At 44.2% G+C, this 121896-nt stretch overlaps 5 protein-coding genes and 1 long non-coding RNA gene across 8 annotated transcripts in view; 1 reads left to right on the forward strand and 5 right to left on the reverse strand.

The window, feature by feature from the left end:
* The window catches only part of LOC309347583 (uncharacterized protein), a 13828-nt gene extending 10337 nt beyond the window's left edge, over positions 1 to 3491 (reverse strand). The window contains exon 1 of the mRNA XM_081872254.1: positions 3462 to 3491. Coding sequence (XP_081728380.1) covers positions 3462 to 3474 — 13 coding nt within the window. The 5' untranslated portion in view covers positions 3475 to 3491. The remainder of the gene's footprint in view (positions 1 to 3461) is intronic.
* A 6002-nt stretch (positions 3492 to 9493) lies between these two features.
* LOC309346149 (fatty acid-binding protein, liver) lies at positions 9494 to 14246 on the reverse strand. The gene is made up of 4 exons (XM_081869874.1): positions 14084 to 14246; positions 12579 to 12751; positions 10394 to 10483; positions 9494 to 9620 (listed from the first exon to the last, which is right to left on the reverse strand). The coding sequence occupies exons 1-4, from the start codon at positions 14148 to 14150 to the stop codon at positions 9570 to 9572; spliced, it is 381 nt and encodes a 126-aa protein (XP_081726000.1). The 5' UTR covers positions 14151 to 14246; the 3' UTR covers positions 9494 to 9569.
* A 5677-nt stretch (positions 14247 to 19923) lies between these two features.
* Positions 19924 to 67268, reverse strand: MYOM3 (myomesin 3; the record flags this gene model as incomplete). 2 transcript variants are annotated; one of them, XM_081868663.1, is made up of 38 exons in its annotated part: positions 19924 to 21408; positions 21509 to 22716; positions 23270 to 23325; positions 23982 to 24004; positions 25258 to 25294; positions 26477 to 26640; positions 28340 to 28445; positions 28739 to 28777; positions 29505 to 29592; positions 29832 to 29942; positions 31030 to 31097; positions 31763 to 31822; positions 32328 to 32472; positions 33225 to 33361; positions 34278 to 34322; positions 35677 to 35786; positions 35927 to 36083; positions 36974 to 37088; positions 38045 to 38223; positions 38757 to 38883; positions 39421 to 39608; positions 40090 to 40211; positions 41706 to 41880; positions 42478 to 42661; positions 44472 to 44599; positions 47350 to 47406; positions 48923 to 49122; positions 49208 to 49349; positions 50395 to 50556; positions 51078 to 51218; positions 53735 to 53779; positions 56733 to 56821; positions 57475 to 57570; positions 58136 to 58293; positions 59727 to 59886; positions 61602 to 61676; positions 62202 to 62338; positions 67117 to 67268. In XM_081868663.1, the coding sequence occupies 36 exons, from the start codon at positions 62306 to 62308 to the stop codon at positions 22441 to 22443; spliced, it is 4272 nt and encodes a 1423-aa protein (XP_081724789.1). In that variant the 3' UTR covers positions 19924 to 21408; positions 21509 to 22440. The 2 variants fall into 2 exon arrangements, with proteins under 2 accessions (XP_081724789.1, XP_081724788.1); XM_081868662.1 differs by lacking the exons at positions 61602 to 61676; positions 62202 to 62338; positions 67117 to 67268 and having other exon boundaries at positions 59727 to 60083.
* LOC309346212 lies at positions 58491 to 103918 on the forward strand. 2 transcript variants are annotated; one of them, XR_014158472.1, is made up of 3 exons: positions 58491 to 58628; positions 103290 to 103408; positions 103501 to 103918. It is a non-coding gene; the product is annotated as an uncharacterized lncRNA (long non-coding RNA). The 2 variants fall into 2 exon arrangements; XR_014158473.1 differs by lacking the exon at positions 58491 to 58628 and adding an exon at positions 60162 to 60313.
* Positions 75647 to 91984, reverse strand: IL22RA1 (interleukin 22 receptor subunit alpha 1). Its single transcript, XM_081869091.1, has 7 exons — positions 91690 to 91984; positions 88904 to 89036; positions 82897 to 83075; positions 81655 to 81842; positions 80027 to 80162; positions 78874 to 78998; positions 75647 to 77630 (listed from the first exon to the last, which is right to left on the reverse strand). Exons 1-7 carry the CDS (start codon positions 91730 to 91732, stop codon positions 76683 to 76685), a joined length of 1752 nt encoding a protein of 583 aa, XP_081725217.1. The 5' UTR covers positions 91733 to 91984; the 3' UTR covers positions 75647 to 76682.
* IFNLR1 (interferon lambda receptor 1) lies at positions 97301 to 114836 on the reverse strand. Its single transcript, XM_081869125.1, has 7 exons — positions 114697 to 114836; positions 109085 to 109208; positions 107446 to 107639; positions 106176 to 106324; positions 104028 to 104175; positions 103247 to 103362; positions 97301 to 100081 (listed from the first exon to the last, which is right to left on the reverse strand). The coding sequence occupies exons 1-7, from the start codon at positions 114761 to 114763 to the stop codon at positions 99215 to 99217; spliced, it is 1665 nt and encodes a 554-aa protein (XP_081725251.1). The 5' UTR covers positions 114764 to 114836; the 3' UTR covers positions 97301 to 99214.
* Between the last annotated feature and the right edge of the window lie 7060 nt (positions 114837 to 121896).

Here is a 121896-nt window from a genome sequence, read left to right on the forward strand (position 1 = left end):
GCAACAAGTTATACATTTTAGACAAATTCTTAGTATTGGTCTCTAACAGTTCTGTTTCCAATTTTGACCTCTCTTTCTGAAATCCTAGTTTCTTGTCCTGCTTAAAAGTCTCGAGCCAGCTGCAATTCCAGCTCCAGTGAAGCCTGCTGCTCCCAGTGCTGCTGGGACACCAATCGTGGCCACTGCTGCAAGAACACAGAATTAGGAATATGTTACATGATAGAAGCCTTAAATCTAAATTGCCTAGACCACAGTGCTTAACCATCTTGGCTGTGGGTCGTAGGAGACCTTGCAGGCCTTTCCCCACCTGGCCTGTGATGGTGGGGCCCTGACTGACAGACTCTAATTTCAAAAGCTAAGGCTCTTGGGCTTGGATATTTAGGGCAGTGGTTTCCAATTGGGGTGTGTGTGGTCTGTTGCACCCCCCTGAGAGAACTTGCTTATCTTGCTAATTGGGGAGTGAAAGCCATCTGTGGATCATTGAGCCTCCACGCACTATCAGGGAAAGTTGCTGGATGGCAAGAGAGTAGGGATTGGGGAAAAACCTCTGACATCATTTTATGGCTCTTGCAATTGGTACAAGGAGAGAGTGAGAATGCAAATTGCTTGCTCCATGGGGCGAATTCATGGAGCCCTGCTAGGACGAAAGGTGAAGCAGCTCCTGGTTGCTTATCATCTAAAACAGGCTTCCTCAAACTTGGCCCTCCAGATGTTTTGAGACTATAATTCCTATCATCCCTGACCACTGGTCCTGCTAGCTAGGGATCATGGGAACTGTAGGCAAAAACCATGGAGGGCTGAGTTTGAGGATGCCCGATCTAAAATAATTAAACTAGGAGCGCCTAATTCAGACGACTTGGCGTGTAAACCTCTCCACCTATCGTTGTCGTCATCATCAACCCATCTTTTACCCCAAGGTCCCAAAGCAGCTTACAACAATTAAAGCACAATATTTTAAGGCAATAGAAAACAACTTAATGCCATATGAATAAGGTAGATTCTAAAAATATGCCCAATCAAGCAAATGCATATTTTTGCGTCCAGACCTCATTGATTTTGGGAGGGGGGCGGGCAACCAGGTGCCTACAAACTTGGGCTTGGGGAGAATTTGGTTCAAGTCCCTTTTTAGCTTTAAAAAATCAGAGTAGCCCTAGACCAGTCACTGTTTCTGAGACCAGTGGAGTGAGGGGGGAACAAACCTTTTCACCAGCACTAGGTACCTCCGTTGCTAGACCTGCCCACAACAACTTGCCATAACTTCAGCTGCATTTCTGACAGTCAAGGCAGTTTGCTTCTCTCCTCCACCCACCCACCCCTGCCATCCTTCCTGCTTTGGCTATCCCTGCTACCAGTGCTTTTTTTCTTGAAAAAAAGGTGGGGGAACTGACTACAATATATAGATACAGTGGTACCTCGGGTTACATACGCTTCAGGTTACAGACACCGCTAATCCAGAAATAGTACCTCGGGTTAAGAACTTTGCTTCAGGTTAAGAACAGAAATCGTGCTCCGGCGGCGCAGCAGCAGCGGGAGGCCCCATTAGCTAAAGTGGTGCTTCAGGTTAACAACAGTTTCAGGTTAAGAACGGACTTCCGGAACGAATTAAGTACTTAACCCGAGGTACCACTGTATTTGCTTAATGCAGAAAGGGCATCCAAATTTTGTTAAATTTAATGATATTGGCTATCCCTTTAGTTATTCTGTTTTGATATGCCAGGTGTTCTGTCAAAGTCATTTCACAGCTCTCATCAAGCCAGACTTTCATTGTGAACTCCACCATTTCCAATGACTTGCAAGCTTCATTCATGCTGCTGCAAGCAAAATAATCACCCAAACTTGCCCAACTGGAAATCCATATTGCTAAAAACTTGCCCAAGCCGGCTGTAGCTCCCAAAACTGCAGTCACTGAAAGAGAGACTTGTTTTAATAAGATATAATGGATCTCAAGTACATATACAGTCATACCTCGGGTTACGAATGCTGCTGGTTGCGCATTTTTGGGTTGCAGACCGCGCAGAACCCGGAAGTACCGGAACGGGTTACTTCCAGGTTTCAGCGCTCGCTCATGCACAGAAGCACAAAATGATGTCACATGCGTGCGCAGAAGCGCCGGATTGCATCGTGCGCAGACACGGCGCTTCAGGCTATGAACACTGCGGGTTGCGAACGTGCCTCCCGCATGGATCACGTTTGCAACCACAGGTATGACTGTAAAATGCAAAAAAGCATCAGGTGAGCTACAACTGTGATGGGCATATTGGTCAGTTTCAGTTCCTTTCTGTTCCTCATGTTTTTTAATCTCAGGTTCAGTTCACATTTCCATATCACCTTGATTTAAAAGCAAATGCAAACAAATTCTCATGAAAATTTATCAACATTTCAATTCTGATTTCTCCTAATATATACGTTTGTATGCAATATTCCCTAGTGCACACATTTTTTTTTGCAAAGCAATTTCTCTAAAACAATACATTTTTAAAAATGTTATTTTTACTATCTACACATTTTTAAGGACAGTGTGTGCCTTTTTGTACACATTTCTTGGCTGAAGAACTGCACTGCAAAATTCAGAGAAGTGCACATCTCAAAGGGTTGTTGTTTTGGTTCTTGTACTGCTTCTGAAAGTGCAAATTAGGGAGGTTCACCTTTCAATTTGAAAGAAAATGAGTTTCTTCCCCCATCCCTACCTGTGGCAGAGGGAAGGGGAAGCTATCAATTGGCACTGTGCCCAAAAATGAACTGCTATCCAGTGCAAATCTTTTAATACTGGGCAAGATATATTTCAAACTGGCATTTTCCAACATAATGGCACAGTTGCATTTCTTAACCAGCTTCAGTTTCCGTGCTGTCTTCAAAAGCTGCCCAAGATGTGGCCTGTTACATTAATCTAAGATGTTACAAGAGCATGTAACCGCCCATGCAGAACTAGAAGAAAAGTATTTCAGATTTGTTCAATTCTTTCATCTAGTCTTGGTCACTATGTTGTACAAGATTTTGAAATACTTGCATTCATACCCACAAGAGACCTCCAGTTTCAGGAACGGGGAAGTTCTAATTGAAGCGTGGGGCAACACACACATTTAACCAAGTACTGCCTACTAGTGTACATGAATATTAAGACAGATTTTGGAAACATAAAATTAAAAGTACTCCTATGCGGATGAAGGCACACGAATACATGCACAGAAACAGTGGTCTGTGTACTGGGATGAGTGTTGCGCTGTGTTCTAAACCACTGAGCCTCTTGGGCTTGCCGGCAGTTCAAATCCCGGCGATGGGGTGAGCTCCCATTGCTCTTCATGCTTCATCCTAACGGTGAAGCATGCTTCCAGTTTTAATCTGCACTGAGTGGGGGTGGAGGTGAGGAGAGTTTGTGTCACTGACTGAGAGTTTGAGACAACTGCTTTGGACTATACGGTTACAGTTACCCAATCCCCAATAAAGTAAACAGGCTCTCTTACCTGGATCAGCCATGCTGGCTTCCTAAAGACCTGTATAGAGGTGCCAGAAACTCTTGTTAGGATAATGCAGTGTACAATTGTGTGTTAAATTATGGAACTCAATCCCACAGGAGGCAGTGACGACCACCAATTTTGGGTGGTTTTAAAAGAGGACTGGACAAATTCATGGAGGACATGGCTATCAGTGATTACAAGCCACGATGGCTGTGCTCTGCCTCCAGTTCAGAGGCCGCAGTGCTTCTGAATACCAGTTGCTGGAAACCACTGGAGTTGCGATTGAGGGTTTTCCAGATGCATCTGAATGGCCATTGTGAAAGCAGGATTCTAGACTAGATGGACCATTGGCTTGATCCAGCAAGATCTTATGTTCTTAACTAACAACCACTCAGACTCCCACTTTGTCCAGAATCCACTCGCACATTATGCCACTACACTGTTAAAATGATTTGCTTAAAACAATTCCCAAGGTGGGAAACTGCCGTGTTAATTCTGTTTCACAGCAAAAGCAACCAAGTCTCATGGTAACATAAAGACTAGCAAATTATATTCGGCATAAGCTTCCATGAGTTAAAAAAGGACTCTGGTTCATGGGTGTAGCGGGGGGAGCAGCTCCCCCCCCCCAATCAAGTAAAACAATATACTGTAAATACTTAACTAACTGACCAATGACGTCGGTTCTGCCCCCCTAATAAAAGTCCTGACCCCGCCAACAAAGATTCTGGCTACGCCCATGTGCTGGTTGACAGTATTATACCACTTTAAATGGTCATCATGGTTTCCCTCAAAGAATACTGGGAACTATAGTTTGTTGAGGGTGCTGAGAGTTGTTAGGAGATCCCTGTTTCTGTTTGAGAGCAACAAGTATCAAAGTGGTTTAACAATCACTCCCTAAATAGTTACAGTGACAATTATCATCCTCTGCTGGTCTCTGTTTCGGGAAGTTTTTACTGTGTGTGTGACATATTATTGTTTTTATATTTTGCTGGAAGTAGCCCAGAGTGGCTGGGTATTTATACCCAGAAGGGCGGGGTATTATTATTATTTCCCTTTACACAATTACCAACTGCCTGGGTTTTTTTTTTCATTTTGTTTCCCTCTTGACCTCTCCATACCCTCTGCCTCCCAAGCATTTGTGTGTACATCACTTGGCCAATTTAGGATAATTCTGCGTATCTGATAAAGTGGTTTAGCAATCAATCCCTCTTCCCAGGGAACTCAGAAAATGGTGTCCCCTCATGGAATCCTGGGAATTGTAGTTTGTCAGTTTGTCATGCAGATAAACAAAGTGCTGGGAAGAGGGTTCCTCACTCTGTCATCTGCCTGGCAGGAAAATATTCAGAGACATTTCTGCAGGCCAGGCTGCTGCTAAAAGGCATAGAAGAGCCAGTAAGAAGGGCACTGGTGGAAAAAGTTAGCTGGATAAAAAGTTAGTTGGGGGTGAAGGTGGGGTGGGTAGCCACGTTTTTTTGCTGCGGGTGAAGCCTCCAGAGGGGTGTCAATTTTTTTAATAATATTTTTTTTTATTAATTTTCAATTATAATCCAATAATAGCCTCATTATAACAATATCTATTTATAATACAATTAATAATATCAATCATTAAGATACCAAATTATATAATTTAGATAAGGTGGCCCCAGGTGCTGGAATTGATGATTTGATGATTTTCTTTATTTTTGTGTTCCAAATTTCAATTACATTCCGGTCATAATAATCCCTATCCCGAGGGGCGTCACTGAGGCTCCCAGCCTGCAGGGCTTCAGGGATTAGCTTGCATGCCCAGCCTTCCTGTTCGTAAGTGAGCAATCCTGATTCACATTTCCATGCATGTATATTCTTTGCACTCTTATTCCCCACCCACCCCCATCCTCAGTCAGTTTGGCTCTGGCCTTTAATATATAAGAACAATTTATTTATCTCACAGCTAACCCCTGTCGCCCTGAAAGGATATCTGTGGCAACAAAAAATGAAGTCAGACAACTAATAAAGCAGGCAGGAATTTGCTGGCAACAATTCAAGAGTCAAATAGAGTTAACACGGGCAAGATGCAATAGGAACGTAGGGATCACTTCCCTGCGATGAGAGAGATGGATAAAAGAAAAGGGGGGGGGAGGCTCGAACGCATGTGGGGCTGCCTGCAATCAGTTTACAACACCGAGAATGAAGATAAACTGGTAAAATAAGGGGGCTGGGTTAAAGCTAAAGGGAAAACCTCAAAGATCCCTCAGGAACAAGGCAGGGGTTCAGGGCTCCCAAAGCTGAGCTGCAGCCTTAGAAGGGAAAAATGGAGCTTTCGGAGGTGGTTTTTACTGCCCTGCTGCTTCCAATTTTTAAAAGGCAAATTGCGGGAGAAGATGATAATAATAATAAATAATAAATTTTATTTATATCCCGCCCTCCCCGGCCGAAGCCGGGCTCAGGGCGACTAACAACACTTGGCTAACAAGATGCAGCAGTCAATCACTCTCTCACTCTCTCCAAACACCCATGCTAGCAAACCAACACACAGGCAACCACACACTCACAAAGCACACACACTAGCAAACACACAGTCACGCTGCACACACAATCAAGCAATCAGAGTGGCCAAACCTCCGAGCAAGCACTTCCCTGGCTTCTGCTTACCTCAACGAAGATGACCGTGTTGACTCGAAGAAAATGTGTGTGCAATGGTGGGGATGGCTGGTGTGGCCGCATTTAAACGGCAAGCCACGCCCCCACGAGTTTCCCTATTGGGTGCCCAACTGGGGAGGGGCGTGGCACACCAGCCCTGGAGTTGAAGCAGGGGGCGGAGCGCCCCCTGCATGACGCGGGAATCGTCTCCCGCTCACAACCCCTCCCACTGGTAGGAGGAGAGGATTTTCACCCCTGAATACTGTACTGTGCTTTTAATATAACGAAATGTAAATTTAATATGTGCAAACTTATATGATTAAAAATTCATAGTATCAGGGAAACAACCAACAGCCACCAGGTTATACTCAGGTGAAGTAAAGAACGTCCTCACAGCCAAAGAGTTAATCTTTAGAATCTCCTACCTAACATTTCCATATGACTTTAATCCAGAAATTTAACAAGCAGCTGCCAATTATATGAGGAGTCGGCTTGTTTCAATCTATCCTATATATGTTGCATTAAGTTAACAAATTGCTAACAATATGAGCAATTGAATTAAGTTACCTCTCACTAGATTTGCTTCTGTCGACAGGTGTTTTTTGTACAGGTACTGTAATGACCTGGGATTACAGGTAAGACCTCTCCCTTACAGCAGGTGCTTCTAATCTCAGCTCATTACATACAGTGAAGACACCAGGTAGCCTGACATCTGGCTGGTTGATAGGGGATCAAATACTTATTTCACTCATTCTAATGCATATCAATCTCTAACGTTTGTTTTCTGGGTTTCTGGGGGTTTTCCTGTTGTTATTCTATCTCTCACAACTACAATAAACCTACCATTAAAATTATGGACTGGTCATTTCTTCATCAGAGGGCAAACGGGCAAATTTAGCAGGGGATCAAATACTTTCCCCCCTCACTGTATGTCTGGCACCTTCGTTATACAGTTTTTAATCGTATGCTGATGATACGCCTCTTTGCCCTGCCTTTTGACAATTGAGAAGTGTGTTTTTGGGACCGGCCCTACTCTTGTGATTTGCTTAAACTGCTTTTAGCATTGCATTTTAGATTACGGTAACAGACCCTGGGACCTGCTCGTGAATAAATAAATTTAATGCTAATAATAATAATAATAATAATAATAATAATAATAATAATATGACAGACAGGTTCCTCAAAGCAATTTTCCCAAACACAATGCATATTTGTATGTATGCATGTTTTTTGTTTTTTTGTTTGTTTTACTAATATATGCATTTTGTGCACGTTACTTGGCTGGAGAACTGCATTCCAAAATTCAGAGAAGTGCAGGTTTTGAAGAATGGGTCTGTTTCACTTTGCATATGGTTTCGGAAAATGTGAATAGCATAGGTTTTGCTTTTAATCTGAATTGAATTTCTCCCAAATCCCTAGCTACATATGACTACTATACTATACTAGGTACTGTATATGTGCACAGTCAGGCTAGTAAAAGATAACAGAATCATAGACTGTAGAGTTGGAAGGGATCCTGAGGGTCATCTAGTCCAACTCCCTGCAATGCAAAATCTCAACCAAAGCATCCATGACAGATGTTCATCCAACCTCTGTTTAAAACCTTCCAAGGAAGGAGAGTCCACCATCTTCCGAGGAAGTGGCACCCAGGACTGGACACAATATTCCAAGTGTGGTATGACCAAAATAGAATAGAGAGCCATCTTATTATTTCCCTTGAACTGGACACTATACTTTTGTTAGTGCAGCCTAGAATAGCATTAGCTTTTTCCGCAGCTACATCACATTGTTGACATGCTAAGACTGTGGTCTCCTAAGACCCTTAGATCCTTTCCACATGAACTACTGACAAGCCAGGTGTCCCCCAATCTTATATTTGTGCAGCTGGTTCTTCCTGCCTAGTGTAGAACCTGACATTTGTCCCTATTGAAATTCATTCTATTAGTTGGCACCCAGTTCTCCAATCTGTTAGGATAATCTTGAATCCCGATTCTATCATCTGCAGCATTAGCTAGCCCTCCCAGTTTGGTGTCATGTGCAAAACTGCAGATGTGTGTGTGATAGTAATTCTGAACTTATTTTTAAGGTTCTTACCATGTCGTTAATTCTAGCGTTCTCATTTTTTTAAGGGTGCCACAATTTCACTGGAGGCAGAATTGTGAATGGGTTCTTGGCTGCATGGATGATGTCAATACCAGCACTTATCTATGCTGGAGGAGTGTCTGAAGTGAGCATTGCTATCCTATTCTAGTCACTCTTAGAGAGCTGTTACACAAATGTACCAAGGTTTGGCCCTCTAGCTGAGGATTCACAGTAACAGTGTTCCTGGCTCTTCTTTCTTCTCAGCTACTGCAGGTCTGTAATTAATTGGCACAGCTTTATGGGCAGCTATAGGGGCACTATTGGGAATCTTATATGAGGGCTTTGGCATGAAAGAGGCAAAAGGCAGGAGATGATGTCCTTTGCAAGAGGAGAGGCACTTGGTGCTTAACGGTGCATCTTTGCCATTTGATGAGAAGCCATCTTCACATGACAAATTTGTGGTTGTACCCAACTGAGTTTTATGTGGAGTAAAGCCATTGAAGTGAATGGGCCTAAGTTAGTCATGTCCATTAATTTCAGTGGATCTACACTGAGTAGGACTAGCGTCGGCAGCAACCCATGCTAACTCTATTCCATTTGGTGACACCAGAGTTCTTTTCGTCCCAAAGCTTTTCTTGGAATCTTTTCAAAACTAAAGTCCTCTCAATTTCAGCAACGTCCCTTTACATTTCCTTTAGCATTGCTAAACTTAAGAAGAACCTTACTGCTGAAACACACCAATGGCCCATCTAGTCCAGCATCTGGTTCTCACAGTGGCCAATGAGATGCCTGGGGGAAACTTGCAAGTAGGACCCAAGGGCATCAGCACTCTCTTCTCCTGCAGCTTCCAGCAACTGGTGTTCACAAGCACACTGCCACCGACAGTGGAGGCAGAACATATTGATAGTCTTGTTAGGATTTTTATCTCACCAGCTGCTCAGCAAGCAGCACTATGGTTGTTTATATCATGTGAGTGTCTGAGAGCGTGAGACAGGAAGTCTCATTACTGTTGGAGTACTAATAGAGGTAATTTCACTTCTGTGTGAGATGTTGGTCTGTACTGCTGCTGAGAGAGAGCAGACATGCTATTGGAGTCTCTGTATATAGACTGTTAAATAAAGTAGTTTTGTCTCTTTCTTCTGCAATGAGATGCCAGAAGACGAGTGTGCTCCTCTCAGGAATGGGGGGGGGTGTCACTTATCACAGGTCTCTCTGGATTGAGGAAGATTTACAGTCAGAGAGTGACCACCGGAGAGACGCCCCGGTGTCTTGGGAAGGTGGCAGCCTTCCCGGGCATTTTTCCAACAAGTCTTACCCTCCATAAATAAAAGGAAACATTATCAGTGATGGACAGGGCACTTTATTCCCCAAATATAAAAAGTCTGCTACAAAACTGGGTTGTCTTCTGCATCTTTAAACCTTCCGGCTTCGTCTGGTGAATGTTGCTGAGCCAGATGTGATGGTCTGTGGAAGATAAATTGGAAGAGGTTTCTCTAAATTGCCTCGTAACTAGCAGGTGTAAGACTTACCTAAGCAACACAAAGTACATCAGAACGTGTTCCAAAACACTGCAAATAACCAGGTAATTGGGGCAATCGTTGAAGCCAGGGGACCAATTAAAAGTAGATCCCTTAGTAAATTAATTGACACATACAATTTAGCTTCAAAAACATTCCAATGAAACTATTTTGTTTGGGGTGAGTTTTCACCTTTGTTCAAGCCATGGTTATTGTTGGAGCATATTCCTGATGAGATCCAGTTTGCTGTAGTCTTGAATTGGGGATAGGGTGGCCATGTTCAAAATGCTCTTGTATGCATTAGCAACTAGACCTGCTTTGATTCTTTCTTTCACATTTGCAATAGTTAAAGGAGCAGGTGCCCTCTGAGTATGTGCAGAGTGCCTTTCTCTAGATGGCCTGCAGTATTTTGCAGAACCATGTGGCACGATGCAAAATGCCAAAAGTGACCCTTCTGCAACTGTTCATCTTAAAATACAGTGGTACCTCGGGTTAAGTACTTAATTCGTTCCGGAGGTCCGTTCTTAACCTGAAACTGTTCTTAACTTGAAGCACCACTTTAGCTAATGCTGCCTCCTGCTGCTGCTGTGCTGCTGGAGCACAATTTCTGTTCTCATCCTGAAGCAAAGTTCTTAACCCGAGGTACTATTTCCGGGTTAGCGGAATCTGTAACCTGAAGTGTCTGTAACCCAAGGTACCACAGTATCAGCATTTACTCACCTCCACCATTTCATTGCCAACTACTTGCTGCTCATGGACGAATTTATCTGCTTTGGCTATTAGTTTTCCATTTTCCAGGGTTACTGTGCACTGTTTTAAAAAAGAAGAAGAAAAACCATTACTGCACAAGGTTTGGGCAGTAACAGATCAGATGCATAGGTGGCCACAACCAAATGGCCAGCAGAAGGCAGAGTTGCACCAGAATGAAGGAAATGAATACAGGCAGTTAGTGTTTTAGGCACCTTTGATATGTGCATGACTTCACATGTCCACATTGCAGTGAACTCAGAAACACCCAGAAAAGGTCACAAAAAACATCACACAAACGGGGCCAAGACAGGACAGGGCGCCTTACACAGGCACCATTGATGTGCGCAGGGGTCTGGAACGTAACCCACACTCAAATCAGTTGCTGCCTGTATATACATTCTAAACAAATGTGTACATTATGGAGCCCCTAATGTGAATAGAAGCTTCTCCATACACTGCAATGGGAAAGAAACAGGTGCCTCCTGGGAATACTGTGCCACAAAGATTGAGGGTTGCCAGCCAGGTCCAGAGTCTCTGACCACTTTGCACCATTCATTTACAGTATAGCACTTTGCTACCATGTTAAACAGTCATGGTTTCCCCCAAAGAATTCTGGGAACTGTAGTTTGTTAAGGGTGCTGAGCATTGTTACCAGACCCCTGTTCTCCCAGAGCTTCAATTCTCAGAGTTTCCTATGAAGAGGGCTTGGCTGTTAAACTACTCAGCGAACTGTTGCTCTCTGAGGGGAGTAGGAGCCTCTTAATGACTCTCAGGATCCTTAACCACCTACAGCCCCCAGAATCCTTTGCGGGAAGCCATGCCTGTTTAAAGTGGTGCCATAGCACTTTAAATGTATGGTGTGACTGTGGCCTCTGTGTCTAGCTTTAAGAACCCACCCATGTGGGCTCTCACATGCAGGTATGAGTAGGGATGAGTGAACCTGTTTTTCATTGTTCCATTCTTCAGTTCTCTACATTTTCACATCGATTTGATTTTTTTAAAAATGTCCTTGTGAAAATTCACTAGCATTTTCATACAAATTTATCCTCAAATATATACATTTTAATGCATTTTTTTTTACTAATAGACTCAATTTTGAGAAGCCATTTCCCCCAATATAATGCATTTTTTCCTTTGTTATTTTCTCCAGGATATGCACTTTAATGCACACTTCACCCTAGCAGATGCCTTCTCATACCCATTACTTGACTGAAAAACCTGCAATGCAAAATTTGGGAAGTGTGGATTTTGAAGGACGTCTGTCTTTTGCCTTTTGTATTGTTTCAAAAAGTGCAAATGAGGTAGGTTCACCCTGAAATGAAAACTGGAACAAATTTCTCCCTCGCCTGCCTTTTTCTCTGGGTTTGGCAACTCTACAGAGAATTCAGGACTCATGCACACTTTTGCTTGTCCTGTGCGTAGAAATGAGACGTCTGAGTGCTTTCCTGCCTGTCTCGTACTTTCTAGGTGCAGATCCAAGAGGTTTTGCCTTTGTCCCACCACTTTCCCCCCAGGAAACCTGTATTTTAGTGCTTTATTGGAACAAGCAGCAATCGGAGGGAAACCTGACAGCCAATTGTTCCAATTCAGCGCTAAACCACAGGTTTCCCCAGGGGAAAGCGGCAGGGCAAACAGAAGAAGTGTGGATGAGAACAGCAGCCAGGTGAGGCAGCTGCACCAGGTGGCAGCTGCATCATATGCTCTGAGGATGGCAGAGTAAAAACAGGTAGGGCAGATTTGAGTCAGGAGGCACAGTCCTGTGGGATTTTCTCTTGCTCAAGCCCCAGTGAAATGAGCAGCAACTGCAGCTGAGTGTTGCAGGAGATTGTGTACCCTGTTAAACTCATTCACGTATGAGGAGCGATCAGTTTTCTACATTAAGCACCAAAATATCTTGGACTGGCCCTTTTCTGTACATTACAAACAAGACGGTTTTAAAGAAGTGTGGTTATAATGTCTTTTCAGCAAAGAACCTTGGGAACTGTAGTTCTGGCAAAGCATCTGGGAATCTCCACCAGCTACAGTTTCCCAGCAACTCTCACACTGGAACCAACTCTGCTCTAGTTTGTGTTGCAGATGTGCCTGAGTAATCGATCGGCAGCATCAAGAGCCACCTGCTAATGCTGTTAACTCTCAAAGCCCTCTGTTACTGTACCTTCACTTTCTTGCCATCCATGGTGGTCATTTCTGTTTCTTTTCCCAGAGTAAATGAATTTGTGACGGATTTGTTGGGGGTTTTGGATGTGACGACAAAGCTGTTCCCGGTTTGCTGGATTTCAGTGATGGGCTTAATGTCTTTAGCCACTTTGATGATATCGTCTGACAAAGCTGGGGAGGTGGAGAGAGACAGAGACACACAGAGAGATGTGGTGGAACAAAAAATGGAGAACATGAAAGATCCTGGCTGGATCAGATCAAATAACTACTTATTGGAGCATCCTGCTTCCCCCTTCCCCCAAGATACCTCTGGGGATGCCTTCAAGTAGGAGCACAGTCTCCCCCCAATATTGCTCTCCTGCAGCCATTGTTCACAGGCAATGGAAGTTCCATTTTGCTATCATTCCTTCTATTTCCCAGGCTTCTGGTTATGAGTGCCAATCCTTTATGTAGCCCAAACAACACCACCTCAACATGACTGGGAGGTATATCTACAGGCTTGTGGGGGACTCCAAATTAAAGGACCCCCAAACTGAGCATGCTCATTGACCATGAGGGGAGGGGGAGAAGCCAGAGGGGAGGTGGGGTTGGAATCCTGAACAGCAGCCCTAGAAAGGGCAACATTTGGTTGCAGGTGCCAACTGTGCATGGCTAATAGTCACTGCTAAGCCTCTCTTCCTCCATGCATGTGTCTCACTCGTTTTTAGAAACACAGGGAGCTGCCTTGTACTGAGTCAGACCCACTGATTCATCTAACTCCATACCAACTGGCAGCAGCTCTCCAAGGTTGTAGGCAGGGGACTGTCTTCCAGCCCTCCTCAGAGACCCTGGAGATTGAACCAGGATCTTCTGCATCCATATCAGATGATCTGCCATTGAGCTATGGCCCTTCCTTTTAGATTTAACGCCTTCTAAAGCAGTGACCATCGCCCCATTCTATGGTGGGGAACCCCATGCATGCTTTCTGTCTGAAGGATTGCTTCTTCTTGCCTGGAAACAAGGAACATTTTATTCTCAGTAAAAGAGCAATTCTGAAGCTGGAAAGGTTTCGGGAAGATGTCTAAACTGGGGTGATGGTGCATGTGTGACTGGGCGAGGAATGATGTAGAATTGGAAGGGACCCTCAGGGACATTTAGTCCCACCCCCAGCAATGCAGGAATCTTTTGCCTAGCATGGGACTTGAACCCATGTCCCTGAGATTAAGTGTCTTAATTGCCAACTGAGCTATCCTTGGCCTCTAAAACTGGAGGGAAACAATCACAGAATTGTAGCAAAGAAGAGCTTTCTAATTGCAGCGAAAGATTGATTTTGTAGCAGAAGATGCTGCTCCCCTTGATCTAGCAAAGAGGTCTGCATGGTTCCTAGCCCTGCCCTTTGCCTCTCTGCCCAGAGGACTTTACAAATTCTATTAGTCCTCAAAGCAAGAGAGCAGGTCTCCTGTGAGACCCCTGATTATACTCCAGTGAACTTGTCTCTTCCGGAAAAAGCAAGGAGCTGCTTACCAATAGCTTTCAGGAACTCTTCATATTTCTCTTGGCTGTAGACCTGCCACGTGCCATTGAATGCCATTTTGGAAACCGGGAATGACAGAATGACAGGCGACTGGTGCAGGGCAAAAGCAGTTGTTGGTGTCCCCAACTTAACTGGGTGCAATTTATAAAGATGTGAATCCTGTATCCTGTCCAGATTCAAGCTGCAAATGGTTATACTAGGAACTATCAATAATTAATCCTAAATGTTGGCATTGTGGAAATAACCTTCCGGTCATTGGGTTGGTGCAAGCCTTGACTGATTCCTCACAGGAACAGGCATTGGCAAATCACACATTATTTCAAGATCCAGGGTTTATGTAACAATGAAGGCAGGAAGCCTCAATGTATTTGGGGTGGGTGAATCCAATGCAAAGGTGATTGAATCTGTCAATTTCAGTTTCTCACTTTCCTACCCTTAAATTCATATGCTGCATTTCCACATCACTTGGTGATTTATTTATTTATTTAAAAACAAGTCCTCATGAAAATGCTATTTTCACTAATTAGGCATTTTTGTGTGTACCTCACCCTGTTATATCATATATCTCCTCCACCCTCACTTCAGATTTTTACCACAGAACATTAGGGAAGGATGAATCTGTTGATTTTAGTTCCTCATTTTCCCAGTCTAAAGTTAAGACCTGCAGTTTGCATTTTTTAAAGTCCTTATGAATATTTGCCAACATTTTGGTGCACATTTCTCCTAATACACATACTTTTGTATGCAATTTTGACTAGTATGCACATTTTTGCAAGCAATTTCTCCCAATATATGTTGTGTTATTTTCATCCATGTGTGCATTTTTATGCATGCTTCCCCTAATATAAGCATTTCTGAACAAATTTATTTGGTTGGAGAACCACATGCAAAATCTGGAGAAATGTGAATTTTAGAGGATATTTGGAAGTATCTTAGAGAGCGGCTGCCAGCCAGTGTAGACAATACTGAACTATGTGGACCAACGGACTCACTTGGTGTAAGGCAGCTTCCTTTGTTCCTAGCATAGGCTTAAAAGCAAAAGCAAAAATAACAAACTACCTTGCAGCATCCAGCTTGTGAGAGTTTTGATTCCTGATTGTCTAGAATCACCACAGGCAGCCAGGGGAATGTCTATTGAAAAACGTGGCCTATCAGGCAGGAGGATAGAACAGAATGCTTGATGGTCGGTCCTTCAAAGCTGAGATTGCTGGTCTTCTGTTTGATAGGAAATCAAGTGGATCATGTAGGACACTAGCAAGGTGACAACCTTCTTTTGTACTTAGACATCTTGGGCAAATTCAAAAGTTCACGGTCCGTTTATGATAGTCACAGCCATACCCCAGGCACAGCCACACCCTCTTCTAAGATTATGCAATACAGTGGTACCTCGGGTTAAGAACTTAATTTGTTCTGGAGGTCCGTTCTTAACCTGAAACTCTTCTTAACCTGAGGTACTACTTTAGCTAATGGGGCCTCCTGCTGCCACCGCACAATTTCTGTTCTCATCCTGAAGCAAAGTTCTTAACCCGAGGTACTATTTCTGGGTTAGTGGAGTCTGTAACCTGAAGTGTCTGTAACCTGAAGCATCTGTAACCCAAAGTACCACTGTAATAATAATTAGTGGCTAATTGCAACAATCAATGCAGATCTCCCTGTGTTGCTTTTCAGCGAGAGCTATTATTTTCTGTGCACGTACATGGGCAAATGATTTGGAGTGCTCCAATATCTTCCTTTGTAGCGGCTCAAGCTGTGTTTTCCTTGAAGTTCCATTTTGCATAACAGAACTTGCACACTATTCTCTTGAAAACAGAAGCACCTTGTGTTTTCAGTGTTCCTAAATGCTCAGTTTTGTTTTTTGTTTTTATAAATATTTATTAAAGTTTTTAAATATAAATGCGCAAATAATAAACAATCTTACTTCTATCACAACAATTTCATCACTTCTTTGGACTCCCTCGCGTCTCCCGCTCCCATTTACATCGTTAAAAGTTTTTTTCCAAACAAATTATCAACTTGTTTACAATCTCATGTCCACTCATTCAAATATAATCTAGCACTTCTCCCAAAAAAATTTATATTTTCTTTAGGCTCACTTATCATCAAATTTAAATCTAATTTAGTGGTGGCCAATTTTTTATAATCTAGCATCCTTCTTAACATTCAACCAAATTACAATGTTTTTGTAGATACATCTTGAATTTCTCCCAGTCTTCCTCCATCTTCTCTTCTCCCAGATCACGGATTCTGCCAGTCATCTCGGCCAGACCTAAATGCTCAGTTTTGGAGCATATGGAAAAACAACTCCTTGGTGTTCTTCCCATGTAGCTTCTCCAGGGTGACCCTAGGAGCCAATCCTCAGTGGCCAACTCACCTCCTTTCACTCTGATTGGCTCCAATCAGCACAAATGGTAAGAAGACTTCTTCTCAGTGGCTACGAAGCTCCCCTTTCATGCTGATTGGATGGCCCTAGGATGCTGGAGAAAGGGACCCTGCTGCAGAAATAGTAATGGGTCTTTGACCCCACCCCCCGTGACTCCAGACCTCTGCACTTTTTGGGCACAGGGCCAAAGAACAGAGATGAATCATCACTCCAGGACGATGGCTTGTTAACTTTGGCAGGCTTTACACTGCAGTATAACCTTGTATGCCACGAGATTGCTTCATTGAAGTAGTATTTGTGTGCTACCAGGTCTGACCTACCTTGGTCAACATTTCTAGTCCTGCATACTACACAATGCACCTCCTTTTGATAGCAGAATGGAAGAGTAATACTTCCCCCTCTTTTTGTAACTGTAAGCAACTTGTCCCCCCCCCTGAAATGCCAAGAGGTGGAAACCATCTTAGTATCCCTGCACTGTACTTTGAGAAACATCACACCATGAGTCCTGGTTTGGAGCAGCTTTGCACTTGCAAAGTACTGTTGAACTGATTTGGTGGTGAAAGGCTTGGCGACTCCAGGCTCTTACTAAAAACTCCTTGTTAGCAATAGCACCATGGGCTACTGCTCTGTTTCCAGGCATAAATCAGTGCTGGTTTTGACCTACAAAACTTTATATGACTTTGGTCCAGACACTTTTGGTGAGGACATAAGAGAGGGATTTCTCGGTGGTTCCTCCCAGATGGTGGAACTCCCTTCCATGGAAGGCTAGGCTGGTCCCCTCTCTGCTTTCCTCTTGCCAGCAGACAGAGAGCTTTTTGTTCAGACAGGCCTCTGGCTGTTATGGCAGAGTCTTCTGAGGGTGGGTCACGATTAGTGATCCTGCAGCTGAGGTAGGACATAAAAGTCTTACCAGCAAGGTCCTGGAGCAACTGGCAGATGTACAGGGAAGGGCTGTAGCTCAGTGGTAGAACATTGACCTTGCATGTAGAAAGTTCCATCTTCAATCTTGGACATCTCCATGTAGGCATGGGAAGTGACTGCTGGCTGAAACCCCAGACCAAAAGTCTGACTCAGTTTAAGGCAGCTTCATATATTTGTATGTTCCTATTTTTATAGGCTAGGTATTTATTGAGTAGAGGCCCCACCCACTAAATGCTGTATCTGGTCAGTTGATGGGCTGATGCCTTCTGTGGCCATTGGCTTCTGCTAGGCCCTGGGGTTTCAAGCTGTGGGGATATCTCCTCAAGGCTCTCTTCATCATCCAAGGAATCTGTTCTGGGGAGATGTGGACTCTGGTACACACAGTTCTACATGGGATGGACCAGGGAGTGGAGCCATCTTCTCCTCAGAGAACCTCCAAGGGTTCCTGGACTAGGACCAATAGCAACTGAATCATGCAGACCATGCGTAGGAACACATTTTCAGAGCTAGCTTTGTATCAGAAAAACATATGTACGTATGAGATGGAGATTAGGGCTCTCTCAGACAGGGTGGCCATGTCTTACTTTACAGAAGACAGTCATACATGGCTCTCTGGTTCCAGCCTAGTTTAAAAAGAAATAATATAGGAAGGGAGAGCAGGAGTGGCCTTGAAGAAGCTGTCCATCAACACTTAGCACCTCGACAGCAGACCTGGAGAGTAGGTACACAGGTCACTTGAGCAGTCTTTCCCACTGCAGTGAGAAGTATTGTGTTTCTATTTATTGTAATTATTTCTGAATTTGCATCTTTACATACAGTATAAGTTAGCATATGCCAATTTCTTAAAATCTGCCTCCTCTTTTGGGTTATGCAGTTCCTCTTCTCTTGCTCCCCAACGGTATCGGAATTGTCCTTTCGTGCATGAAGGCATTTAGTGCATAACGGGACATATTCAGCTGTAACACTGGAAAAGTTGTCTCTTAAGCAATCCTGCTCAGTTCTGCCAGTTACCTCTTTTGACTTCTGCTGACCCTGGGGAGCTAAAATTTAAGCTGCTGTGTCAAAGGGACTGTGGCATTAGCTAACCAGCCCTAGCCACTAGAGAGGGTGAGGAGGACATGACAAATGGCCACAAATGCTTTTAGGAGCATTTATAACACAAAATAGCGTGGCAGATTTTGGCCACATCTACACCTTATATTTAAGGCTAATGACTTTCCCCAAAGAATCCTAGGAACTGTAATTTATTCTCCCACAGTTACAATTCCCAAACACCGTTAACAAACTATAGTTCCCAGTATTCTGTGGGGGATCCCCGTGCTTTAAATGTATTACGTGCATATGACCACACTGTGGTCCATGGACCACTGTCAGAGAAACAGTATAGAAATGAAAGAATTAAAGAAAATTGAAATGTGTGTGAGAGGGGGTTGAGCAAGCGAAGGTTGTGTTTGCAAGAGAACCGTGAGAGAAGGGTGGAACAACAGGAGCTATCGCTGTAAGTGTTAAGCACAAAGGGAAGGGAAGCTAAGAAAGTTGCTATGTCTTGAGATCAAACCAGTAGAAGCTAGTAGAAAGTAGTACTGCCATATATGGAGATAACGGCCGCTTTGCTAGCACATGTACAAATGCTTGTGCCTTTTTCATATTTGGTGTGCCATCCTCTCAACTACTTGCTGGTTGAGGTAGCCTTGCAAAGCTTAAATAAACACCCTTCGTGACTGACAATTGAAGTATGGATTTTATTGGCCATCTAGGCTGAACTCATAGGGTCTTGGGTATTGAACCCCAACATTTCCCCAACACCAACAGCGGTCTGTGTGCTTCTTTCAAGTGGTCCGGTGTGTCTGCATTAAATATTCACCTATATTTGGCCCATGGGGGGGGGGAGTTGGGCAACCCCTGTTAGCTCTTTTCATAACAAAGGAGGACCTTCAAACTTCTTTAGATCTAGGTATCACACAGGTGAGCAGCCATGACTTCGGGTTTTAGGCTTCTAGTTTATTAATGCATGCTTCATCATCAAGCATCATCATTTGCTCTTGTCTTGTCACATTTATCTGTTTTCTTTCACATGAATATTAAAAGCATAGCATGAACCACGAAACAGCTCACTACAGATTCTTGATCAATAACACCAAATAATAAATGCATCAGAAGTCCACTCAAGGCTTCTTTCTGAAAAAGTGTCACCTGGACTCTACATCCAGAATAGAGCCACTGCTATTAACATAAGCAGGTCTCTGACCTCAGACATATCAACATTATTCAGTTAAAACATACTTAAACCAAAGCACATGACTTCACCCAATGAATCCTGGAAGTATACCCCTCACAGAGCTACAATTCCCAGCACTCTAAACCAGTGTTTCCCAACCTTGGGCCTCCAGCTGTTTTGGACTACAACTCCCATCATACCTAGCTAGCAAGACCAGTGGTCAGGGATGATGGGAATTGTAGTTCAAAAACAGCTGGAGGCCCAAGGTTGGAAAACACTGCTCTAAACTATAGTTCCCAGGATTATTATTATTTTGGGGGGTGGAAACCATGCGCTTTAAATGAATGTTGTGGATGTGACCCTAGTATATAGTGCTGTAGAATGAGACCTCAACCATCAAACTCAACAGGTGACCTTGAGCCACACACCAAATCTGCCACTAGCCTACCTTTCAGGGTTGTTACTGTGAGAATAAAATTAGTGGATGGGAATAATGTATACTCTCCTTAGCTCCTTATAAAGTGGGATGATCATGATCATAATAATAATAATGATAATTCAGGTAATAATAATGCTGCTGCTGCAGACATTTGATTTCAGGTTTGTTTTTCATGAAAAACAAATTCAGCATCTTCTGTACTCTAGTTCAGACCATGTTTGTCCTGTAAAGAGATCCAGCTGTAGGCCTGTCACTCTTTCCAGGCACCCCCTCCCCTCCTTTCCCCCTTCTCTAAAGTACACTTTCTTTTCTCTCTGTCTGCCAGGGCTGAGTCATGCATGCATGCTCATCACTGGGCAACCGCAATATGATGTTATAATTTGTGAATGAGCCACTGTAGACCTAACATCACTCTTAGACCTGGCTGACATACCACCCAAGTCCCTAAACTTTCCAATAAAGCTTGATTGACAAGTCCCTTTTTAACATGGTGAACCCAGATTTTTAAAATTGCGATTTCATGATGGGCGGGGTATAAATAATAACCTTCTTCTTCTTCTTCTTCTTCTTCTTCTTCTTCTTCTTCCTCTTCTACTACTATCGGGGACGTCATATGCATTCCCACTATTTGCACCTACAAAAGTTGGGGCAGTCACACTATTTCATTTCCAATCAGTACACATCCTGTGACTTCCTGCTGAAATTCCTTGACTTTTCGTGCTACAAATGTTCTGGGTGTGTCCCACTTTTGTTCTGCTGCATGCAGCCTTTCCAGACATCAATAATGAGGTAGCATTGGGGAAGCATCACAGAACTAATGAGCAGAATAAAGCCACCACTAAAACATAATTATTGTGATAACACCCACAATAAAGCACCAGTCTGGAGGGGCCCTTAGCTTGCAGTCGACATTTTCCGAGTGGGATTTTCATGTACAGTACTGTTCCTATGGATGCTCTGATGCAAGTCCTCGTAGCTGTGTTCTGAAATATTTTCAAAAAGTGGGCTACCAAGGGATGTGGTGGTGGTTGGCACTTTCACAGGCTCAGATCACTACGACAAAATCAACTAGGAAGAGTCAGAAATTGTATGCTACAGAATACCAGCTACTGGATGTGTGTGTTTAGGTGGAAGCACAATGTGGGGAGAGCTATTGAAATCCTGCCCTGCTTTTGAGTTTCCCATGAGGCATCTGTCTGGAAAGATGCTTGACTAAAGGTGGACCCTCATGTCCATTCATTGCAGAAGTGTCCTTCAGAGGGACTCAGTAGAATGGGGAAGTCCACTGCACATGCCTCTTACTTGTGTAATTCCTGGGTGCCCACAAGAAAACTGGGCTTCATTTCCAGCCTCCTACCTTGACTGCAGGAGGCAGTGGAAGACAGGAGTGCCTGGTGTGCTCTGGTCCATGGGGTCACGAAGAGTCAGACATGACTAAATGACTAAACAACAACAACCTTGACTACCAAGTGCTGCCTCCAACCTCCAGCCATTTCATTGCAACTGTCCCTTGGCACCAGCTGTTCTATGTTTATGAAGGAGGCAGTACAAACTGTGCATGCCCACTAGTTAGGATAGATAAAAAAACAGGAGGATGGATCCAGATTAAGGTTGACACCCCAAACAAATTTACTGGGTGAACAAATTTACTGGGTGAACATATGAGGAATTTTGCTGGCTGAATTCAAGTTTTATTTATTTCAATGCAAGTTACGGTAAGTCACGACTTCCCCAATTCATTGATTTCCATGGGACCCACATTCAATTAGCTTAGCCTGGATCTAACCCAATGACACTGTCCATCACAGATTGCCTTTACCATGTAAAAACAGATGAGTCTCCACTGGTTTTTGATTCTTCATAGGTATTTATTTCCTTCCCATGTATCTATCTAAGTGTGCATGCATGCTGTGTTAGGAAATACTGTCAGGATATTAATCAACACAAGAGTAGGGGCTGGGGAATTATTTCTTTCTAGTGTTCAATTTCTAAAAGGAGAGGAGTTGCGGCTTCAGGCAGTCGTAACACAAGAAGAGCCCTGCTGAATCAGACTGCTAAAGGCCCTTCTAGTTGAGCATCCTTTTCTTACAGTGGTGAATCAGATGCCTATGAAAAGCTCAAAAGTGAGTGCAACAGAGCTCTCACCCTTTGTGATCCCCAGCAGCTGCTATTCTGACAGTGGCCTCTGTCAGTGCCTCTGACAGTGGAGGTAGAACATGGCCAGCATAGCTGGTAGTCTGTCCTGGAAGCACCAATCCAGATATACTGGTGGCAGTTATTTGGCAGTGAGAGAAATGCTCTACAAATGGGGAAGGAAAATAAATCTCTTCTATCTGATTATTTTATGTGAGCTCTGGAGTTGAAACAAGGAGCTGGGCTAAGGCCTAGCTCAGATCAAGGCCTGCTCATCTCTTAGCTCCTTGGGCTCTTCTCCATGCTTGTACACACTGACGGTAACCCTGCCAGTTTCAGAGCCCCACTTGTTCTTGACAAAGATGCTGAACTTCCCAGAGTCCTCGCTGCTGACATTCTCAATGGTGATGGTGATAACGGTCCCTTTCACTTCCATCTTGTACCGATCTTTGAATGTAATGACCTGCTCGTTTTTGTACCAAGTGATCTCCGGATAAGGATCTCCAGATATGATGCATGTCAAGCAGAGAGTCTGTTTAACAAACAAACAAACAAACAAACAAACATAGCATTAGTGATAAGAATTCAGGTTTTACAAAAGAAAAGCAATACAGATAAGAAAGGTCTCTGAGTGGGAGAGTATATTAAACTTATGCCCTTATAAAATGGATGCAGCACCAATTCAGTTGTTATGTGTAAGCCTTAGTGAGTGTTAGGTTCACATACTCCACCTCTGTTGCATGCAGAGGAGGTTATTTTAAGCTTCCAGACTCAGCTGGTAACAAACCATAGTTTACCATTTTCTCTGAATATGGGAAACTGTGGTTTGCTACTAATCACAATCAGGCGCTTTAGATGTCCTCCCTTTGTGTGTCTTTTCCCTGCCTCATACATACACAGAGAAATGTAAATATGAGAAAAATATTTAGACCATGGTTCTGTTAATGAATTAGGGTGCGGAAAGGGGGTATTATTGTATCCATGGTATTATAAATTGTAAGGGCTCTCAAGCAGTTTAGGGCATCCAGTGGAAGAAGTTGTTCCCCTACTATTAGGGCTAGAGTTAACCTGTCCATTAGAATTACCTTGTTCTCCATTATGGTGGCAACATCTGGAAGGCCCCGAACAACTTTTGCTCGGCCTAGCAAAAGATCAAACATCATAATTATTTATTCAGCTATCACCTCACCTTTTCCCACCAAAAGAGGAATGTCTACTAAGCTTATATATTAATAATGTTATGACTGCTGCTTGACTTGGTTAGGCTACTGACTGTTAGACCAGGACATCAGCTGATGCTTCACAGCTGAGAGCTAAGGCCAGAAGATGATCTTGTGATAGCTGGGAATCTCTCTCGGTAGCTTTCAGAATGCATTGTACATCAAAGCTCGGAGAAGGTGATACTCCTCCAGCTGTAAAGAGGAGGCAGATAGACAGCAAAAAAGCAGCTTGCAATTTGAACTTAAGAGAGTTTTCCACCTGGAGTTAATTGAAATGGGAGGAGCAGCCTTGATGGAGTTGTTGCTGCTGCAGAAGATTATCCCTTTGGACCTGCTGAAAGAGTGTCTGCTTGCTTCTTATATGCCCAACTTGTATATTGATGAGGATAGCTCATATTAGAAAGACAACTCTAAGTCTCCAATACTTTTGGATCCATAGGAAACTCAACCCACTGGTACTGCCCCCTAGACCTCCCCTCCATGACCAAGGGAAATGGAAGTGTGTCACAGTACAATATATAACACAAAACAATGCATTTTGGTTCAGTCAACAAAGATTGCACTTTTGTATACTCACGCTCTTCCACAACAGCTGCTTCCCTAAAATGAAAAATGATATTGTGAAATCAGCATAGGCTTTTTCTTATTAAATGAGTATCTAATACTCATAAAGAGATTTCCTTCCTGAATCTCTGTTTTCCCCTATTCTTAAGGAGCCAACCCATTTAAGCACCATAATAACCCCGTGATAAAGGTTGGAAGGAGGGGCAGATGAATGTGCCAATTCCAGTTTCTCTCAGTTTCTCATTTTTTCCCAGTGTTAAGCTCGGTTCTCCACATTTCCACACCAATTTGCAATTTTTAAAAGTCCAAATGTATACAATTCCAAATGCAATGTTGCCTAATATGTACATTTTTGCAAAGCAAATTTTCCTTAATGTAATGCATTTTTGCATATACCCCCCACTATATTCCTATTCAATGCACATTTTATTGCAATATGTGCATTTCTGTACCCCTTACTTGGCTGGAGAACTGCACTGAAAATTCAGAAAAGTGCAAATTCTGAAAATGGCTATGTTTTGGTTCTCATATTGGTTTCAGAAAGTGTGAGTTAGGTAGATTGACCTTTAAATGTGACCTGAGTTGAATTTCTCTCCCTCCCAGCCAGAAGAGAGAGTGTGTGTGACATCCAAGGCCCACCCAGTTGGCTTCATGGCTTCATCAGGTATTTGAACCCAGGTCATATTCAATGCTCTAGCCACTACCCCCTGTACTGGCTTATTACATAAGATTAGAGAGTTCCACCATAAATATCCAAAGCCCTCCCATCCTTAATTAAAATTAAAACACTAACAAAGGCACCATCACCCCAACTGTAGGGCAAATAAAACCCCCTCACATCCCTCAAGTAACTGGCATTTCAATCTTGCATGTCTTCCCACCCTACTTTCTGGTGGTTTTTTTGGTGTGTTTTTTAAACAAAGCTTGCCATCAGTGCTTTTTGGACAAGATCTAGTTTGGCAGCTGTTAGAAGAACAAATCACACCACCCTTTGTTTAAGGGTAGGTCCAGTGCAGAGTACTTTGCTCCAAAGGGCAGGTGCCTCTTAAAAAAAAAATGTGGCTGCAAAGGATCACTGCAAAGGGTGAGCAGGCTGGTGTAGATGCCATACTAACTGCTTCCTATCTCAGGATGCACATTTTGTCATGAAGTACACAGGGCATCAGCTTCACACCCAGATGATTGGAGCATGCTCAGAAAGGAAGCAAAACCTTCCTCTGCATTGAGTCTTGGTTAAGTGACAAGTAGAGATTTTCTACGGAAAAGGAAAGTTTAGAGCAAAAACTTACTTGAGCCTTTGATGTTCAGCCAGCGCATCATCGAAAGCTGCAAAAAGAGAGAGATTTTGACTGAATGAACCATGTTTTTCTTTACTGTTGAAATATGAAAACAATACCAGGTTCTTGTCCTCTATTTGTCTCCTATGCACAGAATTCATCTCCAAGGAAGTGCCCATACTCTCCCCATATATATATATATATATATATATATATATATATATATATATATAGCTTTAAGGCAAATATACAAGCAGCCAATGAAAAGGAAAGATTGTCAGCAGTACAATGTTTTTTATTATCCCACCTATTCCCATAAATCTGGACAGAAAATGCTCAGTGGCCTCTCTAACACAGGGAATTAGTCTCCATTAGTGAAAACAGAGCCTTGTTCATTGGGAGAGGAGAAGGGAAGGTACTTGTAGAAACTGGAGGTAAAAAATGTAGAGCTGAAATGACAGAGACGGGGAATTCTAAATTTCCTGCAACATCTCAGGTAGGAATGGTAAGTAGGAACCAAAGTGTTATTGGAATAAGTACACGGAGGGAACCAGTTCTGTGGAACACCAACAAGTAACTGAAACATACAGCATAAGCCTATGAATGCCATTTAGTTCAGTGGGACTTACTCCCAGTGCATATAGGATTGCAGGTGCAGGGTAGCAGTAGCCATTTTGAATCTAGTTGTTGTAAGAGATGTAGTGTATTAAGTAAACTTTGTTCCATAGCTCAGTGACATCACATTGCTCCTTTGCAATCTCCCTCAAAATCAAATATCAGTACAAAAATCTATAAATATCTGAAATTCAAAAAGTCAAATCTGACATCTGAAATGTTGTTGAATCTGTGGGAAATTTCCTTCCAACTCTAATCCTGCAGGAAGGAGTGTTAAACCAGGATCTCCTCTGAGATGGAGCTAAGTGAGCTAAGGCTGGAACTTAGCAAAGTCACAGAATGTTAATTTTCTAGGCCAGGGAGACTCATCTTTGCGGGGTGAGGAAGCAGGACTTTAGTCAGCAGGTCTTCCTTAGCTTCCAATGGCTGGAAGTACAACGGCAGGGATCATTCAGTTTGCAATGTAAGGGTTAATTTTGCCAGTGTTAGAGAGAGGGAAACCAAAGGCCAGGCAGAGTGTTGGGTGTTGAGATGGAGGCAAAGATGACCTTTTGGGTACCTTCCGACTCTACAATTCTATGATTTTTTTTAAAAAAGCTGTTGGCTTGCTGCTTACCTTTGCCAGACAGGTCAGTTGACAGCTTGCGTGATTTTTCTCCATCAAACAACTCCAAAGTATATTTGCCTTTGTCCGACTCCTTGGGATCCAGAATGTGGAGCCAAACCTGCTCCATGGTTGTTCCTGTTTTCAGTCGGTCTCCTCCTTCCACGCGCTTGTCGCTGAATAAACAGGATGACATGGGATTACCATGATTAAAAAACAAACAAACATTTAACTATGTCAGAGCAGCGGTGCTGGGTCCTGACGTCTTAGTGCTGGTGCCAGCTAGCCTCTTCTCTGGGGAATGTGATTGATGGATTACTGCCACAGAGAGTTAAGAAGCTAGGGGTTAAGTTATGGAAAATATCTAAAATTGGGGTGTGTGGCCTTTTGCTACACTCAGAGGTTCCAATGTTCCTCTGTTCCTCCCTCCCTCCCTGATTTAAAAATAGGGGGCTGACCTTTGTTTCACTCCTCCTGAAGCAGACTAGTCCATTCCCTCAGTTTCATAGACAAAGAATTACAATTGCTGAACCAAACCCCATGCCTTGAGTCAAGGCAGAAGAGAGCAGCAATTCCCCCTCTCATTTTACCAGAAGATTTGTCCCCCATTTTCAGGTATGGAGGCAGTGACTTCTGACAAGCGGTGTAAAGGTTTCCTCCCTCTATCTTTAAAATAAAGCTCAATTGCTGAGAAGAGGTTAGACAAGTGGTGGCATGCAGGCAAAGGCTCATGCGTATACAGTGGTACCTCGGGTTAAGTATTCTGGAGGTCTGTTCTTAACCTGAAACTGTTCTTAACCTGAAGCACCACTTTAGCTAATGGGACCTCCTGCTGCTGCTGTGCCGCCAGAGCATGATTTCTGTTCTCATCCTGAAGCCAAGTTCTTAACCCGAGGTACTATTTCTGGGTTAGCAGAGTCTGTAACCTGAAGCATATGTAACCTGAGGCACCACTGTATTGGCTTAAGAAACCAAGATACGATTGCGCAAACCATGTGGACGTGTCATTTTTGAACATTTCCCCACCCCATGAGTACACATACCTCTTATGCTAATAATTTCCAAAAATGCTAGATTTGAATGTGAAATATTAGTTTTGAATGTAATTTCATTTTGAGAATCTTTTGCAATCCCCTGAACAACGCTTGGAGCTTTAAAGTGGGGGCATAAGCATTCTTTTTTTAAAAAAATTAATCTTTATTAGTTTATAAGCAATACACACAGAAAAAAGAAAAAAGAAAGTACAACACCAAAACACACAAATATTACAAACAGTCAACTTTCTCCACCAACTTCCGACCTCCTCAGCGTGGGTTCTTTGTTTCCTTATTTACATCTATTTTTCAATAAACTTAACCTGTATTAAATGTTGTTTGTGCTCTTTTTACCTTATGCTATCATGAGAGTTAGTCAAAGCATACTAAAGCTTTGATGTATATGTATAATCTGTAATTATAATCTGTAAATGTCCCATTCATTGTTAAACTTTTGGGTCAACTGATCCCTGATCTTCTCAATCATATTCTCTAATTCCATATACTCAAATAATTTAACCTGCCACTCTGCTTTTGTTGGTATAAGCCAAAGGTCAGCAAACTTTTTCAGCAGGGGGCCGGTTCACTGTCCCTCAGACCTTGTGGGGTGCCGGACTATATATATATATATATTATTGGGGGGATGAACGAATTTCTATGCCCCACAAATAACCCAGAGATGCATTTAAATAAAAGCACACATTCTACTCATGTAAAAACACGCTGATTCCCGGACCGTCCATGGGCCGGATTTAGAAGGTGATTGGGCCGGCCCCGGTCCCCGGGCCTTAGTTTGCCTACCCATGCTAAATCAATTAAGTACTAATAAATAAACACATACTTGTGGTCCCAGGTTGCTTTCATGGCATCTGTGTAGTATTTCACCTCGCTGTAGATCTTGATGCCTTCTACAGTAGGCTGGACTTTCAAAGGTGATGCAGAAAGAACTAAACAGAGAATTATGGGGAGGGAGGGGTTGTGGGGATGGAAATACAGTTGAGAAAGATGATCAAGCCTCCTATTTTTTGCTTTTCTTTTAACCCACATTTATTTATTTTCTTTCTGCCTTTCTTCCATGATGATAACAAAGGATAACAATGTATACATGTCGTTCTCAGAGGGCACTGACCAAACCCAGACCTGCTTAGCTTCAGCAAGGCGGCAGTCTTGTATCTATTTACATCTTTAATGTAATGTTATTGATACCACAAGGATGTGGGTTTAGAAGTAAATAACTTACCGCTGATCCTGGCAAGTTCCTTGAGGATGTCATCAAACGCTGTAAAACACATTTTTAAAAATCCTTTTAAGTAGATAAAAACAAACAAGCAGCAACACATAGCAAACATATCAGAATGGCAATATTTTCAAACTATGTTCTGGAAAACCATGGGATTACTTGGAAAAGAATTAGGGGTTATTCAGTTAGAATTTCACTGAGATCTCGCCCTTCCTCCAAGGAGCTCAGAAGAATGTGCATCAATCTTCTTCAGCCTGGTACCCTCCTGATGTTTGGGTCTACAGTTGCCATCATCCCCAGCCAGCACAGCTGTTGGCAAAGTGCTGGCCACACAAGTCTTTCTTCCTCTTATCCATGCAACAAATCCTGCTTAGGTAGATTAGGCCAAGAGAAAATGAGAGGTCAAAGTCACCCAGGGAGATTTATGCTGAGTGGGAATTTGAACCCTACCTAGTACCTTCCAGATGTTCAGGGCTATTACCTCCCAACACAAATAATAATTAATTATAATTTCCAGGGCATTTGAATGAAACAACCCATATTTGTACTTCTTGTGTGTATGTATAATTTTCATTTTCATTCGGTTCTGCTGTTTTTGGTTTTTGTTCTTGTTATTGTTATTGCATACTCTTGTTTAAATAAATGAAAATATTTTTTTTAAACAAACACCAGAGTGTTTTGCTTGATACACTCTGGCAGGTTATAAATATTTTCTAATGAACAGACAACAATATATCTCCTGCCCAAGGAATGAAGAGAAACATACCTTCCTTAGAGAGATCAAGCTGAGTTGTATCTTCCCCTCGGTCATCAGAAACCACAGCTTTGTATATTCCCTTATCTGCTTTGCTAATCTAGCAAAATACAGACATACAGACATATATTTACCTTATCTATCAAGAAATGAAAAAAGCATTGAGCATCATTGATGTGTAGGGTGATCAGATGCAACAAAGGTCCACATTCCTGTGCACCATGATTACCTGGGCAGTCTTTCATTCCCCCCTCCCCATTTTAGCATGCAGTGTCTATAAATCCATTTTAATTCCACCCTATACAAGACTGACCCAGTTGGCTATTGCACACACTTTACCTTCTTAATCCGCAGGACTCCAGCTCCTGTCTTTGGGTCATACTGACCATCTGAACGAGGTTTGTTATCAAAGAACCATTTGAAGGTGCTCTCCTTCTTCATGTTTGCTGCCTGTTGAAAGGAAATGGGTAGGAGGGTGGAGGCTTACTTGAAACCTGGTTAGGGGAAGCAATGTAGAAGCTCCTCCTCTCTGCTGCTACAGCATCCCCTGGGGTCCCATTTCTGGCACAATTAATGTCACAAATAGTTTAGCTTTCAGCAGTGGTAGTGTGGAGGGGGAGTGCAAGGGAGCACAGCTCCAGGATATTTTACAGGGCCTGAGCAATGACAATACCTGCTGGGAGTATAAGGGAATTGATGAATTCTACTTGCTCCGGCAAGTGAAATGAGTGATAAAGAGACTTTCAAGTACAATCTATTGTCTGGAACAAAGCATAGACGAAGTCAGAGAAAGAGGGAAATATTTAAATAGAGGCTAGGTACTGCTTTGCTTTTATTGGATGGGATGACTGCTTCATGCTAGTGGTTTAAACAGTAATTTATTGCAGCTTCCTTGCAAGATTGGTTGCATTTCTGTAGTTGCATTTCAGTTGGCTGACAGTCTTTTGTTAAAGCTCAGCGTCTTATACAATATGACGCTATGCAGTCAGAAGCAAGTACCAATGAATTCAATGAAATTGACTTCCTGTAAATTTACTCCCAGCAGGATTACAATCCTGCTGGTATTAATAAATTGAGTATCGTGGTATGTACTGCTGCTCTTTGATGAGTGTATAATACAGAGTGGATCAATAACAACTGCTTGCATTGTTGGACTCTCCTTGAGTTCACGGTTACAAAGACTAATGATCTCTTGCACTTAAAAAAAATCTTCCACTATACCACTGGTCCACCGGCCTCTGGTAAAATGGGAACAAGGCTGAGATTGTGGGGATAGTTTTATTTTGTTAACTGAGACTAGGAGACAGAACATTTCGCATCTTTGTTATACCAAAACAATAGGCTTCACTCCCAACCCCACTTACCTGGGAGTAAGCCCCATTGAATTCAACAGGACTAGGCATAGATAGGATTGCACTCTTAACTGCCTATTAATTGTGGATATTGTCTCTCCTCTTTTCTTTTCAACAACAACAACAAGAACAACAACAACAACAACAACAATAATAATTCCAGTGTCTGGGATTGTGCTATTTACCTTGCAGGTCAACAGGACTTCACAGTCTTCAGTGACCTTCCACTGTAGCTGTTCAATAAAATGTGGACCTATTAAATGGAAAGAAACAATCTTGGTCGTCTGCTGTGCTCAAAGTCACTGTAGATTTGAAGAAGGGGTTGGTTTCTAGGCATAGTTAAGCATAATTTTCTTTTTAAAACAGTCAAGGGAATCTTGACTAGGCAGAACTAGGTAGGTGATGAGATGGGTGGAATTTTGAGCACTATCACTTTGGGGACAGGATTGATTTCTTCTTCTTTTGCTTGTTGAAATTAGGCATTTTCCTATTTTAAACAATTTTAAATGGAAATGTCAGAAATCAAAGACCCTGGTTTTGAAAAATCCTTAGATGAGAACGAATCAGGCATCCAAGTGGGGAGGTGCACCCACTGGCCCCACAGTGGCTCAATGTCCCTACAGCAGAAGCCATTGGGGATTAATTGTTCCCTTTCACCATCTACACCACCGCACAAGTCTGTGTCCAGCTTTGGGACTGTCTCTAAAGTACAACACACTGTACAAAACTCTTGCTAACTTTTCAACTCCTCTACCTGTAACCTTGACCTACTTTGCCCCATGTCAACAAATGCCATTTGGTATCACAGCTTTGCTACCCCACTTCCCCATCCCAGGTGCATTTTATGGGTGACCCCTTTTGCCACAAACGCGGCTTCTCAAGCCAGGCATATAGCCACTGACTGCAAGGATATCTTACCATGCTTTCTCTTCCATTCTCTCTTCTTGGCATCAGCCTCTGCTTTAAGTTTATCAAAATCTGGAAGAATAAATACACCATCAAATCAGTGTGTGATGGCAAGCAAAGATATCTTGATTCATGAAGGATAGTGTTGGATGTTTAACACCGTGCTAAGATGAGTAACTTCACCAGATGTGTTGATCTACTAGGTTTTCCAGTAGATCTATTAGGTTTTCAAGATCCAAGGGCACGAATACGGAGCGAAGGTGGGAGACTGACTGCGAGGCAAGAGAAAGTAATGATACTTGCCCGTGGATGGTAGGGATGGAAGAATATTTCCATTTCAGTTTGTCTCAATTTCTAATTTTTCCAATCTTAAGTGTGATTCACCACATTACCATAATTTTGTGATTGGTTGTTTTTTTTAAAAAAACCAAACTATTTAAGAGCTGTTCCCTAAACACTGCATCAAGTTCAGACACTTCCTGAACATTTAAAAAACGTGGTGTCCTCCAACTGTTTTGAACCACAGTTCAAGAGACATTTGCAGCTGCCTCCTTTTGCTTCCTGACCCTCCACTTACCGTCCCCAACCAGAGCCAAAGTAAACTGGTTTTCAGCTTTGCCGTCTTTCAGCTTGGCAGTGTATGTCCCCTTGTCGTCCTCGGAGAAGTCTTGGATGATCAGTTCCACAAGGCCTTTTGCTTTGTCAAAATTGATCTTATGTGTCTAAATGTAAACAACGGCAACAGCAACACAAGCAAAAATAAGTTGTTAGCAAAGGAGAACATGGCTAGTGAGGAACTGAACAATGCATTTTAAAATCCCACTAAAATCACAGCAAAAGACAACCATGAGAATAAGAAGGAACCATTTATTTATATTGGCTCACTACTCCAAAGACATCAGAATTGAGAAATGGGGTTTGTAGCATCCAGAAAGGAAGAAGGGAGCAAGCAGGAAGGGATTCTTAGGGGCAGAATTGCCCCAAGACATTTTGCGGCCTGAGAAGTACAAGATGGAGCGCTCTCTCCATTTTTCATTTTTCATACAGAAAAGAGGACTGTCAGCATCTTCCACTGGAACAACCTCTTCCATTGCATCTGAGGGAAACTCATCAGCCGATGAGTGTGTGTGTGTGTGGGGGGGGTATTTCTGCTGAAATGTCTGCAGACACTAATTCCCCACAAGGAGATGCCTTACATGGCAAAACTGAGCAGGATTTAACAGCCCCATCAGCTAATAAACTGGGGTGTGTGTGTGTTAAATTATGCTTTATTAGATGCTTGCCCCAGTTTCTTGGTGCACAGCCAGTGCTGACCTGAACCTCACTCCTCTGCCCATCAGCTGACATCACCAAGTGACATCAGTTGAGCGACAGGTTTGGGGGAAATGGCATCATGGGCCAAACTGGCTCCCAGATTGGGCCGCAGAGCAGCGGTTCCTCACCCTTGTCGTAAAGGAAATGATGGGAAACTCACTGGAGTGCTTGAAAGCTCCTTTCCGTTGAAAATCAAGTGCAGCTCTGCCTCTGGGGAGAGTTTCTCAACCTCCAGCCACAGCCGCACCTCCCCTTTCTCCAGAACATCAATGTTCCATCCGGATATCAGGTCAATTACTGAAAGGAACAGAAGAAGATGTGACAGATTATTGGACTCCGAGAATGAAGAGTGAAGCTCAACTTGAACTAGCAACATTTGATGGATTAAGGCTCATTGCTGAACTCCTTGGGTGGCTTGCAAAATCTAAAAAACAACAACCAACCTCATAATTATTTGGTCTGATTTTCCTTTAACACTATGCCAATCCATGGCAAAACCAATGTCCAAGGGTGTGAATACTCATAGTAAAACACTTTTGACTTAGCATTATGTTCATCTCCTCCAGACAAACCATGAGCAGTAAGTGAAGAACAAACCTTGGTTACAGCTTGTGGTTTGGAGCGAAACCGATTCTGGGTTTGGCCACAATGCTAAACTAAACCATGGCTTGGTTCCAGATAGGGCAGCAGGGGAGGAAAGTGGCCAAAAGTAGATGCCTGTATGCATTCACCCTTAGCCCTGGTTTGGCTTGGCTTTCTGTGCAAACTGGGCCTACACAAAACACCAAAACCAAGCTTGCCTGGTTGCTGAAGGCTGATATAAAACGTACAAACAGAAAATTTACAAAAATATACACAAAAACCACTAGGAGTTATTTATTATTATCTATTTTAAATTTTAATTACAGTGGTACCTCGGGTTACAAACTTAATTCGTTCCGGAGGTCTGTTCTTAACCTGAAACTGTTCTTAACCTGAGGTACCACTTTAGCTAATGGGGCCTCCCGCTGCTGCTGCACAATTTCTGTTCGCATCCTGAAGTAAAGTTCTTAACCCGAGGTACAACTTCTGTAATAGTCTGTAACCCGAAGTGTTTATAACCCAAGGTATTTGTAACCCAAGGTACCGCTGTATTTTTACCATTGTGTTTGTTAATCCGCTTGGCCACTGTTTGTAGCTGCAAAGTCACATATCATTTTTTAAAACAACTTACAGGGGTTGCGGATCTCCTGGCTGATCTTCCGCAGCTTGTCCAGTTCTGAAAAAAAATTGCAATGAACAGAACTAGGCCTTAGACTTAAGAGAAGGAGCCATGCACATCCCAACCCTTTTCCCATTGGGTGCTGGTGCTTTGGTTCAGTTGCCAAATTTCTACTGCGCTGAATAAATGAGTGGTAGAACTTCTGAGACAGCCTTGGGAAGGAGCCGATTCAGTAACTAATAGAAAACACTCAAGGGTGGCACACAGCAATGGGTGGTCTGAGAGATGGCCCTGGCCAGGCCAGGCATGAGTCCCCAAGGGATAGGCAGGCCAGGAGAGCCTCATTCAGCTCATGGGCTAGAGGTTCTGTACACCTAGTCTGGGGTGCTTGAGTGCAATGCCCCCACAATGACATTGGTTCCCTCTGATTGCATTGCCTTAGACTGGGTAACCTGGAACCCACCAAGTCACGTAAAGTTTGCCTGCCACATACAGTGTCCTGTTGGGTGTCAGGAGGTAAAGTGCCGGGCCCCTTATGTGGGCTGCCTTTCATGGCTGCTTAGCTTAGTTTGGGTAGGTGGATCACAAGTTGTGCAAGGTTCCTCTTAGAGCAGCCTCTCTCAACCTGTGGGTCCCCAGATGTTGTCGAACTACAACTCCCATCACCCCTAGCTAGCAAGGCCAGAGCTTAGGGATGATGGGAGTTGTAGTCCAACAACATCTGGGGACCCACAGGTTGAGAACTGTTTTAGAGGATGATGTGAATGAAACCAAAGTAACCATGCGGTGGAGACTTGATTGGATTTTGCTTGAGGAGACATCTTTGTGGAGGTAGAGGATGTAAGAAGGCAGCAATTTCTATTCTGACCTATATTCCTCTCAATCAGCGCTGTTTCTCTTTTGCTGCAGCTCAGTTTCTGTCAGATACTACAGTATTTGTCTCACTGTCCAGTATATAACATATGTTACATAACTAGTTAAGTTACTTATATACTTTACCTTCATTTCAGTGTTTAAAGACCCCTCATGCCATACTACTTGAGGACTTAAAAAGAACAATGTTGTGAATGAATACTGGTAGTATTCACTTGACTGATTCCATTCGTGACCATAGAAAAGCACACACTATTTCTGCTCCCTTTTCCATTTTTGTCAGAATTCTCCAACATTACAAGGTGCAGGAAGAAAACATTCACCAATCTACACTGAGACCTCTTGTCCTTGTGAAAAAGGAGAGTCTTGCAGAATAGAACCTGCCCACCTCAACCTCTTTCAGGCACATTTGAGGATGGAGCACAGAGGACGCACAATTTCAAACCTAGCAACTTGGGAGGAATTTATATCTGAGCCTCCAATCATGCAGAATTAGTTAGATTCTTTTTTTTTAACCCTGTAAGGATGGATTATTTACCTTCCTGGGTTAAAAGATGACTGGCAGAGATGTCTTCATCAGTGTCTGTTACTTCTACTGAGTATGTCCCGAGGTCTCTTTCAGTGGCATATTTCAAAATGAGTTTAGATCTTAAAAGAAAAGAAAATGCAAACACACAAATTAAGACATATCTATGCAGCTGTAGTTGTTCTCAGGGTCCTGTACTTTGGGTGGCTTTTAATGGCACAAAAGCACACCTAATGAAAAACTGGCAACACTGCAAGCTTACTTATCATCTTTGTTTACAACCTCAACCCTGTCAGGATTTGGTGGCCCTTCGTAATCCTTAGACCAGATAAACTCTGAGGTGTCAACAATTTCTGGAGCCTCAAAGGCCATATAGATGAATCCTTCTTCATCCACTCCAACTTCAATTTCTTTTGTGCCTGCAAATTAAAAGAAATAATTTAATTTTTCAACACAGTGAAACAACTTTTATCACCTTTTCTCCTTGCCCAATGCCATTACATAAGAGGAGTCTGATGGATCTGGTAAATGACCCATCTAGTTCAACATCCTGTTCTCACACTGGCCAACCAGATGCCTAAGGGAAGCCAGCAAGATGGACAGGAGCGATGCCCAACTGCGATTCCTAACAACTGGTATTCAGAAGCATGCTGCCTTTGACTCTGGAGGAACAGCACCGTCATCATGACTGGTAGCCACTGGTAAACTTGTCTTCCATGAATTTGTCCAATCCTCTTTTAAAGCCATCCAAGTTGCTGGCCATCACTGCCTCCTTTGGGAGCAAGTCCCAATAGTTTGACTATCTGTCCTGCATATACCAACATTTAGCTTCATTGGATGTCCATGAGTTCTAGAGCTGTGTGGGAGAAAAACCTTTATCTATCTACTTTCTCCATAAACGTCTATCATGTCACGCCTTACTCAGCTGTTTTCTAAACAAAAAGGTCCCAAAAACTGCAGCCTTGCCTCATAAGGGAATCGTTCCATCCCTTTGATCATTTGGTTGCGCTTCCTTTTTCCAACTCTACAATATCCTTTTTGAGGCGAGGTGACCAGAATGGTACACAGTATACCAAAGGCCGTCACACTATACATTTGTATAATGGCTTTAAGATTTCCGATGAAAGGTCTACCTTCCCTGGCCTGGTGCCCTCCTGAGGTCTTGGACGACAGTTCCCACCACCCCCAGTCTACTGACCTAATCTTTCTCCAAGGAAATGCACACTTTTGTGAAGAAATGTGGAAATAATAAAAAATGTTGGGAGAGGAAAGGGAGTGGAAGTGGAGGGCAGAGGCAGAAACTTTGTACCTGGTTTGGTTTTTACTATCACAGGATCTGATGGCAAGGATGGCGGGCCAACTCCTGCCTTATTCAGGGCCCGAACTCGAAAAATATAGCACTTTCCTGTCTCCAGATCAGACAGCTATCAAGAAAAATGTGAGAAAAAGAGCAGGTAATAGTCAGAGGCAACATGCCAGAGGTGCAGCAACTCCAGTACTTGCTTTCATTTCCCCTCCCCATTCCTTTTTCTTTTGGTAACAGTCAAAGATAACATGTCAGAGGAGGGCATGGGTACACACACACAGACGGGCAGAGAGCATTTCCTCCTAAAATAGGAGATATTCTTCTTCTCTTATCTCTATGCTGCTCTGTGGTGGAAAAACAGTAGTTTCCCTCCACTGGCCCAGCACTGCCGTGGGGTGGAACAGCACCACTGGAAGAAGTTTTTAGAGTGTTTCTGAAATCTCTAGGACTTATTGTAATGGGGCCTTCAGAACCGGCCCAGCCATTAGGCAGAGTGAGACCATCGCCTCAGGCACCAGAAGCCGGAGGCAGCACCCCCATGGGTGCCCTGCCACCTCCGCCAGTGGCAGATAAGCGCCACCACCATTGGCATTGATTTCAGACAAGATTGCATCCAGTTTGAGTGAGATCTCACCTGAAACCATGTGAGAACTTGCAGAGCGCACAATATCTCACACTATTTTGGGTGATCTCTCACCCCAAATTGGTGCAATCTGCCAGCGGTGGATGCAGCAGGGCGTGTGGTAGAGGCCAAGTGGGTGGCGTAAGTTGTGGCAACAGCAGCAGATGTGGTGGCGGCAGGAGTGGCGGCAGTGGCAGGACAAATTTCTGTTTCGCCTCAAATGGGACACACCATCCCTGGGGACTGTGCAGTAGGAAGAAGAGATGTTTTTTTCCAAGGTAAGAAGAGAGCGTTACTCTCTGACTACCAATTTTGGCAAGAGGGCTGGTAGTACACTAGAACTGGCTTCATGGGCTGGATTCAGCCTGCAGGCTTCAGTGGACCTTGGCGTCGGAGGAGCAACGACAGCTGCAATGCAGATGTAAAAGGCACAGGAAATACAAGAGAAAGACCTTCATGTGGGTGCTGGATATTGGCTGCTTGTTCAGTTGTTCCCACGTGTCTGATCCCTCCTCACAGGCATCCACGTAGTAGCCAGTGACAGGGCCTGCTCCAGTATACACAGGTGGCTCCCAGTGAAGCATCAGAGATGTGTCTCTCACTTCTGTACACCTGACATCATAGGGAGGTCCTGTTTCAAGGGCAGATGAAATTTCAAAGTATGCGCAAATGAGAAGGTGGGAAAACAGGGGCAAGGAGCACACATGCCCCTTAATTTCATAGAATCATAGAACCATAGAATTGTAAAGTTGAATCCCTGGACATACATCCCCCCCCCACTTGCCAGGAGGGGGCATAGTTAGACCACTGTTCCATCTGCTTGGGAGTCATCTGCTGTGACAACCTCACAATTGTCCTAAAGCCCAGACCTTCCTGGTCAGGCATTCTTCTCCTGCTGTTTTAAATTCCAAGGTGAGACTGGGCAAGATGCTTTTACCTGATGGTACGATTTAAGAACAGCTTTGGGACTCTTAATTGGTGTGAAGCTGGTTTGAGGCATAACCCATCAGATAGGAGTTGTAGCAAAGTACAGGGCGTGTACGCATTTGGGATCACATTGTGAGACCACAGATTTTAAAACCCAGCACTGGAAATGCCGAGAGTGCGCAGTAAATGGGTGTGTGAAGACAGCAATCAGTCTCAAGGCCTGGCATTGACTTTTACCTGGCTCTGGCATTGTCCACTCCTCGCACTTGAATATGTCACTGGGTTCTGACACCTTCCCAACACCAACCACATTCATTGCATAACCACGGAACTCATAGAAGTGCCCTTCATCCAGGCTGGTGACCTATAGAATAGAAAGAGAGCAAAAGTCTTGCCTAAAAGGGATAGTAATTTATTTACTTATTTCTTCAGAGGCAAACTAATGGCACAAACACCCTGTAATGGTTCCAGGGGTTGCTCGTGCGTAAGTTGCCGCCACTCGTGGCTAGGTTACTTGGTTGAACCCTTTCTGTCTGGACAGCCCTTCACCTTGTGGCTGTCTCAGTCGCTGGCAGAATCCGTCAGTGGGCGTTTCTTGAACTTCTTCCAGCAAAGAAGTTCTTTGACGCCAAGTCTCCTCCTACTCTCCCTGCGCGGAAGTCTTCTGCGCAGGGAGGGTGTGGGCAGCGGAGGACCCTTACTCTCCCCGCTGGTCCCCGGTGAAGAGTTCTTGAGCCCCCTCTCCGATTCCCCCATCTGCCCCCCTTCACCACTGGTGTTATGCTGATTTCCTTCCCCAGCTGATGAGCTGCCTCTCTCCCTGCTAGGACCCTCTCCTGCATCGCTCTGGAGCCTTCCCTCCGCCCCTGGCTCCGATGGCAGTTCCCTGACACACCCATACCGTGTAAACACGCTGAGCTATTGGCTTAATGTTGATCTCGTGCCATTCAATCTGCGACACATCATGTTGATCCAGGAAATAGCCCATGATGGTTGTGCCTCCTTTGCGTTTGGGAGGCTTCCAGGCAATGGTCATGTTGTCTTTCCCGCAACTCAGCAAGGCAAAGGCCCGCGGGGCTGATGGACAAGCTATGCAGGAAATAAATTAAAGGATAATGAAGGTTTAGAATCTGATCGGCATACAGCTTCTCTCTCAAGTTGTGTGGTTTCAGGGGATAATGTGTACACCATAACTAAAAGAAATTCGAATTGGTTTGCCTTTTAAGGAGAAACGACCTAATTCATGCTTCTCAAACCATTTCATGAACTAAAACACAACTATCCTTCAAAATTTGCACTTCCCCTAATTTTGCAAAGCAGTTCTCCAACCAGACAATATGCACAAAGATGGATGAATTGTGACATATCATGTGACATTGTATATAAGCATTGGATTAGGAGAAACTGCTTGCAAAAAATGTTTATTTTAGTCAAAGCTGCCTACAAAAGAAATTCACACTAAAATGCCAATGGATTTTCAGAGGAATTTTCTTTTCTTTTCTTTTTTTAAAAAATGAGAAAGCTAGAGTACAAAAATGGATAGATCTGTCCACCACAAAACAATACTTACAGATAGCCTGCCTCACAATGATGGCATCTGATTCAGGGGAGCTGTCACCCACGCCAGCTTCATTGACACATTTCACACAAAAGACGTATTCTTTGCCTGTTTTGAGCCCTGGAACAGTGAACCTGATAAACAATTGAAATCCACCCTGCATGGTCATTTCTTAGCACCCTACAAGTCATCTCTAAACTCAGAATGTAAAAGTGCTTGCAGTGTTCAGCCTATTTATTTATTTATTAACATTTGCAGACACAAACAATACTGAAAGCAGAATCGCACATAACCACCATGAATACAAGTACAGTGGATGCTCAGGTTGTGAACGTGATCCGTGCGGGAAGCACATTCGCAACTCGCAGCGTCCGCAACCCGCAGCGCCACGTCTGCGCATGCGCAGGTCGCAACTTGGAGCTTCTGCGCATGTGCAAAGCACGCTTTAGCGCTTCTGTGCATGCGCAAGTGCCGAAACCCAGAAGTAACCCATTCCAGTACTTCCGGGTTAGGCGCGGTGTGCAACCCGAAGAATCTGTAACCTGACGTATGACTGTAATCATGATTTCGCAATAAAAAGAGTTTCTGGAGCAGCTCCTAGTCAATTCAAAACGACTAGCTGATTGGAGAACTGGGCCCAAGCTAACAAAATGAAGTCAAATAGGGATAAATGTAAGGTTCTGCACTTAGGCAGGAAGAACCAGCTGCACAAATATAAGATGGAGGACACCTGGCTTACTAGTAGTACATATGAAAATGATTTAGGGGTCAGCAGTGTAGCTGGAGGGCAGGGGGAGGAGTGGGGCGTACTGGTGCCACTTATCCAGGGGGGCGGCATTTACCGTGGGGCCTGCAGTGTGCCCGAGCCACATGTCTCTCCTGGGAGTGATGTGGTGGCTCAAGTGTCTGCAGGCACCACGTCGCCCTGCACCTGAGGGGGAGGCAGTGGGTGGACTCCTGCAGCCACTGTGCTGCCTTTACATGGAAGATGGAGCAAGCTTGTTTTCTCCTGCTCTGGAGGGTAGGACTTGAACCAAGGGCTTCAAGTTGCAAGAAAGGAGATTCCAACTAAACATCAGGAAAAACATTTTGACTGCAAGAGCTGTTTGACAGTGGAATGGACTTCCTCAGGAGATTGTGGACTCTCCTTATTTGAGGTTTTAAGGCAGAGGTTGGATGGCCATCTGTCATGGATGCTTTAGCTGAGATTCCTACATTGCAGGGGGTTGGACTAGATGACTCTTCCAACTCTACAACTCCATGATTCTATGATTCCATGAACCACAGTGTCTTGAACATCTCCCAATGAACTCAGTGAAACTTGCTTCTGAGTAGACATGCACAGGATTGCCCTGTACACTAGTTACAGTTAGATCCCATTAGGATAAATGGGACTTCCAAATAAGTCATCATTTGCCTTTTATTATTGATTTCAATGGGACCTCAGTTTAGCTAACTTACCTGTCCTGTATTCCAACCCAATAACGTCATAAAATAGTACAAACAAATGGAATTTCCCCCTCCCCTGTTTCAAATCTCAGAGCTGGGTGATAGGATCTAGCCCATGCCCTCAAAGAAGGTGAGAGAGGAGATGCAGAGAGGGATACCAAATTGCTTTACCAACTTACTCATTACATGTGACGGGTTTATTGTTGACCGTTTGCCATTCATCTGTCCCAACCTCCCGGCAATATATATAATAGCCAAGTGGTTCCTGGCCCTCCTTTGGCTTGCTCCACTTCACGAAAACAGAAGTGTTTGTGTCTCTGAAGGTCAGCACCTGGGATGGAGGTGGGAGGGGAGCTGAAGAAGGAAAAAGAAGAGGGATGGACTCACCAAAGAACAACAGCTATTGGGAGCCTATTATGTAGCTCCTTCCAGGTTCAAGTTGGGTGCTATTGTTATCAACCATAGGTAGGGATGGGGAAGAAATTGGGTTTGGTTCACAGTTTAACGCAAGCCCACCTAATTTGCATTTCCCGAAGCAATATGCGAACTGATATACAACTAACCTTTGAAATTCGCCCTTCTCCAAATTTTGCAAAGAAGTTCTCCAGCCGACGTGTGTGTAAGGAAGTGTATATTAGAGGAAAGTGTGTGTAAAGATGCATATACTATAATAATAATAATAATAATAATAATAATAATAATAATAATTTATTTATTTATTTATACCCCGCCCATCTGGCTGAGTTTCCCCAGCCACTCTGGGCGGCTCCCAATCGAGTGTTAAAAGCAATACAGCATTAAATATTAAAAACTTCCCTATATACTATATACTAGTGAAAATAACATACCAAAATGTTTTATATTCGGGGAAATTGCTTGTAAAAGCAAAACTGCATACAAGGTACATCAGGAGAAATGTTCACTGAAACAATTCCATTTTTAAAAAATTACCTATTTTTTCTCCAGAAGAGATGGGCTCACTGGGCAAGGAAGGCTCGCTCACTCCATACTTGTTCACAGACCGCACTCGGAAGCAATAGGACTTCCCTTTGTCCAGATCAAAGACAGTGAAAGTTGTGGAATTCACTGGAGTGTCCAGATTAGCCATCTGCCATCTGTCGCTGCCTGCTATCGACTGAGAAGATAGGAAGGGTGATTTATCAGTGGCTAATTGCTATAAACTAGAGACAGTAGCGCTACAAGGATAAAGGATTATTATTAATGTTATTTATTTGATTTATATATGACTCTTCCTCCCAAAGGAGCCCAGGGCAGCAGACACCACAATGATAAGACATTTGAAACATTCTAAAAACAGCTAAAAACATTAACTCAACCAGTGACCTTGGGGTTGCCAGGAACTCTGCATTTCTGCCATCCACTGCCTAGGCAAGCAGGAAGGTTTCCAGATTTCTCCTGAAAATCAGTAGTGAGGCAGGCAGAGGGAGGGCATTCTGCAAATGGGGAGCCACCACTGAAAAGGACCCATTACATAACTACACAACTTTTAGAAGACATCTGAAGGCAGCCCTGTAATGCTTGATATTCTTATTATGTTTTCAGATATTCTGTAAGCCACCCAGAGTGGCTGGAGAAACCCAGCCAGATGGGCGGGGCATTATTATTATTATTATTATTATTATTATTCAATGCCAACAGGGCAGCCTCCAGTGGTGGGACCACTAACAAAGCGTCTCCTGCTGACCGTAGGATCCAAGGTGGTTGAGACTGGGGAAGGTGCTCTTTTAGGTACTTGGGCCCCAAAATATAGTCCGGCCCCCCACAAGGTCTGAGGGACAGTGGACCGGCCCCCTGCTGAAAAAGTTTGCTGACCCCTGATCTAGCTCAGCATTGTCCACACTGACTGGTAGCAGTTTTAGGCAGGGGATATCCTCAGCCCTACCTGGGAGTGCTTGGGGATTGAACCTGTGACCTTTTGCATGGAAAGCAGCTGCTCTATGACTGACTTGGAGCACTTGGAGCTGGATCAGATCAAAAGGCCCATCTAGTCCTGTTCTCAAGGTGGCCAACCAGATGACTCTGGGAAGCTGCAGGTATCATAAAAGCTGTTACTTTTGCACTCAGCACAACAAAGTGACATATAAGTAAGGTAAAGGTAAAGGATCCCTGGATGGTTAAGTCCAGTCAAAGGCATCTAAGGAGATGAGAGAGTAGCTTGGGAAAAATACCCAAGTCCTTGCAATTTGGGGGGTTGAACAATTTGAATTATTTCTGAGTTAATCCATGCCACACTTGGAAGCCCTTGTCCATTTCTAATTAATTGTATTTATTAATTGAAAAGTCATTCTAGGCCATTTTTTTTTAAATCCACAGTGGTATACAAAAGTAGCATAAAAATAGCACTATAACTGAAACAGTAAAAGAACATTATGAAAACAGGAACAGTTGAGAGAGAAATACAAAAATAACAGAGTCAAATCCTATAGGTCAGGGAAAAGCTGAGGCAAAAATATAGAGATCTGCTTCACAAGATCTTTGAAGCAGCTAACAGGAATGTAGGACGGCACTGACTTCAGTTCTGTCCCGTATTTGCCGGATGCAACACCGTTTCCATTCTGCTGCAGTTCAACTTTCAACAAAAATGACATCTTGCTGTCCACTGTAGTGAAATGTTATGCAATCAATCAAACAATTAATCACTTTACCATTACATTATTGCACATCATTCATTACAGCGCAAAGGAAATGCAATACACATTGTGGGGACAGGGGAGTCATAAAGAATGTATTGTTAGGTATTGTTTGAGACTGAAAAACGCAATAGCAGTGCTACTGATTGCATTCCCTGGGTTGGTTTTCGTTCCAGACATGGGATGAATCAGGGAACATCGGCAATTTCTATTCTCATTTCCGATGGACTTCTCCAATATCCTTAGCAACTAACAGATGGTGCTTCTTGTATGTTCTCTGTGCCCTTTCCTTACCTTTTCAACATAGTAACTCAGTGGCTCTTTGCCTCTAGGGTCTGGTTCATCCCAAGAGAGGACCACATACTCTTCCCTGATCTCACTGGCATGAACGTTGGTGGGTGGCAAAGGGACTTTGATCTTGGCTGTGGGAGAAAAACAAGAAGCCAACCTTTCAGCAATTTAATTTGGAATAGGAAAGGGTTTGCAAGGAAGACCAATTAACAGCCAGATGGATAAAAGTCACCAGATGGAGCAGCCCCCAAAATAGCTGATGAGAAGTATAACTAGAAATTCATGTTTGAAGCCAAATTTATCAAATTCGCACATCTGAAACATTATGAGAACTGAAACACAGCCAGATTTCAAAAAACTTTGAACTTTGAACTTATCTGAACTTTGCAATGGAATTCTCCATCCAAATATTTGTAAAAATGCACATATTAGGGGGAAATGGTGAAAATGGATTATATGAGAGCTCTGGATCCATTCCAGTCCGGCTTCCGCGCTGGTCATGGGACCGAGACGGCTCTGGTCGCCCTAACAGATGATCTCCGCAGGCAGCTGGATCGAGGCGGGTCGGGGCTGCTGATTCTTCTAGACCTGTCAGCAGCCTTCGACATGGTCGATCACGAACTCCTAGACCACCGCCTTGCCGACGTGGGGATCCAGGGCACAGTCCTTCAATGGCTGCGCTCGTTTCTCTCTGGTCGGGGACAGAGGGTGGCGCTTGGGGGGGAATTGTCATCCCGCCACTCCTTGGTGTGTGGTGTGCCCCAGGGTGCAATACTCTCCCCGATGCTTTTTAACATCTTTATGCGCCCCCTCGCCCAGCTTGTCCGGAGTTTTGGGCTGGGCTGCCATCAGTATGCTGATGACACCCAACTCTATCTGTTGATGGACGGCCACCCGGACTCGGCCCCAGACACACTGATCAGATGCTTGGAGGCTGTGGCTGGATGGTTTCGTGGGAGCCGGTTGAAGTTAAATCCTTCGAAGACAGAGGTCCTCTGGCTGGGACGGGACGACTTGGGACTGAGGGGGCAACTCCCATCTCTTGCGGGGGTGCAATTAGTGCCAGCACCGTCCGTTAAGAGTTTGGGTGTAATCTTCGATACCTCCCTCTCTATGGAGGCGCAGATTGCAGCTATAACAAAGGCGGCATTTTTTCATCTCCGCCAAGCTAAGCAGTTGGCTCCTTACCTCTCTCGCCCTGACCTAGCCACTGTGATCCACGCGACGGTCACCTCCAGACTGGATTATTGTAACTCGCTCTACGTGGGGCTGCCCTTGAGACTGACCCAGAAACTCCAACGGGTGCAGAATGCCGCAGCGAGACTCCTTACGGGGTCTTCGCTTAGAGATCACATTCATCCGGTGCTATACAAGCTGCACTGGCTCCCGGTGGAGTACAGGATCAGGTTTAAGGTGCTGGTTTTAACCTTCAAAGCCCTATACGGCCTAGGGCCCTCGTACCTACGGGACCGCCTCTCCTGGTATGCCCCACAGAGGAACTTACGGTCTTCAAATAAAAACACCTTGAAGGTCCCAAGCCACAGAGAGGTTAGGCTGGCCTCAACCAGAGCCAGGGCTTTTTCGGCTGCGGCTCCAACCTGGTGGAACGCTCTGTCACAAGAGACAAGGGCCCTGCAGGACTTGACATCTTTCCGCAGGGCCTGCAAGACAGAGCTGTTCCACCTGGCCTTTTGTTAGGGCGCAGCCTGACTCCCTCCTTTGGCAATCTTTTCAAGACTTTAGCTTATGGTTGCCATTAATTTTGTTTTTAACTCATTTTTATAATGTTTTATAATGTTGTATTGTTTTAGTGTTGTTAGCCGCCCTGAGCCCGGCTTCGGCTGGGGAGGGCGGGATATAAATAAAATTTATTATTATTATTATTATTATTATTATATGAGAAGTTGCTTGCAAAAGTGTGCACATCAGTCAAAACTGCAGATAGGAGAAATTTAAAACAAAAATCCTGGAGATTTTTTCAGGAAAACCTGCAAATTCTAAAAACGAAAACAAACACCCCTGGCAATTGCTGCAGAAACTTGCGGAACTGAATTGAAGAAAAATGAGAGATTTGCAGAAATGAAATCAACAATTCCTTCCATCCCTAGCCACCACTGATCAGACCCCATGGATATAATTTTCATTCTGCTCCAACACCCAATGTTTTTCAAAGGAGAGAGCAGCAATGGTACCTCAACTTTGCCACCAGCATTGATGCTAGACATGGGTGGCATAGGGCAGTGGTTAAAGTGCAATTGCTGCATCCAGGGCCAGCCCAGGAGGTTTTGCCTCTTGAGGCAAAAAATGAAAATGTTCTCCTCCTTCTCTGCAGCCCCCCGTCACTATCTTCTTCTCTGTGCTCCCTGCTCAGGCGCCTGGAGGTACCCTAGGGCAGCCCCAGTGCGCTGAATGTGGTGAGGGAGTAAAAGAAGGTGGTGGAGGTGGCAGGAGACAGTGAGTGGCACACTTCTTAAAGCCTGCATCTCCTGCCTGAGGCAACTGCGCCTCATGCATAGGCCAGCCCCAAGTGCATTCATGCAGCCCCCTCACCCCCCTCCAGCACCACCCAGTTAAGCAACAGCGGTGGTGGTGTTGGGAGGGCAGCTCTGCAGTGTCACCCAACCACACGCCCCACTTCTAGGAACTAGGGCTCCTGAGGTATTTAAAATACAGAGAAATCAAGGAAAGTAAATGTTTTTGGAGAACCCCCTTGTTTAGCAGAAATGCCCATTCAGAGCCACTTCCATTTTGAGCAAAATATAGTTATTTGGGCATTTCTAGTCTGTTAAACTCCTAAGTGATTGTTAGATATATAAAGAAGTTCTCAGGCACAACATTAATCATTGGTGGGGAAAAGGACAAAGGTCACATGTGAACTTACGTTCCAGTTCATCTTTGGAAACTGTAATTGTCCTAAATCCGTCATCATAAGGGATATCTAGACAGGGAGCAGAAAGAGAAAGAGATGGGGACAAGTGGGGAATCGTGAAAAGAATTACAAATTGAGTTTGGGGGGTGGGGAATGGCCAGGATGCTACCTGGCTTGACTAGGGGGCTGTGGCTGGGAACTGACCTGCCCCCATTATGGCCAAACAACATATATGTGAGCATGCGCCTCTCTTAGGGGCCTTAAATCCATAGCGGGGGTTACTCTTGAGCACAGTGGATGAGTTGGTCCCAAAGCTCTTAAGCAACCATCCAATGATGGTATAGAACAGAGCTTTCCAAACGTTTCATGATGGTGACACACTTTTTAGGCATACATCATTTCGCGACACAGTAATTCAGTTTTGCATCATTTTGTAACACAGTAGTTCAGCTTTACTAGCAAACCGGAGGTCAAACTAACCCCTTTCCAGCCCCGGGACGAGCGTGGGGAGCATTCATGTGACACAGCTACACACTGCAGCTGACACACTAATGTGTCGTGACACGCAGTTTGGAAAGTATAGAAGCTAGAAGGCTGAAGCTTGTGCCTTTGCTCCTTCAGCTTCCAAAACAATCATGCAGACGTATGTTAAGCTTGTGCTAGGCTAAATTGGTGGGTGGGGGAGCCTACATGGTGAGGAATAGGGTTCAGAGGATGTATGCCTGATGAGAGCATCTTCCAAGACCAATTTTGCTCTCCTGGGGTCTTCTAAACTGCAAGGGGGCAGAATTCTTCAGAGATAGTCAACATGGCACCCTCCAGATTTTGGTGGGCTCCAGCTCCCATCAGCCTCAGCCAGCAGGGTCACTGGTCAGGGATGATGGGAAGTGAAGTCCAACAACACCTGGAGGGTACCACTTTGAATACCCTTGGTTTAAGGGACCTTAAAGTTGGGAGAAGTCCCCCCTTTCCTTACTGTCACCATTTTGAACTACAGTGGACTCTTGTATGCAAAGTGTTGCAGTTGCTAGTCTTTTTGTTCTTCTTGTTTTAGGCTGGGCCAGAATAATCAGCCTAGATTTTTTCCCTGGTCACTTTTGGGGTATGGCAATAATCTTAGGGAGTTGTTTAAAATGTGTTAATTTTTGTCAGGGGGGCTTACAAATAAGATGAGGTGGAAGAGAAGTAGAAGAGGATTTTGTCTTCTCTCTCTGTTTCATAAACAAGGGGAAAAAACTATGTTGCTGAGCTGCTTTCAAAGCAGACCAGTGATATTTCCACACGTCTTCCAGAATGGATCACTGGGAATGATGCTCTGTTGTGACATAGTGCCATTGCCCAGGGCATTCTTGAGGGGAAGATGACTATCCCCACCAGCCACTTTTGATAGGACATGTGATATTACTCTGAGTGGTCCTGCACAGATCTATTGCTCTTGAAGTCTGCTGACACAAGGTAATTGTTCTGTGTTTTGAACATTAAAATTGTTTTATTTGGGATTACTGGTGGGTTTTATGATCTTGGAGGCTGCCTTGGATGTTAAGAAAATAGCAATTGTCTTGGAGCAATTAAAAACCCAATGTACTTAGCACTCTTTTGCTGTCATTTGGGTCTATCATTGTCACTGGGTCGCTGGCCTTCGATGGGTTACTGATGCCTGCACGGTTGACGGCCTTTACTCGGAATTGGTATGTCTTCCCTTCAGTGAGACCTAAAACAGGAGATCTGCAGGTTTTCACAAGCTTATCATTGCACAATACCCATTCGTCTGTGCCTGCTTCACACCTGGAAAAAGAAGGACCTTACAGTTTGGGTGCAACATGATCTGGGAAAGAAAGAGATAACAGATCTGTGGCTTCTGTGGACAGACCTCTCAATGTAATAGCCAATAACAGGACTTCCACCGTTATCACTGGGAGTAATCCAGGAAAGTATGAGACTGTTTCTATTCACGTCATGGCATTGCACGCTGAGGGGTGACCCAGGAGCTCCAGCAGTTTCAGCCTCAGCATCTAAAGATAAGAAAAAGCCATCTAAAGATAAGAAAAAGTCAGGTTGGCCCATAAGCTAGAATGGCTCCCAAGTTTATCTTCTGGCCCTTGAAAGCATGGTCAAGTTTTAGAGAAGGCATTGTACAAAATTCATCTACAGTAGGTATGTGGAACTGAATCCGACCTGTGGACTGGATCCTTATCTCCCCCCCACTCACCCACAGGCCAAGCCTGAAAGGTAGGTGGGACCATTCACTTGATCTCACAATAACAACCGGTGACTCATTTTTGCACAACGCTCTGTAAACCCTGACAATTAGTTGGTTGTTGGGATTTGCATAGCGCTGTGCATGGAAGCCCTGGCAATCAGCTGATCAGGAGGGCTTGCAAAGCAGTATGCACAGAGCCAGTGTGGTGTAGTGGTTAAGAGTGGTGGACTCGTAATCTGGTGAACCGGGTTCGCGTCCCTGCTCCTCCACATGCAGCTGCTGGGTGACCTTGGGCCAGTCACACTTCTTTGAAGTCTCTCAGCCCCACTCACCTCACAGAGTGTTTGTTGTGGGGGAGGAAGGGAAAGGAGAATGTTAGCCGCTTTGAGACTCCTTTGGGTAGTGATAAAGTGGGATATCAAATCCAAACTCTTCTTTGCAAGCCCTGACAATCAGCTAATTGTTGGCACTCACTAAGCACGATGCAAGGAGCTGTGAAGGTGCCACTGATCAGCTGGCGGCTGGCACTTGCGAACCCTCTTTCAGCCCCGATGCATCTTTACCTGCCCTGCACTTGACCTCCTCAATGGCATCAGGTATAGGGCTGGTGCATGTGGCTTTGCCAAAACAGCCTCATGGGCTAAATGGGAAGACCTGGTGGACCTAGGCCTGTAGGCAAGAGGTTCCTCGCCACTGACCTGTGGTTTTGCTTTTGCTTTCTCTCTAAAGACTGTAAGGCTCTAAGCAGGACCTACATTCTTTTTAGTTCCATACAGACCATTGACATTTTAGGGCCTTTGTAAATTACAATTATAAACCAAAGCCATCACCAAACAGCAGCAAACAAGTGCACCTACCCCTAACAAACACATAAGCTCTTTGCTCGTTGTACCCATCAAGTGTCGGTATACGGATACTGTAAAACCCTTCATCTTCTTTGTAAGCACAAGAGACTGTCAGGGAAGCCTCCTGGGCCTCACACTTTATTTGCCGGCGATCAGAATCTCTCAGCAACTCACCTGAGCGCAAGAGAAAGATGGTAAATGAGGATTTACCTGGTCGGTGGCTTCCTACCAGAGCTAAAAAGTAGCAAAATTTCAAAATGTGAAATTATAATTCCAGCCCTATTTGGGAATGTTAATGGAAAATTAAATGCAGAGGGTATTCTTGCATAAACACTCAATCTTGGATAATTTGCTTAAGAATTTCGTCCCCAGATTCATTTAATCTCTTCTTCCAGTATTCATTTGGGAGAAGCCAGGTGCCTTTCCCTCCTTTCCCCCAAGAGAAATTTCCCTGTAATTAGTACCAGGAACCAGGTATGTAGCATCAGGAGCCATGTGGCCCCCCAAAAGTTCCCTGTAAGGGAATGTGGCCCTCAGGCTGAAAAAGGTATTCCAACCCTGGTCTGAAGTGTTGGCTGTATTGGGGCCCCACTTCAGACAACAAAATGTCTTGGGCCAGGATTTTCTTAATACTTGTCAAATGGCAATAGTCATGGGTGGTGGATTTTTTTGGGGGGGGGTTTACAAATACAGACCATCTCTGAACCAGCGGATGTCTCGTTGGTATTCCTGCAAGTCTGAAGTAAAAGTGCTGCGAAGAGTGAAGGGCTCCTTTTCTCTGGAAAAGACAGGCCTCAAAGTGCTAGCAAAGTCAGCTTCCAGGTCCCTGAGTGACTCTAAAAAGAGAAGATGAGGTGAGGTAAGAGCACCTGGCCTTGACAGATGTAAGGAGATAGCGATTTCCATCCAGTGCATCTGGCTGCTAACCAAAAGGTTGGTGGTTTGAGCCCACCCAGGGACAGCTGTGGGCATGATTCCTGTATTGCAGGGGGTTGGACTAGATGACCCTTGGGGTTCCTTCCAACCCTACAATTCTATGATTCGATGATCTGTTCATCACAATCAGTGCTATTTCCATTCAGCTACAGTTCAGCTTCTGCTAAAACCTAATTTTGCTCATCTTGATGTCTCCTATGGCCAAAACTAATGCGTCGTCTCCAGGGAAGAAAGGGGGCGAGCCAGGGGCTGCCCTGACCTTAAGTGGCCCCTACGAAGGCCCGCCCCTGCCGCCAGCCGATTGGCTGGCGCCACAGGGTATGCTAATTGGGGGAATCCCTGTCCCTCGCGAGGCTGACGCCAGCCTCGCGAGAGCGAGTGTGGGCGGGGTCGTGATCCCACAACCCCCCCTCCTCCTGAAGATCGGAAGGGGCATTAATGATGCAATTAATTAATTTAAATGCATTTCAGAGGAAGGGAAATGTAAAACACAATGCAGAAAACAACTAATTATTTACATAACGTTTGCAGATCAAAAAACCCAACCATTTCCATTCCTGACTTCTAATGAACATGTGAATTGTAACAATTTCTGCTCCGGTTTTCCATTTTTGTTAGAACTCTCTAGACATCTGCAGCTTTCGGTTGCCACAAACAGCCAAGCTCACAAGCAGAAGACAGTGCATGGAGATATTCTCTGCTCTTTGCATCCGGTTTAAGGAAAGTGTGGAACTGCTGCGTTTGACTCATTCATTATTTTTATTGGGCATCTATACAACCCGCTCCTCCAATCATATCTATGCTTTTTTAAAACCCGCTTTAGGGCTGCTCCAGACAACTTGTTTATTGAGCATTTATCCTGATTTGTTTACAAAAACGCTTACAGTGGTACCTTGGGTTAAGTACTTAATTCGTTCTGGAGGTCCGTACTTAACCTGAAACTGTTCTTAACCTGAAGCACCACTTTAGCTAATGGGGCCGGAGCACAATTTCTGTTCTCATCCTGACATAGCTGTCAACTTACAGATTTGAAAATAAGGGACCAGCAGCCTTGCAAATAAGGGACCAGCAGCCAAAATAAGGGACCTGCAGCCTCACCTGTTCCAGGCACTCCAGTCTTCCTGTCCTCCTGCAGTCTGGTCAAACTCATGCTGGTAGCTTTGAGAACACTGTTCAACCAACTTTGTAACCAGAGGTTCAACTGAATAGAATCTGAATCACATGCACCACAAGGCCTATGCAGCCTCAACGTAAGATGGCTCCCCGGCCTGGCTTTGTACTGCAAAGTTTGCAGCAGCACGTGCAACAAAATGGCATCCAGCATTCAAAAAACCCCTCAGCTTGCATTAACTAGCCACACACAAGGCATGCAAGCTCCACCCCCCAGTCGTTCTTAGACTTCTTATTGGGTAAGCAACACAGCCAAGCAACACAGTTGGAGCCTCCCTCCTCCCTGGCCGGCAGGGAGGGAGGGAGAGGAGCTGCTTCCTTTGAAATTTAAGGGACATAATTTAAGGGACATTTAAGGGACATCTATCAATAAGGGACAGCAGCGGGACATGGCGCTGGAATAAGGGACTGTCCCTTCAAATAAGGGACACTTGACAGCTATGCATCCTGAAGCAAAGTTCTTAACCCGAGGTTATATTTCTGGGTTAGCAGAGTCTGTAACCTGAAGTGTCTGTAACCTGAAGCATATGTAACCTGAGGTACCACTGTACTTGGAGTTTATATAGTGTGCAGTCTTTGTTGAACATTCATTCTGGTATGTTTACAGGGAGGTTATGTAGCTTCTAGCATTCATCCTGATTTGCTTGCACCTACCCTCCTTGTTCCATTCTGAACAAGTACAAAGAGGTTCTTTCCGTGAGCAAATGTGTTGTGCCACAAATCCTGTGGCAGCCATTTTGTGACTGGTGCTCGCAACACTCTCTCAAAATTCCAAATGCGCCCACAGGCCCTGAAAGGTTGGCAACCCCTGGAGTAAGGCTCATTTGGAACAGGATCCTTTCTCTCTCTCCACAGAATATACATAGACCTGCTTCCCAGGCACCATTTAGACATTCTTCCAATGGCATAGCGACCCCTGGCAGTGCTTGGGGCGGACCAAAGATTTTGAGCTTTTTGGGGGAAATTGAAGTTGTTGAGCCCCCTGAGGAACCGCAGTGGCGTCTGCAAACTCCCCTGACACACAGCAGCCAACTTAAAACACTGCAGACCCCCATGCTGCCCTACAGAGCCCCATGATGCCCTATGGGCGTCCCCCTCCACCCCTGGCTACCTATGCTACTGCTTTCTCCCCAGCATTCCCACCTCATCATTTGGGCAACAAAATGGCCCCAAACTGTACTATGAGGTCACATGCCAGGCTAAACCAATAAAGAGAAAACCACAAAATAACTAGTTTTGTACTTACTTTTATATATCTCTGAGTCAAATCCAGACTCCTTTCCATAATATTCTACCAAAAAAAAAGAGAGAGGAAGGGAATTGATGAGATAGGCACTATGTATACTTTATATATATATATAAATTATTAGTTTTTTAACATATAATTTTCAACAGTAATTAAACATACTTTTACATCTTATTCCATTTTTTTTACTTCCATCAGTCCTGTCTGAAAATTTTCCAGTCTAATCTCTTAATATGCATTTCTTATTTTCCCTATTACATTTCAAACTCATAACCAATATCTCTATCTTTTTCTACTTTGTAACACTTCGTATATTTCTCCTTACAAAACTTATTGTAGTCCTACTAGCGTAATTTGTTGGTTACAGTTGCTCTTCAAATAATTCATATACTTCTTCCAACCTTCTGTAAATCCTTGGTCCCGCAGGTTTTGAATCCTTCCTGTCATTTTGTCCAATTCTACATAGCCCATTAATTTCATCTGCCATTCTTCTTTTGTCAGAATGGCATTATATATACTTATAGCTGGGATGAACAATCTGTGGCCCTTCAGAAGTCATTGGTCATCCTCAGTGAGCACAACCAATGGTAAGGGATGACTGGAGTTGGAATCCCACAACATCTGGAGGGTCATAGGTTCCCAGTTTATAGAATTGTATTTCAGTTCAGAGTCTAAATAATAATGCCCAGGAGCTGATCAGCAGATCCTCCAAAGCAATGTTCACATCCCCCATTTTCCCCAGGGTCATAGCTCAGTAGTTTTGCATGCCAAAGGACTGGGTTCAATCTCTGGTTTCTCCAGGTAGGGCTGGGAAAGACCAGTCTCTGTCTGAAACCTTGGAGAGCTGCTAACAGTTTGTGTAGTAGCAATCCTGAGCTAGATGGGTCCATGGGCTGACTTGGAATAAGGCAGCTTCCTATGCTCGTATCAACATTGAAGAATTCCAGAAGCAGTTCTTGTGGGTTTCCTTTGGATGAGAGGGTGCTAAAGCCTTGGAGGGTTCTGCATTGTTTGGTTTATTTTGAAGTATACAGGCAGACCATAAGTGAAGGTAGGCACTCTTGGAAGGCACCAGGTCTGCTAACTCACATTAGATATCTAGAGCAACTTTGCCCCAATCAGGTGCCCTTCAAATACTTTGGACTGCAACTCCCATCAGCTCCAGACAGCATGGCCAATGTCCAGGGATCATGGGAGCTGTAGTCCAGAACATCTGGACAGCACCAGGAGGCTGCCCAAGAGAGAGGCCCTATGTCTCCACAATGTGCTTAGAGGTCACTGGCAGATCTCACTGTCTCAGCCTCATAGCTGTAGAGGAAAATCTCCTATATACCACCAAAGGAAAATCCCAGTGGGTTACAGGGATCCATAATTGAAACAATTTTTTTTTTAAAAAAATCCTTCCAGTAGCACCTTAGAGATCAGCTAAGATATTGGTCTGAGCTTTCATGTGCATGCACACTTCTTCAGATACACTGAAACAGAAGTCACCAGACTCTTATACAGTGGTACCTCGCAAGACGAATGCCTCGTAAGATGAAAAACTCTCAAGACTTAAGTGTTTTTCGTTTTTTGAGTTGCTTCGCAAGACAAATTTCCCTATGGGCTTGCTTCGCAAGACGAAAACGTCTTGCAAGTTTGTTTCCTTTGTCTTGCAAGTTTGTTTCCTTTTTCTTAAAACCGTGCATTCAGGGGGTGCAGTTGCGACTTGACTTCGAGGAGCAACTCATAGCACGCCTTTTTTGAGGTTTTTGAAGACTTTGGTGATTTTTGAAGCTTTTCCAAAGTCCGTGCTTCGCAAGACGAAAAAATCGCAAGACGAAAAAACTCGCAGAACGAATTAATTTCGTCTTGCGAGGTACCACTGTATATGGTGAGAGCGTGGGGAGGGGTATTACTCAGAAGGGTGGTGGGAATGGTTGATTGGCTGATAGGTGTGGTAAACCTGTTGACAACTCTTAACGACTGCAATTGGTCTTACAGGAAAAAGCAAGGGGGGAGATGGCTACAAATAGCTTTATCATATATAATGAGATAAGAATCCAATGTCTCTATTCAGACCAGGTCTCTCCATGGTTTTAAGTTTGGTACTAAGTTGCAATAGAGCAACTTCTCTTTCCAGTCTATTTCTGAAATTCTTTTGTAATAAGACAGCTACTTTGAGATCCTGTATAGAATGTCCTGGGAGACTGAAGTCTTCTCCTACTGGTTTCTCTGTCTTGTGATTCCTGATATCAGAAGGGATCTATAATGGAACAGATGGGGCCTGAACCAAAGTAAACACAGGAAACAATCTGGTAAACATCGTGGATGATTAAATTATATGTTGGTTTTTATGGAAGCCGCCCAGAGTGGCTGGGGAGGCCCAGCCAGATGGGCGGGGTATAAATAATAAATTATTATTATTATTATTATTGCTTCTGTTACAATGGGTCGTTGCTATAACAGCAGATTAAGGTAATTTTGCATCACATGGAAAGTCTTCCATTTCCATTTTTACTGCAAGGAACTTCTTCAGGCTCCTGAACAAAAATTTTGTTTTATCATTATGATGATGGTTTATTAATTTATATACTGCTTACTTGCCAAGGTGGCTTCTAAGTGGAAGAATTTAGAACAAAAACTAAGTTATCAATAAAACAAGGTCAAAATAAAAATTTATATGAAACATAGAACATATGAAACCAGTAAAACTTTTAAAAACAAATATGCATAACTCAATTATATTGCCTAGGTAGGGTTGCTGAAATAAACAGGTTTTCCCACAGGAGTCTAAAACGATACAGCATGGCCATCTGCCTAATGTCAATAAGCAGGAAGTCCTAAAGTACAGCTTTTACCACGCTAAAAGATTATCTTCTCGCAAATGAGAAACAAACATAATGTGCAAACCCCAAACATTTTGCAACGAGGAAGTTGCAAAGAAGGTTCTTGAGAGAGTCCTAAAGCATTTTAGAGAGAAAAGAAAATCACTTCCCCCTTGCCCACGTCCACTTACTCCTGACGAGCACCGTGGCAAATGAGTAGGCTTCGCCATAAGCGTTTTTCACTTCTACACTGTATTCAGCAGAATCGTCCAAGGAGCACCTAAAAGAAAGAGAGGAAGCTAAAAGCACCTGGCCCTGAGGGGGGCCCAGGAGGCCTCAACAGCAACGAGCGCCAGACCAGAGTCCACGGGCATGAATGGGATGCCTTTTTCAGCCAGAGGTCCACAATCTCTTGAGGGGAACCTTCTGGGGGCCACATTCAAGTGGTGATTAGGGCCAGAGGCAAAGGTGGGTGGAGCAATTGAGAGGATTCTTAACTTTGCAGACTAGGCTGTATTCTAGCTGCACAAAAGTGAAAGGTGTACCTATACACACACACCTTCAACCTTCAACAGGAAAAAATAGCCATCATTGTACTTCAGGGACCCTTTCCAGCTAGGCAAAGGCACTTGTGTAGGGTGAAGAGGAGGGCGAGGGAGGGGCGGGGCTTGGGATGGGGCGTGGCCTAGGGAGAATACCAAGGGATAGACAAAGAGGTTGGGAGGGTCGCAGTCTTTTGAAAGTGTTGGGGTGCCCCACGGCTTTCAGTTCGGAAGCCCCGATTCCTAATACACAAGTGAGTGCTTATTTTTAATACCTGTGGTTGGACTATTAAGGCATTCTGCAGACAGCTCAGAGGAGAAATGGCACCTGACGTTTCAATAAAGGTAAATCACAATCTGGCTTTTCCTTGCTTTCATGCAAGTCCGTTACCTGCTGATGTCCAAAGTCAGCATTCCAAACTCATTCTTCATCTTATATTTCCCCGCTGGAGCCAGACGAGTGTCAATCCGAACTCCATTTTTATACCTAGTCAGGTGCAAATAAACAAACAAACACAGAGACATGAAAATAAGCAGCAAGGTCAAATTTCAGGTAGGGATGGATGAATCTGTAAATTTTGGTTATCTAAGTTTCTCGTTTTGCCAATCTTAAGTTCAGTGCTCCATGTTTCCCCAACATTTTGTGGTTTTTTAAGAAATGGAAAGTAGTCCTCATGATAATTTGTCAGCAGTTTAGTGCCAATTTCCCCTAAGAAGCATATTTCTGTATGCAGTTTTTTAAAATAAACCTTTTTTTTTGCAAGCCATCTCTCCTAATATAATGCATTTTGTGTCATTTTCACTAATAAATGCATTTGTGTGCCCACTTTAACCAAGCAGATACATCTTCATACACTTTACTTGGCTGGAGAACTTCATTTCAAGTTTCAGAGAAGTGTGAATGTCAAAAGAATGACGGAGTTTCCCTTTGCATATTGCTGCAAAAAGGGTGGGTTTAGCAGGGTCACCTTTAAACTGAATCGAATTCCCCACCCACAGCCCTAATTGCAAGGGGTTCTTGAAACTGAATTCTTCCATCGCTGCCCACTCACCAAGTCACCTCTGGCAGAGGAGAGGCCAGAACTGTACATTCCAGTTTGACGCTCATTCTTTCCCAGACTGCGTGAGCCCGGAGAGGGATCCAGAACATGGGCGGCCGGCAAGAAAGCAGCTCCATGACCTCCTTTTCCAACTGTGCCTTTGCTTCAGCCTAGGACAAGGACCACAAACAGCTTTAAAACTTTTTATCTTAGTGTTCTATAAATACACTTGCAGGAATTGGGCAGGCAACTCTTAACACCCTTCTGTTTTCTGCTACAGAATAATCAGGCAGGCCCTTTCTGGAAGCTGCCTTATATGGAGTCAGACTATTAGACCATCTAGCTCAGTACTGTGTACACTGACTGGCAGCAGCTCTCAAAGGCTTCAGACAGAGTGTCAAGCCTGTGAAGGCATCTCATGGAACAGCTCTCCCAGGAAGCTTAAGTTTCTCAGCCTTTCATGGGAGGGATTCAGGAGCATACCGTAAATTTTAAGTTTGTGCAGGTAAGATGGGTTAAAATGTTCTGCTGCTTTGGTGCACTAAGTCCAAATATATACCTCTGCAGCTAGGAAAGTCCACTGAAAAGTGTGGGATATGAACAAATGATTTACAGGACAATGTCTGACATGCAGCATACCTGTCACAGTATTTCTATTTAAATCATAGAAATTTGCATCTATACATATAAATCCATATATGCAGATACGTGTCCTCCTGGGCTGGATCCAACTAATTTCTACTCAGAGTTGACCTATTGAAATTAATGGTCACTGCTAACTTGGGTCCATTAATTTCAGCGGATATATTCCAAGTAAATGTTAGTGGAGAGCAGCCCCCTCCTTTCTGGAGATATATAAGTGGCCACTGTATGGAAGTCGCATGTCCACAATCTTGTAAATCTAACACGTTCATTTATCTTATAATGTACTGTTTCACAGAGCTACAATGGTTGGAATGGTTTAACAGTAAATCCACCTTCTCTGGGGGCTCTTCGTGGCGTAATGGTGGTCCCCTAACAACTCTCAGCACCCTTAAACTACAGTTCCCAATATTCTTTGGGGGAAGCCATGACTGTTTAAAGTGAGATGAAACTGCTTTAAATGTATAGTGCATATGTGGCTGAAGGGGCTTCAGGACTCAGAACTAACCAGGAGGTGTCAATGAACACTGAGATTCCTTACTGGCTCGGTTATTTTACCTCCTGGTTGTTAACCCACTTGCTATAACAACAGAGTATCTACATACAACAGTCAGGCTCTCTTTTCACAAACCACGCAGCGCTGACCCTTTCTTATCCCATCTAACATGCATAACTTTAATCTGTTGCTCTGGCAGAAATCACTGCCGGAAAGCAATGGAAAAGTATCCACACATGCGCAGAGCCAGACATTCCTCCTCCGCAAAGCTGCAGCCTTGAGGATGATCTTCATAGTACAATCTGCAAGCTTCCAGACTGGCCCCAAGCTGGTGGATAGATGTGAGCTGAAATGCTACGCAGCAGTTTCACTGAACGTTTGTATCCATCCAATGAACTTTGCCTCTGTGGATGCTGCTGGCTCTTGACTCTCAAACAAGCCACTTTAAGCTGCTCCTCCCCTTACCTTCCTCCGCAGGGCCTTTTTGTCAGCTCTCACACGCAAGGCCCGGCAGTTCCGAATGACCGTTTTCTCCAGTTTCTCCATTTCGTTCCCAAAACGAACTCTCTTCTGTCCTCTTTTCTCTAGCTCCAAAACAGTAGTCTTCTGCCTCATTTTCGTTTCCCTGGGGACAGAAAGCATAACATATATAACACCCAGCTTTCCATGTCCTCTCGCAGGGTTCAGGTTTTGGGATGTAATCCACTGAGAGCAGTCAAGTACAACATTCCTTGTTTTCCTAGAGTGGACATGCAAAGGAATGTTTGCTCCAGCCAGGCAAAACTTCCTGTTCCTCCTGGCCTGGAACATCCTTCCTTGCATGTGACTAGTGGGAGGGCGTGACCTTTCCAGACCTGGTGAAAGGACAAGGCATGCTGCCACTCTCTCCTCTTCCATCTTCCTTTCGTCCTGTGAACTTCCTGGAATGAACTGCTGGCTGCCAGCCAAGCAGTCCCTCAGGTCATCTCCCTTATGGGGTACACCTCTTTTATACGTTTGTAACTTTAAGCCTAAAGCCTGCCTTCAGGGATCACACTGTGCTCTGCCTGATCGTGAGTAAACTTTCTTTTTACTGCTTATGAATAAGACTGTGGTGTCTTTATTCTTTTAGGAGGGATTCAAAGGGTCTTACCAGGAAAATATTAGAACACATTTCAATCTGGACAAGCCAGATTGAATCACGTATTATCTTAAGAAACTCACATGAGTTTTCAACTAGTTTTCTGCTGTGTAGAGGGGAATGCACTCTGCTGAATAAAGGAACTTGCTGTCAGGAGCTCGTCCTACACTCGAGTAGGACCCTGGCAGAGACACATGCCCGACTGGCATGTTCTCTCCCTCCTAGTTGATCGTCCGGGAACTTCAAAAGCTTTTTTCTACCTGAAAATCACAGCGACTGATGCCAACAGACATTGGCACACTTAGGGATCCGCAGAGTCTTCGCAGCTTGCGTAACAGACCTCAGCAACTCAGCATTTTGGCTAATCTACTTTATTTACATATAAACACACACAGAGCACTGTAACATGGCTCCCTCTCTCAGCAAAGAGAAAGAACAAAGGACAATAGTCCCACTTCACGGAACACAGTAACACAAACATCCTGTCTCCGTCACTTCCCACTCTGTGGAGTCAAAACATACACCATCATGTGATAGACAACAATCCCATGACTGTAATCATGGAGCAGGAATTCTAACACTTGCTAGTGCAAGTTAGGAAGGATATTAATAAACAATATATCCTCTTCGGGGCCCCTGAACATTCCCACACAGGTTTTGCCCGAACTAGCAATCTTTATGCTTTTTCATTCTCTCTGCCTCTATAGTCAGAGGCAGTAATGCTTCTGAATACCAGTTGCTGGAAGCCACAGGAGCGGAGATGGCTCTTGTGCTCATGTTCTGCTTGCCAGTTTCCCACAAGCATTTGGTTAGCTGCTGTGAGAACAGGAGGCTGGACTAAATGGGCCATTGGAATGATCCAGTAGGCTCTTCTTATGTTCTTAACCTATGAGCAGGGCTCTAGATGGCAGGCAGCCAATATGGTACCCTCCAGATACATTTGGACTCTCAACGCACATTAGTCAGCATGGCCAATAACCAGGGATTTTTGGAGCTGAACCACATCTGGAGGGCATCGCATGACTATCTCCTTATGCTTGCAGGTATGGCTCCAGAAAATTAATGCGTCCAAAGGTTTGCTGGTGATATCAGTTCACATTCACACAGCAGACAGATTTTATGCAAATGTACACAGTTCCATCACTAAGATAACTGACCCTAACTGAACTCATTATGCTTTAGAATTTTGGAAAAGTTTGCTCTAAAGCTACTGGACCTACCATGATTTTTCCGATGTCAATGCAAGTGCAGATGCTATGGACAAATCCAGATGTGTGAAGCCCTCTTCTTCTTCACTGTTGCCCCCAAGGTTGAGAAAGCAGATAGAAATGAAAGATTTCATGAATACCAAAGAAGTACTACAAGGTGCAGCGAGGGAGATATGTAACGGGACAAGTTCAAAAACAAAAATGTTTCACATGGACTAGAGGTGCCAAAAACCCCCAGCCTGTTTCTAAATACAACAGCACTATACTCAGTTAGGGATGGGTGAATCTGTCAATTTCAGTTTCTCCCTGTTTCCCATTTGTCCAATCTTAAATTCAGATTCCTGGCATTACAAATGGCAAGTCTGCTCATATGATATGCTGAATATCCAAACTGTAGTGGCATTCTCACGGGAATGCTAGCAATCCCTAATGAGTTTTGTGAATCTTCCAAAGCTTCGCTCTTGGTTTTCGTGAACTCACAAAATTTATCACAAAAAGTTTACATTATTTGAAATTCTGGTATTCATTGTAAGCGCGCGAGCACACACACACACACACAAACTATATATATATAACACTGGGTTTTGTCATTTCATTCATTCCTTGGCTAACCTGGTCCTGAACTTTGCCTTCCTTGTTCTAGAGCTCATTTGTAGATTTCTGTGCCTCTCCTCCTTTTGCTCTTCTTCCCTGCGGTGGGAAAAGCTTTGGATTTCCATGATGGACCCTTATGGGGTGGGAGGGAATTCCTGTCAGAAACAATAACATCAAATGTTCATGAAAATAACAGACAAAAATGCAAAATTGCATAGAGACATTTGTATGTATGGAAAAATTCAGACTAAAATGCTGGTGTAATTTTATGAGAAAAGAAGATGGAAAATGATGTGGAAAATGTAAAGAACTTGCTTGGGAAAAAATGAGAAACCGAGAGAACTGAAAATTGATGAATTTACCCATCCCTGTTGAAGAAGACACACACTAATTCACCCATTCATTCATTCATTCATTCAGTTAGTTAATTAGTTATTTGCTTTCTCTTGCCCAGGATAACCCAAAGCAACTTGCAACCAAACAGACAATAAGCCCCACCTAGATATGTTAAAACCAAGATAAATTATTCAGGTGAATTATCTCAGAAATTACTCAAAATACTTGTTAGATAACAGTCTCCAAATGAAACTCCCATTTAACTCACTGGATTTAAATAGGTTTTTTTGTCTTTGGCATGTTGGTTTTATTGTGTGTCTCAAGTTCTGTTTGGAAGATGCATTTTCTGTTTTAATTAGAACATCTGAGGCTAATACTTTTAATAAACTGTTTACGCTTGAATGCAAGTAACGGGTTTTAAAATAGCCCATGTGTTAAACTGTTGCAGTGAACACAAAACACTCAGACTTAACTGTGCATGTGTTCCCATCACTCTTGCATCAACAGAGCTCAGGCAAGAGGAAGCATAAGAACTGCAGCAAGTGGAAAGACAATTGTCTTAAATTCGGGATGAAAATAACACTTAGCAGCTGCGAAATGGATATAAATAAATTAGTATTCTTTAGTATTACATTATAGACTTTATTAAGACATTATTTAGACTTTACATTATTAAAAATGAGGTCATTGCTTCTTTAGTCCAGAATCCCAGGTGTGTAACCTGATATCTGTAACACCTAGCACTGAGGTAACCAACCCAATGCCCTTGAAGTATTACACTGGAGCTGCTGGGCAAGTACCCCAGACTCTGAGCTTTCATTTTAAAAAAGACATCAGTCTCTTGCCCTCCTAGAAAGAAAGTTACGGGGTAAAATTTGCAGGTACCTTCAAAATGACTTCTGCGAAAAGAGAGTGCAATGTGGACACAATGTGGACACATGGTATGTTTTTCCTGCTACTGAGGGAAAACACACACACACACACACACACACACCTGTTGTTATTAGATAGCAATAGCAAAAGTGTATGCATTAACTGTTAAACCACTCTGAGAATTATAGTTTTGTGAGGAGACCAGGGGCCTCCTCATAAGTCTCATTATGATTAATCCCAGAGTCACCTGTGAGAATAGGATACTAGACTAGATAGGCCATTGGACTGATCCAATTAGGTGCTCTTTGTGTTCTTATGTTAATAAACTATAGTAACCAGAATTCTTTGGGGAAATCACAAAGGTTTAAAGTGATATGATGTGGCTTTAAATATATAGTACTAGGAGTCCCTGATTTCTAGGGGCCGCGTGGCCCATTTGGCAATCTAAGGAACTATTGCGGGCTCCACAGAATTAATTTTCACTAAAGAAAGACTGCCGCTGCTGCCCACGAAACAGGCAATCCCCTATACACCCACCAAAACAAAGCACAGTCCAAAGAAGCAGGCAACAGACACCCCCCGCCCCCGCCCCATATTGGGCACTTCCCTAAACAGCAATCAGTAAAGAGACAACACTGCTTTCAATTTTAAAAACTGGAAGGGGAGAGGCTGTTGCCAGGCACCAAGCGGGTGGGTATTTGATGGTGCCATTTCTTGGACTCCAGCAATATACTCATGAGCAAGTCCTCTTGACATACTCAGAAATAAATGCCTTCGTCTTGAAGGATTTGCTGTACTCTGGTATACATTGCTAGATGATTTAACAAGAAGTTCAGGAGATGAGAACATGCAGTATGCTCCACTGATTTGTAATGAGGGTCACCTCGTAAATAAATAAATAAATAAATAAATATAGGAGAGGTTAATTCTGTGTGGAGAGGGATGACAAGGGTCTGACAATTTTTGTTTCTTCCCCCTCCCCCCAGTCTTAAGTTCAGTCCTTCACGTTCCATCAACAGTATTCAATCTTTCTTTTAGAAGTCACCGTGAAAAGCCACCAGCATTTTAGTACAAATTTCTCCTAATACATTTTTGCAAAGCATTTCCCCACTAACAGAACCTTTTATGCATCCTATTTTCACCAATATATGCATTTCTATCAGGGCCTGCCCAGCCATTAGGACGGGCAAGGCCACTTGGAGGATGAAGTTAATGGACTATGCAGAATTAGATAAACTAACAGGAAGGATTCGAAACCAGCAAGACCAGAAATTCATGGAAGACTGGAGTAAATTTACGGACTATTTGAAAAGTAATTGTGAAGAACACACGATGTTTGTAGGGTTGCAAGAAGTTTTGTGAGGAGTATTATTAGAAGTATTGTAAAAATGGACAAAGGGGAGGATGATTTGTTAAGAGAGGTAAAGGCAATATAAAGTTAAGAAATGCATAAGAAGTGGTTAAAACGGTGGATCATCAGAGGTGCTGATGGAAGTCCAAAAAGATTGTATAAGTGATAAGTTTTGTGGTACATTTTATAATTTATATGTTAAAATTAATAAAACATATTATTAAAAAAAGGACAGGCAAGGCCACCCTCTCAAGCAATGGAAGCCCCCAAGGTGGCAGTGGCAGTGGCAGTGGCAGGGCAGGGTGGCACTACCCAACTGGCCACAAGCAGTCCAATGGGATGTGCTGCTCCTGATTTCTATGTGCACCTTACCCAAGTACTTACATTTTTGTACACATTACTTGGCTGGAGAACTGCACTGGAAAATTTGGAGAAGGGATGGCTGTGTTTCATTTTCCATATTATTTCAGAAAGGGCATATTCATTAAGTTTTCTTTTAGATGCCTCCTTTGTCTGTACTGGCACACAATGCTAAGCACACAATGGCTTAGAGCATACTACGCAACTGTCCCGTTTTAAGCAGGACTTCCTGGATTAACAGAAGCCTTCCTGACTCCTGATCCCAATCCTGGATGTCCCATTTGGGACCAAAAGACGTGTAGTTTTTGGTTCCGCGCTGTGGTGCGAGTCAGTTGGCTCACACCAGAATGCAGCACCAAAAAAACAGAGCTAAAAGATGCTCTTACCTTTGCCTCCATTAGATTTTTTTTTTCAAGCCCCCTACACCTTCTTTAGCACCACCACTCTCCTTTTACATCGCCATTGGCAGAAGCTGGTGCTCAGAGCAAACTCTTCTTTTCATTGGCTAGCCATACAGCAGGTGGATGTTGCTGGCCTTAGCCATGGCCACTTGAAACATTGCTGTTGCCATTGAGTTAGAGGCATTAAAGATGGAACGGTGGGGTAGTTGGGGTGCAGCAACTCTGAAGGTGGTTACCTGCTGTGGACCATTGCTCATATATTGTACTGGCATACTGAGAAATAAGTGAGAACACTGGGTCCTGGCTGAGGTTTTGGAACAATGAGAGATGGGCGGGTGATGCGGGGGGGGGGGAGAGAAACAGCGGGAAGATCAGGCAGGTGGAGGCCAGAAAGAGTGCAAAATTCAGGCGGGAGAAGGAGCATGGAGTTTGGGCAGATGGGGAGGAGCAGGAAGATGGGTGGGAGGGAAGGTGTCCCACTGTGCTCTCCCAAAATGTTGGAGGGTATGAGTGCAAGTGAACAGATGTGCAGACCCTGAAGTGGAGTAGCTGCTTCGATTCTCCTCCAGTCATTCCCTTTCGATAAATACTTTGGCTATACACTCAAGTTGGGGGTTTGCTCTCCTTGGAGGCAAGTGAGGAGAGACAAGGTGGTGAAGTTAGGAAATTTAATGGGTTTTGAGATGGGAATGCCCATGGAAACACTCTTTGTCCATGACACTTGTTGGAGCCTCTGGGAAGCCGCAGAAGTGGTTCAGCCATTTTGGGCAGCTATGGTTTAGTACCTTGTGAGTGAATAGTCTTGGGGTGCGATTCAACTACGTGCTAATATGGTCTTTCCATCAGCGCAAGCATTTCTCCTCCCCACATACTGTTTTGGTGGTTCTCACCATCCAAAGCAGATTTGGGGTGGGGGAAGCCGAGTGGGAGGACAGCCCCATTCTTCTAGCAGGAGTCCTTGTCCTAGCTTTTGTCAGTGCACCACATTGGCTGAATCTGGTGCGTAATCTTATGCATTCATCCACATTGTTCCTGCCCTCTCTTGCCAATCAAGACTAGGAACTTCTAGTTCCTGGTTGCAGGAAACCATAGTGTGCCCTTTCATCTGATCAGCAAATTAGAGTTATAATAATAATAATAATTTATTATTTGTACCCCGCCCATCTGGCTGGGTTTCCCCAGCCACTCTGGGCAGTTTCCATAAAAACCAAAAATACACTAGTTGGCACATGCTCTGCAAACTGGGGCTGTAAAACTAGGATTGGTGATGTTGCCCTATGTCCATAACACCCCGCTGCTTCACAGGGTGGTTTTAATATAGGATGTGTGAAGTATGACAGAAATGATAAATAGCAATAATCAAAGAGATCTGAGCTAAATAAAAGAGCAGAGCATTCTTTTTAGTTCAAGAACAGGGCAGGGAGGAACCGCATTTCCCTTCCATGCTAAATTAAAATTATATTAAATTTAAAACAGAGCAAAAGAATTCCTGAGAAACAAAATGTAAGAATAGCAGCAACAATGAAAATCAGCTAGTCTTTCATACGTCAAGAATCACAAGCAATCTTTAAAGCAAGATACAAGTTTGGGGCAGGCGGCAGGAATCACGTACCTTCCCTGAAGTTGGGGAATCTTCTAAATCTTGACTTTGCTATCCCAGTGTAGAGAAAAATCAGAGAGCAGGTTGGCAAGGGAGCTACTCTTGAAGAAGAGAGATAAAGGACAAAAGGAAGGATGCCTTCCCCCTGCTTGATGGCATTAAGAATGACTGTCCCGGGAAGAATGTGTCCAAGGGTAAACTGCCCACCCTTGCAGCCTTAAATATAGCATTATCTCATGTCATTTCAATGACAATGGAGAGAACTATCTAGGATTTATGATCCCCAAACAGCTCTCTGCACGGGTAAAGCAAGATCATTTTTCTAGGTCAGAAGTATTCACGGCCATTGTCAAAGCAGAACAAGGAAGAAAAGCTGCAGGCTGATTTTCCAGGCCCAGAATCTACGGATTTCTTCTGTTTGGGCTCCCAGAAAGATTTATTTGCACAAGTTTTAGCCAATTAACAAATCTGCGAATTTGTGCTCTGTGTGTGAGAGAGGTGGGTCGAGAGGGAGGGGGGAGAGAGAGAGCAGGGTTCCTCCAGATTACCTGTTTATTGAACATTCATCCTGATTGCTTGCACAACGCTTTTGTGCAAAGCAGGGTTTTATTGACTATTGGACACAATATGCCTCTGAGTACCAGGTGCTGGAAACTGCAGGAGGGGAGAATGTTCTTGTGCTTGAATCCTGCTTGCAGGCTTCCCACAGCCACCTGGCTGACCACCGTGAGCAGGGCCCGGCTGGGACATTTTGCTGCCTCCTTCTCCTCCTTAGTTGCAGTTGAGAACTGTGGACACACCCACGATGGGGGCATGGTGGAGTGGGGTGCACTTGTGGCAGAAAGGGTGGCCATGGTGTTCGCGGGGCATGCGTGTGGCAGAGGAGGCAGTGGGGGGCACCAGCCACAGTAGCAGGGTGCTCCCGTGGAAGCTGGGGCAAGGATGTGGCACTGGCAGTGAGTGGCACACTCCTTAGGCCCAGATCTGCTGCCTGAAGTGACCGCTTCACATCGCCTCATGGGTTGGCTCGCCCTGACTCTGAGAACAGGGCATTTATCTTTAAATGTCTGAAACTGTTTTCATTGATTATTTCAATGCTTTACTACAATCAGGTGGCATATACATTTTGTTAAATAAATAGATTGATTGCACTGGACCTCGTTGTATCTGGGGGGAGTCAGGAGTTTCCTGTTGTCCTTCTTTAAATATCCGAATGACTGGACCTGCCCCGGAAGGTTGTGGACTCATTACAGTGGTACCTTGGGTTAAGTACTTAATTCGTTCTGGAGGTCCGTACTTAACCTGAAACTGAGGAGATTTCACCCCTCCCATACCCAAGAATCTCCTGAGAATCTCCTGAGGTCTCTGCTGACTCTACAGAGAGGAGGAGCAATGTACTGCTCTCTACTTAATTAGTCAAGTGAGTGAGTCAGTCTCTGTGTGTGTGAGAGAGAGTCAGTCAGTGTGTCGGAGAGAGAGTGCAAGAGATCGTGTTTATAGATAAGATTGCTGCTAAGAGCAGCTGCAGGCACTCAGAGTATAGCATTGATTTATGCTCAGAATATTTAGCTCTGTATATAGTTTGTATCATAGCTGTAGTTATAGAATAAAGGAGGATATTTTACAGAGCTGCTCTCCGAGTGGTTTATACTCTGCAAGACTCTGCAAAACGCTGCTGCGCGACGACTGTATAATTGAGACAGTGAATCCGGTGCTCTCAGCTCCAAGCTGTGAGTCCACAGCACTGTGACCTGTTCCTGTGGGAAAGGAGGTCTCTGGCAGTGCTACCCAGCTCGCCTAGCCCAGTCGGGGCTGTAGTGCATGAGTCCAGTTGGTACACTGGCTCAAGGGCGATGCTGACAGAAACTGTTATTAACCTGAAGCACCACTTTAGCTAATGGGGCCTCCTGCTGCTGCACTCCACCGGAGCTCAATTTCTGTTCTCATCCTGAAGCAAAGTTCTTAACCTCAAGCACTATTTCTGGGTTAGTGGAGTCTGTAACCTGAAGCGTCTGTAACCCGAGGTACCACTGTAGAGGTTTTTTAAGAGGAGTCTGGATTGCCAACCACGTGGTTGGACTGGTTGCCCTTTCAGGATCTTTTTCAACTCTATGATTTTATGATTCTAAGAGAAGGGCTGATGGGAGTTGTAGTCCATAACATCTGGAGAGCCAAAGACTCCTTATCACTACTCTAAGCCTTCCATGACATGGTGTCAGCTGTAGAGTTTCAAGGCCCGCAAATTTATATGAAAACAAAGAAAAAAGGACAGCCACGCCTGAACCAGAAGCCTTCGCCTTTCATAATTCTGGAGGGTGGCCTGGGTTGAAACAAACAAACAAACAAACAAACAAACAAACAAACAAACAAACAAAGGTTTGCTGGAGTCCCTGATAATGCCTAATTCAAAGGTGGGCCCACCAGTGAACTCTCCATTTTGTATCACTCCTTCAAATGGAAGGCCTCCCCGCCTTTGGTCCAGTGGTATCCCCATTGATGGTTCTGTGTGTGAGGTTTCCTTTTTAAAAAGTGAGCAGGAACAGGCTCCGCCGTGGCATTTAATCACTGGCTGAGTGGCATCACCTGGCATGCTGCTGACATGGGATCCCCGGGCTGCTGCTCAGAAAAGCATCCCACATCAAGAGCTTGGAACGCGGCCCCTGGCAGGGCAGCCTGCACCCTTTAAAGCCCCGTCCTTGCATGGAAACCAACAGGTGGCCGGCTGGGCTGTCAGCAACATCTGCAGCTGCTTGCCCAGGGTCAGGGAAGGAGGAAATGGACTGATGATGATCCCACTAAACGTTTCCCCAAGCTTCAGACAGCGGCGCATGCCCCTTCCTTTAGGGTCACGACCACTCAGCCTATCTCTTGACGAGTGATGTGTGGATTTCAGTTTCTCCCATTTTCTCATTTTTCCTGTCCGTTCTCTGCATTCCCGCATATTTGTGATTTCTCTTTTTTAAGAGTCCTTGTGGAAATTCATCAACATTTTTGTGCAAATTTATTCAAATAAACACATTCTTGTGTGTAGTTTTGACCAGTGCTTACATTTGTTCAAGCAATTTCCCCCAATGTAATGTGTTTTGGTATGTTACTTTCAGCCAGTTTTGGTATGTTACTTTCAGCCAGTGTGGTGTAGTGGTTAAGAGCGGTAGTCTTGTAATCTGGGGAACCGGGTTCGCGTCTCCGCTCCTCCACCTGCAGCTGCTGGGTGACCTTGGGCTAGTCACACTTTGAAGTCTCTCAGCCCCACTCACCTCACAGAGTGTTTGTTGTGGGGGAGGAAGGGAAAGGAGAATGTTAGCCGCTTTGAGACTCCTTAAAGGGAGTGAAAGGCGGGATATCAAATCCAAACTACTCCTCTTCTTCTTCTTCTTCTTCTTCTTCTTCTTTTTCATCTTCTTCTTCACTAATATATGTGTTTATATGCCTGTTGGGGTTGAGCCATACCATACAGTGGTACCTTGGGTTACATACGCTTCAGGTTACATACGCTTCAGGTTGCAGACTCCGCTAACCCAGAAATAGTACCTCAGGTTATGAACTTTGCTTCAGGATGAGAACAGAAATTGTGCTCTGGCGGCACAGGGGCAGCAGGAGGCCCCATTAGCTAATGTGGTGCTTCAGGTTAAGAACAGTTTCAGGTTAAGAACAGACCTCTGGAATGAATTAAGTACTTAACCCGAGGTACCACTGTATATCTAAAGTGCACTTAACACACTTTTAAAGCACATGACGACTTGAAGGAAGGAAGGAAGGAAGGAAGGAAGGAAGGAAGGAAGGAAAGAAAGAAAGAAAGAAAGAAAGAAAGAAAGAAAGAAAGAAAGAAAGAAAGAAAAGGAACTGTAGTTTTGTTAAGGGTTTTGTGAATTGTAGTTCTGTGACTGGTAATCAGCTGCAAAGATTATTTGTGGCGAAGCCATGTGCATTAAATGTGCTTATTTTCACACACTGCTTTAGGTCATAAGTTGCCAACAGAGGCCTTCTCTGTAGGGTCCTGTTCCCCACCCTCCCTAGCTTGGAAGAAGTGTTCTACTTTGGTTAAGGCTTGTTTCAATTATAATTGCAGCTTGTGTTCCTCCAGTTTGCAAATGTACCCATGGGCCCCAAACATTTGGCAGCCCCTGCTTTAAGGCATGTTAGTGACGTGATGTTCTTTCACTTGGGAGTGGCCCCATATGAGGTGCAATATCTGACTCATACTTAATGGGGCATGTTTTATAACCTCTAGGACGGTTCCTATCCTTGTATCTCGTAGATGTTAAAGCATGCTCCAGCAAGCTGAGAAGGCCTTCCCGCCTACTGAAGAGACTTTTTGAACCACTTCCAGAATGTTCATTTTCATAGCTCTCCCTAACTCACAGGAAAACTGTACATAAATATTGATTTGTTCAATGTTTATTGTGAAATTTGGACCCCTCCTTTCAACCAAAGAGTGCCCAAAGCAGCTACCAAACAGTAAGAGAAGGGAAAAGCAAAACAGTAATGAAAAAGGAACAAAAACAGCAGATGAAACATGTGGCTAAAATCAATAAGGACAGCAGCCAGATGAACTGTAGCACCCTGCTTGTGGTTAACGCTTAGCTGGAATGAAATATTCAATGCAGCAATAGAGAAATTAAAATAATAATTTATTTGTCAGACAAATAAATGAGAGGCACAATGGTATATGGTTACCAAGCTCTGGCCTGGCCTCCTGCCATTATGGCCAGCACTTATATTTCCTTAACCCAGCCCCCTTGCTCCTCCTGTGGCTGCCTCTGTCCAATCAGCCTGGTTGAAATTCCTATTGGCTGTTTGCTAGAACCAATCACAAAAGATACACCCATTTCCTTTTGCCTTTTATGGGAAATAAAAGCTATATATTCTTCTATCTATAAATGACAAATAAGTAGTCATTTATCTTACATTTGTCTCAACAAGGAACCTTAATTACCAGCTCACCTCTTGCCCTCCTTGCCCTATTGCCCTCCAAAACAGATGGTTAATAGTTTTAAATTTTTATCTTAAACAGATGTCAAGGATCTTGAGTTCACATCATCATTGAAAGATCTCCTTCTTTTGGAGGTCTTTAAACAAAAGCCTGACAACCATATGTGTGCTCTAATGATGTTTCCTGCTTGGCAGGGGGGCTGGGCTGATGGCCCCTGTGGTCTCTTCCAACTATATGAAATAAGAATCTAGCATAAGGATTTAACATTTCTTAGTTTCTAAATCCTTTGCATAATTACATTTAAGCCAATATATTTCATACATTATCATAGATAGCTTTTTAGAAGAATAAACCTTCTCAAAGTAAAAAGGAAGGAATAGTTTACAGCCTCAAAATAAAATAGGAAGAAACCTCTTCTTCTGTTTACACCCCCCCTTCTCCAGCCAAGTCAGTTGCTTTTTCCATTTGCTCTTGACCTTTTAACCTTAGGAAAATATGGCTCAAGTTTAATGGGAGGCACATGGTTTTATTTTACTATTTACCAATTCTTAATTATGTTTTTCTCAGCTTTTTTTATATTCTGTAATATGTAGGGTCAGTGTAACCTTTGCTCTCAGCCTGTAATTCCCTTTTTACGACTTTGAGAATTGTTTTCTGCTATAAATCAGGGGGCCCCCTTGTCCAGGAGGATAAACATCTTGCCAAAGTACTTAGGCAGCTGGTCTTCTGCCTGGCATAAAACATTTGAAAATCTTTAAGCTCATTTTAAAATACAGGCCCTGATCAAAATATAAGCCTTGATAAAAATGCAGGCTATGATTAGATGCCTCAGAACGAATTACAACATACCAGCCACAGACAAATCAACTTATCAGGGCAAAGTTCTGTCTGAATAAAAACCCATTTACCTGCTGCCAGGTCACCATATGGACTTCCTAGCAAAGAGTTCCAGTTTTCTTGAACAGGGACAAACTTGGCCATTTTGGTTTCTCATTTGTCCAATTTTAGTTCAGTTCTCCACATTTTTCACGTGAGAGTGTGTTGTTGTGGTTGTTGGATTTTTTTAGTCCTCCTGAAAATTCACCTGCATTTTAGTGCAAATTCCCCCTAAGATAATGCATTTTTCTATGTCATTTCTATCTGTTTATACGCATATTTTACCCTAATAAATGCATTTTCTTACAAATTACATGGCTAGAGAACTGCACTGCAAACAAAGGGGAGCACAAGCTGTGAAGAGCTTATTTGGCGCTGCTGGAGGTGTCACAACTATAACATCCCATGGAAGATGAGAGGTGGGGGGGGGAGAGGGAGGGCCAGATTTTGGTGTCTCACAGGGCTTCAGTGAAATTTTACAGTCTGCCACTACTGCAAAATTTCAAAGGATGTTGGCATTTTTCTTCCTATACAGTGGTACCTCGGGTTACAAACACTTCAGGTTACAGACTCCACTAACCCGGAGGTAGTACCTCAGGTTAAGAACTTTGTCCCAGAATGAGAACAGAAATCGTGTGGTGGTGGTGTGGGGGCGGCAGTAGGAGGCCCCATTAGCTAAAGTGGTACCTCAGGTTAAGAACGATTCCAGGTTAAGAATGGACCTCTGGAACAAATTAAGTTTATAACTAGAGGTACCATGCAAATTGAGATTAAGATTAAGATTTAAATGTGAATGGTAGCAATTCTCTCCGCCTGCAGCTACTTTTGAGTTTCCGCCAAATACGCTTTAGATGTTGGCAGGATAAGAGTGCTGCAAAGGTTGCATGCCACCCCACCCCACCCCACCCCAATCTCTGCTGAGCAGTAACAAGATTCCAAGGGGTTCCAGGTGCTCACCTGGAGTGAGCAAAAGGGTTGTGCTTTTGTTGGGAAAATCAAAGGATGGTGAAACAGAGAGGTAGTTTTACCACATTATTCCATACAGTGGAACTTCTGGTTTTTGAACGTAATCCGTTCCGGCAGACCGTTCAACTTCTGAAATATTCGAAAACCGAAAAGTGAAAACAGAAGCCTCAATACAATAGGGAAACTCAAAAGGGAAGCCACATGGCATGTTCGGCTTCCAAAAAATCATTCGAAAACCGAAGCAGTTACTTCCGGGTTTTCGGTATTTGGAAGCCGAAACATTCGCCAATAGAGATGTTCGAAAACTGAGGTTCCACTGTGCCAGCACCAGATTTAGAGCTGTGTGGCCAGTTCCCCTGCAGAGGGCGCCAAGCCGAGGGGGCGCAAAATAATAGTAATAATAATAATATTTTTTAACCTATATTTATACGGATACCTCCTGAGAAGATCCATTAAAAAGCAACTGTACTGAAAGGTATTATTGTGAAAATAATAAATATTGGGAGGTGGGAATTTTGTCCTTGCTCAGGGCACCGTACCACAAAGTCAGCCGCTGCCTACACCCTACTCAGCTTGAGGTGGAAGTGAGGATTGCATTGCTTCGTCTGTTTGCTAGTTAAAACAAAAGTGGAGTGCTGTGCTTTTTTTTTGCTCGTTTTATTCTCCATTGGAAACAATGAGAGGTAAAAGGGAAGGGAAGATTTAGGCAAGCTCTGAAGCACACGTTCAAATCCTCTCCCTGTTTCTGAAATGGGGGCATTTGGAGCCCTAGGGACGTTGCAGCTCTGATGTCAGATGCTTCATGATGCTCCCACAATGACAAAGAGGATTTTCCTTTCTGACATCAGAGCAATGTCAGAAAAGTAGACCCATTCCATCCTATGACAATGTTGATGTATTTTATTTCATAAAAATTTATACACTGCTTGATTGTAAAAATAAAATTCTCAAAGTGGTTTACAAAAGACAGAACAGTAAAATCAAGAAATATTTACAACCCCATTTTAAAACATACAAAAGTTAAAATACTCAAACAGCTTAAAATTACCTTGTGCTACATCTATTGTTAGCAATACTCAGAGTAGATCCATTAAAATTAATGGACATGGCTAATTTAGGTTGAGCGATTTAAATGGGTCTGCCCTGAGTAGAACTTAGTTGGCTGTAATTCTTCCTTCCTTTAAGAGCTCTTTTAATGTTTTTATACTTGGCTCCAGAAAATTAATCATCTGAGTGTATACACCCTTCCATGGAATTATGGAATCATTGCCTCAGGCAATTTATTAATAAAGCTTTCCTTACATTCCATTGTGTTTGGACCTGGTTGTTTGGTTCAGTGCATTTTGCAGGATCAAGTTAGCTGTGAAGTTTGGAACACAGACAACTCCTCAAAGGGTATAGGCTATTTTGAACTATAAATGCAATTCTTAGCTCTCTGTAGACTGAAAATAAGTCAGACTAATAATAAAAATATTTATTAGTAAAGTACAAAGATAGTACATACCGTATTTTTTGCTCTATAGGACTCACTTTTACCCTCCTAAAAAGTAAGGGGAACTGCGTGTGCGTCTTATGGAGCAAATGCAGGCTGCGCAGCTATCCCAGAAGCCAGAACAGCAAGAGGGATTGATGCTTTCACTGCGCAGCAATCCCTCTTGCTGTTCTGGCTTCTGAGATTCAGAATATTTTTTTCTTGTGTTCCTCCTCCAAAAACTAGGTGCGTCTTGTGGTCTGGTGCGTCTTATAGAGCGAAAAATACGGTACTTCTCCTGCGCCCCCATGTAATACAGAACTGGGGAAGAGTCACCAATGTCTCTGTTGCTTCTGTTCCTGTTCCTTTAACTCAGGAGCTGCCAACCTTTAGGAGTCAGTGAGCAAATGTGGAATTTTGAGGAAACAGACACCAGTCAGAAAATGGCTGCCGTGGGTATGTGACATGCCACAAAATGGCTTACACCTAAAAGAGCAGAAAAAGAGATGGGTCCACAAAATGGTGGAGGCATTCAGCCCATCAACAGTCCTGTCATCCATGAGGAAAAAGGTACCTACATCAGCCACTGCCATGCTTGCTCACAGAGTGAAGCTCTTTGCAGCAATCATCTGTTCAGAATGGGCGGGCAGGAAGGTGTCCAGCCCTGGCATCCAATGAAATGTGAGCATATTTAAGGGCGGTGTGCAATGTAGTGAGTGCAAACAGGAACAGAGCAAGAAGAACAAGCAGTCTCTTGCAAGCACTGTGGATTAGTTTGGTGGAAATTTACTGAGACCTTTCATGGGCACCATAGGAGGAACTCGCGGGCACCCTGGTGCCCACGGGCGCCACACTGGTGGTTCCTGCTCAACAGCGGCAGCTTCTTCTGCTGACATGAGCAGGTGGTCGTTCTTATCGCCAGGCCATGTAAAGCGTCGCCTCCTGACTTGCAGGCAAAACTGCAATTAACACAAAGGCAGGCCAATCTGTGTGTTTCCTCCCACACCTGATCAGCCGGCAACTCAAGTTTGGGTATCTGCCACAAGATAGGAGCAGCACTGTCAGGATTCCTTGTGCAAGCTAACCAGCAATGTGTGAGGGACAGAATCACCTGGGAATCATCATGCCAGCAGTACCCACCCAGTTGGCAGGGTACCTATCAACCACATTTAGTTTTCCTTTAATGGGCTGAAGTGTGATTCACAAGGAGGATTCAGTTACAGCTGGGAAAAGACATTTCCTTTCAACTCTGTTTTGGAGGGAGACATTTCCACCTCCCTTGTGTTATCGCCTCCCCTCGCTCCATTCCTCAGTTGCTGGATGCCTTAACCATTATTCCTCAGACGCTTGATCCCACTGCACCTTCAGCTCCAAGTCTCTGAACAGGCTTGTGAAGAGCCCATTGCTGTGGGCAGAGTCTAAGGTATCTGGGTTTGTACCAAGGAACCCAGGCTTGTTTTCCAACCCCTTGCTCACTTGAGTTATGCAGTCCGATACAGGGAGTCCCAAAGGCTGATGCTGGGGATTCGTCCAGGCTGCCAAATCCCAGGCCACCCACTGCCCAGGGTTCTGATCTTGAATGAGGCTGCTGCAGGTGCGATGTGAAAACAAGGATGGTGGCACGCTTGACAGAAGATTGCCATTTGAGATGGCATTTTGGTCGAATTCCACCACAGATGGTTGCAATTCTGCCGGCTGCTCTCTGCAGCTCCCTGTCTTGTTGCCTCTTGTGGCAGGTTCTCTCTCTTCCAGAAGGGGTGGGAGCAGCTGTGGCACATCTTGCATGTCTCCCTGAAGCAGCAGACATTGAGTTCGCTCTGCATCTCCCAGCACAGGCACCGGCATCTGTTGGGGCTTGTTTCCCCACAATTCTCTTTTGATCTGTTCTGGCGGCTGTGCTTTATAATGCTCGCTGCTCAAGGAGCCCTCAGCTAAAGAATCGAGCTTCCTCACTTGATTTGCTGAAGAATTCGCTTTGGTGGAGCTGGTGCCTTCAAAACATACTCCATATGTTAAAGGCGAAGGGCCTTGTGTGCACGGTGGGTTGTTCTTGGCCATTTGTGGTGTATAACCTGCATGCTGAGCAATGTTCTGGAACAGTGGTGCGTTGGCCTGTTTCTGGTAAGCTGTTTCGGTCAGGCTGAATACTCCCTGAGGTTGGGTGATCTGTGCCTGGTGCTTCTCTATAGTAAGTTGGACAGGCTTACACGATTCATAGGGGTTCAGAATATGTTCCACTCTCGGCACGAGAGGTTGGGAGCGTAAAATATCCTTAAAATCCTATCAGGGAAGAAGGATTAAATTTAGTTGCCAGAGATAAGCATCAGCATAAACGTAGGCAGCTAGAGAGATAATGAAGCAGAGTGGCGGAAGGACCGAGTGGTGAAGCAGGAAGTCCCCACCATTAAGCAATCAAGTTCACTCTCTGCCGCGGGGCCAGCATGGAACACAGGAAGTTGCCTTATACCAAGTCAGGCTACTGGTTCATCTAGGTCCGTATTGACTACAGCAGGGGTAAGGGGAACCTCTATCAGCCTGAGGGCCACATTCCCTTCTGGGCAAGCTTCCAAGGGCCACATGCCAATGGTGGGCAGGGTGGAGCAATGAATGTAAATTTCACTTTTGTATACTAATTTCTACCGACACTCACACACTCCTCTTTAACTTCCATCCAGGCAGGCACAAGACATTACCAGAGTTCAAGGTCACATCCCAGCTGGGCAAAAACATTCAAGGAGTGTGTGAAGCAAGACTGCGGCCTGGTCAGAGGGGGTGTGGCCTGTGAAGAGTTTGAGGGCGAGACAGAGAGGACTCGAGGGCCACAGTTGGCACCTGGGCCTGAGGTCAGGGATGAGCAGCAGCTTACCAGGATTTCAGGCAGGGGTCCTTCCCACTGCTACCTGGAGAAGCCACGGGTTGAACCTGGCATTTTCTGCACGCAAAGCAGTGGCTCTACCACTAAGCTATGCTCCTTCCTCTAAGAGGAAAAAGTTTTTCACTTCAGGGTGAGAATCAACTTTGCCCTCAGGGAACCTTCTGTGAATTTAGGGGAGGGGAGAGAGGCTACTTATCCCCTTTCATAATGGGCTTTGTAGAAAGCACTGCTTCTATTTTATCCAAAGCCCACTGCCAAATGATCCTATCTCTTCTCCTGAGTTCTCTTGAGTTCTCCAAAGAGCTTGACGCGACCACAAAAATCACAGGTGGCTACTAAGCCAAGCCAAAATATGGGAACTCCTGGTTAGTAAACACCAAGAACTGCCATGTTTTGTTTACAAGAGTAGCCATTCCACCAAGTGTCTCCACTTGCAAAGAAATTCCTAAAAGAGAAATCAAACTGTTAGGAACCCAGGCAGTGCAGCAATTTCTCCAGCATTCCTGGGTGGGGGGCTACGGCCTTCTCCTTGCCCTTCAGGCGCCACTCTTTTATGTATGAACAATGCCCAGCAATTAAAAGCCCAGGCTCATTAGTAAAAAATCCAACAACCTTCCATAAAGGGGGGGGGGGAGGTACACTACATACCAAAGACGTGGGTTGCTGTGCAGTGTGCTGTTTAATATACTTGTAAATGAAGTAATATATTGTTCCAAAGATCAACAGTGCCGCAAACAGAGCTACTGCGAACAAATATGCAAACCAGGTGGTATCTGGAGAGAGAAAACAAACCGTTAAAGATAACAAGACCAGGAGAGTTGAGAGGGCAGGAACAGATGGCATGCATCGTCTAGTCATTCTGGCTCAAGAGTTCATAGGACTGGTCTGAGCTTTTATAAAGGATCATCATTTTTCCAGCCGAAGTAAAGGGAACTGATGAATCTCCATAGGGACAAAGGAAGCTGCCTTAGTCAGAACATTGGTCCATCTATCTTAGTATTGTCTACACTGGCTGGTAGGGGTCTTTCACAGCCTTACTAGGAGGTGCTGGGGGTGAACCATGAGACCTCCTGCATTCAAAGAAGGTGCTCTACCACTGAGCTGTGTGGCCCTTTACTTTTTGAACTAGCAAAATGCCCTTATTGTGGAGAGCAGAAAGAAAGTCTATGAATGGCAAAGATGCCCAGAGGGCCTCTACACACACTCAAAGAACCTGGAGCACCAGGGGCAGTTTTACAGTGGTGTCCACAAGTGTAACACTTTCCCACAGGAATGAAGCATAACTCTTTATTAATATGAGGGCAGGTAACAGGTCTCAACATTTGTGAGATGGAAGCTGCTTCCTGCTCCTGGTGTCCCCCGTTTCTTGTGGTGGAACAGGGTTTGTCTCCTGCAGGATTTCAGCCCGGTGTAATTTAGTCACCCTGCTGTGAAGGGTGCCTCTTGGTTAATGCCTCTTGGTTAGCACTTGCAACATCACCAACCCATTCCAAATCCTTCAAGCAGTGTTTCATTGTTTGCAAAATATTTGTGGCTTTCTTGTTGTTAAGATAAGGGCTTAACTCACATTCATGGAAAGGTATATGTACCTGTGTAAAATAAATAAATACACTGAGATTGGGGGGGAGGACAAAGAACTCCATAGACTCATTTGTGGCAGGCAAGACTGGGGATTGGTACATTCATTTGTGATGCAAGTTGTGCCACTAGGTTCACAATGGGAAAATTGTCTGTGGTGACTGCTTCATCTGTAAAGTTGTCAGTATTTAAGATCTGGCAGCATTTCATAACACTGTCTCACCTGATAATGTTTTTGCCCGAAAAACATAAGGCTTGCTGATTTTGTCTGAATATTTTATGTGTATTGTTCCATTGTATTCGGTGTTGGGATATAAGTCAGAGATTTCAAATTCATTGTTGTTGTTGACTTTGACCCACTAGAGAGAAAGAGAGAGAGAGAGATTTGTATTTTAAGTAGTGAAAGTGGTACTTTATGTTATCTACTTTCAAAGCTCCACTAAGGGCCAAACTGTATGTTATGCTTAATGTGTAGTATATAGTTGTGTCTTTTCTGTTTTCAATCCCCTGATTTCCACTCCTGGTGGCAGCTGGGAGTAAACCAGCCCTCTCCAGACCATCAGGGATCCTGGCACCTCTGATTCACTCGGGAAAAACAGAGGATGTAGCTGCATGCTGTGAACTGAGCATAACATGAAACTTAGTCCTGACACTTCATAAAACAAGGGTGTTTCCGCATGAATATGTATAACAACACAGAGAGAGCTAAAGACTGAAGCTGAAACTTTTGGTTACCCTCAGTTTCTCATTTCTCCAATCTGAAGTTCAGTTCTCCATGTTTCCACATAAGTTTGAAATTTCTTTAAAAAATGCCCTTGTGAAAATTCACAAATGTTTCAGTGCAAATTACTCCAAATTCACACATCTTTGTATGCGTTTTGCCTAATCCACACATTTTGGCAAAACAATTTCCCCTAACATAATGCACATTTGTACGTTATTTTCACCAATGTATGTATTTTTATGCCCACTTCAGTATGTGCTTTTTTTGACAAATCACACGGCTGGAGAACTGCATTGCAACATTCAGAGAAGTGCAAATATTGAAGGGTGGGTGTGTTTTGGTTTGCATATTATTTTGGAAAATGTGAATGAGATAGGTTTGTCTTTAAATGAGAACTGAATTGAATTTATTTCCCATTCTTAATCTGTATGGAATAACACGCCACTGACCCTCAAGAAGTGTGCAGTAGGAAGGTAGCCCATCTAGGAGAAGGAAGAGTTTGGATTTGATATCCCACCTTTCACTCCCTTTAAGGAGTCTCAAAGCGGCTAACATTCTCCTTTCCCTTCCTCCCCCACAACAAACACTCTGTGAGGTGAGTGGGGCTGAGAGACTTCAGAGAATTGTGACTAGCCCAAGGTCACCCAGCAGCTGCATGTGGAGGAGCAGAGACGCGAACCCGGTTCACCGGATTACGAGACTACCGCTCTTAACCACTACACCACACTGGCTCTCAGGAAAACTCTGACCCTAAATCTCTGCTGCCTTGCAGGATATCTTTGGGAGAAGAAAAGGCCAAGGAGGGAACCCTACACAAATCCAGAGTGGAGTCCCTAAGACAGTCGGAATGCGCCTTGTACACCTCCTTCCAGCAATTCCTGCAGACAAGCTAGCGCCAAACATATTGCTCTGCTTTTCTTTGGACCAGACTTTGTCATCTGGGCACACTGCTCAGGCTTGTACCCTGGGGAGGTCACTTTGGTGTTGCTAACGCAGCAGTTTGACTTCACCCCCAGAAGTGCATTCCATTGTCTCTTGAGACAGACAACAGCAGTCAAAGAAATAAGAATTGGGTACTTTCCCCTAAAGTTACCATTTTCTCTCATACACCTGTTTTTCCCCCTTACCTCCTGCTTTGTCTTTTGGCAATGTATCATTAATTCATATTCAAAGGTCGTTCCAATTTGACTGAAAATGTCTACGACGGTCAGGATCTGGTTATCCTTGTCTCTCAGAGGGGTAGCAGGAGGTTGTACATAGAACTTTATTGAATTAACACTGGGTGTGTATTTCACATCAGGACTCCCAATAATGGCTTGGAGAGAGAGAGAGAGAGAGAGAGCAAGAGTGAGAAAACAAAAGGGATTTGTTTAAGACTGAAGAATTTAGTGATATAGTTTTGAGAACTGGATAACTGAGGCATTTAAAAAGAATTGGCTCAGTTTCTTCAATACTGACTTCTCATTGTTAGCACCCTTGGCCCTCACATGATGTCTACCCCATGTATTTAAAACATTCATAAGCATATACATAATTTTATTTGTATGCCAAGGCGGCTTACAACATGAAAAAATACATAATTACAGCACAACAAAAGCAGCCATAAAGAAAACATCAAAAAATACACAACCAAATTGAAAAAAATACACATAAATCATTGTAATATCTAAAATAAACTTAAGATAAAATAAATTAAAAACACCCCCTAAACAATTCCCCAACCAACCCAAAAGTACCATTTAAACACTCATGGCTTCTCCCCCAGGAATCCTGGGAACTGCAGTTTGTTAAAGGTATTGGGAATTGACCCAGTGCCATTAACAAACTACAGTTCTCAGATTCTTTGGGGAAAGCGATGAGTGTCAGAGCAGTGTGAAGAGGACCAAAACACAGGAGTTGAGAACCTTTCACCCTCCAGTTGTTGCTGAAGTACAACTCCCATCAGCCCCAGCAAGCACGACCAATGGCCACAGGTGATAAGAACTGTAGTTCAGCAACATCCACACAACCTGCAATAGCTGCACATGCTGAATGAGGCAGCTTTCTTAAAGAAACATGAGGCCTGTCTTTGGGGAACATGATTACCGTACTCCTGCAGCTTTCAACTACTGTATGGAAGGGAGAATTTCAAGAAATGCATCTTACCCCATCATAGTGCCACAGTGGCGAGACATCCTACAAACTGTTGACGTTTATTTTCTTGTTTACTTTTTAACAATGTGTCCCACTTTTCCACTAAAGTAGAACTCAAGGCAACTCAAGGAGAGGGTGTGTGGTTTGGAGAGAATTTTGAGGATCAGGTGCTTTGGTAGACATTTGATGGCTGGGCCAGAAGTTCCCCAACCCGGTTTACAATATTAGCCACTTACTGTTTTCCCGGGGATAGAATCTTGAGGACTCGGCCCATTTGGAGACGCAACAGTTAGGGACCCTGGCTCTCACTCTGGCGTAGTAGCACTCGGTGAAGTTTTCCGTTTCAAGCGTGAGATTGCAGGAGCAGCGTGTGATGTTTTGGCACTCACTCTTGTTCTGCCATGCATCCCCGTACCTATGAACAAACGTAGCTGAGTCAGGCCAAAAGCCCATTTAGCTCAGTATTATCCAAGCTGACTGGCAATAGCTCTCCAAGATTTCAGGCTAGTGTTTTTCCCAGCCTCACCTGAAGATGCCACCAGGGATTGAACCGGGGACCTTCTGCATGCAAAGCAGATGCTCTAGCTCTGAGTTACAGCCCTTCCCCCACAACCACTGCTCCCCATCTGCTTTAGGCAATGTGTGGGTGGAGAACAGCAGGCAGTGGCATAGACAGCACACGTCACTGTTAAACCACAGGGAAGGCACTTCAGGTCTGAGATAGACATCAGTGAAAAAGAGACACGTGCCTGGATATGCCACGGAGCAGTGTGTTGCAAGCTGCGATGCTATCAGTCACTTGGCTTGCTGTGTTATTGTTGCCGGGATTCCAGCTTAAGACAAATAGGAGGGTTTTTAGAGCAGTTGGGCCTATTTGGAAGTGAGTTCTCTGCATTCAGCCCTGCATTCACTCCAGGGTTGAGTTCAGGAACCTATCTGGTTCGGCAAGCAGCAGAACTGAGCATTGCACAGCACCGATTGGCCAGCACCTTTAACATCACCAAGGCAGCTCCCACCTCCAATCTCTAGGACAATTTTGCTTATAAAAAGCTTCCTTTTTAAACAATGCTAAGATGGCATATGACAGATACTTTAGGGGTCAAACAGGCTGCCACCTGGGACACAGTGGAGTTAGTGCAGATCACATCACACAATGTGGGCTAGTAAAGTCAGAAGGCAGGTTTCACCCACAGCCCAATGGTGTCCTTAATAAAACTCTATTTCCTGCATAAGAGGAAAATAATAATAATAATAATAATAATAATAATAATAATAATAATAATAATAATAATTTATACCCTGCCCTCCCTGGCCAGATTTGGGCTCAGGACGGCTAACACCAGTAAAATTGCAGTAAAAACGTAATGGGGGGGGGACCAATATAAAATACAGGTTAAAATGCAATGTAAAATGCAGCCTCATTTTAAAAGTAGCCCATAAATCAAAACCATAAGGGGAGGGAAACATAAGGGTCAGACTGAGTCCAAACCAAAGGCCAGGTGGAACAGGCCCTGCTGAAAGATGTCAAGTCCCGCAGGGCCCTAGTCTCTTGTGACAGAGCGTTCCACCAAGTCGGGGCCAGTACTGAAAAGGCCCGGGCCCTAGTTGAGACCAATCTAATACCTTATGACCTGGGACCTCCAAAATGTTGTCATTTGTGGACCTTAAGGTCCTTCGCGGGGGATACCAGGAGAGGCGGTACTGTAGGTACGTGGGTCCTAGGCCGCAGAGGGCTTTAAAGGTCAAAACCAGCACCTTGTACTGCACCGGGAATCAGTGAAGTTGGTAAAGCACTGGATGGGAAGAGCAGAGGGTGTCATGTTACACTGAATCAGACCTTGGGTTCATTTAGTTCAGTATCGTCTACACTCACTGGCATCAGCTCTCCTGGATTTCAGACCGAGGTCTCTCTAGGCGCAGTCTGGAGATGTCAGGGATTGTACCTGTTTCTGCATGCATTGAGCCACTGCCTTACTTTCAGATGGCTGGTTGCCATCGATTGCTGCCCTGGGCTCCTTTGGGAAGAAGCGTTGGCCATAAACTGAATAAATCATGACAATAATATGAGGGAGAAGAGCATACTTCCCCACCACTCTGTAGCTGGTGGCCTTTGCCAGTAGGAATCTCATGGATGGGGTGCAATGCAAGAATACAAAAAAGGGCACATGGCACCTCTGTGCAGGCCCTCCTTCCAGACGGCCTCCACCCATCATAATAGCCCATCATTTTGTTTGTTTCATCATCCTTGGCGCAGGAGGAGTGGCTCCTCTCATATGCCACCCTTGAATGAGGCATGCAAAATATGTAGAACGGGGAAGGCTCTCTCTCTCTTGGGGTGCCAGCTTGTCACCATTTTAGTTATTTGGCTATCCAATTTCCTTGCTGCCCTTTGCTGCAGAGTCCCAGGCTGGGTTGCAGCAGCACAAAAAACAAAAAAAACCCACGACATTAAAACCGGTTAACAGTATTTACATCGAAGAAAATGCCAGAAAAGTATATGGTGAAATGGAAAGGGAAATTGAGTAGGTCCTAAAATATATATGTCAGAAGGCCAGGGTAGAGTGGTTTGTCTTCAGTGCACGGTGAAAACAATGCAGCGATGGCACCAAGTGCATTTCTTTACCGTTGTAGCAGGCACAAGACCTGGGCAAAGGAGTGGGTGTTTCACTAAGGCAGAGGCAGCCAACAGATTCTTTGGATTACAACTCCCATTATCCCTGGCTATTGGGCATGCTGGCTGCAACATCTGGAGGGCACCATGCTTGCTATGCTGACACTAAGTTGTCATGTAGTATACCTTGCCCGTCATATTTGACCTGATGGTAGGGATGGAGGGATGGAACTCGGTTTCTAATTTTCCCAGTCTTTGATTCAGTTCTCTACATTGCTGCAGCGATTTACAATTTTTCGCCATGAAAAGTTGTCAGGATTTTAGTGCAAATTTCCCCCAATGAACATCTGTGCGGTTTTGATTAATGGACTCATTTCTGTGAGCAATTTTCCCCAATATAACACACATTTATATGTTCTTTTCATGAATATATATGTTTTTATGCGTTTCCCCTAACATAATGCATTTTTGTGAAACATTGTTGCAAAATTGGGAGAAATACGGATTTCAGTGGGTGGGTGGGTGGGTGGGTTTTGGTTCTCATATTGTTTTTTGAAAGTGCAAATTGAGTAGTTTCACTTTAAAATGAGAACTGAATCGAATTCCTCCTCCTCTCAACTTTCTAAAAGCACCTGTGAGCAAAACAAGGCTGCAGTTAAGAGGAGACCAGGTGTCCCTATAGGCAGGAGATGCACTGACTGTAACCTCCTCCCAACTTTCCAAAAGCCTTTGTCAGCAAACAATGTTCTAGGTGAGGAGTTTTTTTAAAAAAGTCACCACCCTACAGTGCAATCCTAATCATGTCTGCTTACAATTAAGTCCTACTGGGTTCAGTGTTTACTTCTGTGTTATTAGGATTTGGATTGCAGCTTTAGCAAAGCAGCAACAGCAGGATTAGAGGAATAACCCAACTCCAACTCCTCCTCCTCCTCCTCCTCCTCCTCCTCCTCCTCCTCCTCCAGACTTTCTGCCAGCAATTTCATGGGTTGACAGAACAGAAAGATGACAAGGCTTACAGCAACTATCTGCTACCAAGTTTGCGAAAGGCTTTGTGGGTAAATACGCTTGTGGAAGAGGAGGGCAAGTGTCACTTAGAGATGGTGTCACTTACCGCGAAAGTCATAAATATGTTTTCATTGTCGCCAATCTCTTCATCAGTCATCCATTCATTATGTCTTGGTGGGTGTTCCCTGAAAGTGTGTGTGTGTGTGTGTGTGTGTGTGTGTGTGTGTAGCTCCCAAGCTATCTGGTGCCCTTCAAATCAAATCCAGGGATCTCTTTTCCTCCCTGTTTTGCATCTCGAAAGCAGGCAGTGGTGTAATTTATCTGCATATTTCCCCCCCCCTCCACTCTTTAGCTTAATTGCTACAATGAATATTCAATTTAGATATTAAGGTTTAATGAGAATTTCATAACCCATCCATGGATTGCAACCAGAGGCTTATGTTTACTGGAAAGATCAAAGAAGAAAAGTGTCTGGGTGCCAAGTTCTCCAGCTTGTGCAACAGAGGAAAATCTAAAGTACGATGCAGTTCAGGGGGACATCAGCTATCTCAGCAATGTGATGGAAGCAAATTGGGTGAAAGCTGTCATCAAGAGGATTTGTTTACACGCCACCCCTACCCCAGTCATCTGAGTTAGTTATGTCTTTGCTCATTTTACAGTTATTGGAAAACACTCAGGTTGGGTCTACTTGTGCAACAGCATGAAATGGACTGGGTCATGGGCCTGCATGATGAAAAGAGAGCTCTTTTTTTATCTGTTCTGCCAGAATAGGAATAGTTCTTGCATATTTTATGCATTATTATAATATGCATTTTATGCACATATATGTATACCCCAAGTTTCCTAAAGTTACCAGCACATAAACAGATACCTACAACAATGTGTATAAAAGGGTACTTTGCATGAATGCATATACAATTATGTTGTAGAAATATAGTACAGTGGTACCTTGGTTTGCATACGTCTTGGTTTGTGTACGTTTTGGATTACAAACACGTCAAACCCGGAAGTGCGTGTCCAGGTTTGCAACCTTTTTTTTGGATTACAAACTGTTGTTTTTGGATTACGAACAAAAAATTTTTTGATGCCTCATTGGCAAAAGCGCACCTTGGGTTACAACCTGTTTTGGTTTACAAACAGACCTCCAGAATGGATTATGGTTGTAAAGCAAGGTACTACTGTTCAGAATATATATATAACAGAAATATAGTGTAGAATTAGTTGGGTTTTAACAAACCAACAAAACGGATAATGCCCAAGTGCTCAATGCAAGAGCACTTGACTGGGGCTGAATCTACACACAGGGGGGGAAACGCTATAAATAAGCCATGAATTCAGTCATTATAACAAAAGAAAAGCCTCTATGTAAAATTGCATAGACAAAGTTTTTTGCTCTACAGCAGCATCTGGTGTTACATGTTTATAACACATTTAAAACACTGTTGCTTCTCTAATGTAGCTGAGTCCTTTGTCAGGACCGCCAAACACCGTGCATAAATCCATGGAAAACAGATTGGTGAATGTGTGTACATCTATGTTTGTTTACACGCACGCATGCTGAGCAAGGGGAAGCAAGCAAGTCTTGCAAGCAGTACCAGTTCCTCCCACAGCTACAGTGGCATTGCAGCTCCTCAAGGCTGCCTCTCATTTGCCAGTTGCATTCCAAATGGCAAAACTATTTCTGCACCCTGCCATGTAGGTGTGACCTGAATTCCTTGCACTGGAAGTATTCACATTGCGATACTGGTACAAGGCAACCAGTGTGGTGCAGTGGTTGGAGCGCTGGAGACAGGGGTCCAAACCCATACTCAGTTCAGTGGCAGAGCTTTGTGCTCCGACACTGTGGGGCGGAGAGCAGGTGGGGGCGGGGCTGGTGTGCATCCTGGGGGCGGGGCACACCACCTACAGGGGTGTGGTGCCCTGTGTGGGCAGGGAGGGCAGCTGCGATGGCGTCCTGCTGGGATTGTGCTGCCGGGGGTGGTGCGCTCCCCCTGCAGTCCTCTTCCTCCGCCAGTGACTCAGTTAATAAGCTCTCTGTGTGAACTTGGGCCAGTTACAGCCTTTCAGCCTAACTTGCTTATTTTGCAGATAAAATGGATAGGAGGGTCACATTGAGCTCCTTATAAATGTAATAATTGGGACTGTCAGCGCCCATTAGTGAGAACCTAAAGTTACACAACAGCCTCAAAATATGGCCGTATCCAGAGCCACCTCAACCATTAGGCAGAATAAGTTTATCATTTCAGATGGTAGATACTGGGAGTGTTCCAGATGGTAGATACTGGGGGTGTTCCCTTCTAAGCCCCCCCCCCAACTGTCCCCTTCTCTTACAGGACAGAGCTGTGTTTCTCCATATGTACTTGCTGCCATCAAATGTGGCATAGGACGCTGTCCCATTGACAGTACTGAAAAGTCCAATTGGCTTCTGTTTCTAGAATGGGGAGGACACATCATCTTGCCTGTTGCCTCGGGCAGCAAAATGTCTTGGGCTGGGCTGGGGTCTGTTTCTTCCCTGGACCTGACACAATGCTATTCCCACAACAAAGTATATTTCTCCCTATCTGAGATATCTGTGGGTTCAAAGAATAACAGTCACACCAAGTAAGGAGAAGGAATAGTCCTCTTACTTCTTATACTGCACATCGTACACTGTGCCTGGAAGTGGCTCCCCCCAGCTCTTCCAAGTGAAGATATTTTCAAAGTTTGTGGATGAAAAGATTGGTTGTTGAATGAGTGGCGATCTCTCTGCTAGCGAATTCCCTGCAATGAAGGGGAAAAAAGATTATTAGAGGTTAACCATAGAACGTGCAGTCTCTGTACTTAGGCTGTGTCTATCTTACCAACTTAAAAGGCAGCTAGGGTCATTCTTTTTCTCAATTCAGACTGAAGCTGGTTGCACATGGTAGTGGTAGGGACAATGACACATTGAAACAAGGGGTGGAAGGATCAATCCATTATGGCTCTCTCAGTTTCTCATTTCTCAAAATTTAAATACAGTTCTCTACGTTTTTTCAACAATGGTGGATTTTTTGGGGTCAAAAATCTGCATTTTGGTCAAAAATCTGTATGTTTGGTGTAATTCTGCAAATAGATATATTTTTGCATGCAGTTTTGACCAACAATATATTCCTCACAATATAATGCATCTAGTATATTATTTTAACTAATATATTGATATATATTTATGCAAAGTTTCCCTTAATATATCTTTATAAGCCATCTGTGGTTGGAGAACTGTATTGCAAAATTCTGATATTTGCGAATTTCGACGAACTACCCTGTTTGAGTTCTCATATTGTTTTAGGAAAATGCAAATTTCATAGAATCAGCTATCAATGTGAACTGAATCAAATTTATCCCCCATCTCTATTTTCCCCCATACAGTATTTCATAAGAAATGACAGGATAGATATGGGTAATGATAACATTTATTACTGACCTTAATGTTTGTGGCTAATGTCATGTGTGCACCACTTCCCAAACCAGCAGTGGGAGCACAGAACAAATGCAGAATGTGAACCCAAACGAAATTCCCCTCAGTTTGAGAACCCCTATTTTAGAGAATTTTATTTGCTGCTTTTTGTTGCAGTATTGCTGTACATTGGTCTGGGATTTTGTAGGTGGAAGGGTGGTGTAGAAATGCAATAAAACTCAGGCCAGTGGGGACTCCATACCTCTTTACCTGGCCCACTCAGGCCTTGCTTTGCCCCCTCCTTGAGGGCTTTTGCCTCAGTGGAAAGTTTCCTTGGAGTAGGTGGAGGATAGGGAGAGATATGTGCGTAGAAACTAGCTTGCTGTACAAAGGTAGCATTTATACTCATTGCTTTGCTCACTTTTGCCTCTAGCCCCGCCCACCATTTGCATGTAGCCCTTCAAAAGGCTGCCTTGGGCTGAAATGGGCTCTCCGCCCCACAAACAAACAAACAACGGTTTCAGGTGGGGAGCCAGCTATTGCCTTAAACCTGTCAAGCATTCTCAGCTGAGCGGTGTTTTGGCAACAGTGATCAGGAAATACAGACCCACATTGTTTAAAAGGTTTACAATTGTTTTTTAGAATTGTAGAAGTAAAAAATATGCAGCTGGGATTTCCCCTACCTCATTACCCTCGCCTCATGGCAGCGATGCAAACTGCCGTGTTGGGTGTCGGCTGTAGGAGTCAACTCCTAGGGGTCTGGGGCCCCCAAAGTTGATGGGCATTGCCATTCTAATGGTGTGTGTCTTGTGATGGATTATGTGGGGCAGGGCTTACCCCAAATATTTTATTCAAATTCAACATCCCTGGTGTTGGCTCCAGATTATGCAGTTCCCATGGGCAAGAGGACCTCCTCGGAGCCCACTCTCTCAACAAGTCCAGCTTCTATTACCGGGATTCTTGGTTGTGTGTGTGTTTTCAAAGTGTAAACAAAACAAATTCCTTCCAGTAGCACCTTAAAGACCAACTAAGTCAGTTCTTGGTATGAGCTTTCGTGTGCATGCACACTTCTTCAGATACACGTGTATCTGAAGAAGTGTGCATGCACACGAAAGCTCATACCAAGAACTGACTTAGTTGGTCTTTAAGGTGCTACTGGAAGGAATTTGTTTTTTTTTGACTATGGCAGACCAACACGGCTACCTATCTGTAACTTTTCAAAGTGTGTTATGTACACCCTCAGAGTCTCACAAGCAGCAAATTGCAGTAAGGATGAGAATTAGAGTCTAGCCTACATCCCTCCCTATTCAAAGGGCAAAACCTCCCATGGAGGGTAAAGGAAAAACAACTCTTTGCAACTCCCAGCTTTGGACTCTCCTGCTTTGACTGTGTAGCAAAAAGGCCTAAGAAATACTTTGATTTCATTTCAGCTTTCTGTTTTGCTTCCCCCCCCCCAGCGCCCCAGGTAGGTTGGAGACCACCTATCTGTTGAGAGGAAAACTTTCCTCTTTAGGACTGAAATCCTAGGCTTAGTGCATACCATACCTTCAAACCCGTATAAAGTTAAGATTAGTAAGATTTTTTTATTTTAAAAATTTCCATAATACAATAAAATTAGGAATAGCAAAGAAGAGAAAAGGACAATAGAAACAAAGAAAATAAAGAGAGAGAGAAATAAGATGTGCTGTAGAATGACAGGCAAGAGGTGGGGGGCACTGAATTTTGGCGTCACACAAGGCACTGCTGAATTTTGAGACCCCAGGTCTGCCACTGGCCCCAGTTGCCATAGATGAAGGCTGTTTCTACCTGCGTGACAGTTGAAACAACTGAAGCTCTGACAATGCCACTCCAGGGCATAAGCTCGAAACAAAGGTAATGGGAGCAAGAACCGACCACGGAGATCACGTTTGCCTGTTTGGTAAACTCTCGCTACAGCTTAAAGAGATTCAGAGATCATGAAGAGAGGCTTTAATAAAGAGGAGTCAAAGGCTGGTTACTTACCCACTAGGGAGCACAGGGCCCAGAAGACGAGAAGTTCCTTCATTAATAGCACGGCACAAAGAGTCGTGGTATGGGGCTAGCTGTCCTCAACACTGGCTGAATAAATTTGGGAAGGATCCTGGACTACCCTGTCTGCCTAGGCTGAAGAGATAATACGGCAACTCTGCCCCACTGCAGCACATGGAATCGAGCGATCTTCGTTGGAGACGTCTTCTTTGCTTAAGTGCCAGAGGCATCAGGGCATCCAGCAGTCTGAAGCCAAGCCAAGCATATTTCCTGATAAGGGACTTCCTGCTGACATTCCTCAGGAGAAGTCAGGAACTGGTTTTTCTGGTCTAGTCACCTTTTTCTTCTTCATTTACTATTACCTCAACCAGCAGAAACAGGGCTCCGCACCTCAGCCTGTGGCTACGGAACTTCTGCAATTCTTGTCGCGCAAGCTGCTGTCACACTGGTGAAAATAAAAAAAAAACCTTTTGAAAAGCCTGCACAAGGGAAGACAGTGTCAGGGTGTCATTTTGAAACAGCCTTTTACTTTGGTTTGCTTTTTAAAAAAGCAACGTCCATGCATTCCTAAGCCTGAGGTGAGCTGAGTTATAAAGTAAAATAAATAATATTAAATAAAATGTGAGTTCTTGTTTGAAAGCTACATACTCTGAACACTTATATTATCCTAAAACAACTTGCATCTGGTCCACACCATACTTTTGAAGCGCATCCAATACACAATACATACCTGAAGGAGCGTCTCCACCCCCATCGTTCTGCCCGGACGCTGAGGTCCAGTGCCGAGGGCCTTCTGGCGGTTCCTTCATTGCAAGAAGCAAAGCTACAGGGAACCAGGCAGAGGGCCTTCTCAGTAGTGGTGCCCGCCCTGTGGAACGCCCTCCCATCAGATGTCAAAGAGATAAACAACTACCTGACATTCAGAAGACATCTTAAGGCAGCCCTGTTCGGGGAAGTTTTTAATGTGTGACATCTTAGTGTATTTTTGGTCTTTGTGGAAGCCGCCCAGAGTGTGGGGTACAAATAATAAATTATTATTATTATTATTACTACTACTAAGAGCACATGACTTCCCAGAGAACTGTAGTTTGCTCCTCGCAGAGCTACAATTCCCAAGGATATTTGAGAGGAAGTCATGCACTTTATATGTGCATTGGATATTATTTAAAAGGTGGGGCGTGTCTCTAGACTTTGTTCCCTCCAGATATTGTTGGGCTACAATGGGGTGGAGAAGTGAATGCAGGCAGCAGGCTGAATCTTGGCCTCTCCAATGACCATGGGCCATATTGGCAGGTGGGTGGGGCCACCCCGTGTCAATTAACTGATGTTACCATATCAGGTGAAGCATTTTCCTTTGCCTTTATGGTTTGAATTCAAACTGTGCAGGCAAAGGAATAGAGCTTTGTTTATCAGCAGTGCCTGCAAACCCTTCTTTGGGCAGGGAGCAGTGGCTGTACCTGCCTTGCACCTGATGACAGGGAAAACAGCCTCAAATTAGGTCTGTGGGTCAGAGGTTCCTCACCACTGGGCTACAACCCCCAGCATCCCTGATCATGGATGCTGATGCTGGTTGAGGCTGATGGGAGTCTAGCAACATCTGTAGGGCCACAGGTTCCCCATCCCAGTTCTGGAGGGCGCCTTGCCTTCCGCATGGCAAAGAGGAGCAAATGGGAAAGGGCTCCGTTTGGTTTGGATGAGAAAAAGGTTGTTAAGTGGTTTGCAGGGAGGGAGGAGGTTGCTCAGAGGGGCAGAACTGACATTGCCATGAATCTATCACAAAGTGGGATTTAGATGGGCTCGCAGTGATGGAAGTGCGAGTGAGAATCCCTGTTTTATGGTAAATGGGATTTCAAGGAAGGGCCAAAACCCAGTGGTAGAGCAACTGCTTTGCACAGTGAAGGTCCCAGATTCAGCTGGCCCTAGCCTTCTCTACTATTTCTGTTCATAGTAATTGTTTTTGATTTGCATCTATGCATATAAATTAGCATGTACAGGTTTCGTGCAAATCTGTGTCCTCTTTTGCCTTTGTTTCATTGGTGCATTTTCTTGTTTTTGGTAGTCAACTTATGCCCCCAAACAGCCCCTGCACCAGGGGGAGGGAACCTCCAGTCTGCAGGTCTTATCAGGCCCACCAAACTTCCAGATCCGGCCATTTTATCCACACCACGCCCACTTGCCCTACAACTGATGTCATATCTGACTTCTGGTGTGATGCAGGTAATGACCTGGTTCAGCCAAAAGGGGATTGCAGGGATCAGTTGATTGCGGGTGCCAGCAAAGACCTGAGTAAAGCTCTCCAGAAGACCCCACTAAGAGCTGATTGTCAGGTCATGTGGAGTGCTTTCCAACAGGCTTCACTAGACTGGAGAGGTTACTAGGTTGCTGAAGGCAACCTACTCGCAGACATTACAGTGGTGAGTAACCTGCTTGTCTGCGTGTGATATACGTGTATATATATAAAGGTTATCACTCATTTGTACTTCCTAGAGCAAGGAGCTGCCACATCCACCTCCTTGACAAATGAAGCTGCCCAACAGGTCTGTTAGTTAATATATACAGCTGCTCATCATCAACAGCCTCTTTTTGGACTTGTCATAAGAAGGCAGTCACTGTGTCAACAGCTGCCTGTCTCTGTTAAAAGATGTACCTGCCCTTCAACTCACTTGGAAGAATTTTTCCAGCACTAAGAAAATTTCAGAGGGCACAGTCAGTTCACAGAACCGTTCCGCTTTCAGATTCTACACCGTGAGAATGTGGTGGAAATTCATTTTACCACTTTTGCTTTGTCTGAACACTATCATTACGCGTCATGTGGGCTCATTTCCCCTTTCTTGCACTTTGCCCTGGCAAACAGCTAACTTTTTTTCTAAGGTCCAGAGAATAAGGAACTATGGCAGCCACAGAATTGGATAGCAATTCTCCTTTTCTGTCTGGAGGACCCTAATATTGATTTCAGATGGGAATACAGTGGTGCCTCGCAAGACGAAATTAATCCGTTCCGTGAGGCTCTTCGTATAGCGGTTTTATCGTCTTGCGAAGCAAGCCCATTGACAGCTTAGCGGATTAGCGCTATTAGCGGTTTAGCGGCTTTTAGCGGATCAGCTGATAAGCGGCTTAGCGGCTTAGGAAAAGGGGGGGGAAAGGGGAAAAAACCCGCAGGAACTCGCAAGACATTTCGTCTTGCGAAGCAAGCCCATAGGGAAATTCGTTTTGCGAAGCGCCTCCAAAATGGAAAACCCTTTCGTCTAGCGGGTTTTCCGTCTTGCGAGGCGTTCGTCTTGCGGGGTACCACTGTATTGAGAAAGTGGTGTGGCCAAATGTCACAAAATGGCTGCCTGGCCGGTGGGGAGGGAGAGGACATGGCCCAGCACTGAAGAGCTAAAGCAAAAAATGTCTTTGTTTTCTCCATCCCCGGCCTAGACAGACTTGTAGAAAAGCAGCCATCAAGAGCATAATAAGGCCCTTACGTACTGTCAGCATCGCCCTTGAGCCAGTGTCACCAACTGGACTCATCCACTTCAGCCCCGACTGGGGTAGGCGAGCTGGGGTAGCACTTCCAGAGACCACCTTCTGCACAGGAACAGGTCAAAGTGCTCTGGACTCACAGCTTAGAGTTGTGAGCACCGGATTCACTTCCACAAGAAGACAGTCGTCACACAGCAGAGTATAGCAGAGTACAGCAGAGCATAAACGATTCGGAGAGCAGCTCTGTAGAATATCTTCTTTTATTCTATCTACAACTATAATACACAACTATGTACAGAGCTAAATGAGGTCTAAGCGAAAATGCTGAACTGCACTGAGTGTCTGCAGCTGCTCTTAGCAGCAACCTTATCTATACACACGATCTCTAACACTCAGTCTCTCTCTCTCCGACACACTCACTGACTGACTGACTGACTGACTGACTGATGTTAGGCTGGAGCGGAATAAGTAGAAAGCAGAACACCGCCCCTCCTCTCTGGAAAATCACCAGACTCATCAGCAGATTCTTGGATATGGGATCAATGGCCCGTAAGAGCATAATAAGACCCTTACGTACTTCTGCATCAATGGCCCGACTCGTCCACCACCCTGTTCACACAGTGGCCTAGCACAGACCTTTTTGCAAAGCAATGTTCCCTGATCTAATGCATATTTGCATGTTAATGAATATATGCATTTTATACACTAATTACCTATTACAACTTGTGCAACTGGAAAATATAAGGAAGCTCCAATATGCAAATCAGATTCCTTTTCTCACAGGGATGCATCTTAAGTTCTCTTGCAATGCTGATTCAATACCAGTCTCCACTATTAGGTTGCGGCAGATTACATTTGTCTGAAACAGTGGTTCCCAAAGTGGACGTTACTGCCCCCTGGATGAGGGGTGGGATTACTAAGGGGAGACACTAAGAGGCAAGAGTGTGGCAGGGGGCTCTGAAAAGCACGCACCAGAGGGTCAGGTTGATCAGTTTTGTTGAATCAACTGAACTACAGTCATACCTTAGGTTGCGAACGCTGCGGGTTACGTCTTTTCAGGTTGCGTCCCATGGTGACCCGGAAGTACCAGAAAGGGTTACTTCCAGGTTTCGCTGCTCTGTGGTTTAACCCACAGTGCCACCTGCGTATCTAATGTGTCCTAAGAATAGTGAGTGATAGCCCAACATTAGCCATGCTTCGATCCATTGAAATCCGTGGAATAGCAAACTGCTATTGTGAATGTTCTTTAGAGGGGCACAGAGGATGAGTTTATGGAACCAGAGGGGAGGGTTAGCCTGAAAAAGTTTGGGAACCACTGTCCTAAAAGTTCTACCTCAGGGGTGAGGAAGGTTTGGCTCTCCAGAGGCTGGTGTTGGACTCCAGACCCCATCAGCCCCAGACACTGTGGCCAGTGGTCAGGGACAAAGGGAGCTGTAGCCCAGCAGCCTCTGGTAAGCCACAGGCTCCTCACCCCTTCTCCATATATGTAACAGGTAGACCTTTCCTCAGTCATATGCAGGGCAGACCCAGCCTGTTAGGCCCACTTGTCGTCCTGTATGAATTGGGGGTGGGCCCTAGTACACTCTTCTTTGAGTGCAGTGGGAAGCCATTGCTTGTAGTGACGGGGAAAGCTGTGCATTTGGAAAAGCATTATGGATCTTCTCATCAAGGAAACCTTGAGAAGCTCCCAGTGACCCCCAGGTCACATTCACACCATACATTTAAAGCACCATCATACCACTTTAACAGCCATGGCTTCCCTCAAAGAATCCTGGGAACTGTAGTTTGGTAAGGGTGCCAAGAGTGGAGTTAGCCTGAGATTTCCCTGCCCTGCTCTGGGTCGTGTTCAGTAAAAAATATTGCCTGCTGGCACTCCTGGCAGCTTTACCACCACTGTCAGGCTTATGAAAAATATATTGGCACCAGCAGCAGAAAAGGTGAGCCGGGGTGAGTTTCGTTCTGTATGAAAACTGTCACATACACACCCTGAGCCTCTCCTCCATTTCAAGCTGAAAGTTCTTAACAAAATGTTTGGCTCAGCCCTATTTCAAAGTGAACTTGGTTGTTCTCATCACCCCTGCATTCCACAGAAACATGTTCAAGATCTCCCCTTTTGACCGACTGAAAAACACACGCAAAGTTTTGAATAAAATATTTTTCCCCCTGTAAAAGTTTATTTGTAGCCTATTTATGGCTATAAAAACATACATTATTTAGCAATGCAAATAACAATACAATTCAACATTATACACACACAGTGACACACTTCCCATTTTATTGATAGGGTTGCCAGTTGTTATTATTTACTGAATACGGCCCTATACCTGGAAGTCGCAGTTTCCAACCGTATTTTTCATTCTAAGGAGAAAGACCACCTGTCAATATGCATGGAAAGGAACCACTTCTCCTGCCTGAAGAAACCAAGGGAGAAGAGCGTGCAAGGTGACACTTCAAATGTGTGCATGTGTCAGACTCTGTCACAGTAAAACTTCCTTTAGAAAATACTGTTTGAATTACCCAAAGTGTTACCAAGGGTGGGTGTGCATGGTGGTTTCAAGCACACTTGGCTTGGCAATGTAAGGATAAAAGGGAAGGTGGGAAGCAGCTTTGGACGAGGTAGGTTTGTTTTCTCTGGAGGAATCATTGCAAAGAACTAGCCGATGTCCTTGAACATAATATTCATGTCTCGAAAAGTGGGAGGCACAACACAGTAATGGAAACGTCTCCGGTTTAACGGGTCTTAATCTGGGGCTCAAGGAGAACGGTTACGCTCGTTTTCCCTAGCCCTTATCTGAGCACGTGAGCCCCAACACTGTATAAACATGCCCAAACAACTGCACATCAAAAGCAAAAAGGCTGTAACAACAACAAGGCGCGAGGAAAGGAAGGAACAGGGAAGGGAGCAGAAGGCTGTATTGCTTTTATTATAATACTGTGAAAACCCAAATAAAACTTTCTATCTATCCAAAGAGGGATTTACGCCAGGAAGACTCCAGATCAAACATGCCCATTGAGGGCTGCTATCTTGACCTCCATTTGCCACCTCCTCTCTCCCTCCACCTCCTTTTAAAGAGCTGGGGCTGGAGAGAGAAAGACGCAAGGGAAAAGAGCCTTCCCTCCAGGTACCTGCCACACATTATCTTCATCCCAATAGCTAACCTGCTTCAGGTAATGTGGAAGAGGATAGGAAACAAGGTTGTCAGAGAGAACAATGGCTGGATTTTTTGGTTTGGACCGTCATACCTTCAGAGCAAAGCTTCTTGGCAAAGCTAGCTGCCAGCCTCAACGCAAGGTTAACAAGATTCAGCAGCCTGTAGGGCCGGCTGTCACCACCAGAGGGCGACAGTGCGTGGTAAACTCTGTGCAAGAGTCTTTGCCAACCTGTTGCCTTGCAAATGTTTTGGTTCACAACTGCCAGTGGCCCCGCCAACACAACCCTGGCTGGGGCTGATGGGAATTGTAGCCTAAATGGGAACTGTCCAAAATATCTGGGGCACCAGATTGATAAATATATGAGGTATGTACACACATCTAACAATATATTAACAATATAAATTAACAAATGCATTTAGAACACTTACAACAGCTTGGGACTTCAGAAGGCCTCTTGTGCTCAGCAGAGAGGATTTGTTTTGGTTCCAACAACGGAATTTAGATGTAGATCTATTTATTGTATTGACAGTTCCACCCTGTGCCCACGACATAGTTCCAAGTGAGCATATATAGGATTGCACTGTAAATTAACACATTTATTCTCCTGGCTTTCTTTGTGACTGCTGAGCTGCCCCCTGGAATCAAAGCTTTTGCTACAGCATGAGGCTAAAACTCTGAAGCAGGAGGCACCTTTCTCTTCCCACACCTTGTTCATTATGGGATGGGGGTGAGGATTAAAGGAAACAACATGAGATTGGACTGAATTGGATTCTGTATAATGGTTAACCTCCCTATTGTAGAATTCAGATCTTTCAGTGCAAAGTTCACCACCCTGGCACTGGTGAAACGGCTGTGATCCTAAGATTCTATGAGTAGGGAAATCTATTTCAGAGCATCCAAATCAGGTTCTTGCAATATAATGTGTGTGCCTCGGCCGATACCCATGGAATTTGGGTTCTGGAGTACGGCCTGATTCCAAGTCTCTGTTTTCTCCAAGCAGCCCAGGTTCTAAGGCTCCCATGCAAGGCACGTCCAGAAGAGGTATTTCATCCACGAGACTTCCACAACCACTGGAGTCCTTTTCAGAACCTCTTTCGTCTACAAACTGCTCCTCAAAATGGAACCCACAGGAGTCCTGGTTGCCTAGCATCCCAAAGAGAGGTATCTTCAAGTCCTCCAGGCTTGCACAGTTTTCTTCAGGATGACCTCTCACAGGTGTGAATTGCTTCCCAGTGGAAAGGTTAATGCCAGAACCTTCTATCAATACTGACGAGAAGTTTATATCTTCATCCCATCCTTTTCCTCCAGCAGTTGGAAAGCCAACTGGAAACCCAAGGAATTCCTCCATAGAGGAACTCTCAGAACTTGAGGTCCCCTGGTTCTCTTGGAACCCAGAAGAAGACTCCCCTGTTGAAGCAGGGACCCCAAGCACTGTTAAATCTGGCAAATCTGACTGAGAACTTCCATAGCCGGAAGATGGCAGAGGTGCTTCCAGGCCCATGCTGACCATTTGGCAGTTCAAGCTTTTCTTCTGGAATCGAAGCACTTCCGTGTAGGGTATGGGGCTTCCGCTATTGTCATCGTCATCTTCCTCATCTTCCTCACTCTCTTCTGATGGCACAGAAGGACTCAGTGCTGAGTGTTTCTGGGGGCCAGTCCTGTTCCTCCTTCCTGATTCCACAAGTGCTACTGTACACATGATGGGATCCAACTTGATTGCTTCCCTTTCACCAATCAACAGCAACTTTGTTGGCCCTTTGGAAAAATCCTAATTAGGGAGACAGAATATGGTTGACCATTTTAGAGGCATATGGCTAGATATTTTTAATTCTGGATATAACATTTATCTATTTCCTTAGTTACTTATACACTCCTTGACTGCAAAAACAAAACACCCTCTAAGCAGTTAACAGGAAGTATTTAAATTATCAGTAAAAACAGTTAAACAGAATCAAAAACCTTTTTTAAAATAATTAAAATGAACAGCTAAATAGATTAAAATATGTCAACATTTCATCTTGAAGTCACCATGACATACAACTTTAAACTGACATACGACTTTAAACTAGGACTGATTATGCGAATGGTCAATAGCTAAGGAGGTTTTCGGGATGGGGGAGAAATTAGCTTGCAAACCTACCTGGTTTGCACTTCCTAAATAAATTTTAAATTCACACTTCTCTGCATTTTGAAATGCCATTCTCCGACCAAAAAAAGTAATGTGTTGGGGGGAGTGTGAATAAAATTGCAAATATCAGTGAAAGTAACATACAAAGCTTCTTTATACAATATGGAAAATTGTTGTAAAAAAATGTGTGTGTTAGGCAGCATTGCATTGAAAAAGGCATATGATAGAAGAAATGCACACTAAAATGCAGAAGAATTTTCATAATGCCTTTTTTTCCATAACTTCTTGGTTTACAAAAGTATGTGCAATATCCCCTTTTTCAAGTTACGTTTTCTATAGATCAGTTTCATTTGTTGTGATATATTAGTGTTACATTAGGAAGAAAAGAGGGAAAGAGGGAAAGAGGTGGAGGGGGGAGTGGTGAGTGGGGTGGGGTCGGGTGGCAATGCTTCTGTTCTACTTAGTTATGTGTGGGGTCATAACGCCTTTTTTTTTTTAAAAAAAAAAAGCAAAATGATGTAGAAATGTGGTGAGCTGAACTTAAGGTTGGAAAAACGGGAAATGGAGAGAAAGTAAAATTGACAGATCCATCCATCCAAAGAAATGGTGCGATCGAGTGCAAAGTAGAGCAGAAATGCGTGCTTGCAAATATTTAAAATGTAGCAAAATTGCCAGCTCTACTATCCTTGCATCCCCTCCTGTCTAACAGGAGCTGTAGGCAGTAGCAATACTGTGTCACATAGAGCAAAAGTGTCTCTGGCTTAGTACAGTGGTATCTTGGTTCTCAAAGTTAATCCGTTCCTGAAGTCCGTTCCAAAACAAAAGCATTCCAAAACCAAGGCTCGCTTTCCCATAGAAAGTAATGCAAAATGGATCAATCTGTTCCAGACTTTTAAAAACAACCCCTAAAACAGCAATTCAACAAGAATTTTACTATCTAACGAGACCATTGATCCATAAAATGAAAGCAATAAACAATGTACTGCAGCCACACAATCAATCAATCAGTAGCTGAACTGGGTTCAACACAGTTGCAAAAACAAACAAAAAAGCTGCAAAAACAAAAACAATAAATAAATAGGAAAAACAGACATACCTCAGCGTAACACTCAAAATGGAAGTGTGGTACTCAAATCGGAAGTGTAACTCTAAAAATGGAGTATGTTAGGCTTCCGAAAAAAGTTTGCAAACCAGAACACTTAATTCTGGGTTTGCAGCGTTTGGGTTCCAAGTTGTTTGAGAACCAAGGTGTATGAGAACCAAGGCATTTGAGAACCAAGGTATAAAGCAGCACTATCTGTTCCATATACAAGGTGTTTCAGTCCTTGGTTTCAAATGCAGTTCAGTCAGGTTCACGTGTCTGGCAAGAGGAAAGAACCTTGCCATTTGACAAAAACCACAGAACAGGGAAGTAATCTACCTTCCTCCTCCTCCTCCTCCCGTTCTTTAACATCTACACAAAAACCCTGACTGAGGTCATCCAGTATTTTGGAGTGCAGTGTGAGCAAAATGTGGGTGGCACACAGCTCTGCTTCTCTTAGCGTGGCAGATGTGCAAGATTGGTGTGTTGTCTTGGTAAATGTCTGGATTGAGAGCCAATCAACGGAAGCTTAATCCTGACAAGGCCAAGGCACTGTTGGTTGGGGGGGGGGCTAGATCAAATGGATGGGATGCAGCCTGGTTTGAGTGGATTTATGTAGCTTGGGGGTACTAATGGATCCATTACGGTTGCTTGAGGTTCAATTAGCCTTGGTGACATGGAGCACCTTTCATCAGCTTCAACTGGTGGCCCAATTGCACCCCTATTTGGACAGGGGCAGCCTAGCTTCCGTTGTCTACAATCTGGTAATCTCTAGGTTGGGTTACTTCAATGTATTATTTGTAAGGCTGCCTCCACAGTCAGGGACGCGGGTGGCGCTGTGGGTTAAACCAGAGAGCCTAGGACTTGCCGATCAGAAGGTCGGCGGTTCGAATCCCCGCGACAGGGTGAGCTCCCGTTGCTCGGTCCCTGCTCCTGCCGACTTAGCAGTTCAAAAGCACGTCAAAGTGCAAGTAGATAAATAGGTACCGCTCCGGCGGGAAGGTAAACGGCATTTCCGTGTGCTGCTCTGGTTCGCCAGAAGCGGCTTAGTCATACTGGCCACATGACCCGGAAGCTGTACGCCGGCTCCCTCAGCCAATAAAGCAAGATGAGCACCACAACCCCAGAGTTGGTCACGACTGGACCTAATGGTCAGGGGTCCTTTTACCTTTACCTCTATAGTTAGGAAACTGCAGCTGGCACAGAATTCCAAGTCCAGATAGTGAACCAATTTTGGTATGTCTGCAGTCACTACCAGTTAAGTCTCCAAGCTCAATTCAAAGTGCTAGATTTGACCTATAAAGCCTTATATCGCTCAGGACCCCAATATCTCAAGGACTGCCCTCTCCCCACATGAACCAATCCAGAACCTGACAGTCATAATCAATGGTAGGTCCAGAGGGTGGCAGTGCAAAAAAGGGCCTTTTCCATGGTGGCTCCCCACTTCTGGAATGCCCTCCCCACGCTTGGCGCCACCTTCATCCATTTTTAAGTGCCAGGCTTTTGGCTCTTGATTGGAAGGGCTTCGGGTATTTGTGCCCTTTTAGTGGAAGGCTTGTTTTTTATTTGTATAGCTGTGTTTTTAGATTTTTATCAGCAGTTTGTTATACTTGAGTTTAGTGTTTTGTTTTTTTGTAAGTTGCTTTGGGTCACTTTTGTGGGGAAAGTGATAAATAAATAAATAAATAAATAAATAAATAAATAAATAAATAATCATCCCATACCAAAGCTTGAGGCATCTTGATTGGATTATTCATCTTTTTGTAGCAGCAGAAGACAATAAAGGCACCAGCAGGGAGCATGAGTAGCAATGGAACAGCAACAAAGACCCAGTTTTCTGCTGCAGAAGAAAGCAAACAAACGAAGCAGTTAATACTGTATTTGGGGTAAGTTCTTCCCCTTTCTCCAATTCAATCTGTTTTATTGTTCCGTTCTTCCTGGTCTCTTAATGAAAAGTGGTGCTTTTTGTTTATCACAGACAGAATGAAATTTTCACTGAACCAGGGAACCAGGCAGAGGGCCTTCTCGGTAATGGCGCCTGCCCAGCAGATGTCAAGGCAATAAACAACTATTTTACTTTTAAAAGACAACTGAAGGCGGCCCTGTTTAGGGACGTTTTTAATATCTGTTGCTGTATTGTTTTTAATATTCAGTTGGAAGCCGCCCAGAGTGGCTGGGGAAACCCAGCCAGATGGGTGGGGTGTAAATAATAAATTATTATTATTATTACTGATAAAACAAAGCTTCCTTGGCACACAATGTCTCTGGATATATTCCTGGAATGTGGGGCTACCCAGTATGAGGCCACAGGGATCTATTCCCATCTACATAAAGAGGCAAAGCTATCTACTTTAGCTGTGTGATCACAATGCAACTTCAAACATTCATTTGCACCCATCTAAACTGCATGTGCACAAGTCTGTCCTGCACGTGCTGGATCAGGGCAAGTATACAAAATGGACAGTACAGTCTTCGCACAGGCACCCATTTTCTCCTTCCCTGTACCTTTTTCATGCAAGAGAGTGCAAACTGGTTTCGAGTAGTTGCTCCATTTTTCACTCATGACTGCACGGGCACGGAAGCAGTATCTGCCACTGCTCCAGTGTGTCGTGTCAAAGCCCAGAACCTTCTTCTTCATCTCAGTGTAGTTCCTCTGGCAGATAAGAAAAGCAAAGGGGGTTGAAATCGACAGTGTCAGGGACCATGCTGAGGAAGGCTGCACTGAGGAGGAACGGTGGGAGCCTTCCCCTCCCCCTCCCCCCGCTCCTGATCAGGATCCTGAATCTTCCCAGGAGCAGGAGGACAGCATAGATTTGGAACAGTGGTTTGCAGAGGGGCATAGTTCTGAAGGCAGAAGCTGGGAAATACTGGATGGGGGACAGCTAGGAGGAGAAGAACTGGGAGAGAGAGAGTTAACAGACTCACTGTCACTTGAAAGCATTCATTTGCTCAGCCCAAGGTCAAGAAGAGCAGGTAAGAAAGCACAGTGGTTGCGAGCTCAGGTTGCAAGACGCGGTAGTGATGTGGGTGACTAGGGAGGAAGTGGGTGGAACCCTTAATTGGGAGCACCTTCATTTCGATGAATGTATTCTTTGTTCTCTCACTGTGATCATTAAAGTTTCTAACTGGTAAGAGACTCCTTTCTCTTTGTTCTGCTTATCTTTTGCCAAAAGGGGGAAGGTTTCATGGTCCGGGTTACAGGCAGTCGGAGTCCCGGCTTGGTACGTCAGGACTGGGGTAGAGGTCGGGAAGCAGGAATCAGCAGTCCAGGGGACCACGAATCAGAAGCCAAGAGTCCGAGGGTCAGGAAACCAGGAGTCAGGAAGCCACAGCACAGCTAGATGGGTAGCATGTTGCTGTGGCAAAGAGCCAGAGGGAAATGCTGGTCTTATATACCCCTCCCAGCCCTTGCCACCAGGTCTACAAGTCTTCTGTCAAGCCTCACCTGTGCGGCCGTGCCTTGCCCTTCCAGGGCAAACTCAGGAAGGCCCCAGTCCTGCGAGGCCCTACCAGTCACAGGGCCCGGCTTCTGCACACACTCCTAACAGAAGGAAGCCAATTCCCTGCACAGACAGGGATATCAGCAAACATAAACTTTGGCTGAGACTAGGGTTGGAGAGGGGGGATGCTCAATTTTTATTTTACATTTAGAAACTTGCATTTCATTGGGAAACCGGGGACAAATTCACACTTTTTTTATACATATAAAACACAAACTGAAACACAGCGAGTGTTTGAAAATTTGCGCTTTCTGAATTTCACCATGCACTTCTCCAGCCAAATAATGTGTACAAAAATGCATACATTGTGGAAGTTGAAAATAACAGACAAAAATGCATTATAGGAGGGGAAATGGGGTGGCAAAAATGTGTAAAATAGTCAAAGCGGCATGCAAAATGTGGTTAACAGGAGAAACGTGCACTAAAATACTGACAAATTCTCACAATAATTTAAAAACAATGGAGGGGATAAATTGCTTCAGAAATGCAGAGAACTGGACTTAAGGTTGGAAAAAATGAGAAACTGAGTGGAACTGAAATTGACAGACTTGTCCACCAAGAGGCATTAGCATGGTTCAAGAACAATTTCAAGCCAGGCAAAAAACAGCTGGGGTGCAAGGCAGGGCCAGTGAGGGGGTATGGCCTGGGGAGAGTGTTATGTACTGAAGTTCTCACCCTGGGCCAGCAGGGGGACACTGTAGATAGTTATGCAAATAAGGGATTGAAAGTGACGTTCAGTGATTGGATAGTTTTAGAAAATTGTTACAGTTATGTTGTACTGGAGCTCTATATAAGCAGGCTGACTGAACCCTTCAGTTCAGTTCTGTTCTGGCCTGTTCACCCACAACTTAACAGAGAGTACCAAGGGCCAGACAGAGAGGCTTGGAGGGCCACATTCAGCCCCAAGGCCTGAGGATCCCCGCCCCTGGTTTAAAGTATACACCAGCACTCCCTGCTGCAGCTGCACTTTGAAGAGGTCCACTACACCACAAACAGGAGGCTTTTCAATGGAAGGAAGGGTGGGATACAAGTTTAATAAGCACTCCCTAAGCAAGCCCTGAAATGAGGAAGGATTGTTTAATGTAAATGACAATGACTTTCAAGAAGGACGTCTGCAGATGATTTTGAAGTTGCATATCCACCACCTACTTACTGGTTTCCCTGCTCCATCGATGCCATACTCCAAGTCATAGGTCAGGTCTTGAAATGTGGCCTTTGCACAGGATGGGTAGGAGAAAGCAATGCTCACATCAAGAGCATTTTCAGTCTTTTTCAGTTGCAGAATTGGGGGAGCAAGTTCCACTGGAAACGATTGGACAGATGTTAGGGCAATATTGAGAGAGACAGAGAGGAGTAAATACCCCCACCCCCAAATGCTTGGTTGTTGCCCATGTATTCCACATCTCAATTATGCAATAATACACATCATTCCGCTTTATCTGTCATTCTGCAATGCTTCCTGAATGATACCACATTACTACTGTCCGGTACAAAACTCTTGAACTATAGAGCAACAAAACTGGGACCCAGAACGTGGTACAAAAAGTTACAGGATTTCAGCAGGAAGCTACAGGGCATGTACTGACTGGAAATGAAGGCAATATGCTTGCTCTGAAACTTTTGCAGGTACAAGTAGTATTTTGAAGAGAGATTGCATATAGACACCTCAGTGCTACCCTGAGCACAAATCATCATGAGTGCACAATTTTAACTATATGTCTGGAATCGTCCTAAAATTCCTGCTCATTTATGGGCCTGTCAGGTAAGCTACCTGGGCCTTTCTAAACCACAGCTTCCCCAACCTGGTGCCCTCCAGATATTTTGGACACAGTTCCATGTCTTTCTGCTTCACTGCCAATGAGTGCCAGGTTGGGGAAGGTTAATCCCATCAGGTATGTTATGTACTGAGCTGAATAGGATCCAAAAGGCAGCAGTCTGATTGGTCCTAGAACAATAGGATTCTGAATGCAGCAGTCTGATTGGTCCTAGAACAATGCAGCAGTATGATTGGTCCGCAGGAGCCACCCAATCCAGCTCCAGGTGGAAGTGAATCTACAACCTGATTGGCCCACAGGAGAATCCCGGAATTAGCCAATCACGTGTGGCCCATTGTGTAAATAATGTATATAAAGCAGATATTTTGGGGGAACTTTCATTCCTCACTACTATGAGCTGAATAAAGAGCATGAAATCCACACTTGACTCTGAGTATATTTCAAGGTATTAGTGTTTTATCCCTATCTGCCAGGCTGTCTGGAGAGAAAGGAACCTCTGGCCTTATAAGAAGTTCCCCTCCTCTCTTTCACTTATTACGTCTTCTGGGACAGAATTGTGAGCAGAACCTTCCATTTCACAAAATAACAATTGGCAGCATTAGTACAACCGCCCTCTGCACCTTGATCTCAGGGTCCTACCAGCCATACCTTGAACAGTGTAGTCAATATTATTCAGTTCCACCCATTTGGAAGAGGCCATCCCAGAGTTATTCTTCATCTGAGCTTTCACATGGACTGAGTATCTGTTGTCCAGTTCTGGAGACATGCAAGTTATGTTGCAGACTGTTTCAGAGATGTCCCTACAGGGTAAGAAGTCGTCCCATTGAAGTCCGTAAGGCTCCCTGCAGGAAGAAGCCACAGCGGTGGCAGGTTAGTATTCAGATTCACATGAGGATGTGACGATTTCAATTCTGAAGAACAGTCAGCAGCCAATTGTCGCCAGTGGTGGAGATTAGATGGGGCTTTGCCAATACTCAGTCCCTAAAGGATCGTCTTTGTTTTTAAATGACAAGCTCAACAAAATATCTGAGAAAGTGTACCATTCTTTATAGACGTATGATTTAGAAGAGCTGTCACGAAACAAAATTGCCTGCATAGCAATTTTTTTACAGTATATAAATATGGTTTATATGCAATATAAACATACATATACATACACATATAGGCCACATTCACACTATATATTTAAAGGACTATGTTGTCATTTTAAAAAGCCATGGCTGCCCCCAAAGAATTCTGGGAAGTGCAGTTTGTGAAGGTGCTGAGAGTTGTTAGGAGACCTCTGTTTCCCCTCACAGAACTACAGTTCCCAGAGTTCCCTGTGAAGAGGGATTGATTGTACCAAGAACTGTCGCTCTGTGAGGGGAATAGGGCCCCCCTAACCACTCTCAACACTCTTAACAAACTACAACCCCCATAATTCATTGAGGGAAGCCATGACTCTTTAAAGTGCTTTAAATGTATGGTGTGAATATGGCCATACTTGTTTCCTGTTTTGTTTAATGTGTGCATGTAACTATGCCCTTCACCCCAGAAATATGTCAAAGGATAAAAATGGAATGCCCAACCCAATAGCACTGTAAATTTCCAAACCAGTCTGAGCCTGACCTATGGACTAGGCCATTCTGACAAGCGACTGGTGTTACACAACATATTCAAGTCAAAGGCCACTTCAGGCCAAACCTATTTTTGCAGGTGGGCTTCCATTGCAAAACACCAAATACAAGTCATGCAATTAATGAGTATTTGGCGTTCTTGGACAAAACACACACACACACACACACTTACTGCAGTAAGGAAAGTGATGGGGAAATGCTCTGGAAAGTGTGGGGTGACAATTACTTCATGTGACATTGGATAAGCTCCCTGCAATGAACACTCAATAAATGGTGGGCATGACAGCACCTCCCTGTAAACTTTGTGCAAACAAATCAGGTGTGAATGCTCAATAAACAGGTCATCTGGGAGACTGTCCTCCCCCCATTTTCTCTGAGAGGTGTGTGAACCTAGCTCATCCTGCACAAACTAGAAGATGATTTTTTTTAATTGGGAGACATAAACACACCCACTGCCTCCAATTTCTTATGTGCTAGTAATATCCCAGAAAAATCAAGTGGAAATTATAGTCCAGCCTTTCCAAATTTGGTGTCGCTCAGATGTTTTGAACTACAACTCCCAGCAGCCACAGCTGCCAGCAAGTTGGTGGGAATTGTAGTCCAAAACATCTGGAGGGCTACCAAACTGGGGGAAGGTTGTTCTAGCCATTGCTCTTTTCTTTGATGCTCACATCCATTGAACAGTGTAGGTTACTCCAGGAAGGTCATCAGCAGCTGGCAGCCATGTCAAGAACAGATGGAAATCCTTCGACACGAGCGTCAGATTTTGAGGAGGTGATAGTAGGAATTCTTGGCCTGTTGGAAAGGAAGACTTCCTTAAGTGTCCTGGGGTTCATTTCGTCTTCACAAGGCTAGCCCAAGACTTTTCCTTGCTCAGGCAGAAGATCCAAAGGACAACCACCCTACTATTAATTCAGATAAGGCAAAGCCCCCAGGGAACATCTGTGAGGAAACCTCATAATCTGGATGAGAATCCCACCCTTTGGGCCTCATTTATTCATTACCTGAGTTGGTAGTATTCTTATTAATATGAATTAGTTGCATTCTTGTACTCAAGTGCCTCAAAGCAAATCACACGGTTAAAAAAAGAACATAACAAAAACATTAAAATCAATTTTAAAACAGCAATAAACAAAAATTTAAACACTCCCCCAATAACCTATTTAAAAGGACCTTTCCTACCATCTCACCTAAATGCATTTCAAGCGCAGACAAAGGTGGAACTGTGGAGTAGCTTTAGTACATATTATATGGGCCTGCCTAATGGTTACCCCTCTCTGGTCAGAGGTCCTCACACTTGTTAATCTAATTCTAGAGAAATATTTGACATTAGTGGATGTTGAACTGTATCTCGGTGTAACAGGACCTCACTGAGGGGCAGAAACTGGATTCTGTGGGTGCTGACGCTGCAGTACAGTGGTACCTCTATGAACTTAAGTTCATTCCGGAAGTCCATTCTTAACATGAAACTGTTCTTATCCTGAGGCGCGCTTTCGCTAATGGGGCCTCCCGCTGCAGCTGTGCTACTGGCATGCGACTTCCGCTCACATCCCAGGGCAAAGTTTGCTACCAGGAGCATCTACTTCTGGGTTAGTGGAGCTCATTACCCGAAGCGTTCGTAAGGGGGATGGTATGTAACCCGAGGTTCCACTGTATTGGGAAGAACATCTCTTACCCCCAATTGTACAGCCATCAAACGTTCTGTTAACATTGGCAGCGTACAAGCGGGCAGGTTTACACAGGCGGCGGCAGGACAAGAAGTTCTGACATTTGGCCTGCGTATAAAGGCTTATTTGCCTGAACTGGAGTTGAGCAACGGGTTTCTTCATCTAAGGTGGTTTGTTGAATTTGGGGGCTAGAGCAATAACCCTTGGCTTTCCCTTGTGTGTCTCTTTGTATGCGTGTGGATAAATGGATGGTACACACGAGTGCCTGTCTTTTTGGTACCTAACAAAAACTATAAACAATAGTGATTTTTAGAGTGCTGCAGGGGAGAGAAAGGATGGTCACGACAAAGACAACCGACCTGTGTAAACCTGTGTCTGCTCAGCACGGTGAAGCCTGTTTCTGGGTGAGGCAATAAATCTATACAGTGGTACCTCGGGTTACATACGCTTCAGGTTACAATACACTTCAGGTTACAGACTCCGCTGACCCAGAAAAAGTGCTTCAGGTTAAGAACTCTGCTTCAGGATGAGAACAGAAATCCTGCTCCGGTGGCGCAGCAGCAGCGGGAGGCCCCATTAGCTAAAGTGGTACTTCAGGTTAAGAACAGTTTCAGGTTAAGTACGGACCTCCGGAACGAATTAAGTACTTAGTCTGAGGTACCACTGTACTTGGGCTAAACCGCCTCAGACTGCAGGGTGGCAGAGCAGAGTTAAGTGTCATGTGACTGAATGCTCCTCCATGGGGAAAAAAACAGTTGGGGAAAGGTTGTAGCTCAGTGGTAGATGATCTACTTTGCAATCAGAAGGTCCCTGGTTCACTTTCTGGCATCTCCAGTTAGAGTTGAGAGACAGACTCCCTGTCTGAAACCCTGGAGAGTGGCTGCCTGTCAGTGTAGACAATATGGAGCTAGGATTCAGGATAAGGCAACTTCCCCCATTCTCTGAGCACTTTCACACAAATATGCCCTTCTGCACAATTTGTCCTCACAACAGGTCTGTGAGGGAGAGGGATTGGCCCAAGGGCTGCTAACCACTATCTATTTCAAGGCTTTCCGTAATGATGCCCAGAGAATGTGTCATGCATACATAGCGATGGCTTCTTAGAGTATGATCCCAAGCTATGAATTCGTGCAATACAACAATTTTGCCTTTTTAAAGGGGAAATGTGATTGCAGTTGCAATTATCCAAAACGGGAGCACTGTAGACTCCCATTAAAAGGTAAAGGGACCCCTGACCATTAGGTCCAGTGGCGGACGACTCTTGGGTTGCGGCGCTCATCTCACTTTATTGGCTGAGGGAGCTGGCGTACAGGTCATGTGGCCAGCATGGCAAAGCTCACGGAAACGCCGTTTACCTTTCCGCCGGAGATGTACCTATTTATCTACTTGCACTTTAACGTGCTTTCGAACTGCTAGGTGCACAGGAGCTGGGAGCGAACAACGGGAGCTCACCCCGTCGTGGGGATTCGAACCGCGACCTTCTGATTGGCAAGCCCAAGAGGCTCTTTGATTTAACCCACAGTGCCACCCGCGTCCCATATACTCCCATTATACAGCTGCAAATAAAACACTTCTAAGTGTGCTTCAAGTGCACCAGATGGCGATGGTGAACCTTACGGAAAATTCAAAGTATGTTTTAAAAAAAGGATTTTCAGAACGATTTTTGTATGTGTGTAGATTCCATCTACTACATCAATATCCATCTTTGGTCAGGTGTTTGTCTACCCCACATTGCAGCTGCTGAGCAATTTGGATAAGGAAGTGGGGGAGAATACAAACTTATTCGCAAAACAATATTTTACTAAACTTCCCTATAGGGCAAATATATGTAATTAGAATGCGCCCAAACCACCCAGCAGGAAATGATAGTCTAGTATATATATAAAAAAGGGAAGTGAAGATTATGCAAAAATGATCAGATCAAAAGAGAGACGGTGAAGGTTAGAACCAATCTTGCACAGCTGCCTGGCACTATCCCATTTCATATGTTGAAACACCCAGTTGATAACTTTAGGGCCATATCTGGAATTCTGTGACTGAAATTCTACAAGGCTTCTTTTGGAAAAGTATCTGCGGGGTGTCTGTGATTTGGATAGGGGCACTGCAAAGAAGTGAGAGTCCACTTCCGCACCCAAATGCTGAAAACTCACTTTAAAAAACCCAGTGCCTATTTACCTGTTAGGGAAAGTCCATAGGTGCCTGTAAGTTTCCCTTAACGGGGTGTGTAACAGCCAGAGTTAGTATGTCCCATTTCAGTGCACCACCCCCACCAAAGCATCCCCTCCCTAGGTTACGTAGTGACACAAAGCAGCAATGGTGACAGCAGGTACTGACAAGATCTTGCGATCACCAATGCTGTGGCATTTGTTAAAGGGGCTGAGAGTTGTTGGGTGGCTCCTATTTTCTTCAGAGAGCTACAATTACTACAGTTCCCCAGGAAGGAGGATTGGTTGTTAACCACCCTGGAAGTTGTCTGAATAGGCCTGTGGAACGCACTCCCACTAGATGTCAAAGGGAACAACAACTATCAGATTTTTAGAAGACATCTGAAGGCAGCCCTGTTTAGGGAAGCTTTTAATGTTTGATGTACAGTGGTGCCTCGCAAGACGAAAAGAATCCGTTCCACGAGTCTCTTCGTCTAGCGGTTTTTTCGTCTTGCAAAGCAAGCCCATTGACGGCTTAGCGGATTAGCGCTATTAGCGGTTTAGCGGTTTATCAGCTTAGCGGATAAGCGGCTTAGCGGCTTAGAAAAAGGGGGGGGAACCCGCAGGAACTCGCAAGACATTTTCGTCTTGCGAAGCAAGCCCATAAGAAATTCGTTTTGCGAAGCGCCTCCAAAACGGAAAACTCTTTCGTCTAGCGAGTTTTCCGTCTTGCGGGGCACCACTGTATTTCAGTATTTTAATATTTTTTTGAAAGCCGCCCAGAGTGGCTGGGGAAGCCCAGCCAGATGGGCGGGGTATAAATAAATAAAATAATAATAATAATAATAATAATAATAATAATAATAATAGGAGCAGCCAACGTGTTGCCCTCCATTTGTTGCTTAGAATACAACTCCCATCATCCCAGGTCATAGGCCATGCTGGCAGGGGTTGATGGGAGTTGGAGTCTGACAACATCTTGAGGTCACCACATTTGAATAGGCTAGGGTTACCAGATGCCCCCGTTTCCCGGGGACAGACCCCAGATTTGCAAATCTGTCCCTGGACAAATTCCATCCCTGGATTTCATTAAACGTCCCTGGGAAATGTGACATTCTGCTCTCCTGGAGTAAAATGCAGCTGTAGGGGTGGGAAGATAGTTTTTGCCCAGGCAGAGGCAGAGGTGGGGGGGGTGTCAAAGAGTGCGAAAGAAGGGCTTTGCACCTTGCCCAGCAGAGAAATTGTGTGCCTTGCATCCCTCCTGGGCAATGGCGCGCCACCTGCCCATGACTCCCGAGCCTCCCCCGATCTCCTGCCCCCTTTGTTTTGAGAAGTCACGGGTGGGCGGCCATTGCCCAGGAGGGGTGCAAGGCACGCAGTTTCTCTGCTGGGCATGGTGCAAAGCTCTTCTTTTGCACCCTGTGAGACTCTCAAAATGAAGGGGGAAGGGGGCAGGAGATCAGGGGAGGCTCGGGAGTCACGGGCAGGCAGCGTGCAGTTGCCCAGGAGGGGTACGAGGGGCACGGTTTCTCTGCTGGGCAAGGCACGGAGGGGTGAGATGACTTTGATCCCCTTGCCCAACTGCAGTGGCGGTGGAGTTGGTGCAGAGCCGGGCAGCTGAGCGTGAGAGAGAGCGTGAATGAAAGCGTGTCCCCAACGGCCAGGAACTGCAGAAGTCAAATTGGAGCAGGGAAGCCTTATGTTCTTTTAAGTTGAGGGTGCTTGAGTTGAGGTACCTCCATTGCAGGGGGTTGGCCTAGATGCCCCTCAGAGGTCCTTTCCAAATCTGTGATCATCCCACGGTCGTATTCTCAGACTCTGCTTCCAACTCCATCCCCCTGGTTTCTCTCCTCTTCTGGACTTCTCAAGACAGCAAAACAGCTGATGTATAGATCATAGAATCATAGAGTTGGAAGAGACCACAAGGGCCATCGAGTCCAACCCCCTGCCAAGCAGGAAGATGTAATTGGGGATAATAAAGCATGTAATTTTTAATTTTTTTTAAAAAAGTGTCCCCAGATTCATTGAAAAAAATCTGGTAACCATAGAATAGGTCCCTGCAGAGGGTTCCTTCCACCGTGCAGAAGCTCAAAGCATTCAACACTGCATATGGCAGCCCTCACAGCCCTGCTGCCCTTCCAATGCTTCCGACTGAAACTCCCATCGGCCCCAGCCAGTGTGTGAGAAAAAGGAAATCTTTTTACATTCCATTTTTAGCCAGACATTCATTCCCACATCTCCTTTCGCCCTGCTGCCTTTTCTCATCTGAGGGTTCTCCTTCCACACTGACAAACCGACAAGCTTGTTCCTTGCCATAAATCGTCACTCCCTGTCAAATCCGGCCAGCAGCAGAGAGGCTTTGACAAAGTGAACCCAACAGCAGGGTCTCCTTTTTAGACTTTGCACCCTTTGGAGGATAACCCAGCAAACGTATGAGTAGAAACGAAAGAGCCAGAGGGAATTTGGGCTTACCGACTGTCCCTGAAGCCTGTCCGAAGGAAGCCAGCACCACAAGACAACAGACCCTCAGAAGAGACATCCTGGAAAGGAGCGCAGCAGCTCATGTTTGGGCCAGGAACTTCTGTTTCTTACTTTCACTTTGAGGTTTCCTGGCAGGAAACAGCACCTGTGGCACACATGCCAAAGCACAGCAGCCCCCTAGAGGACAGGAAGCACATTTACTTGCTGAATCTCCTGGATTTACATAAAAAGGCACCTTTGGCTGTTGTACTTAAGAGCCTGCTGCACTAGCCATCCCTGAAGTGTCTCTCTATCCCAACCCCTGCAGGCTTATTCGCTTGCTGCTGTTGGTATTGTTGTTCATGACATTTATATCCTGCCCTTCCTCCAAAGGATTCCAGGGCAGCAAACACATCAAGACTAAAACTGCAACCCAGACTTCTAAAAACAGACTTCTAAAAGCAATCAGGATCCCCAAGGATGTGCTGTACGCTGTGCCGGATTTACGTATAAGCTAAACAAACTATAGCTTAGGGCCCCACTCTCTTGGGGGGCCCCTAAAAATTTAAAGGAAAAAACACTGGATGTACATTTCCAAAATATAAGATAAAAAACAAATAAAATAAAACCTACATACAGCAACAGTGTTTTGTGTTGTGTAGGCTCCTGTGATGTAAGTAATGGGCCCCGCCTGCTAGCCTGGTCCCTAAAATATCACTGGTTTGCTCATTTCTATAGCAATTACTTTGATAAAATACATATTTTGTTATGTGCAAATGGCTTTAGATTCTTATTAGGTCCATAAATTACCATATAGCATATATTCAACACAAAAAACCAGTGACAATTTGTTGTTGACATAGGTTAGCTAGACATATAAAGGGCCCCATTACCTTCAGAAGCTTAGGGCCTCACCAAACTTAAATCTGGCCCAGGTTTTACGGGGAGCTGGCTTTCGGCACTGGACCAACTCTGCGCTACAAAGATGTCTGCAAATGTGCTATGAACCCTACCTAGTGGGAATCTGTTGCAGATGACTGCAGTGCCTGGAAACAGGCAGTCGAGTCCATAGCTGTCAACTTTTCCCTTTTCTTGCGAGGAATCCTATTCAGAATTAGGGAATTTCCCTTTAAAAAAGGGAAACGTTGACAGCTATGGTCGAGTCGTGTATCCACAGCAGTGGCCCGAGGAGAAATGACCACTGGGGAGGAGCACGGAGAGAAGAGACGCCATCTGCAGCAGTGCAAACAGATGCCTTCATCTGCCCCAGCTGCAACAAAGCATGTCTCTCCCACATTGGTCTCTACAGCCACAGCGGGCGCTGCAACTGTCCAACAGCTTGACCCAAAGGCGCACTCCTCCATTGTCTCCCGAGACAGGCGGATGTCAACAAGTCTTAAAACTAGTAATTCAAGGTGGCCAGAGAGAGATCTTTCTGCCATCAAATGCCTGGGTAAATTTCTTTCACAATCCCACCAACGTCTTCAACAACTGTATCTCAACAACTGCTCTCTTTAGTGCTCTGCCTCCTTGTGGTGGAATGTGTGGATTTCCCCAAACATTCCCTTTGGCCACTAGCCAGAGACAGCTGCAAAGGACACGATCCACGTAAAGCACTCTTATACTACTTCAGCAGTTATGGGGCCTAGAGGTGGGGGAGAAATCCTATGCAGTTCTCATTTTAAAGGAGGATCCATCCAATCTGTAGTTTTCCAAAACAATATGTGAACCAAAACACAGCCATCCTTCCAAAGTCACACTTATCCAAATTTTGTGATGCTGTTCTCTACCCAATGTTTACAAAAATGCATATATTAGGGGGTAGGGTATATAAAAATGAGTATTTTTTAAATGAAAATGTGTTATTTAACAAAATTTATATGCTGCTTGACTGTAACACATCCTCTAAGCAGTTTTCAATAAATATTTAAACCCATGTGATTTAAATGTACGATGCAGATGTGAAATTCCCCCCACAAATGCACACACAATTTATTTCAACTTGGATATTAACATAATTATTTATTTACAAAAGTATTTGTCTACTGCTCTGCCGTTTTTTTAAAAAAAAAATCAGAGCGGTTTGCAGCAATAAAAACTTAAAACCACAAAATGAAAAAAAAAAAAGGAGTGAGTTAAGAACCTATAGCAATGTGTTGCCCGCCCCCTTCTCAAATACTAGAAACCTCCCCAGAGTTATGCGTTCAAGCTGGGAGTGGCAGCCTTGATTCCTTGCCAGGTTTCATCCACCGTTGCTTGAACATCTGGAATGAAGGTGCCACCAGAGTCCCCTTTACGCAAACAGTAGCAAGTGAAAATGAAATGAGGCCGGTTGGTTTGTCGACTTTGCACATTCCTTTATCAAACCAGACTGCAACACCCCAGGCTAGGAGGGCAGAGCCCGAATGACGTGGGGATTTGGGTGCCGCCTGCTTCGCTGAACAAGCACAGAGGAATCGGGGTCCGGGCCAAAGCAGTGGACTTTTAACCTTTCCTACTGTTGAATGTGTACAAGTATCTTTTAATTGCACTTTGTGGAAAACAGACCAGATCAGGGTAGCCAACGCAGTTGACACTGACCACCACAGGGTTCATGGGACTAGGCAGGGAGTGAATAAAAACCTAGGGGTTGAAAAGGGCCTAAGGGTGGAAAAGAAGATTGCAAGGTATCGTGTGAAAAATTTAATTAGGTACTATGAGCCTTAGAAATAAGGGACAGGGGCGTGTACAGAGTGCACCTCCCTTGCCAATGAGGAGCTTCTGTGTGGTGTTATTATTTTCACGTGATTTACATCCTTACTTTTTACATGTGATTATTCCTAGTAATAGGGATCGATGATGAATAAATGTTGATTATATATTGTTCTTTCTTGAGTATTTTATTTACATTCCTGAGAATTCAGATTGGGATCAGTGATGACTTTGTAAGCCAGGGGTGGCCCGTCTTGTTTTTGCCAACTGAGGTGAAATGGGAATATGCCGCCCCATGCCTCCGCTGTGCTGTGCCCCCCTGCTTCCTCTGCTTCCGGAACTGCCCCCCCCATCAAAATCAATGAGAGCCAGGGAATTCCCCAAGATGTTCTCACTTGCCAGAACACAGCCCTTTTGCTGGCAAGAGGGTGGCAGAAAAGATGGCGCAAGCAGGATGCCACTTCTTGCACTTCTGCTACCTGAGGCAGATGCTTCACCCTGCCTCATGGGTGGGCCAGCTCTGTTTTAAGCTGGGAAATCGGGGGAGCCCAGAACTAAATGTGAATGGGATGCCTGCAGCCTTGTTCCTTTGTAATGTCACTGAGCTAAAACGTAGAAATTTGGTGCTGGAGTCCCTGAACATTTAGAGGTGGCTTTACCTTGCTGCTGTGTTTCAGACTTCATGCGTGTTATGTACTGAGTTGAATAGGATCCAAAATGCAGCAGTCTGATTGGTCCTAGAACAATAGAATCCAAAATGCAGCAGTCTGATTGGTCCTAGAAAAAAAGAATCCAAAATGCAGCAGTCTGATTGGTCCTAGAACAATGCAGCAGAATGATTGGTCTGCAGGAGCCACCCAATCCAGCCCCAGGTGGAAGTGAATCCACAACCTGATTGGCCTACAGGAGAATCCCGGAATTAGCCAATCACATGCAGCCCATTGTGTAAATAATTTATATAAAGCAGATATTGTGGGGGAACTTTGATTCCTCCTCACCATTATGAGCTGAATAAAGACCATGAAATTCACTCTCGACTCCAAGTATATTTCAATGTGCCAGTTCCACAGAAGCACCAGCTGGCTTCACCCCAGTATGGCTCCTCTTTATCACAAACACAGCCCAACAAGACAATGACAAAAATCCACCAACAGCATACAAATCAATATGGCTAACCTGATCCAAAACACCCACCCACCCCACTCACACATGAAAACAAAGACCACCACAGCCAACCACAAATGAGGCCAACCCCAACCTCTCTCACCACCGAAGGAACATAAGTGAACAGCAGAGAACCTGCGCAAGCAACACTGACACAAAACCCCACATATATTAAGTAAAATAGAAACATCACCACCTGACCCCACCCCCACTCCACCTCTTTCCCCCTATTCTTCCTAATGTCTCAACAAATGAAACCGATTTGTAAAAAAAAAAAAAATGTTGCATGGGAAAAAAAATACGAGAGCGACATTGCACATACCTTTGTAAATCAAGAAAATCTTTAATAAAAATACATTTTTTTAAAAAGAAACACAAGCTGGCTGGACAGGCACTTGGGCAGCTACAGAATCTTGTGGTGTGAGCCTGGTTTTCTCCTACCTGCCTCTGCCACTGGCTCATCTTGCTCCATATTGTCTACACGGACTGGCAGCGGCTCTCCAAGGTTTCAGACAGGGGTCATTCCCAGCCTTACCTGGGTGTCCCACTGGGGACTGAACTGGGGACCTTCTGCATGCAAAACTACAGACTCATCTCCATGCCCTCGTATCATTTGGGCTCTGGCCTGGGATGGGTAATTTGGCAGCTCATCTTTCAACCTGTTAAAACAAACAAACAAATACGGATAAGTTCTGGAAAGAGCTGCAGCAGCTGTAGGGAGAGAAAGGCGTCTTGGCAACCTCAGAGGCAGCAGCCAATCATCATTGTACACAGCTAGTTTCTGTTGTTGCAAACCCCACCCAGCTTTTGACCCTGGAGAGAAAGGCATGTGTTAAGTTGTGGGTGAACATATCAGACGACACAGCGATTCTTCAAACAGCTCTTGTTTATTCACAGGCCAGAACAGAACTGAATTGAAGGGTTCAGCCAGCCTGCTTATATAGAGCTCCACTAGAACGCAGCAGTAACCATTTTCTGTAACTATCCAATCACTGAACGTCACTTTCGATCCCTTATTTGAATATGTGGACCTGAACTCTCTACAGTATCCCCCTGCTGGCCCAGGGTGAGAACTTCAGTACATAACAGCATGCTTGCGCTGATTGTAGGGAAGACACAATTTCAAAGCAGGCTGCATACACACCATACATTTAATGCACGTTTGAAGCCTGTTGACGTCCCCCAGAGGATCCTGGGAATGTGGTTTCCCCTCAGAGAGCTGCAGTTCGTGGAACACTACAGTGCTCAGGATATGTGTGTGTCTGCAGCCTCATGATGGGAAAGGGTCAGAGCTCAGTGGAAGAGCATCTGCTTTGCATGCCGAATGAAATATACTCAGAGTCGAGTGTGAATTTCATGCTCTTTACTCAGCTCATAGTAGCAATGAATGAAACTTTCCCCAAAACGTCTTGCTATATATACATTATTTACACAATGGGCCCCTAATTCCGGGCTGCTCCTGTAGGCCAATCAGGTTGCGGATTCACCTCCTCCAGAAGCCTGATTGGCTGCTCCTGCAGGCCAAGCAGGTTGCTGATTCACTTCATCCAGGAGCCTGATTGGCTGCTCCTGTAGGCCAACCAGGTCGCTGATTCAATTCCACCTGGAGCTAGATTGGGTGGTTTCTGCGGACCAATCAGACTGCTGCGTTCTGGATCCTATTGATCTAGGATTCAGCTCAGCACATAACACCGAAGGTCCCAGGTTCAATCCCCGACATCTCCAATTAGAGCTGGGGCAGGGAATTTTGTGTGAAACCCTGGAGATCTACTGCTAGATGGACTAATGGTCTGAATTGGTATAAGGCACGCTCCTATTGTTCTCCAATGACGTGGGCACCTTCATCATGTGTTTTGTTGGACAGCTCTCAAGGTCGAACCACTCAGTGACTCATTCAGAATGATAAACTGGGCCTATTTATTATGTGGGTGTGCCAGAGTCACAAATCCCTCTGTTCTAAAAACCAAACAAACCAGCTAAGACCTAATTTCAAGCCATCCAATATTTTTTAAGTTACAGATAGGTAGCCGTGTTGGTCTGCCATAGTCAAAACAAAACAAATTCCTTCCAGTAGCACCTTAAAGACCAACTAAGTCAGTTCTTGGTATGAGCTTTCGTGTGCATGCACACTTCTTCAGATACACTGAAACACTGTATCTGAAGAAGTGTGCATGCACACGAAAGCTCATACCAAGAACTGACTTAGTTGGTCTTTAAGGTGCTACTGGAAGGAATTTGTTTTGTTTTTTCAATATTTTTTAAGTCATTATTCAGTTGATTGAACAATGTTTCATTCATTTGCTAGTTGTTAATTTATTAAATAATTTGAATCAGACAACCTTTAATCAGAATGCAATTAAGGGCGCTTCAGGGGCCGTTGCTATTGTCGGATGAGATTCAGATTCAGCCACAGCTCATCAAATCCAGGTTGTGCAGTTAAACTGATTTGGAGCTGTTCTGCAAATAAACCCACTTCCCTCAAAAGCAGACTTTTGTGGGTGTAATGAAAGTTATGAGGAAACACACTGGAAAGTGTGAGCTAGCAGTTGCTTTGAGGCAATGCTGTCTCGTTTCCCCACCAGCAAATTAGAGTGAAGGCTTGTTAAATAGGCAACATCATCTCATCTCCCTAAAAAGAAATCCAGGTAAATGTTCAATAAACAGGTCAACCAGAAGCACTTTAATAATAAGCATCAATGCATTTTTTTCTTTTACTTCTTTATTTTTCTTTGTTCTTTTTTCTGATATCTTATCTTTCATTTCACTCCTTTATTGTGAATAGCATTTTATAGAGGTTATAAATAACTGTAAATAGGAAAAGAGACAAAGTATTCTCTAATTTTTTTCCTTGGTTATATGTATTTTCTTTTTCTTTTGTATTTTCTTTTGTTGTAAATATGTATGTTTTCTAATTTGTACTTAATAAAAATAAAAATTAAAAAGAATAAGCATCAAAGATCTTGAACGGATTCACTGTGCAGCTGGATGGAACAGAACAGCACCTGGGTATTCTTAACTCTGTCCTTCTGTTAGCTAAATAACAAGAAATTTCCTTCCTTTCTTTCTCTTTGTTTAAAATGTAAGTTTTAAAAACCAACTGAAGGACTCTGGAGTATTACTGAAAGGTGCAGAGATGGTTGATCTCTGTAGATGCTCCTTTAGTTTAACTGGAATAGGTCAGAGATTATGAAGCACAATTAAAGGATGCTAAAATGGTGTGTGTGTGAGAGAGAGAGAAAGAGAATTAATTTTTATCCACACTTTGGTACACTACCTCCGAATTTGTTTGAAGGGCTGCTATCAAATATTTTAAATACTTGTTATATATTATACAGGGTGAGTCTTTTAAAAGAGGCC

The sequence above is a fragment of the Podarcis erhardii genome, assembly GCF_964252035.2.
Source record: "Podarcis erhardii genome assembly, chromosome: 7".
In the NCBI taxonomy this organism is placed as follows: Eukaryota; Metazoa; Chordata; class Lepidosauria; order Squamata; family Lacertidae; genus Podarcis; species Podarcis erhardii.

Coding starts and splice junctions, on each gene's coding strand:
- LOC309346149 (XM_081869874.1), bottom strand. CDS start 14,150: ATGGCATTCAATGGCACGTGGCAGGTCTACAGCCAAGAGAAATATGAA. Junction 10,484..12,578: donor TGGATGGCAAGAAAGTGAAG/GTACAGTAACAG, acceptor TTTTTAAAACAG/TGCACAGTAACCCTGGAAAA. Junction 9,621..10,393: donor TTGGCAATGAAATGGTGGAG/GTGAGTAAATGC, acceptor TATCTTCCACAG/ACCATCACATCTGGCTCAGC.
- IL22RA1 (XM_081869091.1), bottom strand. CDS start 91,732: ATGAAGGAACTTCTCGTCTTCTGGGCCCTGTGCTCCCTAGTGG. Junction 89,037..91,689: donor GGCCCTGTGCTCCCTAGTGG/GTAAGTAACCAG, acceptor CCTTCATTGCAG/GGAATTCGCTAGCAGAGAGA. Junction 81,843..82,896: donor ATTCTATCCCCGGGAAAACA/GTAAGTGGCTAA, acceptor TCTCTCTCCAAG/CCATTATTGGGAGTCCTGAT.
- IFNLR1 (XM_081869125.1), bottom strand. CDS start 114,763: ATGTCTCTTCTGAGGGTCTGTTGTCTTGTGGTGCTGGCTTCCTTCGGA. Junction 109,209..114,696: donor ACAGGCTTCAGGGACAGTCG/GTAAGCCCAAAT, acceptor CCTTTCCAACAG/GCCAAGAATTCCTACTATCA. Junction 104,176..106,175: donor TCGATGGAGCAGGGAAACCA/GTAAGTAGGTGG, acceptor CTTATCTGCCAG/AGGAACTACACTGAGATGAA.